General features: G+C 31.9%; 2 protein-coding genes across 2 annotated transcripts; both read left to right on the forward strand.

Moving 5' to 3' along the window:
• Positions 1-3756: 3756 nt before the first annotated feature.
• LOC124358409 (ubinuclein-2) lies at positions 3757-81772 on the forward strand. Its single transcript, XM_046810709.1, has 22 exons — positions 3757-4041; positions 10344-10475; positions 13856-13963; positions 15835-15969; positions 16474-16611; positions 18798-18929; positions 18961-19009; positions 23973-24086; positions 25742-25931; positions 27283-27441; positions 31758-31838; positions 37367-37480; positions 38960-39139; positions 43278-43929; positions 49318-49455; positions 55126-55287; positions 57478-57609; positions 59520-59683; positions 64323-64398; positions 66229-66325; positions 68852-68950; positions 72840-81772. Exons 1-22 carry the CDS (start codon positions 3880-3882, stop codon positions 72863-72865), a joined length of 3240 nt encoding a protein of 1079 aa, XP_046666665.1. The 5' UTR covers positions 3757-3879; the 3' UTR covers positions 72866-81772.
• Positions 81773-90707: 8935 nt separating this feature from the next.
• LOC124357667 (E3 ubiquitin-protein ligase UBR2) lies at positions 90708-132797 on the forward strand. The gene is made up of 4 exons (XM_046809650.1): positions 90708-90994; positions 112455-117650; positions 121982-122129; positions 130140-132797. Exons 2-4 carry the CDS (start codon positions 112464-112466, stop codon positions 130292-130294), a joined length of 5490 nt encoding a protein of 1829 aa, XP_046665606.1. The 5' UTR covers positions 90708-90994; positions 112455-112463; the 3' UTR covers positions 130295-132797.
• The last annotated feature ends 11382 nt before the right edge of the window (positions 132798-144179 follow it).

Here is a 144179-nt window from a genome sequence, read left to right on the forward strand (position 1 = left end):
AAATATATCATATTTTGGACTTGTATTTTAATAATACTGTATTATTAAAATATATCCAACAGTAGGCTACCATTGATCTTTGGTTCTGAATTCCCTTCCGTAAGCCATTTAAACGTGATTAATCAATGTAGATGATTTATTACCGGAACTCATTAAAAAGTAGAATAATATTTTGTGTGTGTAAGTACTCCTCATTATTTATCAAATTGTTGTAAGTAGTCTATAAATCTGTGTTTCCAAAAGTGTGCCCCACGGCATCCTATGGCGTCTTGAAATTCTACCAGGAGCACTGCGTTTAATTTACAAGGATTAAGAAAATATCATATCGTGTGAAAAAAATTAATATATATATATATATATATATATATATATATATATATATATATATATATATATACCTTCCTGCTGAAGACCCATCTCAAATCGCGCAAGCGCAGTTGCTTAATGTACTTTATATATTTGTTACTGAATACCTCTTTCGTATATTACGGTTTACATATTTTCTATTACGAGCTGCTTCTGTGATCACTATTTAGTTGCTAGAAGTGATGCGATACTGCGATACAGTGAAACGAACAATACTGCCAATCAGCGCAGATCACATACTAGTCGGGTAAAGCAGGTATGCGCCCCTTGGCTTGATGTGACAACAATAGAAATTGACCGTTCTCTTTCTGTCTGGGTTCCGGGGTGTCATAAAACACCCTTCATTTTATTCATGTGAAATTATGTGTATGAACCTTACTAATTCCTTACGATCTTTATTTGCCCAACATATCACGAGTTAAGTGCTTACTTCCAAATTGTGGCACTTATAGTATATTATAAACGTATATTTCAAACATTATATGTGCTTAAATGTTGATAATGTTTGTTAAGTGTAATTAAAATCCTTTTAGGTGCTGTATACACTCCTGGTCATTTGGGTTATGGATATAAAATAGTTCACGGATTAATATATTCCTATGTATATTTTTCTAGATCATTTCGTGTTTTTCTCGAGTCACTGAAGTAAAGTACTTGGTATCAACGTTTTTCTAGTATATGATTAAAGTAGACGCTTTATTTTAGTGTCTTATGAAAAATATCTGACAGGGTTATGAGATACAGCAGTTCACATATTAATATATTGCTATATGTAGATTTCAGTAGATAATCTTGTATTTTTTTATAATTACTGAAGTAAAGTATTTTATACCAAATTTTGTCAAGTATATTATCAAAGTAAACATAAAATACTTTATTTCACTCGGTTTTATAGTTCACAGTGAGTAAGATTATGAAGATACGTGGATCACGTATTGATAAGCAGATTTTCAAGTAAAAATGAAATACTTTATTCTAGTGTCTCTATAAATATACTTATCATTTGGACTTAAATCCTTCCAAATGTAGGAATTCTGTATGAAGGTTTTGATTCGGTTGTTTATAATGTTATAAAACAATTAAAGTTGTATCATTTTTCAAAAATATGGAGTTTTAATTATTTTTGTTACAATTAAAGTGCAAAAGAATTTGTGATGATAGTGGATTTATTGTGTTAAATGTTATTTAACTATAAACTGCTATATTTTAACGATATCTATCTGAAAAGTCCTGAGATAATAATTGAGGGACTTACGAAATGGCAGGACAGTTTTGTTTCGACCAGAATGTTTTTATGAGGGCAGTAAGATCAATAATGCTGATGCAGCAAAAAAGGGTGAATAAACAGCTTCAAACTGCTAACTTTAGACCGGACAAATTAATATTATAAATTACAATAACTGGATGGATTGGTTTTACATTATTAAATTTCACCTTCTTGATGAACCCTTTATCTAGTGAAGGCTTCGGTTAGAAGTCGAAATATAATTATTTATAAAAGACTGTCCAGCTTAAAAGTAAAGAAAACATGTAGACCAGTAATATTACAATCATAAACTGGGCACCTTCACTCACGTGTCACAACCCAGGTTAATAACACAACATAAAACTGTAGTATTAGTTTTATTCAAGTATTAACTAGTATGTGATGACTAATGCCTAGCTTCCCCCATCAGATGTGCAGCGCATTATAGTTGCAGAGTGACAACTAGTGCGAAACATCAGATGTCGTTGTTTTCGGCCATCCCTACTTCGCAGGAGACCCAACACATTTGAAGAATTCTCAATAGAACGAATTATCTTCCTCGTCCAGTATTATCTGGCGGATTCTTTAGTCATACCTACGCTACCAATACCAACATATTCTGATTTGTGTGAGATATAACTCAGAAAAATGATTGATGATAGCTATAAAAGATAGGAAATGTCAATAATTTTATAATAACTTGTAAGATCATGAACGTGGAGGTTAATGTACGTGGAAATAAAGTCTGCAAAACCTGATAGTCTACGGTCAAAGACATTTGATCCCTATCAGAAGTACTTGATAAGAATTAAGATTACTAATATGAAATTCTTCACCAGATGTGTAGCCTACACACACCGTCACAGTGCTCATTGATGTGCCTTTTACACAATTTATATCATTCGTCTCTATATTTATATTTTCTCCTAGAAATAGTTTAGTAGAGAAGGACTTTCTTTCGTATTCATATGATCAGTAATGTTTTCCTACAAGACCTTAATTATTTTTTAATTCGCTAATTTTATTCATAAAATACATTTTTAGTCGATTGTATAGTTTTATGTAACACATTCCTGTAGTGTATAAAACAAACTTTCATCATTGTATTAAAAGGCTGATGTTTGTAACTTGCGGTTACATTTTACCGCTTTTATTGAGCGGTAATTCTCGGGTATAGTTAAACCTCCTCAAACGAAATTCTTCTCCAATACATCGAGAATCGTGATATAGAATTATTCAAATTTACAATAAAATTAGATGCTCACAGATTTACATACATTACAAACTCGATCTCTAAAATCGGCATGTATTTCCAGTAAAATACAGTACGCCAGGGCGGTCGGCAACATTAAAATATATGTATGGTATTAAGCAAATCATGATTGTTTTCTTTTATTGTTTTTCTTCCTGTGTTGCCATTGCAAGACAGTAAAATGTTTATAAGCAATTTCATCTTTAATTACCGTCAACTTAATAAATATGTAGATTATATCCGTGAGTGAATGATACGATCAGTGCAACATTTAGAAATTCCCTTAATCTCCGTTGGATACAATAATGCAACTATTGAAACCAGCTTCATAGAATATATCAATATATTTTTGAGGCAGTGGAAATTACTTTATTTATTACATCGTATTTAATTAATTGAAACTGTCTTCAAGTCTACAACAAATCTTAGTCATTATATTGAACTGATATCATTTGTATTCTGGTGTGATTAATTGAATTTTAACTGAGCACAACTGCAAAATTAAAGAGAAATGTCTAAAAAAGAAACTTAATAGATAATATTTTGCTTCTGGTAAACCCATATTGATGTTTTTTTTTTTTTTTTTTTTAAATATTATCCCTTCACGATACGTGCCAGATATTAGGCCGTACTATTTCCGGTGAGCTGGGGAAGAAATCACTCACGGCGCAATAGTGCATGGTAGTCTAAATTTGCCTTGTAATGTTTACTTATTTTTAACTCTCTCTGAGATATGTATATTTCCTTAGACTGTTGTTAACATAACCATATCATAATTTATTACATAAATACTAGTAGTATAACTGCATCAATGTAAAATTAATTTTGTTTACTCTATGAAGTATTCGTTCAAGTAAATGAATCTTACTCCCTTATGTTTACTACCAATGCGCTGTCTGTGAGAGATTTTATCAACTAGTTGTGCCGAAGATGGCGACATGTGAGTGTTGTGGGGAAAGATGGTGAGGTGGAAAGTAAGCTATTTAGTGACTTATTTCAATGTGTGTTGTGTATAATGTCAGAACAAAACCGTGCAACATTAACACCTTTTGGAAAAAGTGATAAAAAATCCAAGAAGTCACCCCGTCAAACGTTTAGATTAAGTTTTATTCTGTCAGACCCAAATGAAGATTCGTGTCCTGTGTTTGACTACGGGTCTGTTGTGAAGTCAAAAGAGGTAAGTTTTATAACTGAAAATGCTAACATATCCTCGAAACAGTGCTTATATTAGTAGTATATTGAATATTACTTTACGTTAAAAAATAGTTCTCATTTAATTAATGCTAACTTATTGAGTTATGGACTATTGTATTTCACAGTGTCATTCCAATACTTGTTTCAGTTACAGTTCGGATTTGCAGTTAGTTAAAGCTCATGTAACACTTTCATTTAATGTTAACTTAACAGCGGATGTAAGTCGCCATATGCATGAGAATAATACTGATTTCAGCATGTCAAGGAGTGGGAGAGACTTGGGAAGTAACCTTGTTTTAGGTTAGGCTGGCCTGGGAAGCCAACAGCTATTTTGCTAAAATTTCTCAGTAGTTTCGTCTATTCTGTAAATCGGGTTGATTCATCGTGCTTCAGTATAGGAAGATGTCTTCTACTGATCAATATTATTTTACACTGGAAGGGGAACGTTAAGTGACGCCCTGCTAGAAACCTATCATTGCTAACTTAAGTAACGGAAATTTTTCTTTAAATTGCCAGAAACATATAAAAGTAATGCTTCAATTGTGGTATAAACAAAACCTTATGTTATATTTATCTTATTAGTGCCTACATTGACCAAGGCATTTTTAGCTCAATCAAGAACTGACTCTTGGTTGATTGTTCTTGCAGACGACGATCAGCTACAAGGTGTTAGATTTTGTCAAGTTTATGGCTTAAATATTTAAATTTTAAGCATTCATATTACCATATCATTATAAAAAATTCTATTTCAGATTCATTACCACTGAATTGAAGTAACAAGCTAGTTTCATGTTTAATGCTGATTTGTTGTTACATCCTTCTCTGTCCTTATCAGTATGAAATAAACCCAATTTGATTTAGTTTTAAACAATCTGAAAACATTCCAATTAATAATTTATCCGATTTTAAATACTATATTTTTTAACTTGGAAATAATTTTAAATAGAAAAATAAGTAATATCTGACAATAACTGGATGTATTTTCTCTCAACACTGCTATTTTAAGACCGTTCAAAATATTTGTTTTCAGAAGTTTATTAATGTTATGCTATTAAATCTTAATTAAATTAATTGTTACAATAACAATACTGGATCAATAATCGAACTTTGTGGTGGTAATAATTAGTAGATAGGCAGCCGCCTAATTATCTTCACTCATTACGAATTTTGTTTTATAAGTTTGATCATGTAAAATAATATAACAGTTAAAGTTAGATTGTGTTTTTACATAATTTAACATTAAAAAGGTGAATAATAAATACAATTTCCAATTAAAAATATTAGTACATTGGTAGTTAGGTAAATCTATTATGGCGTCTTGCAATGATTCTTAATTCGTGAACCTTTTTATTTTTGTAACAACTGTGATTGCGCTGATATGACGGAAAGAACTGAAAAATAAATAATTAAAACAATATAAAAAACAATCACTGGTGCCTCAATAGTTCATAGCGTCTTGTTCGCCCATGCGCGATGGTCTACGTGTTCTCATGCGTGCAGGTTATGTCACTATTTTAGACGCCTTTTGTATTCTATGACGAATTAATTGTAGTCGACAAAGAAAATATAATTAGGCCTACTTATCGGTTTTGGTGAAAAAATGGAGGGGAGTCTATTACAAGTGGGGAGGTTAGGCAGTGGGTGGTTGCGCTACCTCGCTCGCAGCCGCCTCATTTAGCGACACATTGATGATGAAATAGCTCTCTCAGCAGGACCTCGGAGCGTCCGACATTACTGAATGTTTGGTACCCTGAGCCGTTTCTCGCAGCGGCGGACATATTGGAATTGCACCGTTTCTCCATTGCGCTGGTGCCTTTCCAGAGCTCGACCATCTTGATGCACATCGCAATTACCTTGCTTGCCAGAATGCCGGCGAAAAGCAAACAAATCACGTGTCATACTGATAAACCTAATAATTTTTCGTAATTAAAACTGAAGTATTATGTTGCACAAAAACGTCAAATACTACGTACTAATTACTAGTAAAATGAAGTAGTTGAAAATAAGTAAATGTTTGTCATTTATTTTCAAAGATTATTATTGAAATTGACCCATATTTATTTTTGCGGCTAGATGATTTGTAAATAATACTAAATGTTAATAAAACAATACTTTTCCAAATGGTGTCCAGAAATAAAACATTTCGAAAAACATTGTTTTATTAACATTTAGTACTATTTAAAAATGTTTTCCAATTGCTTTACAAGAGTCTCCATAGACGATTTGTGTTTATCTATAGGGATATTTTGCACAATAGGCTTAACTAAGATTAAATTTCTGTATCTAAGAAAACTGTTTATTGTATGTGTCTAGCTTCATAAACTCGATCATTACATTAATTAAGTATTATATACTATTTATATAATTCTTTTTATCATTAGTTAATATTTTTAATTGAAACCGAATATTGATGAACACTTCCGGAAATCTCCTGATAAAGCTATCTAATATTTTTATTTATAAATACTTTTAAGCTAATAGGTGAAATATAGGTCCATAAAATGTATTTTTAGATCTTGTAAAACATTATGTTTAAAAGATTGTTCCATTCGACAAAGTCAATTAAAAGTTTTGTTGCCAATGCAACTTAACTTTTTTAAGTTTCAACTAGGTTTGATGTGAATATAAATATTGTAGTAGCTACCTTCCAGTTGTAGCCTATAGTTTTCTTGGCAGCTAAATGCAGTTCATACTACCTAACTTTGAAGTCCACAAAGAGTTGTTGCTATTCAGTTTAATTCTATCTTATAATTTTTAAGCCTCTGGTAGGGACACTTACTTTCTTGGCACAAACTTGTTAGTTTGTTCCAGATTGTGTGTGTGCGACCAATGTGAACAGTTTTTGAGAGTGTCAATAAGAGTTACTATTATTATTCATAAATATACAGTTATGATTTAATAATTAAAATGTTAATAATTATCCTACGATGTTTTGCAATTTTAATTAAGAACAGAAACCACTAAAAGTAAGGTAGGTCTTTCAATGTTCTGTGAGGGAGACTCAAGCTTAAAATTTCTTTATATTAATGTATTTTTTGACACACACACACTCACATATATATAAAACACAAAATTATTGTTTAATATAGCTCAGACCCAAATATTTTTGAGACACTTTTGTAAATATACTTTTTGGTAATATAACATATTGTGTAGACTTGTAATAAGTGTGCGAGTTTGAGTGATAGAGAGCGCTTGATAGTCTTAACTTCACCTCTTTTATAAAGTATTTTCCATTCATTCATTTATAAGTGGTTTACATGTTATTCAGTTGTTTTATCCTAATGAATTACAATTTATTTAAGCAAACTTAACGTATGATTTCACCTTACTAGTTACAGTAATTTTTAATGTAAACAATAAAGTTAAAAGTGAGAAGTAGGCCTAACTAATTTTTGGAGAATTTGAAAATAGCAATATAAATGAGTAAATTATGTGAGATATCTCAAAGTGATGAGATTTGTTTAAGTGGCTTCAATATGTGGGTTTGGCTCCTGGCAACCTATGGGAATCCTTTCCTCGCGTTTCACAAAAGCAGTTGCTCACTGCTATCCTGCAGGCTATAAACATTGTAAAGTTTTTCTGATATGTAGGTCTAGGCCATAGTTGGTTTTATCATTTTGTAATACTATTTTCAATTTATATTTTAATAAATCTTTTGTACAATTATAATATAATATCAAAGTTGGTTAATATGTTGAATATTTCGATAGTAACAATCGAATAAGGTGTGTAGGCTGCTTATTAAAGTTTCCCTAAAGTATTTACTTTTTATAAATGTTATTACACTGAAAGCTATTTTCAATTTGAAACCAGAATTAGATATAATGTAGAACATGTTAAATGTTGAATGTTTTAACTGTAAGTGCATGATTTATATTATACTATTCTTCGTCGTTAATATAGATAGGTAATTGTTCTTTGTTTAAAGTTTGTTATTGACAATGGAAGGGATTTTGGACAATAAATATTATAAGTACCATTTGTAACATATAACGATACAGTACAAATGTCCGAAATCCTCTTGTTTTAAGGTAGCCTAATTGTTGTTTCTAATTTTGCAACTATAATTAAAAAATTTCAATAAACTGTTCAGAATTATAATGCTGATAATAAAATATTATCCAGAAATGAAAAACTTACAAAAATACAATAATGTATAGCCAATACCAAAAAATTACATAGCTGTCAATGACTTTATTATTAACGTTCTTTGAAAATGATGACCTTGTATACTTCTTTACAAACCGGAAAAGTTACTTTATTCCGAGGGCGTATTACAATTTCAAGGAAATAATGCAAAACTCATGAGAAAATTTCTGAGAGAGAAATGTATGTAGTAGTTTTTGTTATAGTATAATTTTTAAATGTAAAAAGTGAATTTGAAGAAAATTTTCTAATGACACATTTAACATTTTTTTGATTGAAAGGACTAGTATTTAGGTACTTCAGTTAAATAAAACTATTGAAAAACAACAAATACAATTCAAATTTGTAGTATTTGAGGTTCACTGTTCGTGTAATACATAAACTTGTATATCGTTAACATTTTTTAATCTACTAAGAAATAATTCTGATTAGGGTAGAAACATTTTTTATTTCTAGCTTCTAAAAAACCTGTATTGTACTCTAAAACGAGATATAAAAAACTATTGAATACAGATTGGTATAACGAAAAGGAAATTTCAAAAGAGAGTAAATAATAATTTTAAGTGATGAACCAACAATATATTTTAATTCTGTTTTATGCTATCGATAAATCTGATATTTGATTAAAGCAAAGGTTAGTTGTATCTCGACCTTAAGATGTATCTTTCATGTAGATTCTATTTACTCTAGTAGTACATTTTAACTTGTTGATTCTACTTTTGTTCCGGATGGGATAAGTTACTACTACTTAGTTCATTGTTTATTCACTTCACAAATAGTTATTGCTAAGTCTTGGCAGTAGACTTGACTTTCTATTCACTTCGCCTATTAATTAAGTGCTGAGAGTTTATGGGATCTATCAGTTGGTAAATGTCTAGGACTTAATTTTGCACAAATTTTATTGTTTCTTATTTAGTACTAGGGTACTGAAAGTTGACTAATATTGCTCAGTTATGATAAATTTGTTAGTAAACTTAAAGCTTCCAAATGTATTTTTCACATTAACCTTATCAATGTCATTACTTAAAGTTTCTTCGGATACTTTAATCCTCTCAATTCTAATTATTTTTAGCTGCTCCAAATTTTTACAAAACAAAATGAAAACTACTTTTAATGGAAATATATTTAACAGAGTAGGCCTATTTGTATTGATAAGTTTGACAAAGTTTAACCCTGGAAGGGTCTATTAGAATTTCTCAAGTGTGCTGTATTTTTATGCAATTTTTAAGATCACTATAAAAATGTTATTAATTAAAGTATAAAGTGTTTCATATCTATTTTCTTGCTGAAAATCAAAGAATAAATCTACACAACTTTAAAGTAAAAGAAAAACTGTTATTTCTTTTTACAACATATCTTTCTATATTTTTATGTGTGACAAAATGATGTTAAGTAAAAGTATCCACATCTTAATAAAATATCAGATGTAGGCCAATAGAACATTGTATAAAATTTAGTTATGGACACAAATCCGGTAGCACAGGCGCGACTTGTGCCTGCCAATTTTGTTAAAGGATGTTCTATGTGATGATGACCCAGTTATAGAGAGGCTTCTTTCTTTCCTAAGAAAACTTCTCCAATAAATTTGATCAAATTTTAAATCAATTGTTAAGTTTTTAATTGTTGAGTTTTAATTAATCTATAAAATTCTTATTTAGTTTGTATTGGTTATCATTATTGATGGTTATTTTTATCAAGTTAGCCCCTACAGAACTTTTTGTAATTTGGTATTATCTGGAGGCCATTATTTTTGGAAGGGATTTTCTTACTGGTGACCTAAAATACTACATTATTAGAAAGAAAAGACTTTATTTGACGTGCTGTGAAAATTACATGTTATTATGACGATTGGTTCTTGTTTTCTGACTCCCAATAGAAATTTTAGAGGATTTTATTAAAAATCTGACACCAAAATTATTTAAATCGAATTATAAATAACTGAGTTAGAGCAGATTTATTGTGAAAAGACAAGGTCCACATTAAGGTTCTCAGCGAATAGTCAACAATACAAAAACTGAACAAACGGCTATCTTGTGCATTTTTTACTTCAGTAGCTATTTCAATAATCTATTTGGGTTCTGTAAAAATAATTAACTTATATTATTTATGTTATTGATCATTATTATTTATTTTAAGGAAAAGATTATCAAGAAAAAAGAAGAAGTTTATGAAGAGAAAAAAAGAAAACCTAATGGTGTATTAGATTCGTTTGATGATGATGAAGAGAAAGAAATTAAGAGACTCGCAGCAGCATTTGAAGAGAAATATGTAAGTATAAAGTTTTGTATAGAAGGATGCTTTAATCTAGCTATAATTTTCATAAGTTATTACATAATATAAGATAAAAGCTACCCAATTCAAGTACAGCAAGCGAACGGTTTTTAAAAACACATAGGGTCCTATCTGCAATACTAGTTTGAATGACTATCTTAATGTCATAGAGCATCAGAGTGTGAAAGCAACTACTTATTATAAACGATCAATCATTTGATTGTAATAATTTTGATCAATGCAACTTGGAAGTAAGCGGCGTTTGGTATAATTATATGGCTTGTGTACGTAATGAACTTTAGCATCCAAACTATGGATATCAGCAGAAGTTATTTGAATACTGTCCATACAGCACATATCTCAGCATTTAAAAGGTTAATTGATTTTGCTTGCAATAGTATAAAAATGTGAAATCTAAAATCTACCACATATTTAGAAATAGTGTGAAAGTACAAGTTTTAAATTATAGAATTAAATTTAAAAGTTTAATTTAGACTATGCTTTTCCTCTTTGGCTCACACAATCCCTGGTTTGATCTTTGGTTGGTAGGTTAAACATAAAGCTTAAGCACAATAGGGGTAGAGTACGATAAGTGGATCCGATATTTAATTGTTCTACACATTGATATAATCAACCATTAGTAATTAATTTAAACAATAATCAATCATATGCACCATCTTTTTACACATTTTCATACTCTAAACACAATTTGCTCTATAAGTAATTTCTTTTAAATAAAAAAAAGATATTTAACTTTAAAAACAAAACAAAATAACACTCAAAAATGATTTACTGTGCCTTTCTCGGTTTCAAGGTGTTTGTTTTGCTGTTAAATTTTCTTTATTATTTAATTTACATTTTTCCTGTCACCTATCTTAATTTTATAATTTGACTAATGTTTATGGTTCCTTTAACATTTATGACATTACATGATTGTTTAAACAATTTCTATTAGTTTGAAACAAGTGACTTTTAATTTATTATTTTGGATACATTGATATCGATTGATGGTTCTGTTATTCAATATATAAAGTTTTGTGATTGTAATAAGCGATATAAAAACCGGGTCTGCTTATCATACTCTGCCTTGTACTACCTCACTGACTTGGGTGAGTCTTGCTTCCCTGGAGACTATGTTTTGAGTGGCTTTATCTGAAGCAGCTGGACTATGGCATAAGAGAAATGATTCCACACTGATAAGGGAAGTCGAGCATCCGAGACAATCTGTTAAAAATTTAATAATTTGTATGTGCCTTATACTCTGGTAATGAGAATAATTCCTGCTTCGAGTAGTACATCATAGAAGTAGCCAAAATAACCAGCCATTGAGTCTGATTCTGACCTGGATGTATTGTGATGATAATAAGATTGATTTTTTTATCTTGTGTGATCGCTCTGAATCTGGTTTTCTCAGAGTGAAAAGTTTTAAAAATTTGTGTTCTACACCTTGGTGCTTATAAGAATATAACATATAGATAAAAAATTTAATGTTTAAGTGAAAACGCCTTATTTCAAGACAGTCTTGAATCTCCGTGTGTAATAATACTTTTTAAGATTTGCTCAACTTATTATTTTTACTCTTTTATATATTTGTTAGTATACCTTTCATATCCTATAAAATAAAATTCACTATCATCATTGCGCTAGCATTGCATAGCTTTGTTTTGCTAAGTGTTGTGTGTATGTTGTGTAACATGTGTAAATTTATTTTGCTATACTGGTCATGTTATTTTATCACCACTAATATGAAGAGGAACATAAGAAGAGGTAAAGTATTATATTGTGTAAATTTTACTATACTGGCCATGTTATTATATCACCACTAATATGAAAAGCAATAGAAGAAGAGGTAAAGTATTATATTGTGTTAAGTTTTACTATACTGGTCATGTTATTTTATCACCATTAATATGAAAAGCAGAAGAAGAGGTAAAGTATTACATTTTCCGTACTAATGGTATTGTTAGTCCAGTTCGAGAGAGGAAAAGACCACCAGTTCTTATCACTTTGTATAACAAAATATGTAAACCTAACAATTTAATTATTAAGAAACTGTTAAGTGTACAAGGATTTGAAATAGTTATTTTTGTGTCTAATGTAAAATAGCTAGTGACCAAATAATTTTTAATGAGTATATTATTTTTATTATCTGAGGGTTTGTCCCAGTGAGGAGTAATAAAAATGTTTCAATTAAAACATATTATACCATGTACCTAAATGAATAATATACACTAGAATTACCTAAGCTACGTTTTATTAGGCTACTGGCTTTTTTTGATAACCTCTAAAGGCACTTTACAGAATCAGGTGGCCAATGTAAGGTTTTGGACTAAAGCGAGACCTTTGTATTGTGATATTATATTGCAAAGGCAAATCAATAAATACGCAAGAACAAACACTGTTTTTGGAAATGAGGAAGTACGTAGTTTATTTTTCTGAATGTCATTTCATCCTTGCTTTGCAATTTGTATTTAAAGAAATAGCTTCTCAATTTAGTATCTTTTTTTTCAATTTGTTAACATCAGATATTTATTGTATAGAGTGTCATCTGTTCATTTTTAGCAAACTTTCCTTTTAATGGATGTTGTGCATACAGACAGACAACAGACAACCCTACAGAATAAAAATTTTCACGTTCCTGACAGACAAAAAAGAGATTGTACCTACCTACTGATTGATAGGCTTTAATAAGTTCAACCAAATCCCATGGATGAAAATGCACCATCGTATAACTCGTTTTCTACATAGAAAGAAATTTAATGCAATATGTAAAGTCTACACATGAAATTTTTCTCAAGATCTTTTGCCACGTGATATATTCACATTTTTGTTCATTAATTTGGGTTTTATATTGAATGTTCAGTTATCTCCATTTCATCTTCTGCTTGGTGCAGTGTCTGAAATCTGACACAGTCACAAACTATACTCCTGGTGCTCTCATTGTCTTATCAGGAGCACAATTGAGTGCAATACGATGTTTTATATACAATCCCAAGGCAAGGCGGATCAACTGAGTTTTCTACTAAATTGTGCAATTGATGAAACAATAAGAAAACCTCTTCATCTAGATTACACTGGGTGGTTGCTGGATAATTCAGACGAACTTCTTTTGTAATCTGGTGTTTTTTTATTTCGAAGCATTTTTTTTTACTGATTTTTTTATTTCTTCAGACGGAACATGGACTTAGATTCCACGAGACTCATAACATTCTAAGAAACATATCCTTTTTATACTCACATAGGAAGCTTTTATGACCTCAAAAATAAATGTTTACCATTCCAAGGCCGGACTAATGATAATGTTTGAATTTGTGATACACATATAAAATTTACCCTTCTTCAACATAAACTTATGCTAAACTACATACTTTTTCCAGGGTGATAAGAAAGGTAAGCCTAAGAAAGGTAGGCCTAAAAGTAAATCCTACGCAGAACTTGGTGCTGGCTATGATGAGACTGATCCCTTCATCGATAACACAGAAGCTGTAAGTATTAAAATACTTTACCTTTCTCCTACACAAGGTGTCCAAATATCCTGTAATAATACGATAGTTTTAATGGTGCAACTTTTAAAACAAGGGTCTGACTAAACATCAACATTAAAGAGTACTTTTTATTCCATTTTTAACTGTACCCTCTAATTAGATAGTCTGAGAACAATGGTAAATATATAAATCATATTATTATTACTTTTTAGGTCTTGATACAATAGAGGAGTGATATATAAAAAAATCTATTTGGACAACCCCAACAAAAATGAACCCGTTGAAAGTTTTGGAATGTGCTTTTTAATCAAATGTCACATGTGTGGTTTACTGAAAATCAAGTAAAACATAATGAGTTAATTTCAATGAAAGTGAAAAATTAATGTCACTTGTACTGTATTTTTATCTGCAAAGCTGCTTAAAATGCAGAAGCTTAAATTTAATATCATGTATTATGGCTTAATCAGAGTTTTTTTTCAAATTTACAGTTTTAAAATTAATAAGGATTATTTGGATATGAATTGTATACATTTTATTTCTTGTAACTGTTATTATTTTTTCAGCTTTGCTGTAAAAGGTAAATTTTGCAATTTAACCTAACATTAAAATGTTTCATTTACTTTTTACAGGCTGTATTCCTGAGGGTTGAAGAGTTACAAATGATACATATTAGGGGATGAGGGAGCGAAAGTTAAGATTCCTTGGGACTTTTGGACAAGCTTTTTTTGTTTGTGTGCTATAATCAATATACTGTTTTTAATTCCACTTAATTAATATTTGATATTTGACTCATCTGTGACTGTCGCTTTTGCATTTGCTTACACCAAGATTATGTAAATAAAGCAACATGGAAGTATTCCTTATATCCTTCCTAAAGCTAAAATCAAATAACAGATCTATCATTAAGATAATTTAATTTAAAATCCTGAAGTCAAATATTAATTAATTCTTTAATTGCAAGGTTTTCCCCATGTCATAATCAATAGCATTTGCAAGCAACAATATTAGTGATTAGAAAATGAGTACAAAATAGAATTCTGTCTTGCTTATCTTGAAATAAATTTAAAGATAACTTGAATGTCTCTAAATTTTATTATTTTGAAAACCCAACCAGTCTGTTAATCTGTTTTTATCAGTGCGCACAATATATGCTGTGTGTAATGATATATGCGGTCAAGTGCTTATTTATTGCAACGGTCAAAATCCACTGAGGGGAAAAAGTGTATTAAATTGTTAACATGTAAAATAGATCACAATACATTGCTTCTAAATGCCACACCTTACTGAAATAGGGTTTGTATAGCAACACAACAAATTGAATAAATTAGTCCCTAAAAACCCTCACTAGACGTCATAATACATCACTAAAAGCATTAGTTTGTAGTAGTAGTCAACAATAATTGCTGTGATCTTCCATTGGAACAATTCAATTCAAATTCTTTTTACTCGGTAATAGCAATGGTGTCATAACAATATCTTGTAAGTCAAACAGGAAATGCCATGTGCAATCTTTAGGACATTGTATGATGCTCTGATGAAAGATTTAATTAATCTTGAGTCTCTTATATGGCATAGTATTTAATATATGTATTTAATATCATTCAATTCTCATTCCACTTTACTTTTACACTTACCTACAAATAAGCAATGCACCCTTTCTTTACAAATAAGCAATGTTGAGCAATATAAATACACAGTGAACGAACGCTCACAAATTATGCAGGAAGTTGATGAGTATTAGTGTGTGTGCTTCTTACAGGAATAGCATCTGGCATTTGTAATGTAACCTTAGGAGCCTTGCACTTATCAATCACCTCCCTTAAACTGTTTGAGTAAACAAGTCTAGTTGACTGTGACGTTGTATTGTTCAGTATGATGAAGCTCTGGAGGAGAACCAGGAGACTCTTTACGGAGGCTATTATATCAACAGTGGGCCCTTGGAACTCAAGAGGGTCCAGACATCTGACCAGTCTGATGCGGAGGAGTTTGGAAAACGCAGACACAAGGTACTGCTTTGTGGTGACGCTTAAGGTTTCTTAAGTCAATTGGAATAATTTTAAATGATGACTTGCAAAATCAAATTGTGCCATTAACTTCAGACCTCAATCTCAAGTTGTTAATGGTTTGTCATCTTGTGCATGCCCTATTAGTTTTCTGACATTTGAAAGTTGTGAACTTCATCATTAGTGATTGACTGTGGCTCAAGTCTGTTCAACATTATGTTCAGTATTAGCTGGACATATGGAATTTTTTACAAAAAAATGTGGGTGGATATGATGTTGAGTAGAATTGTAAATACCTCATAACTTAAGTTCCGCAAGTTTTATACAAACTTTAGAGAACTTGTAACATATTGAAACTTTATAGAACATAAGTCCAAAAAGATACTAAAATAAGTTACTCCTATAAAGTAGACTAGGAATTTATGGTATAGAAGACCATTTTTACATTAATATTTTTCAAGAGTGTTTAAGGTTGCGAGTTTTAAAAGTGCCTATTTTTGTTTGTAGAGAGGACTTCCGATGGTAGAAGAAGAAGAGGAGGAGGAAGATGAGGAAGAAGAGGAGGATGAGAGTCCTGAGAAGGAAGAGACAATTGAAGAAACAGAAAAGAAGCCCATCATCGATGAAGGTCCAACTGAAGCTAAGGTCAGTGTTTCGTTTTTTTTTTTTTTTTTTTTTACTATTCATGTCTAATTTTGATTCATACAAATATAAATATAGAATTTAAGTCAACAGTCATGTTTTAAAACTGTAGCATTTACATTTGTAAGAAGCAAAATTTCCAAAGTTTTGTTCAATTGCTGAGTCAGCACATTTTATGTGTTTTTTTTATGTCGGCTGAATAAATCATTTGAATCATGTATAGTAACATGTTAGCTGATGCAAAATACATTTTCTTATTCAAAATTGAGTGTGTGAAAAGTTTTAATTTGTCAACAAAGCAAGGATACTTGTAAACAACTGGATGCTTATAAACCATATTCCAAATTTAGCAGTCTAAAATGAAGGAAGGAATGACAAGCCAACATTTTGGAAGTTTTATCTATAAAATCTATTAAGTGATTCAATACATTTAGTGATATTTAGATGATCAATAGCTTATTGTTGTGTTATCATTGAATTCTGGTTCAACCACTACAGTAGTTCCAATGTCAAATATAAATCTTGTGTGTTCAATTTTTCTAGAGTGCTTTAGTTACTTATATATGTAAGTTAAATCACAAACAGCTGAGTGTAAAGGAATCTATTTCAGACCAATCCTCTTTTTTAAGACTGATTTATTTTTTATTTGTTGAACACCCAGATTTGTACAGGGAAACCTTACAACCCATTCAGTATTTGATTTATTTTGATTTTATGAATATTAAGAAGAAATAAAATGAAATATCTTATTTGAGGCAACATTAGGGCCTCATTGCTCTTTCTTAATGTCAGTGTGATGAAATCAGTAAAAACTAGAGATGGGCGGTATATAACGTATTAGTGTCAGTAACATCATTATTCAGTGCTAACCTATTACAGGATAGCGTGTTACCAGAAACACTGTGTTATTTCTGTAACAGTTGGGCTGCATGATTTGGCGTTCTTGTAATGTCTTTCTGGTATTAGGCCTTACAGGTTGAGAAAGATTGCAGTGCAATTGAAAATTTCTAGTTTTGTAAAAAGTGTGTACCACTTTTACGTGTTCTTTTAATCGATGGACCCTAGAAAATAGTTTTCAAGGTAAGCCTCTTAATCTAAATAACTAATTATTTTGTTGGTTAAAGAGGGGAAAACCAGCAGTTAGAGAGACTGGATAAGGTGGGAAGACCAGACTTATGTTTACAGGCTTGTTAGACAGAAACACTATGTTGGAGTAAAAGTAAAATGTTTGATACTCACAGAGCTTGAGTGCTAGAGAGGGCTTCATAGTTAAAACTCCGCCATTTTAATAAAGGCATTTTTATTTCATTTCATTTTTTTAACTACAGAAAACTATTACACAAGAAAGCTTTTTGTGTCAATTTTTTATTCTTGGTTCGATTGTTTTATAACTAGTAATTGAACTATTTAAAATGTTCTGTTTTTTAAACTTTTGTTTAGACTTCAGATTATAAAGTCTCTAGAAACAAGGAAAGGTTCTCCATTTAAAGTTTGCTGTCAGATTTATATTTTAATAAACAACCCTGTATATTAAATTCCATTTATTTGAGCCTATTCATAACATAGTCATCTGCGTCATGTCACATATGTTGCCTTTCCATTGGCTGTTGTTTCCTTTTGTTTTATAACAAGCTGCGTTCAGGCTCAGTTCAATTACTGACTAATTATATTACAAAATAATGTTCTTAAAATTATAAAAAATTCAATGATAAGCTGAATTTGATATGCTGCAATGACACTGGGATCTCTGATACAGACATAACATGATATGTCAAACTGTATCAGATGTGCACTAAAGTGGTCCTAAAGAACTGACCATTCTAATTGTTTCATTTTTATGATTAAAATATCTCTAGTGTTTGGTATATGTACTGTTCAAAAGAGATAGAGTTAAAAACCAAACCACTTTTAGAAGGAGGCTTTAATCAATTTAAAGTGTCAGAATAAAAATTAGAATTGATTTATTCTTGATTATCCCTATAAAAACAGAGTATTAGAGTCTGGCTCTCCCTAATATAAAATGATAAAGCAACATCTGTCTAGGAAAGAATATGATGCCCTAAGAGATATGAGATTTAATCTGAAATTTAAGGATTGAGTTTATGTCTATACAACTCATATTTGTTATACTAGATCTTGTAGTCATTGTCTAATAATTTTCAATAATAATATCCACACTATTTTTGCAGAAAGCAAGATTGACCGATGAACTGGACCAAATAGAAGAAAAACCCAGTTCGGTATTAAATGAGTCAGAAGAACCAGTGAAAAAGAAGAAAAAGAGGTTAATAACAGATGATACCGAGAGTTGTGGTGTTTTAAACAAAGTTTAAAAAAGCAAAAACTGTTAAAACTCTCCTGGAAGAGAAAAGGGTCAAAGAGATACCTCCTCCAGTCCCTGGTAAGTTATTCTCACTTAATATTAATCTACTCAAGATTTCCTCCATTGACATACTATGTTTGAAATTTTCCTTGGGTCGTTTATTACTCAATAAATCAGTGAATGATACAGAATATGGTAGTAGGTTCAGCGTAAGCTATACGTTCAGTGACCAGAACCTTGACTAATGCTGTGTGCAGTGTATACATGTAGCAACTACATCAGTTGATATTGTGACATCTCCATATCAGGGTAAATAAAAAGCTGTTTAGATTTTGCCAATTTTTGTTACACAGCTGGCAACATATATGTTAACAGACCTAGGCAAAGAGTAGGAATAGGAAAAGAAAGGAGTAAATGAAAGGACCCACTGTCAGTACTACTCGCAGCACTAACAGTGAATTAGCATTTCCCCCACTATAAATACTGATTCATTGTAATTGGACCATTTACTAGAGTTAATATGGTATTTCTGAGAACCCTTGTCCAGGATATGTTTCTAAAATTCACTCTGTTCCAAGTATTTGTACACAACGGGAAGATGTCATAAACACTGTATATCAGAGTTAGAACCAACTAATGGTTGGTTATCCTTGTACCTGGGCACTTTTTTTGGTGTTTAACGAGAACTCCATTTTCTAGCAGAATGTAAATATTTCACAGGCCCATCACCCCTTATGCAGATCATACCAGTTTTACAGTATCACTCACCTGTACCAATTGAGCACAAATGTTTAGGTTTCTTGTAAAGGTTTAACTAGCTAGTAAAGAGGAAGAGAGTATGCCGCACAGCATTGTTATATTTAATCCTCCAACTGATAATAAGAAACTCCCAGAATGATACACTGGTTTTTATCTTTGCACAGCATATTTTTCAGATATTACAAAAATATATATGCTAAATGTCAAGTAATAAGTTTTACATATAAATTTTTGGTACAAACTAGAGAACATTTTAAAGTAATAAGAATATGCACTTTATAGAGCATGGTTTTTTTCTACATAAACTGAAAAAAGTGTATTTTAAATTTTTGCTTTCTAAGTTTCACTCCATGCAGCTTTCACATGACTTGAGATAGTAAGATACTGTAAATGTACAAAATATGCACAGTTTTGTAGTGAATAAAAAGATTGTAACATATACAGGGTGATTCATGAAGTTCTCCCCCCACTTCTACAGCACATTGTACTAGTAAAAATAATGAAAAAAATGTTATATAAACATAGGTCCGAAAACGCTTCGTTAGCGAGTTACAGCTAGCGAAAGATTTCGCCTGAATTCCTGGGTAAAGAGTAAAATAAAGCCATACTGAACTTTTGGAAAGGTTAATTAAGTAAGAAATATCGTGGATTCTTATGTATTTTTTACCTGATAAAGCTAATAAAATAGGTTTCAGAACTGTACCTGTAGTAGTTTTTGAGGGATTCAGGGTTAAAAATGCAAAAAAAATTGGGGCACGAAATAATGTTTTTTTTAAGTTTTGATGTACAATAACTTTGTTAAATTGGTAATAAATACATAAAAATCAACAAACATTAATTGTAGAGAATTTAATTCTGAGAAAATTGATATAATCAAAGTCTAAAATAAAACAGAAATAAGTACCGAAAAATCGATTTTATTTCAGTATAAATACATTACTAGCTGTAAAAAAAGAAATACCGTAACGGTATTTAGTTAAAATAAAACAAAAACTAAATGTTTGTTCCTTAATGATGAGATAAATTGAGAAAACAAGATTAACGGTTAAATAAATTTGTTTGTAAATAAAAATATCATGTTTTATTACGTTGTATTTTTTTTTATAAAAATTTACATCAAATGTTCGAAAATAAATGAAGCAAACATTTTTCCCATTATTGTTTACTAATCATCGAAATGCAGTTTTTTGTTTTTATTAATTTCTAAGTTGGTAACACACGAATAACAGCTGATCAACAATGGTATTCTGTACTGTTACGTTAGAACAGAACTGTGTATTAGTGGTGTTTTGCAAGCTACAGCAGGAGATCGGGTTCTGTGAATCGTGTTATTAAATGCAATTTTTCTGTGAGTTATAATTCGATTGTTTATTCAGCGAAAAAAATGCCTTACTTATTTACATCAGAGGAATAACGCTGATATGGCTTTTATTTTGGGTTACTGTAATGGTAATGCTAGAGCTGCTGTAGAAGAATATGAACTACGTTACCCTAATAGGAGGATTCCAGATACCAAAACAATTTCAGGAACTTTTCGTACTCTTCGGGAAACAGGATCACTACCAAGTACTAGAACTAATTAATGAACGAGCTGTCCAACTTGATGATGATATTGTTATTAATGCTGTTCATCGCAGTCCAGGTGTAAGTACACGACGTATTTCTACGCCTAGGAGTTTCGCAGTCAACGGTGTGGAGGTCACTTAATCGAAACAAATTTTATCCGTTTTCATAAACAAAGGTTCAACATCTACAGCTAGGGGATGGTCCGCTTCGCTTTGGAGTTTTGCAACTTTTTGAATATTAATAATCAACTCTACAAGCGTATTTTGTTTACGGATGAGGCACAATTCACTCGGATGGTGTCAATAACTTGCACAATGAACACTCATGGGCAGAAGAAAATCCACATGAGGTAGTGGAACAGAAATTTCAACAACACCGATTTAGCGTCAATGTCTGGTGTGGGCCTTTTGCACAATCGGCTGATTGGACCTTTTCATATTACCTGGACGACGCCTAAATGCTGAGTTCTATTTGCATTTCCTTCAAGAAGAGTTGCCGCAGCTGTTAGAGAATGTTCCTTTACATCTCAGACAAAATTTGTACTTCCAGCATGACGGAGCAACCTCCCCACTTTTCACATGCCGTTTCTGCTTACTTAAATCATCAATTTCCTGGACACTGGATTGGTCGTGGAGGGCCTCACCCTTGGCCACCAAGATCACCAGATCTATCTCCATTGGATTATTGCATCTGGGGATGGATGAAAGACAATTGTATACAAGACAAAAGTGAAATTCTCGTGAATGAATTAATTGCCCGTATTATGGATTCGGCTGTGCAGATACAGGGAAGTCCTGAAAAATTAAGAAACGCAACAAAAGCAATACACAAACGTGCTGCAAAATGTATTGATAATGATGGCCTCATTTTCGAACATCTATTTATAAAAATGTGCGTACGGTTGGCCCAACCTGATTAATTTTGCTTAAAAACTAGTAATGTATTATACTGAATAAAATCGATATTTTCGGTACTTATTTCTGTTTTATTTTAGACTTTGATTATATCAATGTTCTCAGAAATTAAATTCTCTACAATTAATGTTTGTTATGATTTTTATGTATTTTATTACCAATTTAACAAAGTTATTGTACATCAAACTTAAAAAAAAAACATTGTTTCGTGCCCCAATTTTTTTGCATTTAACCCTGAATCCCTCAAAAAACTACTACAGGTACAGTTTCTGAAAACCTATTTTATTAGCTTTATCAGGTAAAAAATACATAAGAATCCACGATATTTCTTACTTAATTAACCTTTCCAAAAGTTCAGTATGGCTTTAATTTTACTCTTTACCCAGGAATTCAGGCGAAATCTTTCGCTAGCTGTAACTCGCTAACGAAGCGTTTTCGGTACCTATGTTTTATATAACATTTTTTTCATTATTTTTACTAGTACAATGTGCTGTAGAAGTGGGGGGGAGAACTTCATGAATCACCCTGTATATTATATATATATTTATTTATTTACGTCACAAAAATGTTTTGATAAAAGTATGTACGACTTCTTTTTTTTAGCAGTACGCATCCATATTGGTGCTGATGAATTATTTGGGCAAGAGGGATATCAGATAATGATGAATTGTTGTCACTGTCACTATCCATTTGTTCACAACCAAACTCACATTCATAATCATCCAGACTACAAACCTGAAAAGAAATATCATCATTCACTTAATTTGCCTATATGTCACTTTCATCATCAGAACTAATACTTCATCATCCAATATTTCATGTATATTACTTCAACAACAATGATCGCCCATTTGAAAACATAACAATCAATCATAAACAACTATATTACTAGCTTACATAACAACCTGGCAACAAAGAAAGTCAAGATTGTGCAGCGCTTCACCAACTGCGTAGTCCATCAGCTGTATGCTGTGTGGTCTTTGGATCAATATCAGCTGACAACGAGTAACATGACAAATATAAACTATATTCAATAAATTGCTGTTTATGAGTAGAGGATGGTGCAAGTTATGTCTTTATAACTTGAAAGGTTTTCGTGTAATAATAGCGGATAGTTGACCAACGGCTATGCCGTCTATCAGTTTACAAGTGGTATTAATAAACGTCTGTGTCATTGGTCATCAGTCTGTGTCATTGGTCATCAGTCGGAGGGTTAATGCAACTATTTTGGGATCAGACCTGTACTTTGAGCTCCCTCTAACGTGGGTTCTAACCCACCAAATACCAAATGTTATCTTCTTGCTAGGTTAGATGTGTTTTAATTTTCTTTATATGAGTTTTAACCCTTGAAGCAATGAAGATAATTTGGCCTGGGTACAGTACTGTATATGTTTGTGTACCATGTAATTATATATCTACATGTTGTGACATGCATTTTCAGACGAAACTACAATAACTAGTTATGATTTAATTTTGACATGACATGCATTCCAATTTTCTTCCCGATGGTCATAAATCAATATATTTATACATTCCTATATATTTATAACACTTTCTTGAATTGTCTTGAACAAGAGATTTTTCCACCTGCCGCGATTTGCATGATTCCGATGTTATGGACATATCCTTTTGTCACGCTTTAAATTTAATATGTAATATGCCTAGTTAGGTTTTAATTTAATTAAAATTATCCTTAAATCAATTCAGCTTTATCAAAATATATTCCATAGGAATATAGTATTAATTAAGAATAGTTGGGTACTACCTATATTAAAATGAAAATAAATTTGTTCTGTCACTAGAAGAGCCCAAGAAACAAATTGCCAGCAGTACAAGTATTTGTGAAGCTATAGAATCAGTTGTCAATGCAGGGAACAATGATGATAACTCAAACAGCTCTCATAGTACACATTCAGGTGAGTTATATTAAAATATTTTTTTCTGTCTGTTTATTCAGTCTTCAACAATAATAGCTATCTTGAAGGTTATAGGTATGCAAGTTTATTTTAAAACAATGCATTTTTGCAATAGTTTTTGTAAATATAATGCATGCATGGAAAGACAATATAAATTCTGTTATCTTTTATGTTCTGAAGATATCAATATCAGATAATAAGATAACAATTCATAAGTGTGTAAAGTATTTTCAAACAATTGGTTTCTTTATTTTCTTGTGTCAATCAATTAAGTAAGAATGAGTTGCTATTTAAAATAATAAAATCATTTCACAAAATAAGTGTTCATTTTGTTAAGACATATTTTTTAAAGATACAAAATAAGATAAGAGATTTTTAACTCAGACAAAAGTAACAACTAGACAGACTCTAATTATTAGCTAGTATTTTTTAACCAGTAATTTACATTGAAGTAACCTATTTTTAATACAAATCTTGTCACTATTCTTTTTATCAATTGTACCATGCTTGATCTGTCCTTTAATAATACATTTATTTATTTTATATTTAGAACAAAGTTGTAACATAAGAGGCTCTTGAGGCATAGCACTTATCACGTTATCACATTGTTTTCACAAACAATTCACTAGATAGTAAAAGTTAATCAGTGTTGTATTAATTAGCAAGTTGTTATTATTATATTTAAATACCAGTTCATATAATAATAACAACAACTTATTCTTACCCCTGTGGCCACTTGAAATCCAGTTGTGTTGGCTCACCGACTAAGTACTTCCATGGTCTTCTATCTTGGCTTATTCCAAGATCATTTAAAAATTGTTCATGTCTGTGCTTGTTTGATATCCCCCCATCTCACTTTTGGTTTCCTTCCCCAACTCTTGGAGTGACCGTTTCCTACTTATTTCTACTAAAATGGCTGAACCACCTTAATATTACGATGCTTATAAAAGTAACCACATTTGGTTTCTAGAGTCCCAATTTCTCTATTTTCCTAATGATCCATTCTCTTTCCTCTTGGACAGGCCTTACATTCTTCTTATACAGTGTATCCATAAAGTCAAAAATTGGCACTGAACATGAGAGAAGGTGGAGGCTGTGTCCAGGTCTGAGAATGAGCAGAATGGTTCTACAGTCACCTTCCCCTAGGGTGGCGTCTGACCCTCTCTCACTAAGTAGATCAGTGTCTTCTCGAGTTATGGGTCTGATTACGAGGCATGGTCACCTGAAGCATCTTCATAGAGTCAGTATCCTTCAGGAGGATCCGCTCTGTAGAATGTGTGACAAGCAAGAAGAAACTACTGAACACCTGCTCTTTGACTGTCCTGCAATAGCAAGGGAGCAGTACGCCATCTTTGGTAGACTGGACAAGGGTGGTGAATTTCCTAGGCGGACCTGATCGGTTGTTTTTGGTGTTTGTAAAACTGCTGAAACAGTAGATTGGTCGGCTTCAAGGTGTGCTTCCGGGGTGAACAAAAGGCCCGTGAGGCTTAAGTGCACGGCAATAGGCCACCCCATAGAAGAAGAGGAAGAACGTTCTAATGGTTTTGTAATCAAAATCGTTACATCTTTAGATTTGATATACAAGTTTATTATTACATAATAGATCTATTGACAAACAGTTGATTTCTCCAGATTTGATTGTTTATCTTTTTCAGGTTCTGGTTCGACATCCACTACAGAGAATAGCGAAGAAGGCAAGTCAGGCTCCCAGAATATACCACCGCCACTGCCAGAAAACCTTCCCCCAGAGTTGATGACCCTGGTCGAACAGATCAGGCGCACAGCTGCAATCACCGACAACACACGCAATACTTTCTGTACAGACATCAACATTGCTCTGGTCAGGTAAGTTTCTACAGATCCAAGGCAGGTGGACATTTCAAATATATTAAATCCAGGAAATTAATGAAACTGACCATAATGATTATTTGCTGCTTATAATATAATAATTCTGTAAATTCAACTCTGAATTACAAAGAATATAATTTTAATTTTATTACAACTGTGATTCATAATTAAATAGATCACAGTTGATAATAGTAGTCGAGTTGTTAATTAATTTCTGATTGTTTTAAGTTAGCAATAGACATATTCGCATTTGTGATGTCATGTTAAATTAAACTTTTATGTAATGTCAGAAACAAAATCTACCAGTGCATGAAAAGATTAGTTAAGATCTACTGTCATGAAAAAAGTGTGTAACATTGTGTATTATATCGGTTACTCAGCACACGACACAAATATTCACATTATTTGTATCCTGAACTGAGTATTTACTTTGTCAGAAATATTTATATAATTCTAGGAGTATTAGAAATTTAGGAAGTTAAGTGGACAATCTGGTAATTCCGCGATAAGTCCAGCACATAGCAGCAGGTAAAATATTTTGTATGCCAAACTAGTAAACAATGAATCATTTCAACCAGAAAAATAGTTTAGCATATTAAATTGTCTGTCCATTCTAGTAGTTCACCGATAGTGGCAAAGTCACAAAAAGAAACAGTGCATGTGTCGAGACGAGTTCTTTAATATATGAGTTCTGTCGTAACTGGCTAATAGTAGCTGTAGACAAAGAAATTGGAATAAGTTAACCAAAGTAAAGAAAAACAATATTTTACATGAACTTTTATATACTATGTTTATATTTGCGCATCGCAGCAGATCTATACATGGATGACATCTAATCAACAGTATGCAATTTACCAGTTACTAAAATGTGTTTTTGTTAAACACTGCATGTAGAAAACAGTATAGATAACCTAAATTGTTGTTATTTTGTAAATAATATTTGCTTCCAGTTGATGTTCTTTATATTTATATTCATGCACCGCCGTGAGTCTGCTGCGTCTATTCGCCGACAACAGCTATTCAGTGGTAAACGAAAAGACAATCTCTTATTTTTGTTTACCTCATAAGCTGTGTAATTTATAAATTGTCTATGTCCGTAATAAATTACATGTTTGTTATAATCTTGTATTTTTGGTCTTGCTTAAAATTATATTGAAATCAAACTTAGGCAAAGAATATCTATTAGGATTTTAAATTTTAGAATTAATCTTTTAAGATTCAGAATTGGATTTGAGATTAATAAATTCTGGATTCAACCAATATTGCTTGCCTTGTTGTCAAGTTACTGTGCTAATTGTTAAATAAGTAAAACTTTAATACACGTGACTTACAAAAGTATTTGTTTTAGATTGGAATGGAAGACAAGAGAATTCTCAGCAACGAACCGTAATTTGTTGTTTGCACATCTTGCCTTTTTTCTACCTTGTACCAAAGACACACTGATGCGGAGAGCCAAGAAACTGTTCATACATGAAGAAGAGAGCAGGATAGATACTGTCATTTGCAAGTAAGTGATATTTAGCTATTAAAATGGAAATTCTGGTGTTGTATTATCGATAACATTTATAGTAAATTAGTTACTAGTTGAATTAATATCATCCATATAAAGGTAAAACAGATACACTATTTAGGATAAATCCTGATAGGATATTAGTGCAGGTAAATGAACGTAAGAAACAATAGTTTAAGGATTAAGGAGTTTAAGGATTAGATTAAGGAACGATAGTCATTGACAATATATCACGTGAATAAAAAATGTGCTTTTAAAGTATGTAATGACTCGTTTCATACACCCATCTCACATTCATTTCAATATTTAATTTAATTTAGAAATTGATTAGTAATAATAATTAAATAATTAAGGAATAAGTAATTATAAATTGTCTCAAATTTTAATACAAACAATAATAAATACAAAATTAAATATATCAAAATTAATCAAAATTCACCTCATTACATACAAACTCAAAAGTTATAAAGTAAACTAAAGTCAGTGATGCAGTGTGCAGGGATGATTGTTGAGTGAAGAGAGCAGAGGTTTAAAAGTTTAGAGGAGAGAGGGATATAGAAGAAGTGAAGCAAGATTATTATTTTAAATAAAGAAACTGGTTACATTTTATTCAGCAGTATTTGGTTCAAAAGAAAGGTTAATTTATTAAATTCATATTATCACTGAAGTACAGAGAAGCAGAAGACAGACATTGGGTGAGAAAATTCCTTTTAAATTTAACAGTGATCCATTGGAAGAACATAAAACCCAGGAACATTCGATTTGGCTAACAATTCAAAATTAATATAATCCATGCTAATTGCCATAACATCAAAATTAATGTGCATTAACATTATATACCATTTCTATGCCATTTGTTGAATTTTGCAATAACAATACGTAAAACAAGCCACAATTTCACAGTCATGCAGTGATATTTCTATCTTGTGCTGTTGTAAAATCTAACTGCTCAAATATATTCATCTGTGTTTAATTTCAAATACAGTTTCACAGTTGTCATTCAAACCTCATTGTACCTCTTTGCTCTAGTGACACTGGTGCTTAAAAATTCATGAGACCTAATGTCGGACAGCCCTCATACTTACTGTTTTAATGCACTGTGATGTATTTATACAGGCATAGTTCATGTTAGTCACTGGTGTTGATCTATGACATATGTTAACTCTAGTTTGTTTCTGAACCCTTTGAACATAATTGCTTGCTGAATAAATGTGAAACACTGATATTTTTACTGTCTGGCTGTTTAATAAACAGATGTTGGGATTTAATTAACACATTCACTGCGGATGACAAAATTACCGGCAACAGAAAATGCAGGAATTTTTTTTGTTTTTTACTTACCCAAAACGGAGTCAGGATAGCCGAAAGGGTTGTCCAAGGTATCCTGGAAGCTTCGTTAGCCGGAACGGGTGACGTCATGTCCGTGCCGAGTCTGCTCGTCATCCGCACCAGGTGCCGGTCCCCGTGTTGCATGTGCTCACAGCGCACTAGGTTTCAGCACAAACACTCGCGAATTACACGTATATAGTACATGAATGACACGTAGATAATACTTCAATTACACGTATTGGGGTTGGGTGGCCCACTGGGGGTGGGGGACGCCGCCTTCACCGTCCCTAGAACCGTTCGAACTAGGCTCATTGTCTTCATGAGATGAAAAATTATCGTCAATAACATTATCATCTTCCTCCATGATGAGTACATACACTTACACAGTCAACAGACACTATAATCCACTCACACAATATCGCAAAGCATACACAACAAACGAAAACGGCGAACCGGTGACGAATCGCACCAACTGACTTACCGAAACAGGCACACCTCGCTATGAGTGTTACATACAGCCTTCCCGGGCAACTGCTCAGCTCACACTGAGGCAATATGAAAGCAGCTGCCGTATGCCGAGCTCGCTCGTCCACTGCCCGGCGCACCATTTTCGCATGACGAGCATGCTCGTCACCCACAGTGAATGTGTTAACCCTCTCCGTACCAAACATGGCATTTGCTATAATTTCATGAATGAACGAAATTAAAACACTGCTCCGCTGGTGTACTACATTGTATTTTGTCAATGTATGAGATAGGTTTATTGAGGCTGCACTGGCTCTGCATTGTGCTGCTACCTCTCGATAATAGTTTGTGAACTATTTCAGAAAATATTGCAACCGTTTTTACTCTGTGTGTTTATTGATGAGCAACTAATGTTCCAGCTGAGTGAAATGAAATGAAATGAAATATGCCTTTATTCAAGAGGTGGAGTTAGGGCTATTTAGCCCTCTCTACCACTCAACCTCAAATAACTTGAGTGAATTGTCTGTCAATGTAAACAAGCTAACCATGTCTCTGTCATTCGGTTCCTTTTAATGAGTCCCGAAAGAGTTATTAAAACACACAATTTAAATTAAGATTCATACAAAGGATGTTAATCTTCCCTTTTTTAAATTAAAAATTCTAAATGTATAAGAATTCCCTTTTTTGGTGTTTAACGTATAACAGTGCTGTTATAATTATATTTAGTACAATAACAGCAATTTGGAAACATATTTAAAGAGAGTTTTAATGAGTTGGTGGGCCTTTTAATTGTATCAATTTATACTGTCACTTTTTAAAATTACATTTTAATTTAAAAATTAAATGCAATAACTAACTATTTATTAAAGTGATAAAAAATATATGATTAGGAAAATGTGATGTCAGTCTCTAGTGTCTTCAGTGCCCATTGAAATTTTAAGTTAGGTCTCACCCATGAAAGATTTTTGAAATTATAATATATTGTCTTTCAGTAAATACTTACTTTCAGTACATGGTTTAAAATGTTTAATCAGGGTAGGTTTTAAATCTGTTATTCACCAACTGTTCTCAAGGTTAAAAAAAATCATTAACTATGTGAATCTTTAAATTATTTTTTATTTTCATTATTATATGTAAATAAAGGAGTTTAAACGCACATTGTTCCCTTATAGGATGTGATACAAATTGTACATAATTAAAAACCAATCTTATTTGATTAAATAAGCTACACCATCTTAATTATTTAGATTTGTATAAAAAAAAGTTGTTTTTTATTGTTTTTCTCCAATAACCAAGAATGAAAGGGTAATAGGATCTCACACATCGTCAGTAACAATCCTTAAACAAAGAACCATAAATATTTCTATTTATTAACAAATAAAAATGAAATTGGGGGACAACTGGTAGTATTCAGTAAAGTTGTCAGACTTTGACTCTTAAGTTAAAATATCTGGTAGATTTTGAGATAGACTGTGTACAAATCCTGCTTGACTGGCTGTACACTACTCATCAGTACTGTATCAACCATCCTCATTATTCTGCTTGTTATGTTCCCAACAATGATTTATAGTCTTTGAGAAATGGAAAGCAACGTCTTAAAAACTATTTTATTTATTTAAGAAAAACATTTTGGTGTAAAGATGGAAAATTCATTATGTAATTTTATTTTATAGTCGATGTCAAGAAATAATTATTACTACTACAGTTACTATCAGAATCAGAAATTGCTTTATTCATAAGTTTGTACAGCGTACAATGAATAGTACCATGAATACAAATACTGTATATTACGCTGAGATTTAAATAATTGTTGATTAATGAATTTCCTGAAATTTGTAGAAAATAATAAACTTAAAACTCCACATGTAAAGCACAATTATTTTTCTAATGTGAATATCAGCTACTCTATTACAGTCGTTTGATAGCTAATACTCTATCTAATATTTGAAAAATGAGAACTTCTATTTGCTCTCAGTGTTAGTTCTTTAACACTATTACTTACTTACTTACTGCCGTGGCTCTTGGTACCCAAGGTGGTACTTTGCCTCGCCAACACACTGCCTCCAGATCTCTCTATCCATTGCCTCTTCTTCCCTTCTTCCCAGTTTTCTTATGTCTCTTCTGATCTGGTCTCGCCATCTCAACTTGGGCCTTCCTGGTGGTCTTCTGCCCTCCGGATTGTTTACAAGGACGTTCTTGACTAAGGAGTTGTCCTCCTTCCTTAGTAAATGGCCAGCCCATCTCATTCTCCTACTTCTCACCTCGGCCACTATGTCTGGGTCCATATATAGTTGCCTCAACTCTACATTATGTTTTATCCTCCACTCTCCATCTTCAAGGGTTGGCCCATAGATTTTTCTCAATAATTTGTTCTCAAATACTATCAATCTTATAATGGTTTTATATATACGGAGTTTGGTTTTGTGTGATAGTAGTCTTTAACACTATTAATGATAAAAAATTGTGATTCTTGTTTAATTTAGTTTTTTATCCAATTTAATAAAATTTTGTTTTTGCAGATTAAAAGCTACTATTGATGCCACTATGCCGTCACTGTTGGAAAAATACGAAAAAGAATGCCAAAGGATAGCTGAAGAAAAGTACGCATATTATTTAACTGTTGTGAATAGTTAATTGGTTTATTGTTATTTTTTAACTTTTAGTGGTGTATCTTTCAAATGAATGTGTGGTATCTGAGTTGACTAAAATTATGTATTAGTTCAGCTTGCATGCATGGTTTGCATATTTTATTTTCGTCAAATTATTTATTTGAACGTATAAGTTTTTAATATTTGTATTTATTGTTACAATTTTTAAATTAAGTTAATGTACCTGAATAATACATTTTCTTAATTTATGAAAGTATTCGTACAAAATATGAACTGAAGAATATAAGTGGAGCGTGTAAGGTTAACTAACTGAATTATCACAAGGGCCAAGATCAAGCGTCTTTTTAAAATTAATTTTCGTATAAATAGACTTTGCTTTGTTAATTAAATGGAAATATGATGATTTCTCTGTAACTATTTATATGTTGATAATGTTAAAATAAAAATTGATTGCTCCTTAAAAATACTACAGACTATTGTCTGATTTATTTAGATTGGAACAAATGTCAATTCTTGTTAATTATCTTAACTTTGAGATGTTTTGAACATTCCTTTTGTTTATCAGATCATTTAATGTAAAATTAATTCTAATACAGACTAATACAATTTTAAATATCCTATTTAATTCTAAACTTTATGTTTTGTTTATTGGCAAGCTTTAAAAAATACAAGTAAAATAAGTTTTAGTGAAATAATAATTTAAACTGATTGTAATCTTAAGTGGCCTTGCACATATTGTATTTGATGCTGTATTTCAGTGTTATGTTTTTAGAGTGTTATTGATATTTTTCATTTTGGTGTGTTTGCTAGCCCTCGTTTTTATTGGGAGTTACATAAGTACTACTGGTAAGGCCAGTTTTATTTGAATCTGTTCATCCAATGTCATTAATTTTGTTTATAATCTGGGGTTTGTATGACTTTGTAAGATGTGTAGAAATGATAAACTTCTGACATTTTTTGGTAAGCAGTTAATTTTTTCATTTTGCCTTTTGACATTTTTCTGATGAACAGATGTCAGCAATTGACTGCAAATTTGATTCAATTGTGGGCCACCCCTGCACACTTTGGTGCTAACATTGACTCACTTCATTCCTTTGTTTCAAGAAAGTGGCAAACTTGCTTTGCTTACCCAAAACCTAGGAATTTTGGAGTCAATCGAATGTTTTGTAAACCTCCTTCTACAATCCTCTTAAAATTTTGATATTGATCCTGACTATCATTAACAGAGCTATGCAAACGTTTTTATAATGGATACAAATCTGAATTCTCAAATGTGATCTGTCCTGACAAATTCTATAGATGGATGAAATATCTAAATATAAGGTTTTCTTTTATAAGAGCTTTGCTCATTTTAACTCAACAGTTAGAAGGGTATTAATACCTTGAAAACTATCTTCTAGGATCCACTGGATGATTTAGATTTAACTCATGAATAAAGGAAGTAAAATTGATTGAACAGTAGAGCAATACTTCTGGTAATTTATTATAATAATTGAGAAAATCAAGGACTTAATCTTGTTTTATTGAATAATCACACTGTTCTGAGAAATTGTTATTTATAGTAGTGATGTGTCAATGCCAAATCTCAAATCCCCAGAATTTTCAACAGAGATTGATTCCGAATATTAAAAAAATGAATCTTGAATGGGCAGAGATTTGCCTCATCACTAATTATTAGACAGAAGTATTGTTTATATTCCACCACTTCTAGTCTGGCAAGATAGTGGCAGGTATTCCTTATACCTTACAAACTAGTCAACAGTTAATCGTTTCGACCAGAAAATAGTATTCCGCATAGCATCATCTGTTGGTTGTGATGGTTAATCGACATCGGCGAAGAGCCACGAAGGGAAACAGAAGTGCTTGAACTGAGGCGAGTTCTTTGTTTTTTGAGATCTAATGTCATCTGCATAGTAGCATTAGATGAACAAAATTATAAATAGTTAACCAGAGTAAGGTCTGGTTTTACTGTCCATAATTCTGAATATTTGCAAGGTAAGAGTACAGATCTTTAGCCTTCACAAGCCCACTTTCATTGGTCTATATTAAGTAGGTATTAAGTATTATTTCAAATGTCAAATTGTTGACCAAATTAAATAATTGTTTTGTAAAAAATATTTTAATTGTTGTATGTATTTTCTGTATTTATATTCGTGTATTGTCTTAAGCTTGCTGTGCAGCTTTATTCACGAACAACAGCTGCTTGGTGGTAAACATACAGAGGGTTGCTAATCTTTTTTTATTTCATAATTTATGTAGTTGTATAAATATGTTGTCCTCTATAAAACATCTGTATGGTTACATTTTAAATTTTATGATTGAGGTTAGGGTTGATTTGATATTTTTACAAACATTTTAAGTTTTAAGTATATTTTATTAAGTAATACTAATATATGCACGTTTCCCAAGACAACAGCAGTCAGGCAAAGTTAGAATTAAAAACTCTTCATTTTAATCATACTACTATGACCAGCAAGATAGAGATGAACTTCTTACCTGGTGATATGTGGTCTCTGCAAAAATCAAGGGATATGCTTATTTTCAACTATAGTCAGTAATATCAACAGTACCTGGTAAAACTGCTAAGTATAAGATTACCTACTATAAGATCAATGAGCTTGGACTTGTGAAGACTACAGATCTATGCTCTTACCCTGCAATTATTCAGAACTATGGACAGTAAAAACAGACAATTTTAACAATAAAATTTTGATCAATCCCCAATTGACACAGAAAACATCATTATACTAAAAAAATGGTGGAAAAGTAAATACAAGTTTATTAGTGTTGTAGCCTATTTTGTTGGAAGGTTTTTGGGGTTACATGAGGTCTAAACACTGAGACGTGTCTTATGGCTCATATGTTATGTTTCTACTATAAAGATTTGAACCTTAGCTATTTGTAATAGACCTGTTTCTCAGGATTTCGTGTTTATGCTGGAAATTATTTCAATGAAGAGCTTTTTTCTGTATCATAATTTAACACTGGTATCATATCAAAGTTCGCTGCAAGTTTCTTTTGAACTTACATGGGGAGAGGAGGAGTGTGCGTTCTGGTTAAAACTTTTACCTTCCATAGGGTTGAGATCGACTAGTATTGCATGGAGGGACTCTTTGCTAATAGAGTGACCATAGAAGTGAAATGGTTGATTCTTGCCATTTACAGAGCTTCCAGAATGAGAGTTGATGAAGTGAGAGACTGACATGTCTAATTATAAACAGTCATTGAAATCCTCACTGCTGCATGGGAAATATTACTATCCGACTTTTAAACACTCGCATATATTAGATAATAATGAAATGTTTGCTGGTTTAGTTTATTTTACTGTTACTAACATATTAATTTATTCTGATGAATTATTCCATGATCAAACTTTTGTGGCAAATAAAGAATCTGAATCGTAGTAAACAAACAGACAATCTAGATATTCTAGAAGCCTATTTCATAACATATTATACAAAAGTAAGATTGTGTTTACATTGCTATTTTTGTGCACAATTTTTTATTTTAACCCTTTAATCAAGACAAAAATTCTTTAAAATGAAACGTTAGTTGATAAAGTTTTAAATCTGTAAAACATTTAAAATATTTTACTTTTTCTTCATCAAATAACCAATATTTAATTGTGTTGTCCAGTTTTATTGTAGTAGACAAAGAGGTTTATTTCTTCATGACATTTTGAAAGTGCCCAATAAAATATTTGATCTATAAAAATTATTTGTGATTTAATTATAATTACTATTACTTATTTTTTATTCAATACAGCACTCACTAAAAATGTCAGAAGCTTGATTAGTTAATAAGTTGTAAATTTTGTAGAATGAACAGACTCCTAAAACAATATGTTACTTTGACTGAACAGCACATAGTTTAGTATTTTTAGTCTCTTGATGGACTGTAGCTGTATCCTCTGTTAGTGAACTGTTCTTTAAACAGTTTATCATATATATGATACATGATTATTAGCAACATTAAAGAAAAGAAATATCTTCCTGTAGATATCAGTCTGTTCCAGTTTCCAAAAACAAATCCATTTACTTGATCATATTAGTAATAGTTAACTAACCCTCTTGAGTTCTAGAATTATAAATTCTCCCACAAAAATTAAATTTGGTGTAGATGTTGAAATATTTGTTTGTATTTTGTTCACTTACTGTAGTTCATGAATTGAAAAAAAAACACACCCATTTTCAATCCTTGGATTCTTTTTATTAATGACAGAATTTTAACACTTTGAGTTCCAGTATAGAATGACACGCCTCTCCATAGAATGCTGGGCGTTTTAGCGATTAAAAAAAGGTTAAGTCAAAAGGTCTCACACAGTTACTAAAAATGCCTACATACATATATTTCCCTTTTTTTTCTTTCTTTCTATTTAAAAATTGTAGAATTCTTGTGAAAATTAAACTATAAAAAATAATGTATATCACATATTATAGAAAAAAGATAGTAAAACATATTCAATCGGAACCAACTATATTAACACGGGTTTGATTATAATCTACTAAACATATATTTTACGTTGATTTTATAATATCTCATTTGAGCTTGGTAATTGTCCATTGGTGATTATGTACAAATGTGCTACGCTTTGTAGTTTGGTAGTATGGTACTCTTTAAAAAGTGGTTTTCCGTAGTGAGATTTTTCAAACAAGCCAATACCTTCTGCTTTATTAATAAACTGATTTAATACATTGTGCGCATTCTAGCAGTGAATTATTTTACTAACATCCTGCTAGACGTCACAGAGTAACCCATAGAAGTACAGATTATGTAATACAGGTATATCGAAAACATCAATGTAGTAAAAATGCTGGATTTGCATTCAAAGTGTTAAGTTAAGCATTATAACAGTTTCCCCTACATTAAAAATATTCTCCCTTTTAGTTGTTTAAAACTAACTTTCTCCCCTAAAAATTGATTCAATGAAATTAACTTTGTGTTGCTCACCTGTTTTCTACCTAAGCTAGTCTTTGTATTATAGTACCACAAATATTTATTTAGTTTGTATAGATTAATTTATATTATCCTAAAATGGTAGCTGATTTTTAATGTTAAAAATACTACTTATACAGTAGATCACACCAATAGTTTACTATTCAATATTACTTGCAATAAAGAATTTGAATCTAATTTAGCTTCCAATGAGTTGTATTTATGACTCTAGATGAGATAACATTGTTTATCTGACACAAACATGTAGTATTAAAAAAAAACTATGCAACAAAATTAGTTTTTTTATGTATTTAACTCCTAAAAGTTTTGAAATCTGAATTCTAATAAAATTCATTTTAATTGGCCAATAAAACTTTATAATTTTTGTATTTCTATAATGTTATTGCAAATTTATAGACTTTTGTTCTGTCCTAATACTTTCCCCATTTTATACCTTATCCACAATCCTTCTAATATAAAATGTTGGCCCCTAAAAGGCAAATTTATTTTTGATTCCATAATATATAACAAGACAGATTTTGCTCCATTAAGATTATGAATTGACCTACTTGATATTTTCCTAGGGGAATTGCTGCGCCACAAAACAATGGAGTCCAACTATCAGAATTCCAACAGACACCAGATTCAGCTTCTGCAAAACTACCTAAAAGAAAATTCCCATGGACAGAGGAAACTAGGTAATTCCAATAAGTAAATTACATATATAAAGTTATTTTCATCATACTCTTAAGAAGTAATAATTTATTGTATCAGAATTAATATTTATGACTAAAACCGTATTAGTTCCCTTAGTTGGATTTATAAAGTTTAGAATTTTTAGAATAAAAAAAAATGATTGGTGATATACTTACTGTTATAACTTTGTAGTGTTATGTTTATATGTGAAAAAGGTATACAGTAAACCTATAATATAACCTTCATATCCAGGATCAAAACCATGAAAGTGTCAATAGAAACATAATCGTGCCACAGTGATCCATAGTCAGCCCAATTCTTTTTGTGTACGTCAATCACATTGGTTTATCTCTACAGATTGCAAAACTTGTGAAGTTCACAGATGACACAACTCTCTGTGTCAGAAAGAAATAATTTTACTGTGTACAAAAAGTTTTGTTGCAACCATTGTGTGGATTTGAATAATTGTGTTCAACTAGATACATTTTAAAACCAACATTGCAAAAACAATCTTTATAAATTGTTCTCTGCACTTTGTGGATTTTCACTGTGATGCAGCCTGTCATGTTGGATGACACCATGGTTAAGGAGTCCATTCAACTAAATTCATAGGAATATATCTCGATCAAGGTTTGACCTTGGATGTTCATATCAATTAAGTGTGTTCAAAATTATCCTCAGGTATTGTCTTGAGAAAACTGGTTTAATCTACTCAGGTACTGATGACAGTGTGTTATGGGCGAATTTACCTACATTTGTCCTGTGGAGTGACATTGTGGGTGATGGTGCGGAAACCGGTTTTAAAGCATTCCGGCTTTAAAAAAAAAAGCAGTTAGAGTAATTTTTAATTTGAGACATAGTATCATGCAAACCGATGTTTAGCTTGCACCATAAGCTGCAGCTGTTAATAGCTATTAAACAGCTAAATTTTAACTTAACTTGATATTGGCCATGCATTACATTATGTTTACTGGTCAATCAAGTTTATTCAAGCAAAAAAAATTGTTGGATAATATTTGTTGTGGTGCTGAAACAAATTGTAAACTAAGCAACAGGCTACTAGAAAGCAGCAGACTCTCAGCTACAACTAGAATCTGATCCAGCAGCAATTCCCTGATAAGACAGCATATGTAAGGAGAAGGAGTGAAAAGGTAATGTAGACAAAAGTTCAAAGTTATTAGCTGCATTTATTTTCAGAAATAATTATTGTTCAGGAACATGTGTGTTTTTTCTCTCTCTCTCTCTCTCTCTCTCCCCCCCCCCTCTCTCTCCCTCCCTCCCTCCCTCCCCACCCTTCCTCTTAGGATAAGAAGCATACAAATTACAAATTTCACCTAGTCCTAGTCCTAAGGACCTTTGCGTTGCTTCCAGAGTGACAGGATATTCTGGATGGGTAAGGTTGGGGGTAGGGGCCGTGTTCTGTCTCAGGAACATGTTAATTTATTATATCTTTCAGGATTTAATTTTATTATATTTTTCAGGGGTTACTTGAAGGAGATTGTAAGACTGAAGAGCATGTGTTTTAAAGTATTAAAACCACGCAAGAACACCCATGAAGAGTATATAAATACATTTTTGCACACTAAAGTGCGAATGTTGTGGCCTCAAGGTTGGATGAGGACATCGACTTTACATCGGGAAATCACTCGTTCTCCAACAAGGTAATTTCATTACTATTTGACACCTTTTACATTACGTGATGTATCACTTCCATCTCGAGCCTCTTTTAATGTTGTAGCCTCAAAGTTAGTGGAGTACTTTCCCACATGCAAATGGATATATCGGTTGTGGTAGAATTACGCCAAAACAATGCTTGTGGATATTTATTTTTGTTTTGGAACGAATATTAAAAGTGCAGTTTGCAAAACTTCTGGCAAGAGTGCAGAAGAATGCGGACACTCCTCCAGGTTGGAATAATTTATCGACTTGTGGTGTGTCTACCATTAGCTGCAGGCCTCTGTACAGCTAGAGGAAATATCCTCAGTGTCTTAGCGCTTGCTTGGAAATGTTTTCATAGATACACTGTTCATTTTAATAATTAAAAAATGATTGCTCATTTATGTTAACCATTATTTTGTTGCTTGGTAAATAAATGTAGTTATTACATAACGAGAAACCATCTACTTCAGTTAGACCTGTACAGAGAGTCTAAAGCTCCATTTTAATGATTATTTTGAGACATACCACGGCCAGTCCAACTGGTACGAACGGACACCAAATCTGATGTTACAGTATTGAGAATGCTTTTCATAATTTTAACTTATTTGTGTGTAGAATGTAATGTTTTTCATCAAATAGCTATTTGTTACTGTTGTCCAACCAAATGTAAGAAGTCATTTTTCATGGATTTTGTAATTTCATATTTTTTTACAAAATACACATCATTCACCATTTTGTTTCTTTTATTGAAAATACATTTTAAAAATACGTCTGTAAATCCTTTCCTTCTCTATATTTAATTCTAAAAAATGTATATATTATAATGTTCAGTAATAATTTCTAGAATATATAACACAACTGTGATCGTGTGTGTGTTTTTATTTGTTTGTTTGTTGATAAAAATCTTCTGTGTTTCTGTTTGTGTATTTGTAAACCTATTTCTAAATATGTCCTTGATAAAATGGAGTCAGGTATCTTTATTTATACCAAATTAAACAATTTAACACAACAAATTTAGCATGTTAAAATTCAAATTAACAACATAAAATAAATAATAGGGCTTAACTGTAATGATACTTTTTATTTCTTCAAGTAATTCAAAGCTAGCTATCTAAAGGTTTTAGAATTTGTATTTAACATAAAAAGCATTAACTATTCAGATACAATTCTATTATCAGCTAATTTCTTTAGTATCTGACATTCCTACATTTAGTGAGTGCCAGATGAGTTGTGAGATAAGATGTTGCCAGTGTGAGTAGACTTTAAAGTGGCAGGCAAGAGATCCCGTCATCTTATTGTGTGTGCTGTTGACTCGATCCATTCACGTTGATTCTTTTCTACCGTTTAGTGAATGTTGTTTTGAGGGCTGTGGCCTCTGAGATATGATTCCAACATTGAGAATCAGTGGGTTAGTACTTTGGCTTGTGCTGACGATCCTCTCTTGTATGCAGAATGAAAGTGAAGTCTTCAGACCACTCTGAATGTAGTGGAGTAGTTGCGGCTCAGGAGACCTTCCTTGCCTTAATCACAATTTTGTACTTGGTAACGACTTAATAACATTGTGATCACTCAGTTCATTCTCAGGATCAGCAATGTCTACGATTAATCAAAGATGTGCCTCTTGGTTTTTCATGCTACAGTGTGCAACAATAGACTAGCTTTTCCCTCTCTAACTTTTATCATCCCTTGTGTTATGATTAACAGGTATTAATATAAATATACAAAAATAGGCATTTATAAAATTGTTGACATTGGTTGAATATATTCAGAAAAACTATTCTTGTTACTTTGAACAAAGAATTATTTACTATAACTCAAACATTGGTCCTGCATCGATGTTTGTAATTGATACACTGCAGTTTGTGTAATTTTATACAATCAAATTATCAATTCTGACACTTTTTTCCACATATATTTAAGGTATTAAATTGTAGTACTGTGGATTTCATTTGTGTGTATTTGCAACATATCTTTTATTTATTACACAAATTAAAGCTCTTCCTATATAATTCCCATACATCTTTTTTATGAGCTTTGCACAATTTGCCAGCCTTTAGTTGGTTTTCCTTACAAGGTATAGATGGAATTCTTATTAGAAAACAAGCCCAATATTTAGCTTGGAGCTGAAGAGGCGTGTCTGTCATTGGGTGTGTCTTGGCACCAGATGGTTTGGTGTTGTAACCGTGCAGTAGTCCTTCCACCAAATTTAGCCTAAAATCGGTGAAGTGCATTTCACCTTTGTTAGTTACCTTTTTGAAAATACAGTATGCATTAAACATGGTCACATCACAAAAAAACATCTTTTTATAATCTTTGACACTCCTACATATAATGGTAAAGCTAGCCAATAATTTATCTTGTCAATCAACACGAGCATACTCTTTTATAACCAATGATGTTTTTCGGCCTTCTCATGTCATCTTACTTGTTATTCTCCTTATAAATTCGATCCCTGCATGAAAAGACAAAAGTATTTATACATCTTTCGTTCCTTTTAATTGCTAAAAAACATTCTTTCTGATCTGCAAATTGCATCTCCTCTTTTTAACTTGGTTGCTTGGAAGACTTTGCGGCATGCATTTTCTTGTTGTAAGTGCAGTGTAAACATTTTTATTTAAAATTTAGTGTGCAGAAATGGTGATGTATGAGTTTTCTAGGAATACACATGTCCATTTCCAAAGATAGGTTCTTTTAGGTCAAAAACTACAGTCTCACTTGCAACCAAATAGTCAGTTTTGTCGTTATCAACATACACTTTGAAGGTAGAACATATCCCTACAACTCATTTTTAGGAGGGTGTTATCGAGGGCATTGTTTCTTCCAGTCCATAAATCTTTAAAATTTAGTCTCAAGGTATCTCAATACAGGCCATACCATTTTTTAGTTCGCCTTCATTGATTCTTTCCACTTCAGTGTCATAAAAATGCAAAAACCTAGATATGGGTGTAAACCGCTCAATACTCATTACTTGGTTAAAAAAAGAGTTCTTAAGATTTTTTAGTGTGTATCCAGTATTGTTGCAAGTTATTAGGTTCTCTGATTCGACTTACTAGGTCATAAAGTACTTCACAGTCAGCAATGATGTGTTCCCATTTTTTATCACTTTTCAAAAACCCTCTTTCAATGATCATGCATTTTTCCTAACTTGTTTCAATGCTTATCATATACTAAAGTTCCTTTCCAAAAACTTGATCAAGAGCATATGATTCTATATTGCGTTATTTTCCAATCTTTGTAGATATAAACCATTTACACCTGGATTAGTTCCAAAATTTATAAATTATAGGCTTGTTATCCTTAGCAAAGTCGGAACCAATCACTATCACAACATTTTATTTTCTGCTTCTTAGACCTATTAAGTTAGCCTTTGTATATTAGAGTTATTTTACCTCTTACGATTTGAAATACCTACTACCTAGAGCTAGTAGCCAGAGCTGGTATGAGTAATACCAGTAGTTTCAGTAGGGCTCTCCTCCTCGACCAGTTCAAATTCCACAGAATTATTTCCCTCATTGATATATTTATAAACAGTTATTAGCTCATTATCTCTAAAATTGCTGTTTACGACAAATCATAAATTTGTGCATGGATTTTTTTTATAAATTCTTTTCTTTATTATTATTAATCACTGTCACTATCATCTAACCATCGATCAACTTCAGAACTGTATTCTCAAGGTTGAAACATTGTGGTAATTCATAAAACACCAGCTTGTTTCACAACACAAGCGTAATAATCATATCTTTAAAATGAGACTCCTCCCATAACTAAGAGCAAAAATAAGGGCATATATGTATATGTGAAATTCAACATCGTTCTTATGGGGTAAAACTCAAGGTCTTTTCAGTACAGCTGGCTCTTAAAAAAAACCTAGTGATACACAGTCACTATGTACCCCCGCTGTTGTATACAAGATTTTGGCGATTTTTGTCAACTGAAATCCTATTAGGGTTTCTGATGTACTATCAAAATTCATTTACGGATGAAACTGATATTCAATTTTCTCAGGGTTGAAAACAACATCTACAGTAATTAGAATGTTAAAAGTTGTTTCAGATTTACCTCAGCAATCGTCATCTCTAATAATTATTTGGATTGCAACATACACCAACTGTTCTAAGCTAAGTTTGTATTTTCCAGTGGAAAGTCTAAGCACACATCGAGTCACAGCCCGACTAAAAGTGACTCTGCCAGACTGAATATTTCTGTGAGTTGTCCATCAGCCAACCCCAAAACCAGTCCCAGCAATGGTACCCCGCACCCTTTGTACGTGTCTACGAGTGCGAGCAGCGATGTATCCCCTCACACTCCTCATGCGGCCAAGAGTGCCAATCCGCTCAATCTCTTGACTAAAATAACCTCATCATTGGATACATCTCCCAGTCATCAGAAGAAACCTTACTCCTCACCATCACACCAACAGACCATCAAGACGGAAAAACCGGAGTCATTTTCAATGGACTGCCTCTTAAAAAGGACCAATGAGAACAGTAGCTGTAACGATTATAATACTACCTTGTCCGATCTTCTGAAACAAGACAGTGTTATAATGAATGGTGCATCACTGCCTTTAACAAATGTAAATAGTAGTCAAACGAACAATTGTAAGAGTGAAAAGATTTTAGACCTGTCTAGTTGCAATAGTAGTATAAGTGGGACACCAAGTGTTATTCATAGTGTATCGAATAATGAGAGAACAACATTGCGTGCCAGTGATAGTGTCAGTTTGAGTGCCAACATGTCTGATACCAACAAGCATCATCCAAACACACCCTCACCCTGCAGAAAAGAGGTCAGTTTGACAATTTTGTTTATATTAAAATATGTTTAATTTTTTTGTTTTTATTAATTTTTTGCTTACAATGTTAGATATGGTGTTGAGAATTAATTAACAATTTTTTAACAAAAATATTTAGTTCAATAAACAAAGTCTTGAAAACAGGTTTGATCGAAATCAAAAATGATAATGTAGATTAATGTAATGGCTCAGTATTCTTTAAACACACATTTTACAAAATATTTGTAAGTTTTAAACATAAATTGTCAGCAAAAATGAATGAGCGTTATGGAGACTGTGCAAGTGATGGCATGCGTAGGAAGTCCCGTCAACAACATAGTCAGGAGGCACTGTGGCCTCCTTTGTTTATGATACGCAGCACTATATTTTTCTTTAAAAAAAAAAGATAATTCCTTTTTATCACTCATAATCATGAAGGATGATACTTAGAGACAGTGGATTTCAATGTTTGTGTAATAGTTACGTAATTAAAGTCTACTGTTGTATTTAACTAATTTCATATATATTTTACGAGAAGCCGTGTATATGATATGGAGATCAAGTATAGAGTTTGCGGGGACTAATGTCAATGTTATTCTAAAGGTTAAGGTTTTATATTTTTATAGTTATTAAAATAAAGTAGGTATGCTACTATTTTACAGAACTTGCTGCTTAATATACATATTTATATTCAACTAAAACTAATTATGTGTGTTCCAAAGTAAATAGAATTCAAGTAGGTTGACTTTTACAGTATCCTAACTGAACACATACTGGGGAATGAATTAACTATTAACTCCAGTTAATCCTTTGGAGACCGCTCAATATACTCAAAAAAATAAACCAAAAGTGATTCTACAAGACTTAAGTGTTACTTAGTGTAAATTTACGTATTGTTTTAGTACTTACTGTATAACAGCCTTTCTGAATTTAGCTATAAAAAAACCAAATCTTTCTCCAAAGTTTTTCAAATTAACCTGTAATTGGGCAATCGCCTGAACTTTGGGTGATTTTGCCGTTCTGGCGGTTACACTTGCTCGTGTTGTCATTTGTTACAGCACACGTTTTAATGTAACTAACACAATCCAAATACCATTGGTTTGACAAAGATTTGGTGATTCCAGTGACTTATCTCTTTTTTTCCTACAGCTGATTATGATATTGTGAATACTTGAAAGTCACCTGTTATTGGAAGTGAAAAAAATTCTGCCATCATGTGGTTTACTTTAGTGTTGTACTTAATCCGTTTCTGTGAGTTGTTTTACTGTAAAGTTAGTTATTTTGTGTTTATAAAATAAGTGCACAATGTTATTAAAGTATTATAGGAAAGAATTATTACATCCTGAAATATTTGTAAAATATTGTAACCATTGAAAACTAATTTTAGCCTATTTTATTCTTTCCAAATTTTTAGTTAGATAGTTTATGAATGCTTTGTAAATATGTAATATAATTATTGCAATTTTCATTTTGTTCAATATTTTAATGTATATATTGTTCAGTATTTTAATACTGTATATATATTTGTATTTGTATATATTTTAAACTTCTTTTTCAAAATTTGTTTTATCAGTCTACCTGAACTGTAAATATTGAAAATATTTTATTATTACAGTACTTCAGAACTGACAACTTTCATAAGAACATAGTGAATTTCTAATAAAAATAGTTTGTGGAAGTAAGAATTAAGTTAGTGGGAAAACATTTAGGCTACAATGATAAATGTGCATTTTGGAAGGCTATCGTCCAATTAAAATCAATGTTTCTCTGCTGCCCATCATCTGATACCATCATCATCATCAAGTAGGAATGACATATATATGATTTCTTATAGTCCATATCTTTTTCTAAACTGTTATATTATATTTTATATATTAGAACAGTTTTAATGCTTATCTTACATTTTAGTACATTTTTGAACTCATATTCTAGCAACAAAAGTAGCAGTTTGTGTTTTTTTTACATATTTTAACCACACAATTTTTATTTTCTATAAAACATACATAAACATGTATATATATATATATATATATATATATATATATATATATATATATATGTATACATATATATTCTGAAACAAACTAAAATTTGGAATATTTTAGCAATTTAAGATATTTATTTTTATTACAAAATTATACTTGGTGAGTTGAAACCCTTCTCTCTTATAGGAAAACTCACAATGTTTGAAAAAACAAAGAGTATTCCAGTGTCAATTTTTATTTTGAGTATTGCTTACATTACATTCTATATATGTCTGTTTAAAAATAATATACAACACATATTAGTACTCCTTATTGGCCGTTTGATCTTGTGGCAAGAATTCATGATGCATTATCCCATTAAAATCGATGATACAGTGTGCATAACCTTCACGTTTGACTGCACTTGTCAAGCATTTTTTTGGTTTTGGTGAATGTCTCCACCTGTGTTTCGTCACTTGTTATAAGTGTCAGTAATTCTGCATCACCCTTGACTTCATTTAGTGACTCCTGAGCAACATTCATTCGCTGCTGTTTTTGTTCACACCCGAAACATTTGAAAAATTTCATGAGTCAGTTGATGCCAACATCATCAGTAACTTTTCTGATTGTAATATGGCAATCGCTCATAACCATTTCTTCGACTGTTTACCAAACCCTTGTTTTACTCATAGCAGACTCTCCATAGGTTTTTGTTAACATTTTTCACACCATGCTACACTTTATTTCATTTTTTACACAAAATTAGATACAAATTCTTTGATTCATTTTTGTAAGAAACAAAAATCACTGAGTTCATAAAACACATGTAAGAACTGAAAAAATAAACTATGAATACAGCTGGAAGTTTTAAATTATACGTCATGAACTTGAGTACCAAAATAAAAAAAATCTTTATAATCGGACTCTCCAAACCCACTATACTTTAAATTCCCGTTAATATTTTAACACACCTTATATGTAATAAAACCAACAAAATTACAAGGCGAATAATGAACTGTGCTTAACAATTTTCTGTTGGTTATTCCTCTTTTATAACTTAATTGTTAAACTATTTGGGCTCCGGCCATGTATTTTTATTTACTGATAATGTACTACTATTTATGATGAACATATAACATAACAATTGTTACAATGGCTTTTAAAGTTTTGCTATAAGAAGTAAATAAATCAAAATGAAAACATTCAGGGAGAAGCCATCTGTACCTTGTTCTGTGATCTACAGAAGACTCTTGATAGTGTAGACCATGGAATTGTGTTAAATAAGACGTTGTAGTTTTATGGCATCAGAGGAGCTGCTCACAGCCAACCCAATTTTGTAGTTTTCTGAGGAGTTGCTCATAGCTGGTTTTGTGGTTTTCTGAGGAGTTGCTCACAGCTGGTTTTATAGTTTTCTGAGGAGTTGCTCACAGTTGGTTTTGTAGTTTTCTGAGGAGTTGCTCACAGTTGGTTTTGTAGTTTTCTGAGGAGTTGCTCACAGTTGGTTTTGTAATTTTCTGAGGAGTTGCTCACAGTTGGTTTTGTAATTTTCTGAGGAGTTGCTCACAGTTGGTTTTGTAGTTTTCTGAGGAGTTGCTCACAGTTGGTTTTGTAGTTTTCTGAGGAGTTGGTCACAGTTGGTTTTGTAGTTTTCTGAGGAGTTGCTCACAGCTGGTTTTGTAATTTTCTGAGGAGTTGCTCACAGCTGGTTTTGTAATTTTCTGAGGAGTTGCTCACAGCTGGTTTTGTAATTTTCTGAGCAGCCAAGTTGTAGAGATAGTTTAAAACAGTGTTGGCTCTATCCATAAATATTTATCTCCTTCTCATTATTTAGAGGCAGTTGTACCACAGGATTCCTAACTAAATTCAGCATGTTACTCTATTGTAAAATTAGAATTTGACTGATTAATAACAGCAAAATCTGTTTTGGCTATTTTGAATCTGTAATGAGATATGGAATTGTTTGGTGAGATAGTTCACCATTTATTTAACAGGTTATCAAAACTCAAAATGAGCAATCTGAACTGTAGGAAATTCAGGATTTGATTAATCATGTAGAGGCCATTTATTTATTCTTCAAATTTTGACAATGAAAAGTAGTTACATAATGGAAGTTTAACTCAAACATATAAAAGAAGCCAATCCCATTATATCCCATCATAAGTATATAACACGTAATCTTCATTCTCTGCTTGAGCCTACACACAACCTATATTAAAATATCTTTTGTTTACAATAGTCAGCTTTTTTGAGTTAACTACCTTTAACGTGGAGGGAGTCATCTGAGTTAAAGGCTTTAAAAAAACTATGAAAGAATATATATATATATATATATGTTTCAAACTGAAATTTATGCTTTTGATGATTTATTTCCATATTCACCAGAAAATAGTTAAGATGTGAACTTATGATTTCCCTAGTTTTAGATAAGTGTCACTTGTGTTTTAATTAATAATTGTTATTTAGTGTTTTTATATCTCGAAGAGCCTTATAGCAGTGTAATGTTCTGTTGGGGTAGTAAATAATCTCATTTCATAACAGAAAGGTATAATTCTAATGCTGTAGACATAAAATATCGTGAAGAATGGACATAAATAATTTTAAAATCATCGGTCATATTCTGGAGGAAAGTGTATCTTACTATTAAAAATTAAACTTACGAAAACGTTAAGAAACTGTGGTGTGCAGAAAGTCAATGAAAATACTCTCAAAACATGCCAGCACCATAATCTGGGTTTTGATCTCGATCTTTTTTCTTTTTAAGCACCTTCTAAGATTTCTGGTCTGTCTTACTTCTTTTGGTGGTAGCTTCTGTTTCTTTCCAGATTTTTTCAATCAAACACAACCATGATGTTCTCAGTACATTTATTAACTCTTGGCTGATTTTTGCTTCAATGGATTTTTCCATTACATCCATCATTAAATAAAATAACAGCGTCAAATATGAGTATAAATTTTGTTGGGTATGCATATCCTCATGAACATATGTTTTTAGCTGCTGCGTTTTTTAAATCTCTTAATTTTAAATCTTTTTCATTGCTAAGAGAATGCGTTCAGGAGGATTATTATGCACTGTAAGAGATTTCATACAATCATTATATAATAAAGCGTTGCTTGACACTGCTAACCTAGGCAGTTAATTATTTCAGATGTTTAAATTAAAAATGTATTCCAAAATATGTAGTTGCAAAATTTTTTATAAATATTTACTGTAATAAGTAAAGGTTATAATTAGCAGAAGTATAGCACACCTAATAAATCACACTGATATCACCAATATAACGGCTTCCTATACATGTTTATCGTAAGATTATAAAAGATGTGGTTTTCTTCTACTCATGTAAAATTTGATAATTTTTAGTTCATATAGTGTTGTATTGTTATTTAAGTTGGTATACAACAATTCTCTTGTGTTTGTTTTGATTTGGTTTTTCTTATTTAGGTCAGCTCAGACTTACCAATTAGCCGTAAACAAAGACTTCTGCAACTCAATACTCAGTCTAACTGGCACTTGCAAAATAATTGTGATAGCAATGTTATTAAAAAGACTGATAACAGGTGGCCACATACTGCTCAGAAGGTAGGCTGTGTGCTATTTGTTGTGCACTCTGCTTTCTTTGTTGCACCAAACAGATTTTTCGTCCTTGGCTGTGTTATGTAAAGCGCTTCTCACAATAGACATATTTTTATTATTGAAGCCCACGATTAAATATAATTTGAAAGCCAAAGACGCTCAAAGTGTGTGTGTGTAAAACTAATTTTTTACTGCTACTAATAATTGTATTTAGGTGTTCATATAGGAAGAAAAACACAGAATTCTTTTTGTAAAATGTCTCTGTTTTATTTCAATAAATATTATATTAGATGATAATAATTCCATCTCTAAATTTAGATTAGTCATCAACGTCTAGAATGGCTCAGCAAAGGTTTTGAACAGTTTTCTTGTTCAGTATTATACAGGAAATGTTTAAGTTAAACTACACAGACGTGTATCAGTTAATAATTTAATCTTAAGTATTTTTTAATATAAACTAATGTCAGTGTGTAACTTGATTTATCTGTTCAATGTTTTTACAAGGGGGCAGTGTTGTGTTTACTTTGTTATTTAGAAACACATCTCAGTGTTTGAAAACTTCCATCACATGTGCTCAATTGGTATTACTGATAAAAGTACCAGATTATTTTTGGTTTAGTAATACACTAATAGAAGTGTGAAGATTCACAGACAGACTGCCCACCTTACTAGTAGCAGTGGAACAGTGGACAATAGAAGTACCAGAATATTTGAATGGTCTAGTAATAAACTGACAGAGGTGGGAACATTCACAGACAGACTGCCCACCTTACTAGTAGCAGTGGAACAGTGGACAATAGAAGTACCAGAATATTTGAATGGTCTAGTAATAAACTGACAGAGGTGGGAACATTCACAGACAGACTGCCCACCTTACTAGTAGCAGTGGAACAGTGGACAATAGAAGTACCAGAATAGTTGAATGGTCTAGTAATAAACTGACAGAGGTGGGAACATTCACAGACAGACTGCCCACCTTACTAGTAGCAGTGGATCAGTGGACAATAGAAGTACCAGAATAGTTGAATGGTCTAGTAATAAACTGACAGAGGTGGAAACATTCACAGACAGACTGCCCACCTTACTAGTAGCAGTGGAACAATGGAAAATAGATAGAATATTTTTTATCCAAAATTATAAATAAGTCATAGCAACACATATATATGTCTTCATTATTTTAACTTTGAGTGAAATATAATTGTCTCTAGTCACAATGTTATAATATATAACAGTTTTCACACCTGTAGATAACATTGGTAACAAATTTCTGCAAGTTCTGATATACATATAAAAATATTTTTTTAATTTAAATTAAAATAATTGGAGGCATCAAGAGCATGTCAAAAAATATCACCATCATTGTTAGGCAATCATTATAACTTCAATTCACAGTTGAACATAGAATTTATAACCCGACTTGTTGGTTAGTTTTGAAAATTGTATATTTAAATGTTACTGTTTTAAATGCTAATAATTTAGTAACCTGGTATCTATTCCCAGAGACTTGCCATCACCAACTGTTATACAATAAACAACTGTAGTTTTTCATGAAAGTTTTTGAAAGAGCATGACTACAGTAATTAACCCCACATTTGAATGGAATTTAAACATATAATTACAGAGGAATTTGATTCAATTAATTAGAGCCTATTAATGACATGCGTCTTCAGGCAGAGACTTAATTAATGTTGTGTTTAGGAAGAATACCTGTCGCTCGAGTGACATAATTCTTCATAAACGATTTTTGAAATTTAATTGCTGGTTTTTAATCTTTAATAATTTGATATAAATAAGTTTTTTTTTTACTTCAAAAATTAACTGAATATTTAGTGTTTATTAAAAAAATTGTTGATTCCCCTATATAATTCTTTTTCCAAATTGGAATTGCATATGTTCCACTTTCTTCACTCCAATATTACATAACCATTGTCTTTGATTCAAGTAGTGACTGAGGTTTTAATGATGCAGATTACAACTGGATTCTGTTTTTACGTTAAACTTGATGTAATATGGCACATGACTGGCCTGGGTACCTTGTCCATCCCTGAATTTGATAGTCTTAGCCACTGTGTTAAAAATAACATCAATATTAGACCACGTTTTTACTTAGTAAGGTGTCTGATTGTTGTTTCCAATTGTGTAAGATAAAAAATAGGACCTATGTAAAACTTGTGATTTGGTTATTTTGATTCTTTTAATACTAACACTTCAATCCCCATCAAAACTATCCAACTGACAATCAATTTCTTCATTGAGGAATATTTCCCTATTGATATCACAATAAACTAGTTTGTGTTCTGATACAACACAAATTGTCTCTCGTTTCTTGGAAATACAACCTATTTAACAATTTCACACATGGAATGGGTGTAAATTCTTTGATGGAGAATAACACGCTTTCTTGTCAAGTTTTAAAAATAATTTTCTAAGATATGTTCTGTGGGTTGAATATTAAAAATCCTAATTTCAACTGTGGTGATTAATATTTTGTTTTGTAATAGCTATTAATAATACCTTTATGCGCATGTACACAGAATTTGTTATGTATAATAAAGGCCACACCCAAGTATGTATAACGGTAACAAACTGGTGAGTAACGTGCCAAAGTGTTACACGTAAAATACACAGAAACACTATCAGAATAATTGAATGAGTTCCAGAAAACTAAAATTCTTAGTTGTAGCCTATATTCTTTCATAAGAGACCAATGGCAAATACTGTGCACAATGGTTCGCTGTCTTTTAAAATGGCTGTTTCAAGAAAGGTTTAACAGATAGTAAAGTACTTTAAATTAAAAAATATATATAATAGAGATAAAATTTTAGAATTTTATTAACTCTTTGCAATGTGTCTTAATCTAATGTTCTAGGAATTAAACGTTTAATATTTTATTGGAATTACACAATTACTTTTATGACTTTATGAGCTTCCCCAAAGAAAACCGTAGTGTGTATATATCACATACTCATTTATAAAACAGTGTGCCAATTTTGTGTGCTAATGCACTCAGTCTAAGCATGACAAGCTTCAATAAAGACGCATGCTTCTATCTGGACTTATGCCATAACATAGACTACATATTATATAATGCCTTTATTTATTAAACGTATTATTATATCTATTATACATATTTTATATACATGTACAATGTAAGGTATATGTAAGCAATATTGTTAATACAAATTTTTTTTATTATTAACTGAATTTATTGTGTGATAAACTTAAATCTGAAATTTTAATTTTAGAATATTAACTCAATATTCAATCCATATATGCTTTTAAATTCAAAACATTCATCTTAAGAGCCTCCACCAAAGAACTTAATTTGAGGGAGAAAGAGATGTCATTGTTATTGAAACTTCAATCAAGTCCAAGACTTACTAAATACTGTTTGTATTGTCAACAAATATGTCTGGCATAAGATTCACAAAAATAATCTGTTCATCTGTTCTATTAGATCTCTTTTAGAGAAGCTAGGCATAATTTTTACATCAATTGATGAGTGAAAATGATAAAAGATGCTAAATGAATAAATTCAAAATGTATTTTTATTATTAGTTGGTGACTATAATAAAAATGTAGTAGAAGTATATAAATCGAAGGATAAAAATTTAGTTTGATCTGGTTATATATAAATTCACCCATGTGCTATTGCCATTGATAATGTCATATTAAATTTTTACAAAAATGTTATTTCTATTATTATTAAAGCAGCATTTTGTGTCCAGTTAACCGAGCTGAATGGGGATTAAGGTCTACCTCGGATACAGAAAAACTCAGATTATATAGAGATTGCAATAAAATATCTGAAGTTATAGAAAAACAAATATTAATTAATAAAAATGCTTTATATATTAATAAAACTGCAACCATGAGGCACATTTTAATCCCCTATTTGAATTGCTCGAACCATCAACACCACGTTGCGCCAAGCAAATGGCATGGCACGGTAAAAAAAAGTCAAAAACAGACCTTACGTATATTTGTACAGAAATTCTATACATGCTTCCTAAAAGGTAATTTACAAAATGTTTCAGTTAACTCAGTGGCTTGCATAATCAAAAATCAATTAGTTGGATTTTTACTGTACAACCAAAATTTTTTAATTTGCAAATAAATATAGCATATAATTACTGTAACACCAAATTCATACTAAGTAAACAGACAGTTTGGGATATAATAAATATTGTGAAAATCTTGAAAAAATCTTCATCTATATAACTTGCTGTTGACGAAACTGAAATCTCTTAAGCTGCAATGGTATAATCATTTTTTTAAATCACAGTACAAAAATTATCTTCCAATTGCAGTTTTAAAATTTCCAATAAAAGCCTTGTTTTAGTTATGATTGAAACACCAGTTTTACCAATAAATTTTGGTAATTATACAATGCTTAAATTTTAGACAATCAACAGATTCGTTGCATCCAATAAAAAATTTCAAAACATTACTCAACTGAATAACTGTTTTCCTTTAAATATAAATTTTCCCTGGGTAATAAAAATATTCATAAGTTGTTAAAATATTCTAAATGGAGATCGGATGGAAGCTTAAAACTCTTGTCCTTTATCTATTTTACTTGTAGTTTGTAAAATCTTGATTGTTAGGATATCTTTAAATATACAATAACTAATCAAAGTTCCATGTTCAGATTTGGAAAGGAAAGTAAACAACTGATGCTACATCATTCTTAATAGCTGGAGGTTTCAAACTAAATAATTTGTATATTCTTAGATCCATCCAAAACATTTTGTAGTGTCAACCATCAGAACATCAGAAACATTTTTCTGTTATCTGACACCTATTCTTTTCTTAATGAAAATTGAGATTTCTGGTATCTGCTGCTTCATAGCTGTGGCATTCATGAAATACCATAAAGTTGAATTCAGTCTTACTTAGTAAGCAGAATTAAACAAAATAGAAATAGCTAGTAAATTTTCGCTACCACTAAATTTAGAATATGATGTACCTCAGGGATCAATTCTTAGCTATGTTATTTCTATGTATGTAAATAACACCTGTCATCCTGAAATTAGGAATATGTCAATACAATATATAGAGGAGACCTATACAACTTATTTCTTGCAGATAAAAACCAATACATGTTTTTAAACTAAAAAGCTTTATGGACTTTGAACTTTTTATGAGCCAATTTAAACAATATTTCTTTTCAGATATATTGCAATATACAGGAGTTCTATAATCTGTCATGCAATATAAGTTTGGAAGAATTTTATAATTAAATTAGAATTAGGATGAATTGCGTAGTTTAGAAAGTTTGAATTTAAAAAATGTATATATAAAATTGTTAAATCTAAAACTTTGTAGATATCAACATGTTTATTTAGAAACCTTTGTCACAAGCAGAGGGCACATTATTTAGTTAACTCTCTGAAATATATATATATATATATATATATATATATATATAGAAAACAATAAGAACTCTTTCAGAATTATATAGTTTTATTCCTTTTAATCATTATTATGTAAAGTAATAAAATTTAAACTTTTATAAATAATGTTTATTGTGTGTCATATAACACAGCTCAATGCTGTATCTTTCTTAATTTGTATGATAAGTAACTCTGTATGGAACCAGATGATAATGATTGGGGTCCTAAACCTGAAATTATTTAACATTTATTGTTTGTAATACTGTGGTGGTGGGTGCAGAACACTGCCGTTGTAGAGAGCAGCAAGAAGAGTGCGAACACTGAACGACGAATGAGTGATGAGACGACCACTGCCACAGATATCCTCAGTCAGATCATCAGCGAAAGTCTCCTGGCCCCCTCCACTCCTGCACCGCCACCGCCACCTGTACATTACAACAAGGTGAACTTATTCTATCATATGACTTTGGTTTTAATAGTAATCTTGTTGACGTTTCATTAATAAAAGCCTTAAGTAATGTTATTTTTGGTCTGTCAGTTTCTTTATTCCATAACAGTTGCATTAATGAGTATAACCTATTTACCAAGATTTGAAAGTATGTTAAACCTAGTAATTTAGTTCAAATCTAGATTCACTCATTTCTACTAGCTAAATTTTCAAGAGTTTCTTAGCTTTTTCAACCAAATCTTTGGAAGACTCACACAAAATGAGAATTACTGAAAATTTAATTTAAAAAAATGTATAATTTTATCAATAAAAATTATTGTAAAACTTACATACATTTTAGGTATTTTACATTTGCTTACGTGAAGAAGACAAGTGAAATATTTGCATAGTAACTGCTATCTATATGAAATATTCAAATTGTCCCAGTAGAAAAGAAGAATGCAGTAATTCCAAAATCAAAGGGTAATTCATACATCTCTGTAAAAAATCTAAAACTTGTCTTAGAGGAAATTACTGCTTCTTTAGGTGATGCATTTTTGCAAGAACTGAATGAACCCATAACACAGTTATGGTGGAAAGAGCTGATTCAATGCGAATGTTGAGTTTAGCTCCAGTTCACCTTCCTCTCACGTCCAGCATCTGAAATCTTATGCTGTTGCAGACTTGACTCCTGAAATCTGAAGTCATGTTCGTCTGAAGGGATCTAAAGATAGTACCAAAGTAGGTGACGAAGAACGAAGAAGGTTAAAACAAACCCCCCACATCGTTGCAACATTAGATAGAGACACCCAGACTACAAAAAAATGTGCACCTAATGAGACAATGAGAATACCTCTTCACCGAGATTGCACTACTTAGATTGAGGTGGAATATATAATATTAAAGTTGAGATGTTGCCCTGAGCGTGTAAGTTTGATAACATCACTGAACTCTTATCAGCTTTACCAGTCGCTTTGTCATACTGGAATTACCCATATGATTTATTGGTTAAAATGCAAGAATCTTAGACATACTCACTGGATATTGTCTGTACTAACTTGAAAGCTCATGAGGAATTGTTATATATGTTATGGGCCCAAATTTAATGGAACTCTTGTAAAAGCATCTTGAAGTCACAACATTGACTTCAAAGGTCATTTTCCAATAAAATTGAGAAATATGTATCTACTGACTATTATTGATAAATTGTCACATTTTCTATTTGCATATCATTGCTGAGATGTGTCTTCAAGTACTGTTGTAGGATGGCCCAAAATCTTTTTCTTCACCTTTGGAACTTTCATGCACATACATTTAGATCACGGAATATCAAGACGTTAAATTTTTCCTGCGATTCCTTTTTCCTCAGGAAATGGTGAAGTTGAATGCATAATTGGTAGTCTACACTGTAGAAAATATCAATATTGTGCTCTTAAGACACAAGATCTTCCAGTACAAAACTTAGAGGACATAATACAGAAATCTCTGCATGCTATGCGATCACTGTAGTGCACGTCTATCCCACATGTAAGATTCTTTCTAAGAAACTGTGCATGATATTTGCTTAATAAATACAATATGAGAACCAGCAAATTTGAGGATCTTGTAGAAGTCAGGTTGATGGACCCTCAGTCTGCGTTGATTTGTAAAACATGATGTTGAATCCACGGTTTCTCTCAGGCAACTCAGTTGGTCCAAACGACTCCTTTTATTTACCAGAATGGACACCTTGATTCATCACCAAGCTAAAGAATCGAAACTGGTTTCAAGCCAATCTGAGATGAATTTGCCACTTCTACCAATCAGAATAAGCATGTAGACTCGTCACCTAATACATAAGGTAAAACTGGAGACAAGACCAACTGATGAAGAACCAATATATTTTTAATTTGAGCCTGTGCATTTAAAAAGAGCCTATTTCTATTAAAATTAACAAATCATAATTAGGAAATTTGGTAAAACAAGGTAAAATAGTTGTAGTCTGTTAAAAAGTTGTTACTGCTTAGTTATTCCTCTATGACTTTCATGTTACTTTTTTATTATTAATCTTATAATAATAAAATCTAATATAATATTATTAATTAAGATTATTTCCTGCATGCCAGTTTTTTTTTCCATAACACTTATTAAGCGATCAAGTAGCAACAGTAACTAAGTTTACTTATTGAAACTCATATTCTAAATCATTCTGTGCACTTTTTTAAGGTGGTAGAAGAAATAAAGGTGGAGACTCCACAGAGCAAAAGTCAGGCATTGCTGATTGATGTCATGAAAGACCTGAAGGAGCTAAATGACCTTAGTAGTGGGGGGACCTTGGACACCAAACATGACAGTAAGGTAAACACACTTTATCTTGCAATGCAGTGATTTACATTTTACTAGTAAATTAAGCAATAATGATATATGTGTGCAAAGTAAATACACTAAGCTTATTTCTGTTTCAAAGAAAATTAAACTCCTTTATGGCAATAAGTACTTCTAATTGAAAACCGAAAATAAATTCAGATTCAGGGTCCCCACTTGCCCATGAAAACCGTGACTAAGCCGTTAATTTAATTCACCATAAAATAACCTTTAATTAAGCTATGAATTTAATTTACAAACCATGAAAATCTCTACAACTTGCAATTACATGAAACAAGATACATTGTTGCTGCGACTATATTGTAAGGTCTGATTCTTACTTGAACGAGAATTGCACAAGCCTAATCACAGCAGCTGGTCCTGGCGCAATTTAGTGGTGTACCTGATCACATGGAAAGGTTCACATGAGCGAGCGCGAGCTGGCCAATCGCAGCCCCGATGAAGTAGTAGTGTTTGGGGAAGCATTAGACAATTCACACTTGCTACCAGTCGTCGCAGTCGATCTTTCTTGAAATATGGATGTCAGTGGATTCAGATGGAGAGGAGTCCATGGGTGTTTTGATACCTCAATAACATATAAACAGTACATTTTGTACACAATGACGTTAGTATTTTATCTTTTTTGAATTGCATTATTTTGTATGATATCTGTGCACTGCTAAATAAAAGCTTTGATTATTAAAATCTAGATTGTCTTGTAAATAAAAAGTGTGTCATTCTCCTGACCAGTACGCAGTTCTGTTCTTAGATAGCATTTAACAAAACACCACTCTGAATATTTTAAATAGTCCTCTTTATTAGCAAGCACTCTAAATACTATGATAAGTAATTTCCATGTGGTATTAAGACGAATCATGCTGATGCTCTGGTGATGTTTACATACTCAACATTGTTTCAGTGTAATGATCTTTCTTTTGTACCTCACTTCAAGTTTATATTTTATTAAATGTGTAATGCATATTTTCATAAGTTTTTAGATCTGTACTCATTATAAACAAAATGTAAACTTTTTTATATCTTAAAATTCAATTGATGATATTATTCTTATTATAATGAAAGATGAAATGAATTCATTTCCTACACAGTGGATTTATGGTATTTCTGATGTTCCACTCCTGTATACACACACGTTTCACTTTTCATGTAACGAATCAAATTATTATTGATGTAGGTTTTTGACCTAGAAATCCTGCTTTTTTACCTCATAGTCAAAATTAAACAGCATTATTCCAAGGGGTTGGTGCGAAAGTAGATAGGTGTCCTTAATGCTAACTTATGTTCCTTTTTGTTAGAGTCGTACCATGATACAAATCAGATGATTGCCTGGTCTTTGGCCACAGTGTAAAAGTATCTTGCAGATCACTACTCATCTACCATTAAAACTACTGCCAAACTTACTTCAAGTTTTTGTCTTCTTATTCCCACAGATATTTTCTTTGGAATGTGATCCCAAATAACACTTATTTTTTTACATGTCATGTAATCAAAACAAACAGCACACAAAAACCATTTACCAGGTTAGCCAACACAACAAACAGATAGTATATATTAATCTATAATAAGTAAAAATAGCATGTGTGGTGTTTGATGGAAGGAATGATTCTAATTCCAGCTAACAAATAATTGTCATACTCTCGTATAAGTACTTTTAGAATAGCTTTACAATCTAATAAAGGTTCAACTGTTACATACCATTGCAAACATGACATTGCAGGCTATAAAACAGCAACAAGAAACATTTTTGTAAAAAAAATAAATAAATAAAATGGTGCACTGACCTCCTTAAGTTGTGAATGTGATGTAATTTTTTAATCTGTGTTATGATAATAATTTGTGTCAAGGATCGAGTGATTATTAATATAAACTATTTTGTAATCACCCAGAAAAACAATTACTCAGGCGCTTCATGGTCAAAGCCTGTCAAAACACCCGACAGTGTCTCCAAGACGTCTCAGTACCAGAATGAGTTCTTGAAGCACCTGAGGAACTCCCAAAGCAACACTCTTTCCCCTGCATCTAACCCCGCATATTCGAGGCACAGTGACAGGTATGTCATCTACATATGTGTAAGAACATATAGAAAGCAACACTCTTTTCCCTGCACCTAACCCCGCATATTCGAGGCACAAATGAATGAATGAATGTTTATTGTCATATTACATCTTACAAAGATCCAGCTATGCTGGTAAGACAGATGACATAGTCAGAAATTTCCCTTTTTTTCGGTCTCCCATCGTTAGTACTAATAGATTTAACAAGATTCTAACTAAAATGATTTGCTAACAAATAAATAAGCTCTATTATAAATAACAGTATTAACATTTTCAGCTATGTATAAATTAACTATAAACTAATTAACAGTATTAAAACCTATGTCAAACATTTATTTTGAAAGCATTCCTGAGTCAGATAACATTAAAATTGTAGTACACCATAATGTAATAACAATCATTCATTAAACTAATTAACAAATAAAACAATAAAATTAGTTAAATAATTAACGAATAAAACAATAAATTACTAAAACAATTAACAAGTAAAACAATAAAATTAATAAAACCATTAACAAATCAAACAATAAAATTGGTAACAATATAACAATATTCAAAAAACAAAATGGAGATAAATTATTGAATTTTGTATTATATTAAATTAAGTTTTTTAGGAGAAAACACTTAATCTTCATAACTAGATTATTATGTTTTTGTCATTTAGAAATTCGGAAATCTTGTAATAAGCCTTTTTGACAAACATACTTTTTATTCTATCTAAGAATTCAACTTGTGGCATTTGTTTGAAATTGTTAGGCAATTTGTTGTAAAGTTTAATACCCATATAATACAAATTTTTTTTAAATATGGCTGTGGTGTGTACAGGATATATTAACAAATTGGTATTTCTAGTATTGTGTTGATGAATAGTTTTTTCTTTAGAAAACCAGTTCAAGTTTTGATGAACTTGACTCAGTACTTCATACATGTACACACAAGGGACAGTAAGAATCTTCAGTTTCTTAAATTTTTCTTTACAAGAACTTCTTCTGGATGAGAATGTCATTATTCTTATAATCTTTTTTTGGATTTTTAACACTTTTTCTGTTATCTCTACTGAGCCCCACAATGTAATTCCAAACTTCATAATTGAGTAAAAATAGCCATAGTATAGGGTCATCTTTGTTTTTAAACTTATGATGTGTGTAACACAGCTCATATTAAAACAAATAGAATTGAGTTTTTTACATAAGTTTTGTATTTGTCCTGTCCATGTCATATGCTCATCAAAACAAACTCCCAATAGTTTTACATTTTTGCAGCTATTTATTTGTTCTTTATCTATTGTGACTGTAAACATTTCTTCTCTTTGCTGTCTGTTTTTGAAGTGAATAATATTTGTTTTTGTAGTATTCAGAATCATTCCTTTAACTTTAAACCACTCTTCTAATTTAACTATAGTTTGTTCTACTAATAATTTCATTACATGTAAGTTTTTCTCCTTGATTATAGCTGTGGTGTCATCAGCATATAAGACTAATTTCGTGTCTATGTCTTGTGGTAGATCATTTGTATACAATGTAAATAGTAATGGTCCTAAGATCGATCCTTGCGGAACTCCTGACACTACATTTTCATACTCTGAATGATACTTTTTATATTCTGATACTTAAGTTGTTTTTTGTTTTCTCCCTGTAATATATGACTTAAACCAATTTAAAGATGTGCCCTCCACTCCATATAATTCTAATTTCTTCATTAAGATATCATGATCTACACAATCAAATGCCTTTGATAAATCACAGCACACTGCCACTGTACACTGTGATCCATCCAAAGCACTGTAAACTTCCTCTGCAAGGTTGGTAAGTGCCGTGTCAGTTGAGTAATTTTTTCTAAAGCCATGTTGACATCCAGTAATCAGACTATTTTTTTCTAGGTATTTGTATAATTGATGGTTTACTACTTTCTCATATAGCTTGGAAAACACTGGTAACAATGAAACCGGACGATAGTTTTTGACTTGAGTTTTCTCACCTTTTTTGTAAATGGGTTTCACTACTGAATATTTAAGCTTGTCTGGAAAAACACCTGTTCCTAATGATTGATTAACCAAATTTGTTATTGGCTTCACAAGATATTCCTTACAGTCTTTAACAATTATTGAGGGAATTTCGTCCCAGCCAGTAGACCACTTGTTAGGCAACGTTGATATTAATTTATAAATTTCTTTCGCTTGAACAGGTTTAAAACGAAAAGACGTACTGTTAACTTTTTGTAATTTTCCCATTGCTTTTACCGGAGAGCTTTTTATATTCAATTGTTCTACAGTCTTTAAATAAGATTCATTAAAATGATTAACCATCTCACTATGTTCTCTAATTACTTTCCCATTAACCACTATTTCTCTTACTCCATCGTGATTTTTTGTGTTTATACTAATTTCCTGTTTTATAACTTGCCAGGCTGCTTTACCCTTGCAGTTAGATTGTTCTATATATAAATCATTAGCTCTACGCTTAGCTTCTCTAACAACCTTTTTAAAAATTGTATTATATATTTTATAATGGGTTTTAATTTCTTCATCATTTGAAACTTGTGCTTGTTTGTGGAGTTTTCTCTTATTTCTACTTGAAATTTGTAACCCTTTTGTTATCCACTTTGCTCTAATCTTCCCTCTAATTTTGACGGATTTAAGTGGAAAAGAATAATTAAACATGAATAGGAATTCTCTTAAGAAACTATCAAAGTTTTCATTCACTTTTTTGGCATTGCTGAATTCCCATTCAGTATTTTTAACATTGATCATAAAGTCATGTCTAGCTTCTTTAGTGTATCTTCTCTGAATAACATATTTATCCCTACTTATATTTTCAAATATTGGCAAAGTTGTTATAATAGCATTGTGGTCAGAGAGGCCAACATTCGTAACTAAAAAATTATCAATCTTAAACCTATTGTTTGTTATTATGTTATCTAGACATGTTCCACTTGCTGGTCTTGTTACCTCAACAATATTTATTTTAAAGCCATTATAATTAAGTATTTCATATAATGTTTGTGGTTCCTTTTTATTTAATACATTGATGTTGCAGTCTGTAGCTATTAAAATATTGACATTTTTTTTATTTCTGAATTTATTCAATAAACCACCAAGTTTTTCAAGAAAAATATTAAGGGTGCAATTATCCGGAGTTCTGTATAAAGATATTATAATTATTGGAGTTTTTAAATCCAAAAGTTCTATTATGGAGCATTCAAAGTAATAGTTGTCATTGTACATTTTTAAATCATTTCGGACCTTAAAGTTTATTCCAGAGTTTTCTCTGACCAAGATTGCCGAACCTCCTCTAGTACAGTTTTCTCTAACATAAAAATCAGCTAATTTGAAAAATTCAATATTATTCAATAAATTTACATTTTCTTTTGAAAGCCAGTGTTCATTCAAGCATATTATACAGATTTTTTCTCCCAAATCTGCAAGCAATAAGTTAAGTTCATCCAGTTTGCTTTTAATTCCCTGAATATTTAAGTGTATTAACAAACAACTAGAGTTACCAATTAAATTGCTACACAGTGACATAATATTACACAAAATATTACACAGTGACAGGTATGTCATCTACATATGTGTAAGAACATATAGAAAGCAACACTCTTTTCCCTGCACCTAACCCCGCATATTCGAGGCACAGTGACAGGTATGTCATCTACATATGTGTAAGAACATATAGAAAGCAACACTCTTTCCCCTGCACCTAACCCTGCATATTCGAGGCACAGCGACAGGTATGTCATCTACATATGTGTAAGAACATATAGAAAGCAACACTCTTTCCCCTGCACGTAACCCCGCATATTCGAGGCACAGCGACAGGTATGTCATCTACATGTGTGTAAGAACATATAGAAAGCAACACTCTTTCCCCTGCACGTAACCCCGCATATTCGAGGCACAGCGACAGGTATGTCATCGACATATGCGTAAGAACATAAGTAAAAGCAACACTCTTTACCCTGCACGTAACCCCGCATATTCGAGGCACAGCGACAGGTATGTCATCTACATGTGTGTAAGAACATAAGTGAAAGCAACACTCTTTCCCCTGCACATAACCCCGCATATTCGAGGCACAGCGACAGGTATGTCATCTACATGTGTGTAAGAACATAAGTGAAAGCAACACTCTTTCCCCTGCATCTAACCCCGCATATTCGAGGCACAGCGACAGGTATGTCATCTACATATGCGTAAGAACATATAGAAAGCAACACTCTTTCCCCTGCACCTAACCCCGCATATTCGAGGCACAGCGACATGTATGTCATCTACCTGGATTTAAGAACTTAGTACTGGATATAAAGAAAGCTATAGATAGAAATAATAAATAAATATCTCTATATGGATCATTAAAATGTTTGTGAAATGTGTATTAAAGTGACCTAGTTGTAATTTTGTATAGTTTTTTACTTAATATTTTAGTTGTTTATAAAATTGATTTTATTTAGTTTTATTTTTAGATTTTTATTAAGAATGCTCATGTTATTTCCATTTATGTGTAAATATTTACAGCTAATTGTAGTTACAGATACAATATTCTTCTCATTTAAGCATTTATTTAAATATTGAAGAGTTTTAATGAAATTTACTGTATGGTATAATCAAACTATTTAAAACAAATTGACTTGTTTCAGCCCATACGAAAACTCGCCATATTTAAATGAAATTAACAAATCTGTTCTTAACTCTTCGCCGCACTTATCTGCTCAGGTAAGAAATAAACATAATAGTCATTATAAGTTGCGTAAAGTCAAGTTACAATTGTTATTTAAATTTTAACTTTTACTAAAATTCTAGAATTTATAATCTTGTAAAATTCATATTTTACCACCATCTATATTGCAATATTTAGTATTGAATTTTAAATTTTACAAACATTTCTAGCATTATAATACATTCAAAATTCATATTTTACCCTCCATATTGCAATATTTAGTATTTAATTAGTATTTTAATGTTTTCATTCTAAAATATGTTTGTCATTGTTTCTGTAAGGGATCTCAGTCCTCTCACAGCCTATATACAACGGCTATTCCAAAATTAACTGTATTCACTTACAGCACTGGTAGTAGTTAGAGCAGCACTCTCTCACACACACAAGTGCTTGTGTTTGGTCAGTCGGCATGTAGCCGTGGCAGTTAGAAGGTCGTATGATGAACTCTAAGACGTTGTCACTGGATGGCTAAAATGATGCACAGGTGGCAACATTTTTTGAAGAAGGTATTTCTAAGTTTGTCAAAAGATACAATACATTTTGTTTTCAAATGAATATAATAAAATATATTTATCTGATTGGTTAGCGCTTACTTTTGGAATAGCCCTTGTACAAATAAAATCTGTGGTGTGTAATACTATGTATTCAGATTTAATAAAAACAAGCAGATTCACCTTAAGTTATTGTAATGTTTGGTCAGTTCCTGTGTTATTTGTTACTATGAAATAAGATTGTAGCCCCATTCTGAAAAAGTACCACCATTTTTACTATGGATAATAAAAAAAACTTGATTCCAATTCAGAAACCAGTACCAAAATTTGGCCTCAATTCTGAAATTGATGCAGATTTCTGTATAGATACTCTCGTAGCGATCAGTAATTGTGTACTACTGGTCACCTGTCATTCACAAATAGACTTACTTGGATTGTGACGCATCACTAGTTGTTATATTGTGGAATCTTGGCTTTTTAAACATATTTCAAGCACTTCTGTGGATTTTATTAATTATTCTGTAATAAAATACCTTGAAAATAATGGTCCAATTGAGTGAAAAGAGATTTTTGAAAATGAGATTTTTTAAATAAATTTAAAAAATGTGCTCCATTCAAGATGTTATTTTAGTTCATTTCTATTTATGTTCTTAGTCATTTATATTTATTTAAATACATCAGTAAGGGAAACACCTAATAATAATATAATAAACTTATTAACTTGATCATCTTATGTATCAATGTAAAAATACCAGTCAATCTCTATATACATTCTATTTACAATTTGCGGTAGAATACATCAAATCATAATGTTTTAAATAAACAAAACTTAATAAAATTAAAAACCGTTTTCAGCTGATTAAATTAAAATTTTTGCTTTAACAGAACAGAAACACAATACCTTCATAACAAAATGCAGTTAACAGTGCATATTTTAAAAAGGAATTAAATTAATTTAGTTAATAATTTAGCGGTCAATACTTTGTTAATTGTGCCTCTAACCCCACTGCTGCAATAGGCCAAAACATCTTTTTCTTTCCCAACATCCTTCATAAAATGCACTGCACATTTATTTGAAGACTATTTATACTATATTTGATTTGCAATTGTTAATGACAAGGCTACAGTAGTAAAAAAAGTTAATGTAAGTTGCCTGCCTGTGAGTGCAAACCGTTGACTGTGTACAATTGGGATTATTTTGATATTAGCTATAGTTAAAATTTAATTATTGGAGTGTTTGATATATGAATAAATGAATTGTTAAAATCCTAGAAGCACGAAGCATCTACAGTGAATTAACTTGTAAGTTCATGGAAATCCTCTGTTTGGTTACAGAGCATGTCTTCACTGGCAGGATCTCCTGGAAGTAAAATTACTCAGATGAACCAAGGTTGTATCATGAAAGCTCTTCCAAACACAGGGATATCATCAGGTTATATTGTGTTTGTTTTTTAGTAGCTTTGTAAAAATAACATTTATTTATCTTGAATTGCTTATGAAAGGTTTAAACTCTTGTATGTTCTTTTATGTGGTGGATTGATCACTATTTAAACGCATTTTAAGATGTCACACGACTTTTTATTGCTATATTAATATAACAAAGTATTCAAAATCCATATTTTTCTAATTCAACTAATTTCACATAGGTTTTATATGTACTTATAGTTTAACCGTGGAACTGGCCAAGATCTAATATAAGGCATTTATTATCGGGTATCTGAAAGTCTCTTATGTTTTGTTTTATTACATCTTTAAATGTGGTTTAATACTATCCTATACTGATACCAATAATTGAAAGAGTAATTTTAAACAATTAACCCAATGAACACCTGAATTGTTCGTTTTATAATCAGCTGATTATTTGTTTACTTTCATACTGATACTTGTATCATCTGTGTTCATTGTGTCAGTGTATCATTTTCAGGTTTATGTTATAGGAATATTTGTGTATATTAGTTTGTGTGCATTATATCAGCATTTTATTCTTTCCACTCCACTTTATTTTGCCTTCATTCCACAACATTACTACATTGCGTTATGAGTTATGTGACCGAACAAATCAAGTGGATCTTGAAGTTTAACTTTTGTGCTAAGTTACAGTTTAGACCATCTGTAAAAATGTTTCTTCATTTACTATATGAAATTAAAATTAAAAACAACCTAGTTTTTTTACTCAGAATTGATATTTTACTACAAAAAAAAAATGAATCAACTTAAACTTTTTTATATTTTTACACGCTTTTATTAAGGTTTAAGTACAGAAATGATAACATTTCCTATTATCTGAAGTGTTCCTTAAATCCTACTAGGAATAAAACTATGTATTTGTTTCATACCATATGTATGAAAATTAAATTAAATAAATCTCCAAAATGATCCTAAAAGATTGCACCACTAAGATAATTTAAACGCCAGTTTCAGGGTTATATTGGTCCCATCTGTTTTATGAAATGGCTCAAAGGTTAAGTTAAGTAATATTTAAGTGGAAATTTTTCAATATGGAAGTTTTTCAGTTATTTTAGTAGAATAAAGAGAATGTTCACTGTCTTTGCATGAAATGTAGATTTACTACTGCATACATGAAACAATAAGAACAGTCTAGAGAATAGTTTTGTAGGGAAAAAAGTGTTCGATAAGAACAGTGTTTTGTAGAGATTAGTAGGCACAAGAAAAGGCAGACTGTTTCTTAGGTTTGGAGACTGTTTTAAAGTGTAAAATAAGAAATATTTTGCAATTTTGAATGAGACTTGTCTAGAAACCACCTTTAGGTTGCTCATGAAAGAAGTCTTTGTCACCACAAACACATACTCTGGTATTATGGTCATATAAATTGAAAGAGGCAGGATCTCAGTCCCCAACTTCTAGATTAGTTTTACTGTGATCATCACTTCCCTTCTCCTCCTTTCCTATTCCTCTGTTTTTGCCTAGACTTTTATGTCACTCCTTTATTTGTAAATAGCTACCCTGTGAAAGTTTTTAATGTTATTATTAATACTTGATTATACTAATTAGGCTTAATATTTATTCATACTACATGTATAGTATTTGTTTTCCTTGTCCATCTTTCTTCTATTTTATTGCTCAGTTCCCATTATCCCTACTTAACTTTAATTTCTATTTCAATCGATCCTCTAGTAGGTGCATGTGTTGTAACAATATTTTACAAGAAGAATTTTCAGTAAATATTTATGAATACACAAATTGGCCTTTTAATATGTTCAGTCAGTTCTTGATAATGTTGTCTAGTTTTCACTAACTGTGTGTAATATACCAAAGAGTTTCTGTCTGGTACAGGAAATTATTCAGTGCAGTTCAAGTTTTATTGCTGAAATAACAAATGTTTATGGTGCAGAAAATAATAAGTTTTGTTGAGAGCTTTTTTTAAGAAAAGTTTGCTTCTGGGTTGGCTAAATGACACAGATCACTGTAAGGATGGTAAAAAATGTCAGTTCCGTCCTACTATGGAGCCAATGCTCAGATGCTTTCCTTCACTTAATAGACCTTTTAGTGGTTAACCCTGTCAGTTAAAAAGTTATATTCATGCAAGCTTAAAGTTAAAATATAACAAATTAGTTTCATTTAAAAACAAGATTCTTTAGATTCTATATAAGATGATTGGTGGACATTAGGAGAGTTAATAAAACAAGACTAAAATAGCCTACAAATGTTTGAGTTGTGTAGTTAATGGTTATTTAAACCAGTGTACTGAACTATTGTTGTTCTGCTGCACCAAAAATATTTACTGGCAAGTTACAAATTATTTCATTGTTGGAACCAATTAAAAATCTATTTGGGAAATATTAAAATAATTTTTATATGGAGCAAAATTGTTTACTAATAGTTACAAAAGAGCAGTAAATATCCAGTAGGACTCCCCCCCCCCCCCCCCCCGTTACATTACCAAGAACTGACAGCCTACAAGTGGGTGGTACTAACCTGTGGTTCTGTGGGTCTCCAGGAAACCCTCACAGGTTTATAACACAGATGGACTACGGGACAGACAATCAGCACTTGTTGGGGCTCGGCCACTACGGACTGGCCGGCTGGCCATATTCTGGTAACTGTTTTCATTAACCTATTGTGTGTTGGTGAGACTGTCATCTTCCTCTTGCTGTTTTGTCTAAGTTTATGTGTTGTTTGTGACCATCAAAGCATTAAATTTTGGATTGTTTATGAAAATTTGTGGCTTGTAAATTGTACAATTTCATATCAGTGGCGAGCCAGCCACGGAAGATGTTTTGGTGGAACCAGAGTTCCGGGATTATGGGAACAACACAAGGGAAGGAAAACTGGAGGCACTTTAAATGCCAAAAAGTGTTAAATAGTCCTGAAATAGATCAATTTTATAAATGTTTTGCTCTAAATCTTAAAAATAAGTTTTAAAAAATAAAAATAAAATAACCAAAAAAAAAACCAATTAACCCTTTGCGGTCGGTCGTCGACTATAAGTCGACCGCGGCAGTTTCGCTGAATGCTCGCATGTCGACAATAGGTCGACCGGATAATGTCACTGCTTGTTTGTCCATTTCTAACCTATTGCTGTTCGGTATTTGAGTTATTCGGTACTTTGGACTTCTATTTTGGTTACGTGAATGCTACGTCGATCTTTATTCACGATATAGGAGGCATTGGAAGTGAAAATAGAAGACCAATACAAATACAACTGACGTCTGCACTTGCGCCGTGTTTACAAATATGGCTGGTCCAAGTACAAGTTTTACTGACGATGACGAAATATTAGATGATTGTGATAGTATTTTCAGTGAAATTAGTATCCAAAATGAAGAACAGATTATTGAAGAAGACCGTAATAGTGATTGTGAGTTGAATCATAGTGAAAATTCTTCTGAAAACATTGTGGTAAATGACGGTAACCTAGTCGCCAGTAACCTAGACGACGAAAGTGATGCGTTTAGATTGGAAACTTTAGGTAATGATGGGGAAGACTTTGATCAATTCGTGGATAATATGATAGAAGTAGGACAAGGAGATGCAAATAATAGAGTTAGGCCTAGGCTACAAACTAGTAGACTAAGAGGAAGAGCTAGACATGTTACCCAAAGTAGGCCTAGGGCTGGACCAGGGCAAAATTATAATATATATAATGTATTATATATAATATTATATAATATAATGAATAACATGTATCTGATGAGATCCTAGTGCCTTTTCACCTGTATTTATGTAATTTTGGTTTATTACATATTATGTATAAAAAAATAAAAATTATGTTTTTATATTTTTATACTTCTTTTTTAAATGTTACTTAAAGTTATAAAAAAATTCTATAAAATAATGTAAATATTCTTTTTAGGTTATTTACATTGATATATAAAGAGAAAAAAAATAAAAAAGTTGCAGAAAAAGGGATTTAAAACTTGCATTTGTGTATTGTAAAAGAACTGTAAACTAACAGAAATTAAATACGACCTGAGGACAGTCGAAGCAATTTTATTGAGACCTCAAAGGGTTAAAAACCCATTAACAATGATCAAGTCTGTGTCTCTTTTGGTAATAAATCAATTGAAAATATAAATTCCGCTAAATTTAGCCCAACCCTATGTGTGATAAGTGAACAATCTCACTCCCTAATCCACATCTCCAGTTCTAGTGGTTGTCTTGTAACACCTATGCTAGGAGAATTCCATAGCCACCTCAAACAAACGTTATGAAATTTTTTTTTTTTCTTAAAAGAGATGAAACTCTTAATACATTAAAGTCCATTTCATTACATAAATCTACTTTAAAGAATATTAACAGCACATAACCGATAATACATAATTAATTTGTTAATTATTTTGAAAAAAAAGTATCAGAATACATAAGAAGTTCCAATAAAAATACAACCTAAAATTCTAAAGTACTTTCTAGTACAGATTTCAAACAAATTATTTAAAATATTTAGTTGTCACAATGAATAAAAAAATAACATATAAAATACCATCAGTTCTCTTCCCTTTATAATTTTATTATTCTCCTTAAGATGAGAGAAAGTTGAATATGAGAGTGAAATTGATTGACAATAAGACATACATGAAATGAGCAATAATATTCCATTGAAATTTAAAATATTTTGATGGATTTAAAATTGTGTTTCATGACCATTGCCTTTAAATTACCAAAAAATTATATATTTTAGAATTGTTTACAGATAATATGAATATTTTGTTGTTGCTAAAACATTAAAGTATTGTGCGGAATTCTTATAATTTATTATTTGTATTCCAACTAGATAATATGTAGTAAAATGTTAATTTTACTCCAATTCATAAATTTCTTTTTCTTGTGTCCTGTACTCACAAATTTTGATTATTGATGTAGTTTTTCTTTGATAACAAATGGAACTCATCATGTACAGAAGATAAGTGGATAAATTGTTACATATTATAACTAAATGGTAGTAGAGTTCACAGAAGTGTATTGCAAAATGACACAATATTGTGTACATTACAGTTATTTATGTGTGCAGTTTCCATAGTTGTTCCTAGTAAAAGTGTCAAAATAAAAATAAATGTGCAGGGTTTCAGAAGCACACATTATACAATTATTAATAATGATAAAATATACTCACTCTTTTTGTTTTTATTGGTGAAAACATTTTCACAACATTTGAGGAGGGAATGTCACTCTCAGTCTCGCTCTCTATTCTTCGTCCTGTGTATCTAAATATAATTACCAGATTTGCTTTTTGGTACTTTCAATATAATGACCACCATAATATATTAATGCACATGTTCTTCATGGAAATTTTGTAATAAATCATAGTCAATCAGTACCAGTAGGTCTAATAAAAAAAATAGTATTTTTTACTCTGATAATCTCAATTTGTTTAATTTCTTTTTCTCCTAAATATTGTTTTCCAATAAACTGTACATGCTTGTTGTGCAGTTACTTGTTTTAAACTCCATAATCTTAGTTTTAACCTTTATTGATTCACGATTTTAGGTTCAGTGTTTTAAGGGTAAAAATCTAACCAATAATCCAGTAATAGCAGTGCTTGTGTTAATACCTTGATGTTTTTGTATCATAAAAAGGCAGCATCCACTCAGTCTGCTGTATGATTGTATAACAATTCACATTCTTTGGCATATTTTCCAGTATTATTCTATTGTGACTCAGATCCATTCCAATCTTGGTGTTTTATTTATAATACATTTCTAATGACAGCTGGGATGTTACAATGTTGCTAAGCACTCAGTTTCGGGGAAAAAACTCCCTAATCACTTTAATTTTTATGTTCTCTTAATCACTTTTGATTTACTTTTGTATTGTTGAATTATTTGAAATAAGAGAGATTCATGTAATGCCGACGGTAAAAGTTACAGATTTAATAAAAAAAAAAAATAGAGAGTTTAAATTGTAAGTAATTCTGGTGACCAAATCTTTTCTCTGGGTATTAAATTATTTATACACGTACATACTTTTTGTAAATTGTTTATTTTTTCATCATCCTGAATCCCTATAATAATTATTGTATGTGAAACTGAGAAGTTGAGATATTTGAGAATTAATTAATAGATAGACATTGATATACAATGGCTTAGAAATATTAATTGAAAGATTACTAAACAAACTATTGTACACTCTACATTTTCCAAATATGTTAAAATAAAAAAATTGTTTCTAATATGTGATTCACAGAAATTAATGGTGTGTAGAAGACAAATCCTAGCTTTCAGTACAGAACTGCTATATGGATTTTTCAATGTGGTCATTGGACATTTTTGTTGCTAATGTCAGATTTGAATCTACTGTAAATTTGTTTTCCGATATGGGTCTATATTGCTAGACTAACATTACAACTTGTACACGTGTGCAATCTGTGGCAGTGATGTACATCAAATTTACCTCAAGAACCAAGAAAGTTTAATCTAAATGTAACAATATTGTAGATAATAGATTTATTTTCTAACAAAATGGTAAGAATTAATATTTTTATTTTACAGGAAATGAACCTCAGCATCAGCAGTGAGAAGACCAACACCCGTCTAGTCTGTCTAGCACCTGAGTTATACTTGTAACTATAGTACTAAAAGTATTCAAACTCATAATTCACATGTATAATACTAATGCATATAGATAAACACCCTCAAATTGAGTACAAAAATAAGTCATTTAAGCAGTAATTTTTATAAAATTTATTTTTTAAAGTTTATTGTATTTTAGAAAGAATATTATTAATTTATCATAACTAAAAAATAGAATCTTTGAGTAATTAAATTTCTATTTTCTCTCTCTGTAACAGAGTATTTTAGGCTGAATATTTTGATTGTGAAGTTTGTGTTTTGTCCAAAATTATCAGCTGTAGTTATATTATTTTGTGTATGTTAATTTGTTATGTGTTCAGATACAGGTAAAATTTGTGTGTTCCTGATGTGGTGATAGTTATGTGATTTGCTTGTTCTGTATTATTCCTTCAGCTGGTCAATAATTTAATTTTAATGCTTACATTATTTTGAAAGATTATAGGGAATGAATTAAATTGAATGTATATTATAAAAAGTACATAAAATATAGATTTCTAAGTTTATTTTGCATGGTTTTAATGAGAAAATCATACATATCTAAACCGAAAACAAGACTCTACAGTCAAATTTAGCTTTAATGGATTGTATGCTTGGCCTTAGTCGACAATGATATCGGTTTTCTACAAATTCTATTTAAAAAGCTTTAGTTTTTATTCATTGTATATTTCTATATTTATTTGTAATAGACAAGTTATCTTATTATGCCCTGGTACGAATTAAGACTTCTAAACTAAAGGTATTTAAAAGTAATAATATTTGTAAATTATTTTTGTTTATAATTATTTAGCTCTAAGCATTTTGATAAGGTATACTATGTTTTGCTATACATATAGTTAGTTGAAGTTAGAAGAGTAAAGATTGTATATTTATTATATATGTTGTGTACTTTTGTGTTTATGAGTAAATGTTTTCTTCCGTTTTAGATTTTGTATTGTGAATATGAAGTTAAGAAAATATTACCAAGAGAAATTTTATTTATTTATTTTTAACTTGTTTGTTTTTCCTTACACTTTCCATTACAAGCTCTAGTTATGTAGCAGGTTATATTGAATTCTCTCATTGATTGTTTTGGCACGTTTATAGAAAAATAAATTACAGAATTTATTTAGAACATTAAACCTTGACTGATGTGTACAGTTTCAACATAAATGCACTGCATCTGCATATTTCCCTAACTTATAACAAATAAAAAAAATTGTGCACAGAATTTTAAAATTGGTATTTTAGGCATAGAAATAGTTGAAATACTTGTAAATAAAATAAGACATAGGCAACTAACTGAAAAATTATTAGTGTGGACTTAAGAAAGATGATTTTGGTTTGGTTTATTTGTTTACTCTGTCTGTTTATTTCAGATTTTAAACAATTTCTTGTTAGTCTAAGAAAGTATTGTGATAAATCAATATAAAAAATCGTACATTAATCAGATAAAAATTGTATTTATGTGTCAAATCTCTGGACAGAGACAAGTTCAGCAATCAGCTTCCCTTCGGTCAACCGTCACTGTACTGTGAAACCTACAGAACAATAAAATGTATTGCTATGAAGTGTGCCTCTATCCAGAGGCTCATCACTAATGATATAGAAGATATGGTGGGGCTGTGGATGAAACTGTAAATATAGACAATTGTGTTCAATTCATAAAAAAAATGAATTATGATCTAATTTAGTCCATCATCTGGAGAGACCAGCAGAAGAATGTATCTTGTGTTAACACATTGAGGTAGTTGTTACTGCAGCCTCTGCAGTCCTGGTGACAGCAGTTAATTTTGGTGACGATATAAGTTTCCTTATAATGTGATAAATGTTTGTTTATGGTAGAGCAAAGAAATAATTTGAAGCATTGTTTAAAAGAAATGCTCTATATTGTTATAAAAAATTTAAATGAACAAAACATTTTATTTAAATCTGTTTTATTTATATAGAATTTTTACAAAAAAAGATTTAAGTGTGTATTTAGAATTTTTCTATTATTCCATAATGTTTTTACCTAGCAGAAAATAATTCATTATACGTTAAAATGTTAACTTTGAAAAGCACATACTTACCACTGTGCTTTTTCAATTATTTCACTAAATTCAGTCACTATATTGTTCTACGGCAAATACATAGTTTACAATACTAAATTTAAAAAGCCGTCAAACTTTTTTTCTAATATATATTTATATAAAGTATATAATTATTCATATATATATGTACGTAAAGTAAATGCTTTGCAATGATACAATTCCAACTTTTATTATTATTGTTCACAATAGTAAAGGCGATAATTGATTACAATAGATCTTGAATATTTTCAGAAGTGAACTGCGTAATGTTACAACTAATTTTATAACTGTAATTCAACAATTAATTACTCAAAAATGTAAAATTGTATTATATGAACATTTTATTAAAATATAAAATATTTTTATATGCATATTTAAAGACAAATATTGTGTTACAATAAATAATAGTAGTGTTAAGATTTTGCTGAGCACTTCTGGAGCTTAAGGTTAGATTTTGTCAAACAGAAACATATTGACAATGTGTCTCTTTTGATAATAAATCAATTGAAAATATAAATTCCGCTAAATTTAGCCCAACCCTACATGTGATAAGTGAACAATCTCACTCCCTAATCCACATCTCCGGTTCTAGTGGTTGTCTTGTAACACCTTTGCTAGGAGAATTCCATAGCCACCTCAAACAACCGTTATTTAGTATTTTATTCATTAGAGATGATGGGCGGAATTTGGTAAGAAGTATTTGTATTGAAATAACCAAATCACAGGCTCAGTTTCATACATTTCATGTGCTACCTTTGTATAAAACTATAGCCATTGTACCAAACACAGCATAAGATTCTTAAAAAGTCACCATTGGGAACTTTGGCGAGTAGCAATCTTCAATGTATATAAATAAATAGTGAGCTACAAGCAAATATTTTTATTTTAATATTCATAAAGAAGAAACAAAGGTTAAATTAAAAATATAATCTGTAGGATTTTGGTGTAACAAGAATAGGAAGAGGGATGAGTTCACTCAATAGGAAGCTTTTAAATCTGCATACTTTGTATTCTATTTTGCAAAATGTACATTATTACAGGTCATTGCATCAACATTGTATATGTTGAAATGTATAACATTAATATTAAGTGATGGAATATATCTACTTCCAGGAACTAAATTGTCTATATAATTGTTTAAATCATGGACCAAATATATTAATAGGCATTTGACAACATTTTAGAAAACAAACTGTTGAACTCCTTGTTTCAAAAAATAATTTTAAACATCTAAAGTTTTTGACATAACCAGTTTAGTGCCATAGTAATAATGCTGGGCAATAAACTTTTATTTTAAAGTATAGCTGACTTAGTGCGAGGTATTGATTGGTATACAATTAAAGTTTTATAAGTAAAAGTCTTTTATACAAGAAAAACCAAATTATGTTTTCAAACCACATTTATTTTTAGATTATACAGTCATACTTTTCTTTATTTTCTACATAATTTCCTTGTTTCTTTAAATATTTGTCATATTTTAAAACTGAGTTTTGAAATTCTTCTTTAAAGACATTGGTTTCTTGCTTTGGCAGCCAGGAATTTATGGCTGTTGAAATATTGAATTTTCAAAAAAATGTTTCTCAGTAAGATATGTTTCAGATGCAAAAAAAGGTGGAATTTACTCTGATCAATGTTGGGTTATAAGTGGGTGATCCAAAACATCCCAGCCAAGACAGTGAATCATTTTCTGAGTCAGGAAAGTAGTGTTAGGCCTTACATTATTAGGAGGAACAAGATTCCTTTGTCATCTGCTGTGTTTTTGTTCTGAATTGCTTGCGGGGCTAGATCAGTGTTACACAGTAGATTTCTGTGTTATGGTCATCCCTTGTGGCATACAGTCTGTCAGAAAAATAGCAAGCCTACCTCAGAACATAGTTGCCACGATCTTGCGCAGTGACATCATTTGGTTGGCTTTAATCTTGAAAGAGAGATTTTGTCCATCCATTTCATTTACTGTTGGTTAGAATCAGGAGTATTATAATGTGGTATACCCACATCTGTGTTGATTTGAATCAACGTGTCATCCTCTTTTTATATAACGAGTCATAAAGGTCAAGGGATTGCTAAATCTCTTTCATTTGTGGTTTTCTGTAAGGAATTTGGTTTCCCATCAAGAACTACAGCACTACAAATAGTGCTTGCTTGAACCACAAGGCAAGTGTCTTTACTTTAAAATGCTCCTCGTTATATGTTATTAAAAATAAAGTGAACAAGTAAATGAAATTGACTAGGATTGGATATATATATCCAACTATCCAGAGTGGTTGGTAAGTATCCATGAATTGAGTGCTGTAAGCCAAATCTGATTATATCCTGGTCAAGGGGTGCTTTCATAAGTACCCAGCGTCCGCTGCTGCAATCAATATTTCTCTCACCATATAAAATAATTAAGTCTGCTGAGAAAAAAACAGTTCCTTATATAGTGTGAAGTATTGAAGATTATTAAATATTATTGATTATTATATATTGATACTTTATTATTTAGTCAAACTAGGAAAGGCCCTTTCCATTTCACAAGTCACCCTGGTTTGTTTCGTTATTTTGTTTTTTTGGTCTTAAAAACTGGATTAGTACACAAAAAGAGTTGTGTATTGGCATCAAGTTTTTTATATTCTGGTTGACAATTTTTCAAAGATAACAGACTTGAGAAGTCCATTGAGAAGAATAATCCTTTTAGGATTACCTCACTAAAATGTGTTATAAAAACTTTGTTATACTGGATTTTGTTGAAAGTCTCTAGCATCAAGAATGGCATTTATGGAATCGTTCCATTATGTCCTACCTTAAACCATTGAAGGAATATTTATTGAGGCCTCTGCAGTACCTGTAGCAGCAAATAATTGGGCAAAAATGCATGGATTTGGTTAAAGCGTTCTAAAACAAAATCCGTAAAAGATAGAGCATTAAATCTTTCACCACTGTTTTTACAGTACAATCTTCATTAAATATACTTAATGCCATATTTTTAATGAAATTATTAATTAAAAAATTAATTTTGTAAACAAAACATACATATTTTTTAAACAATTTTATTATTTTTAGTTACTCTCTAATTAACTCTCTGATATACCTTACCTAAGGTATGAAAATGTATAAACATTTTCTTGCATATATCTCAAACCATATGCTCAAAAATAAAATACAGGTGAATATTGTGAGTAATGATTTTGCTGGACATTTGTTCAAACTTCTTGTTTCCTTAGAAATTCAGATTTTTTAAAATTCTCTACACAAAAGTACTTTAAATAAATTGAAACATATTGTACATTGGAAAAACCCAAATAACCTTCATGTTGACATTCAAGTTCTTCATTCTCGCACAAACCACGAATCGGCAAATGGTTTTTGAGTAAGTGAAATAATTACGACTTCCACACTTGCATCACAACCACTGACATCAGTGTTACCCTTTTAATCACTGTCTAAAAACAAAGAAGAACACTCAGTATTTTTACATCCATTACGATCAATCTCGCAACTAAACAAAAGTAAATACACCTAACCCCGCATATAACAGCTGACAAACGAAACGTTCTCACTAACATGTGGTGAAATTCAGTTCTGCCAGTAACAAAATGAAATTAAATGTATTATCTTCTTAGTAAAGCAACCTGTAAAGATCATGACAATGATGTCTGCCGGATATTTTCAGAACTAGAATCGCCCATAACAATAAAGAGTGGCTAAACATAGAACACGTAACCAGCACGAGACTTGGCATTCAGTCACTCACTAATGGGTTAATTGTTTTAGAGAGGTTTCATCCAGCTTAAATTGACGAGTTTGAAGGAGTGATGAAATCTCCTGAGATGAGACTGGATTATTAAAGAGAACCCTTTTTCTGGACGTAACCTGTTCCACTGCTCCATTATCTTTATTAGCTGTAATTATATAGAGAAATCTAAATCTTTATTCCTAAACCTATCCTTTCTTTTCTCTTCAGGATAGATTTTATTTAGCTAATAAAATGTCACCAGAATAGTGTAATGCCCTAAAGTTTGTAGTCATTGGAAATAATCACCATCTCCTTTTATGCACCTCTTATCATTTACTATGTAGTAGCTATTGGATCTGTCAGACAATACTAAACATGGAGAAAATAACAGTTAATCTACTGAGTTTTTGTTGTGGTATAATCTGTTTTGCTTCTTGACATGCACATATGTTCAGTCTTGAAATTTCAAATTTGTGGGAATAATAATTAGATTTTGTACCTCTTGTTCATGTGATATTATGAGATAAAATGTTCTTGTTTTCAGATTATTTTCCTTAATGACAAGCTATTAAATTTGGAATATTGTTTGTTTTTAGCACAACTTGTCAACCAATTTAAAAAATGCAAAATGGTAGAAATTTAATTCTTAAAGGCAGTTTTAATTTCTAAAACATTATTACATGTACGTTGCTTGTATAAAACGGAAGAAATAAATTTTTATTTTCAATAAACCGACAATTAGTTAACTAGTTTTGTAAATTCTGTACTGTATGGTTGGAAGCCAAAAATACTGAGAACAAATTTCTTTTGTAATGAGATGATTATGTGTTCAGATCTCATAAATACTGCTGTCATTATGGGATAGTTTTGAATGGAAATTCATGAATTGATCCATCATTTTATGTGCAAATGACTTATTTTTATATGTATTATTATAGGAAGAATCTGCTTGAAATTCTTGTAGAAGACTGTATCTACAAAGTATCTGCCTCTATATTTATTATATATCATTATGATATGTGATAAAAACCTAAAATTAGGTTTAAAAAGAACAAAATTATGAAATTTATAATTGAACCAAATGATACTTTATTTCTAGCTTTATATTTCTCTATATTTTTTGGAAGCTGGTTAGGAAACAAAAATACAAGAACTTTTTTTATCATGTGTTGAATTTAGTAATTTCTCAGAACGTTTGCCAAAATTAATCAACTGAAGTGTTTGTTCTGAAGTATAAAAAGAAGGGTTAGGTTTACTGTGTGTTTTAATGCTGAATCAAAAGTCAGCAACAAGTTTGAGATATTGTTACTAGATTTGGTTAAAATTTGAACAATCCTTGGATTAAGTATATATTAGTGCTTGATAACATATATAGAGGAAATGTATTATTAACATGTTCTTTCTTTCCAAAAACTGACTACCCACCCCAAGACTAGACACTGTGCTGCTTGGGAGCCAAAGCAAAGGCCACTGGCCCATAAGGACAGGTAGAATAATGCTAAAAATGGGGTAACCCTCCTTTAAAAAAAAAAGAAAAGAGGGGTGTATAGTATACTATAATTAGACTAATATTTGTATCTAACATGTTCAATCTGAAAGCTTAAAATACTTATATTGATACTCAATTATCAGGTCAAAAAGATAATTGACTGGATAAAACAGACAGAATAACTTATATTACGTTTCAGAAAGTTTTGGAATATATGTAGCAGAGAAATTTGATTTCGGTTTCAAATTTGTTCTAGTTTATGAAAACCATTATAATTATGTGTGTTTTAAAAAGTCACAGCATTTTTGTGAATACGTATTGTATTTTTATTTTATTACATATTTTCTACAATGTTAAGTTATGAAATTTTCACCATAAAAACCAATGTGGCGTATGAAAGAGGCAACTTTGAGTTAGTTTGTAATCTCACAAATATTTTCTAGCTAGATACAAGTACTTTGATGAAATCTTTCCAGTGCTTTTAAACTAGTTTCTTGTCCTGGCATTTGTGTAGATAATTTAATTTCTCTCTGTAGTAGCTAGTTATCTATACTAGCTTAACTTTATTAAGAGCCGGCTCTACTGGCGGCCATCTTTACTAGTTCCATAAGCACAATTTTAGACCTCATGCATCATTACAACCTTATTTTTAGTCGTTTAGTTTTTAAATGTTATTGAGAAAAAGTCTCCAGTTTATTGTAATTCACCATTAAATTATTCAAAAAGCATACATTGTAGAAAATATGTATGAAACGGTTCAATACTTGTTAATTATATTTTTATATGAGACTCCTCCCATAACACTATGATCAAAAATAAAACATGAAAATGAGGTTTAACATTGTTCTTACAGGTGAAAACTCAAGGTCATTTCACTATAGCCAGCTCTTAATTTAATTTATTTCCATCTTGTCTTTCTAATTTGGTTGTTTGTTAATTACTTTCACATTTTTTGTTAAATAGCTCTTTTTTCTTCTGAATTGTTTCTGTACAGTCACTATCAAATGGCGTTGTTGGTAATAAATAAATATCCTGTGACTCCCAGGCTTGATAGAATCTGTTAAATTTTTATACTCAAGATTGTACTAATTCCAAACAACTCTACCACTGTCTTCACATAATATATTGATATTGTAAGTATGTTTTTTGGTAGAAATCCTTTTTATGAGTAGAATTATTGGTCCCGTAGACATTTTTATTTGTGAAATCTATTTAAATAATTTAAAATATTTATAGTAGTACTATTTTTAAATGTTATTTAGAGATTCTTATATAGTTTAAATATGGTAAACTTGGAAGTTGTACAAACATTTGTTTTTTTAATTGAGTTTGGTAGTTGATAAACAAATCCGGATCTCCGAAAATGTAAATAAAATACATGCAATTTATTACTGCCATTGTTTTAAACACTTGATTCAAGATGTAGATATATATAATATGATTTTAACAACACTTGGTTTGTACAGTTGTGTACATACGTTAGACTCATAACCAAGATTACATAGCATTGTTACTGGAAAGTGATATTTTGACAGTTTATATTCATGTAGAAAAAGTCATGTAATGAAAAAGCACAATAAATCATATTGTTTGCTTTTTGCTCATGTGAGTTCTATTCTGGTTTAATCCACGAATTCCTCACCTTTGAATCCATTTGGTCCACTGAATTTTTCCTACAGACAAAGCACATTGATTTTAAAACTTTTTTCATAACAAAATATCTCTCCTAATCCTGTAGATGTAGATGACTTATACTACCAACATGACCACATAAAATATTTTTAGAAAGGTCATAGGACATATACGTTGGCATAGAGATTCATGATTTTACATTGTTTTGTGACTCATAAACATTAAACCAAAAAGCGGACTAAGAATAGTCCACTTGTCTTTTTCAACAAGACTAGTGCGGACAACATATAGCCTGCATCGTCTTCTTGGACAACTTACTTTGCAGCTATAAAATATCTGCTCACCATAAAACAGTTAAATGATGATATGTAATCATGTGTCATTTCCTAGGAAGAAACCATTGCTGTTCCAGTAAAGACTGCAATAAGCCACAAATAGTTTTGTCATCTGGAAGTTAAATACCGAGTCAACCATTTTTAAACCAAGCCAATTTTCTACTAATCTTGGAAAAGTTTATGACTTTAAATTGTTATTCTTACACACAAAGTTCTCTTCTGACAGACCTACTTATTTAAAAAGAAAACTTGAATTGCTGTGACCTAGGGGAACGACAGATTTGGCAGGATGCCACACTGCAAATGCAGCGCATATACATTGATCTGGGTCAAAGACGGTTTGATGTAATTTAATCCTAATGGTACAATGAATTGTCCACTTCTCTGTAGTCTTTCGGGTTACCTTAATTCTAAAAGAAAGCTAGGTCTTTGTTTAAATCTTCTGTGCTAGAACTTACAATTTTCCTGTCTGATTTGGTTGTTGATATATTTTTTTAATATTAAACTCTTGTTTAGTATTAAATTTAGTGACATGAATTGTTTTGTTAAGCAACATAATTGTTGGAAACCACTCAAGAATAAAAGCATTATATATTTATTCAAAGTTCACATTTCACATATTTCTATGACAGCATTAGCTAATGAACAAAGTCTTCCTTAAATTTTAGGAGCTCTTTAAAATGACTGAAGGTAACTAAGGCATTCAGGAATGCATTTTAACTCAGTAATAAATTTATACCTAAATCTGTTTATTTGTTGAAGTGATTTCCCCCAAATATATTAATTCAGTATGAAGTTTATATACCCTGGTATCTCGGTTGTTTTCTAATCACAGTATTGTTACTTTTGCTCTGGAGTTGACTGGAAGATTTTTTGTATTGACTCCAGAATTATTTAAAATTGGTAATATATTTTGTATTGTTTTGTTAATTATGAAAATAATATAATTTTCACAGACTTAAAGAACAATATCACAATAACTTTTAAAAACTTTAAATCAAACTTGTTTATTATCCATTCATTATTATGTTAAACTAGGCAATGTAAACAACCATCATTCTCTGATATACATTATTTTGAAATATTTTAAAGCTTTCCTATACTTTGATGAAGAAATAGTGACTTACTACCTAATATTTAAAATGTCTGCCAAATAACTACGGTAGTATAATACAAGCATTAGCCTGGCGATTGCACTGGTTCTAAAAATCTTTCTTCAAAGTCAAATACAAATTAATTTTAATTATTTATCATAAAGCAGTATAATCATTCTTAAATTAATGCATGATCAAAATTTGGTTACAAAAAGTTACAAAAGTATTGCATGAGTTGTACAAATTTTTTATAGATTATCTGCTAGCTCACAAACTCTTGTTCCACTACAGTATTCCTGAAAAGATTAGTAGATTGAGTTTTACTCAAACTGTAGTGCAAGATGTTTCCTGTGTGTGTTTTTGTGTACAAAACTTCTGATTGGTAGTGTATTCATTGGTTCTTCATGTTTTTATTTTTACTACTAAAGTAAATATATACAAGCATATAATGAAGAGATTATCAGGGTGCCAAAATCTTGTAGGCACCACAAGAATCCATGTGACCCAAGCCGCTGTCTTCTACATCTTGAAAATAATTTCTATATCAGGAGAAGTTCTACATCTAAAATGAACCAATTAAAAAAGGCCTTTTCCATTTTTTGTTGTCATTTTGTTTCTGCTATAACAATTACTATTTATTATTGACCTCTGGTCATTCAGAGCAGACCTCTATTGAAATGAAATGAAAACGTTTGTTCTCTCTTCACAATCAATGAATTGTAACAAAACAGCAATAATATTATATTTCCACACCCAGATTTTGATCAAATAAAGCATCTACTAATTGGAATATTTTTTCTATTCTTGAAAAGCTAATGTTATAATAGAATTAACAAAATGAAACTCAAATATAAGCTGTTGCAGAACTGCAACATTTCAGTATTTTTTTTATTTTTATATAGCATTTGAAATTGTTGGATTAACATGAAGATTACTGTATGGGATAGGTAGATCTCTTGTCTCTTGTGTAAAAAGTTCCATGATATGATGTAACACCTTTAAAAGTTATGTATACTATAAATATCTTAACTTTACATTAATTTACTGAGTTGTTTATTAACTTTAATGTGGTTAGCTATTTTAAATAACACTAATATGTTGAATAGATACCATCCTTCTAATCATAAAACCATTAATAGAAAAAAGTGTTAAAAATATTCAATCTTTTCTCAAAATCAAGGTAGAACTGCATGGTAAAATTATTAGGGACATTATTTAGGTGAGATAAATGTTCACTTCCATGATCTAAGACAACAGAAAAGGAAGTTAAAGTGGCTGACATTGAGTAGTGGTGAACAACAGTGGCTGCTTCCTTAACCATGACCACATCAGAGGCCAGTCTGCAGCCTTCTGTTACCATACAAAGATAGGTGCCCTCTAAGCTGTTCTACTTTCTCCTTGTCCACTCACCCAGTACTTTGTAGACATCACTGCAACAGTTCCTGTTGATGCTTATTTGATTTTTTTATAAGTATAAACTAATTCTAACTTCTCTTTTTTAATGTATATAACATATATATGAATACATGAATGAGTTTAATTTGAGCACAAATTTATTGATGAGTCTTACCAAATATGGTCACTTTTACAAACTAAGTGAATATAACCAAGCAAACATTAGTAAAAACGTGTAACAGTTTTATTTTTGACTATTAAATGTAATACAATCCGTTTTAGCAAAGTTTTCATGGTAAATACCAAAAATACTGATTAGCAGTTAATTAAAAAACTAAGCAAATGATAATTTTTTGTCTTTATCAGTTTATTACTTTATACATTCCTTTGCGTGAATAATAAATATATTTAATAAACAACAATATATTAATAATAACATTTAAAAATACAACATTTACATACAACCAGAACATAAAATATACTAAAAAACGAGATGAACAAATACATGATTCAATCATATTAATCCTTTAACTGCCGCTTTCCTGGCTTTGCAGTAACAACCGAGCACCGAGTTTAGTTACATACTAAGACCCTCTGGCGCCAAGTATATTTTACCATTTTAGGAATTTTTGACGTAACACGTTATTTAAAGTTCAATGAATACAGTAAACAATTAACGGTGTTTACAAACTTCTCAAATAAAGTCGATTTCTGAAATAATTACAACATATTACCACTATCACACAACTATCTACGAATAAACATTGGAAAACACCTTGTAAAATATCAATGTAACCATTCCCAAACTAGTGTAGGATACAAAGCACATGGCATCCAATTAGTTGATAGACATTCTAACATAATAGAACAAGTAACACAAAATAATCGCTGATACAACAAAAAGAAAACAGCTGATAATATGAAAACTAGTATACTCGGGTGTGGCGATTTTTCACAAAACTACATATGCACGCCATATCTCGTTTGTGGTGGTTATTCACAAAACTAGAGTTGCATGATATATCTCAAGTGCAGCGGTTAAAATATTCATTTATATTAAAAAAGAAATTGTTACAAGCCAATTTTATTTTGTAAGCTGTTTAAAGGAAATTCTTTTATTGATACTGAAAGCCTCTTGTACAGTCTTAAGCCCATGATAACATGACTGGATTATATTGAATGGGTGGATCTTGGCTCATTGTATTCAGGTTTACTATAAATTAATAACAATAAATTAAATACATGTATGAAATAACAGTTAAAATCTCATACTTACAAACAAATGTTTACAATGTGAGTTTATACTAAGCTTCAGTTATAATTCTCACACCCTTTTTCTGCATGAACAATGTATCTTTTATTTTTGCAGGACTTCCCCAAAACATTATTCCATAGCTTAGAATAGCCTGTAAAAGAGCAAATGTAGTTCTTATATAAAACAATGCAACACAAATCAACCAGTTTTCGTAATAAAAATACAATTCCTAACAATCAATTCTTTGTTTAAAGGTTATTTTTGACGATGGAAGGATTGTGAAGGAAACAGGATTTTTCCGGACATTTGCCATCGTTCAGTGAAACAAGAAAACAGTAACACTACGTTTCGAGATCTGCAATCTGATCTAGTTTGTAATTATGTGTTAGGTTAGTTCTTTACCTGAAGAAGAGATCAGATTGCAGATCTCGAAACGTAGTGTTACTGTTTTCTTGTTTCACTGAACGATGGCAAATGTCCGGAAAAAATCCTGTTTCCTTCACAATTCCTAACAGTTTTTTTAACAATTGACTAATGGGGGGGGGGGAGGCAGGATAGTAGCTGATTTAGAATTTTATTGGTCCTCAAAATTTTAACATAGAAATCAGAAATAATTTCATTTGGTATTGATCTTATCGCCGAAGAAATTTTTTAATTTTTCCAAGAAAGTTGTTAATAGATAACCAATCTGAAATATTTTAATAACATCATCTACGTTAGTTTTTATCAGATTTATGTCAAGTCCATTTGATAAGAAATAGGTGTCATCTGCATATAAATAGGTTTTAGTTTGGGCATTGCTTGGTAAATCATTAATAGCAACTAAGAAAAAAGGGACTAACACCACATCTACATCAACAACATGGTCAAAAGCTCAGCTTAGGTCACTGAGAGTGTTTAGTCCAAGCATATTTCTTCCTCTCAAAAACTTGTCTTGGATCATGACATCTATGGTGCTACAACCAGTACGAAATCCATATTAACATTCAGAAAAAACCTGCAGATTAGAAAAAGGTGCTTACCTGTTCAAATATAATATTTTCAAAGACTGGCTAATACTGAGTGAGACTGATTGGGTGATGATAATCTGCTGGATTTTTTCTCCATTTTTGAAAATTTAATAGACCTTTAACATTTTTAAGCAATCTGGATTACTTCTTGGTTAATGTGCATGGCAAGTGATTCTAAAATACAGTCCTAAGATCATTTGAATGTTCATAAAATTTGTCAGGTTTTTTTAATTCTTTAACATAGCAAAAGCTTCTATCTTATAAATATTCTCTACACTTTCCATCATCTCATAGTATATTGGCTAAACTGTTGTGAAGTCATAAACAATTAATGCTGATATTTTATTAAAAATATTGATTTTGGAAAGCTAAGAATTGATAACAGACATCTCATGAAAACTGTATGTGGCACTTTGTGCTTGTTCATCCGTATGCAAAAACTCAGAGATAAACGTTTACATATTTGTCTGACTTGCAACTATTTCCAGATAACTTTACTTAACATAGAAATCAGAAATAATTTCATTTGGTATTGATCTTATCGCCGAACAAATTTTTTAATTTTTCCAATATTTAAAAGAAATTTGTTAATAGATAACCAATTTTTATCATTTATAACCCTTTGTGACTCAAAAATGGCATCCTTGTATATACTTAAAACATTCTGGTTCAAAATGTACAAACAAGTACATTTTAATTATGGGTGAACATTCAATATAGACCATGATACATACCAAGACATGACTTTGGCAAAATTTAACATCTGTTTTATTTGTTTGAATCGATTTATATTAATTTATAAATTTGTAATCATATTAGTTAATTAATGGTATAAAATCAATAAACAATGAATTAGATCTATAGATACCACTTCAGAGCCATAGGTGTATCCAGAGGGGGGAGGTTAATCCTCCCCCATTGATACAAAATATTCAAGGTATATTTTAACTTTCATTAAACTGAAAGTATACGCTTAGTCGAACAATGTATCATAGTTCAGATTTGTTTTCATAATTTAGCTATAACAGCCGACAAAGTAAAACACAAGAATCATGCTTCGCATTTTTTCGGAATGACTAGTATGTGTGCAACTGGTATGGGTTGATAAATATAATAAAGACCTCACTTCCGGCGAGAGAGACGGTGAACAATGGTCATGGACCAGTCTTCTCTTTGAACAGCTAATTAGTTTCTAAACGTATTTCTCATCACTTTCGTTGTTGGTGCTAGTCGTTTATTAGTGACTTCTAATTAATAAATACCAATACTGGTAGTAATAACGTTTTAACAAATTAAAAGTGCAAAACCTTAGATTGCTGATTTTACCATTTAGAAATATTATAATTCTTAAAAGTGAATAAATTTTGCTCCCTGTTGCTGTTACACTTCTCCTGTATTGTTTCAACCAAATTTGTGTAAGACGTATACAAAATTGGATGCGTATCAAAACGTGTTTTGTTGTTGACCTACCTAAAATTATAGAATGATGAACTTCCAACCATTTGGTGATGGACTTCTGATATAAATGAGGTTATGGACAGTGCCGCATTTCCCTATAGGCCCACTAGGCCCAGGCCTAGGGCGCAAAATTTTAGGGGGCGCATAAATTTTAAAGTACACAAAAGAAAAAAGTTGCGGCGGCGGGTGGTGTTGGCGCTCGGCGGGGCGGGTGGCCAAGGTCAACTAGGTCCGGGGTGCGACGTTGACTCATTCATTGGTTCATTGCTTTTATTTATTCAAAACACTCCTATATATGTATATATACTATTATATATATATATATATATATATATATATATATATATATATATATATATATATATATATATATATATATATACTATTGTAATTATCTTTCATCAAAATTACGTAATTAAGAAATTTACTGGATTTCTACGTCAGTGTAATCAGAGTCCTCTGGGGGGGGGGCGCTCTTTGGTCTGTAGGCCTAGGGGCGCCGAATTTGTAAATGCGGCCCTGGTTATGGAATGACCCATTTACTTTATTTTAATCAAACGTTCACAAAAACTCTAAGTTCACAATCAAAGAAATATCGTGGTCATCTAAATCATGTCTGACTTGAAGTTCGTATTTTTGTAATGTTTCATTTTACATACTAAAACAAATTTTGTTTACATAAATTTCAGGAATAAAATATAAATAAGTAATAATACTAGGTATAGGATTGGTGATAATATTCTAGATTACCCTCAAAGGATTGCCAACAGCAACAATCACGTCCCCTGGCTTGTCAAATTTTACTCTAGCACTAAGTTCTATGCTCAAGCTTCTATAATTTATAATAACTATTAGTTTTGCTGGGCCATTGATATGTAAAATATAAGCATCTTGAAGCTTTTGTCTGATAAATTCTAATTTTGTTATTAAACAACTTTGCCTCTAAAAGAATTAACGATTTGTCTTTCAACATCTCTTTCATTGTACACTTTTTCAAATGTTCATGTTGCAATGTGTTCGATACTTTTCTTACTAAAAATTAACAGTTATTTTTTCAGATTCAACATACTTTCTTCTAAGAAACTGCTAAATAAAAGGCTATTTCGCTATGTGAAAGATTAACAAAAAAACCATTGGATTTAATTTTATGGTAAAATTTATGTCTGGTTTATAATCGTTGAATCAGCCATCGGATTTCATGTAATTTATCTTGGAATAATGTTTCATGTAATTTATAAACTGCCGCAATTATTTAATAATATTTTATACAGTTGTGCTTTTGGACCTAGGCTTTAGGAATATTCTTCTCTTTTATGTGGGAATCACTTCTTGAAGTCAAGGAACGAGATTTCCAAACATCCTTTATACTCATGATCTCATTTATAATTATTGCCGTGCAAATGCCTTAACCAATCGTTATTTAAGCTGAGCCTTTCTTATGAAGTTAATTTCTAGAAAAATGCCTGATATCCTGTTATGGTACATTTCCGACCTTCCTCTCCCAGTGTTCATTTATTATTATTGCATAGGAATTCGTTGAATCCAACACGTCACTGGAAAAAGCTGTCAGCCGTCTTGAGGTCGCCAACAGCTGCTACTTAGTATTATTTCCTTTTATTTAAGAAGACGTATTGTTTATTTGCACTGTTATAGAAATCACTAAGACATTTAGCAACAAAATTATCAATCTTCAAACTATTGTAATGGTGGAGCGAGGCAACTGAAATCACTTGCTTTAGTGACATCAAACGTCTACTGCCTTGTATTCTACTAACCGTGATAACTATGTTGCTGTAAAAGATCAAAATTTTGGAGCGTCTGATGTCACAAATGCCTCCGGTAATCAGTGTACCACATTTGGTGTTGCCTTGTCACAAATATCTTTAGTTAAACGTAAAAATAATACAAGTGATTTTCAATATTAAAACATGTGATTTAAAAAATCTTACTTTTTTTAGAAAATAATTAAGTATTTTAGACACAATTAGCCGATGATTAAGGATTTTAGAATTGTAATTTAAAGGGTATAAACATTGAAAGACCTATTCTTCCCGTAAAAGATGATAATTATTCTTATATTCAAACGACGAAAACAGTGAAGGCTACATTATCACTGAAAAAATAAACCAGTATCTTTTAAACTTGTCCATAGAACTGACCAGAAAAGGTTTTTTAACGGAGCGTTGTCGCCAGTCGATAAACTCAATATTAACAATAATATTGATCTTGATTCTTTTCTTGGAATTCGTACTTCTGTACATGTAAAAAAAGCTATTGTATATAGATGGCATTGAACGTAAAATCAGCTGGTTCTGGCACGGCAATCAGCTTGGCAGCTGTTCTATCCAATCATCTGCATCTCCATACAGGAGCATTGGTTGGTTGGAAAGGAACTAAGGGAAAGGACTAGATTTCAAGAAATTATTGGTGAAGCTGGTTCTTTTGACTTTTTGTTGGTTCTTTGTTTAAATTTGGTGTTCATTTATTAAACATGGTGTAGTTATTTAACTAATTTGTATTTGCATTAACATGCAAACGTGATTTTTGCTGTATAGTGATATTCTCAGCTACAGTTTCCTAAAAGGAGGTGAAAGGCCAACATAGATTCAGGAAGCAATTTAGATTTCACCAAGGACAATCTTTGTAAGTAAATGAAGAACGTATTAAAATCATTCTGTGGGCCTTATGACATTGTAGACTATGTATTGCAAGAAAACTGTAATCTAACAAAATCACGATCAGTAACAGTAGGTTATTGGTCTTGCAACCATTCAACTACGTCTTAGATCACAAAGTTATGAGATTGGAAGATTGACAGATGTCTTTGTTTGACTTGACATGAGGGCTAGTATAATTGTTTTATTTATCTAAACATCGTGACTACTAAAAATTTTGTGACATTTGTCAGTTCAAAAGGTTTTTATTTAATTTGTTTAATCTTTAGACCTTACTTTTGTCAGTTTCACAATCATTGCACCTATTGGCCACTGAAGATATTTTTGGAGAATGTAGCTAACTGTAAATATATGTAGCCTATCTTTTCATCTGATTGCTGTGTAATACTACCATTTTTGCCATAGAGCAATCCAGTACTTAAACCTCTTTATAAATAATCATTTCACTTTGAAATTATACAAATGTAAAGACAAGCATTAGGATTAAAAGGCAAAAAGTTGCTATTTCATAAAGCTCATAATACCCCTTACCCCATATAAAATCATGTATTGAGGAGACTAGCCTAACTCAGGAGCTTTGGATTGGTACATTTTGTACTTTATGGAATTTCATTGGTAGCCTACTGTATGGTACCAAGTTAGGTTGCTGTGTGATAAGTGTCCAACACTCGAATGATCGATAATATCAAACCATAATTAGAACAGTTTAAATGCTGTCAGAGATGTTTACCCTATTATAAGTAATTGTAAGTAGGCTATTACACTGCTCAAACTTAGTATAAATACAGATGTATTATTTTATATAATGTAAAATGTGTTTATTTCTTTGACATATAAAAGTGTAGATTCTCTATAGCCTAATATAATCTTCAAAGTCAATAATGTAATTTAATTCAACATTATTTTTCCGAATTAATTCAGTCATATGTATGGTATTTGAGTAATGGCCGCTTGAGACAGGGGAAATACAGTTGTTTATTGCTTACTTTTGCTGAATAATGATGTTATTTGCATAACTATTAACATAATAATGTGAATATTCATGACCATCCAAAGAACTGAAAGTAAAGTGTTAAACCAAATGATGTAGTAGATATTTCAAGGAACAATAGCCTACATGGTTTTGATAGCCTAGAAATTAATTTCTAAATACTAATATAATCTACAATTTGAAATATAATATACAATTTACAAATTAAAATATATATATATATATATATATATATATATTATATATAAACGTGACCGCTTATAAAATAAAGAAGACACTTACGTCACATGATGCTTAGTCAATTACGAAGCACTTGATTTTAATTTTGAATTTATTTACTAACACGTTTTTACTTTGAATAAAGTTTTGAACAATGAGGTCGAATTAAATTAAGTTTTAGGCCCTATAAATGTTAATTTAAAGAAGCTATATTTTTATATGTAAAAGAAATGACTGATTTTTTAATTTGGATGAAATAACTCAACTATATTAAAAGTACTCTTGAACTGCGTAGTACTAACTAACTTAACAGGGTACACGTTTTATAGCATTTAAAAAATGCATGAAATGATCACCTCCAATAATAATTTCCCCTTGATACATAAATTGTGCAAGATGATTGGCAATACACTTACTTCTGAGACCGGGTTTTAAAGATTTCTTTGTGGGTTTCCAATTTGATTCTATTGTTTGCGTGTTTGTAGAAGTTAATAGATCTACGAAGTTCTTATTGTGGTTAACAGTAAAATGGTCATAACCTTGTGTTGTAATCCCAAGTAAGCTTTCTATAAATCAGTAATGATTGTTGTTCCAGGTTTAACATGTTTCACAATTAATAGGATTAGTGATTCGGCATCACGTTTATTTTCTGGGCAAATATCTTAAACGGAATCTACCACCTCTTTTCTCCCTTTTAGAATTGTTTACGTTAGTGTTTATTTCCATCATGCCTATTACTCATGTACCTTCTACCAGTCTCCCACGAATATATTTTCTTATTCCAATCTTTGCTTCGTCAATTTCAACTACCACTCCTTCACCAACCAATAATTCTTCTTTTTCAAATTTGTTGTCCAACCAAACAAAACAAACCTCTCTACAATAAGAGAGCTAATCTGAAATCATATTTCTGCATGTACTTATACCGTTTACTATTATCATTTACTAAAAAGTTATAAGTAATTTGTTTCAAATTAAAATAGTACACGGTTTTAATTATGTTAATAATACGAAACTTTGAATGTTTAAAAAGAGTCTTCTCCAGTACGTTTTCAAACACCTCATGTTTGTTCTGGCTTTTGTTACTACCTTGCTTTTCTGGCTTTGTTCTTGCCCCGAAACGCTATCTGATTCTCACCTTTAATCCTGATTTTCATCTCCTAATCACAAACTGGATACTTAATATTTAAAGAAGCTAGCTCCTTGCAGCCATTTAAAACACTGCTTAGTGTTTATAAAAACATTTTGAGCCAATACTTGCATATTCATCGCCATCTTGTCCTTTTCTCTACTCTAGCCCTTTTTTACTTAAAAAAACGAAATAACAACTGCTGGTAATGACGTCACTAGCAACAGCTGATAATGATGTCACTAGTCTAAATAAAGAAAGCTGGCAATGATTAGTTATGAATATCTATAGGTCAAATGTTGTATTCAATAGTATCTATAGGTCAAGTGTTGTATTCAATAGTATCAATATTTAAAATTGATAATCATCATTCGATTGTGTTGGTGGCCACTTATTATTCTGTAGCTTTACGTTCCAGTAATCTGTTACCATGGTAATATGTGAGTGAAGAAAAATGTAATTAACTCAGCTACAATAAAACATAAACTGATAAACTAATAAAATTATAAACGGGTTAATTAAAATTAATATAAGAAGTTAAGCGGTTTATAGAACTTTTGAAACTATTAACTGGTTAGCCTCATTGTACACTTCTGGGGTGTGCAAAAGGCCCTTGAGACTTAAATACGTGGTAATAAGCCGCCCCGTAGAAGAAGAAGAAGAAGAAGAGGCTCAGATCACGTGAGCACTTGTATAGGTTATGTTTGACTTTGGTACCACTAATAACATATTAATGATACCCCAATATAAACCTACTTATATCGCATAATAACATTCCATAGTGTAATATTTCCATTCCTAGCCCCATTGCTTGCATGAAATGGCCTTGGATAGTTACCATGTAACCTAAAACAATAAAATCGTTACGAGGACACCAAATCATTCAGCCCAGCTGTTTTCAAACAGTATCATGGTAATAGATTGCCACTGAATTACATGTTACTGACACTAATACTGCCCATCTGTAATGGTAGCAAGTACAATAGTTGTGCATATGTTTATTTCTGTCAGACACATTTATTCTCCAAAATAGTAAAAAGTAAGTAAATGTTATACTGTTTCGTTTGTTATATTTTATAAATATACATAGCCTAGATTGTTTTTTTTTATTCCCTACAACATTATTACTTTTTATACTGTAATTTGAAATACCTGTGAGGTAATGTGGTTTAAGTAGTTACATCAAGGAGTCTTTACTCATGAATATCAATGATTCGATATTGTCAATGATCCGAGTGTTGGACACTTATTTTACTGCAGCTCGGCTTAAATTTTTATTATTTATTCAAACCTGTCAGAAATTCCACATGAAATTTTGTTTAGTAACTCTCGTATACATTCTTCACAGTCCAATTCTATTCAAGTCTTGGTACCTTCTGATTAAACAGAGGCCACCTATTCAAAGCACACTGCGGCTGATGTGGTTAGGCGATTTAGGTTTACTAACCTAACCTTTAGTATTTATTATGTAACTGCCCACCCAAAGTTGCTAAATCCTGTTTATTGTTGGTGGCCTCCGTTAATCAGAAAGTACCCAAGTCTTTATTCCACTGTGTATGACGTGAGTTTTGTGTTTACGAGTTCCATAGTTTTAATAGCTGTGATGCGGTCAGTTATTAATGCCTCACTTTGAGGTTTTAACCTAAGATTACTTAGGATTTGTCACAGGAATACTTAATTGTTGTCAATTTGATTAACCAAATATATTTTTTATTCTGTATGTGTCAAAATAGTAGGCTATTTTCATAAATGTGATTCTTATATTAGTATCTGAGCAACCTTTAATCAACAAAAAATTGTTTTATTGCTTATAAACTTTTTTTATGGAATAATAAAATATAGACGGCTTTCTATTGGAAACTAAAAAATAAGGATTTAGGGAAAAAATTCACAATCAAGAAAAACACATTTTTATTTGGAAAAACAAAGATTTATGATAAATAAATTAGTTATATGACAGCTGATGTGTGAAATAAAAAAGTTGTTGTGTTGCTTTGGTGGGTAAATAAAAACTGGAGATTTTGTTCTGAATCAAGCATTTTTAGTTCTTGTCACATTCTATATAGCACATTGCTCGGAGTTGTCCACACATTGCGTGGTTATGTGAACACAGTAACTTGTAGTCATTCTTCTGATAGCAGATGGACAGTAAAAACACATCTTCTTGGCTCCTGCTTGTCTTGTAGCATCGGGGGCAGTTGGGATTCCAAGTGCCTCACAACATATTACCAGCTGATTCTAACTAGATATTAGTCTCATGCTATTACTGAAATGATGTTACTAAGTTGTAAGTGAACAGACTAAATCTACATGTAGGGGTCTATTTACACAAAAAAAAAAAAAACACACACACACATATTATGTGTATAGATAAAAAAAAATTATAAACTGGTTTTTTCAAACTTTCACTATGCAATACAATTATTGGGTACTACCCAGTTCCCATCTACCATTTGTTTTAGGCTATACATATTTATTATAAATATAAAAAGTTAAAGTCCACATTTATAAGCACTCACGTGATTTGAGCTTGAAATTAGGTACTATCTCGAGGGTTGTTTTTCTTTTTTCACTGGAAGTGCGGGACCACTGAAGTCCGTACTAATGGCCAGAGGCATTTCCGATCGGTACTTTTCCAACCTCAGATGATGTCCCAGATCGTTCAAATCTGATGTTGGCGAAGTCACATCATGTACTAGTAACATATTTATGATAACCTAATTTAACCTACTTATTTACGTAATGACAAATAATAGTACATAGGGACAGAATGATCTACTTCTCACCATTATATCGCTTCTTTTTGGGAGGCACAAAACTAGAACCGTAATAATGATATATCATTTCCGCAGTAAGGTAAATAAAGTGTGCTCTTTCTAGTAATTTAGTTTTTTAGGTCCCCGGTAAGAATACTGGGTACTTTAGTATATCCGGATGCCACTATTTTTAAACAGTTTTTCTCACCAGATTGCTGTTATGTTTCAGAGTCATAAGCATAGATCCATTATTCACCACCTGTGCAGATTTTATACACAGCCTTTGACATACCTTTACAAAATTTTTCTCAACATTTCAGTGCACCAGTTTGCTCGCAAGCCTTCTTTTGAGCATTTATGCGGGATCCAACGGGAACAAATATTTTTAAAGCCAAATGATATTGTAGTATCTTATAGATGCTAGTCATACTAATGTCCAAAAGATACCTCAATCTCATAGTATATTAAATGACGGTTTTGTTTTATCAGTTCAAGCACAACATTGTTGTTTTCAGACACAACAATAGATTTTGGACAGCTTTCATGGATTTAATCCTGGAGTGAACATTGGGCGTGTTTGAACTCATTATACCATTTTTTGCAGTGCTTTAGGATGAAACTTCATTGCTATATTATGTATTAAGTTCATTAATGCACTCATTCATGCTGTGGTAATTCACGTTGAATGTTTAGTAAAATAATTGCATGAGAGTGTTCCCGGGTGCCAAGAACAAAAATATAAATATCAAATCGGTATTTTCTTACTTACTAATGTAGTATTTGTTTCAACAAAAGCACATTTTTATTTGGTCAAAAGAAATTTTTTAAGTAGTAATGCATGTTAAGGATGGGACATAAGACTAATGCATATGATTAATGCATCATTATTTTACATGAAATAAAAGTTACAACTTAAGAAAATTTTGTTACTTGGTTAAAGATTGAACTAACATTGTTTTTTTTTTTTAACTAAAATTTCTCAATTTAGTTATACTCCTTTGCGTAAACCGTAGCAGATTCTGTTACCCTTCAGGTACTCCTAAATACACTACATACGGTAGTAAAACTGATAAAATCGTTTCTTTGATAAATTTATTTTTTTAAATATTGTTCACTTTCTTCTCACTTCTGTCACAAAAATTACACAATGGTGTACATCAATCTTCTTCAACAGGGCCTTGTGGAATACAAACACATTTTTTACTACCTTGCTTTTTGTTCTGGCTTATAAGTTCTATGTTAAGCCGTGCTTTATCATTACTCAGTAAAACCTTTATCATTCTTTTATTATTTGTCATAGTGAAATAAACCTGGTGTCAAAAAGTTCATGTGAAAGTAACCAAAATTTCATTGCTGTTGTACATTTTTTATAAAATATCCTATTTTAGAGTTATTACAGTTTTAAAATTGTGTTTGGCCGCCATTTTGAAATATGATGTGATATTTATTTTTTTAATTAGACTTTTTAAACGTTTTGCAAAGTTTGAACTTCATACCTTTATCAAGTTTAAAGATATAAATTTCTTTCTAAAAAACACTAACACACAGATTGTAAACTAAGCAAGGTAGTTTACACTTTATATGAAATTTCTTATTTTTTTTTTTCATCTGACAAATGAAATGGTGAAGGTTAGTAGAGTAATTTATGAACACCCTTTATGAATGTACTTGAAGGTGTGTGTGTATGTACGCGCGCATGTACGCGCGCGCACGTGTGTGTGTGTGTGGTAACGTCACGTATACACTATATCTTATCCACATTGTTGATTATACCTGTTACCGAACTTCATTGAAGTATACCTGATAAAGTATATAATGTCTTATATAAGTTAAAATGTTATAATCAGTGGCTCATACTTATTTAATTATAAGTAATAATTATTTGTAGATTATAAATTATTTATTAATTTTAACTTTATTTACATACTTCAAAATTAAACTTTATTACTTACCATGATCTAATTAAAGAACTTTATGTTGTTTGAACGCATCCCTTAGTTGACATCTGAAAAATCAACTATTACCTCATATTGATAGTCATATGACCCTGATTGATATTATAGAGACATTCTTAACCCTCAAAGTGCTAACATCGGGCTACACAATTTACGGTATTTAGCAATATATTTTTATATACTAATAAACTAGAAAAATGGCACTATTAATTTATATATATATATATATATATATATATATATATATATATATATATATATATATATATACTTGCAAAACTCCTAAAAATCATGCAGCACTACTGATGAATATTATAGTCAACACTTGGAGGGTTAAAGGAATTATAACAAATGTAATCGATCTTTGTCTCAGAGTTACTTGTTAATTGCCCTGTTTTAACAGTTTGTAAAAGTATATAGTATTAAAGAGCAAGTGTTTTTGTTGTATCAAAAATTCATCTGTATCTGTGTTTTTTTATATTGTTATTGTTTAAATTCTCAGTAGGAGCAGTGTGGATGCCAGGAGGTTAATTCACACATTATCCACTGGTTTGTTAAGTGGGTACACAGCTGGCAGACAGCCAAACTTCTGACGTTATAAATATTTTGCACTACGCTACCATGCCACTTAGGTTTTGGCAATCATCTACTAGATCAATATTCATTCGTGTTCAACAGCTTTCTCAAAGCACCATTGAACCATCTTTATGTATGTAAAATTGTAATGTTTTGTCGTACAGTTGATGACACTATTTAAAAATGCAAGAATATTTAGTACTGTGGTATTTTAGAAATGAACTGAATACAAAATTAATTTATATAGAAGTATAATTAAAAACACTAAATCAAGTACAATACATTATTTTTGTAGTATACAAGAGCCCCATTTTGAATAGGTGATGCCATAGACTCAGAGTACTAGTCATAGTACATAATAGGCAGTACATTTTTATTTTAAAGAACACAATTAGTAACACAATTATTTTCAGACACAACAATAGATTTTGGACAGCTTTCATGGATTTAATCCTGGAGTGAACATTGGGCGTGTTTGAACTCATTATACCATTTTTTGCAGTGCTTTAGGATGAAACTTCATTGCTATAATATGTATTAAGTTCATTAATGCACTCATTCATGCTGTGGTAATTCACGTTGAATGTTTAGTAAAATAATTGCATGAGAGTGTTCCCGGGTGCCAAGAACAAAAATATAAATATCAAATCGGTATTTTCTTACTTACTAATGTAGTATTTTGTTTCAACAAAAGCACATTTTTATTTGGTCAAAAGAAATTTTTTAAGTAGTAATGCATGTTAAGGATGGGACATAAAACTAATGCATATGATTAATGCATCATTATTTTACATGAAATAAAAGTTACAACTTAAGAAAATTTTGTTACTTGGTTAAAGATTGAACTAACATTGTTTTTTTTTTTTAACTAAAATTTTCTCAATTTAGTTATACTCCTTTGCGTAAACCGTAGCAGATTCTGTTACCCTTCAGGTACTCCTAAATACACTACATACGGTAGTAAAACTGATAAAATCGTTTCTTTAATAAAATTTTATTTTTTTAAATATTGTTCACTTTCTTCTCACTTCTGTCACAAAAATTACACAATGGTGTACATCAATCTTCTTCAACAGGGCCTTGTGGAATACAAACACATTTTTTTACTACCTTGCTTTTTGTTCTGGCTTATAAGTTCTATGTTAAGCCGTGCTTTATCATTACTCAGTAAAACCTTTATCATTCTTTTATTATTTGTCATAGTGAAATAAAACCTGGTGTCAAAAAGTTCATGTGAAAGTAACCAAAATTTCATTGCTGTTGTACATTTTTTATATAAAATATCCTATTTTAGAGTTATTACAGTTTTAAAATTGTGTTTGTGTTTGGCCGCCATTTTTGAAATATGATGTGATATTTATTTTTTTAATTAGACTTTTTTAAACGTTTTGCAAAGTTTGAACTTCATACCTTTATCAAGTTTAAAGATATAAATTTCTTTCTAAAAAACACTAACACACAGATTGTAAACTAAGCAAGGTAGTTTTTACACTTTATTATGAAATTTCTTATTTTTTTTTTTTCATCTGACAAATGAAATGGTGAAGGTTAGTAGAGTAATTTATGAACACACCCTTTATGAATGTACTTGAAGGTGTGTGTGTGTATGTACGCGCGCATGTAACGCGCGCGCACAAGTGTGTGTGTGTGTGTGTGGTAACGTCACGTATACACTATATCTTATCCACATTGTTGATTATACCTGTTACCGAACTTCATTGAAGTATACCTGATAAAGTATATAATGTCTTATATAAGTTAAAATGTTATAATCAGTGGCTCATACTTATTTAATTATAAGTAATAATTATTTGTAGATTATAAATTATTTTATTAATTTTAACTTTATTTACATACTTCAAAATTAAACTTTATTACTTACCATGATCTAATTAAAGAACTTTATGTTGTTTGAACGCATCCCTTAGTTGACATCTGAAAAATCAACTATTTACCTCATATTGATAGTCATATGACCCTGATTGATATTATAGAGACATTCTTAACCCTCAAAGTGCTAACATCGGGCTACACAATTTACGGTATTTAGCAATATATTTTTATATACTAATAAACTAGAAAAATGGCACTATTAATTTATATATATATATATATATATATAATATATATATATAATATATACTTGCAAAACTCCTAAAAATCATGCAGCACTACTGATGAAATATTATAGTCAACACTTGGAGGGTTAAAGGAATTATAACAAATGTAATCGATCTTTGTCTCAGAGTTACTTGTTAATTGCCCTGTTTTAACAGTTTGTAAAAGTATATAGTATTAAAGAGCAAGTGTTTTTGTTGTATCAAAAATTCATCTGTATCTGTGTTTTTTTATATTGTTATTGTTTTAAATTCTCAGTAGGAGCAGTTGTGGATGCCAGGAGGTTAATTCACACATTATCCACTGGTTTGTTAAGTGGGTACACAGCTGGCAGACAGCCAAACTTCTGACGTTATAAATATTTTGCACTACGCTACCATGCCAACTTAGGTTTTGGCAATCATCTACTAGATCAATATTCATTCGTGTTCAACAGCTTTCTCAAAGCACCATTGAACCATCTTTATGTATGTAAAAATTGTAATGTTTTGTCGTACAGTTGATGACACTATTTAAAAATGCAAGAATATTTAGTAACTGTGGTATTTTAGAAATGAACTGAATACAAAATTAATTTATATAGAAGTATAATTAAAAACACTAAATCAAGTACAATACATTATTTTTGTAGTATACAAGAGCCCCATTTTGAATAGGTGATGCCATAGACTCAGAGTACTAGTCATAGTACATAATAGGCAGTACATTTTTATTTTAAAGAACACAATTAGTGTTTTGAGACCTTTAAAGTTATTTTTCCAGTTAAGACACTATATATTAACCCTTTAAGCGTCATGAAAAATTGGACCTGATCTTTGATAAAGTTACAATTTTTTTAAATTTCCAATGTGTAAATTTAAATTTATTTTCGTTTCTGTATGTCAAAATAGAGTTATTTAACGGTAAATAAAATTTGTTTAGCCCTTTTTGGATTTCCTAGGCTAATTTTTAACTTTTGAGAATATCGTAGAGTAGCAGTGTAGTTGTCACTAATATTTTTATCATTTATTCAGTAAGTAGGGGAATGAAACACAGTTTTATAGATAAACATATACTATATTACAAACCAATAAAATTAGAAAAATACAAAAGTAGACAAAGAGTGTTTATTTGGTGGCGGGCTGTCACAACTGACATTCCGCGCGTCTCCCGCAAGCCACTGTTATCGCGTGGACTTTGAACCTTCTTACCGCTCGGCAACCTGTAGGACAGCCTTGCGGGGCTTGAATTATGTTTCTTGCTTTCTGATAACATCCTTATGACCGTAGTAAAATATTAAAAAGTTTGGGGTTGACCAAGTAATTGCTCAGAGTTACCAAATCTTCAAATTCCGAATCGTCTGGATTCGCCATTCACACGAATAATGGTAAAAAAACACTAAATAAATACTGGAAACTGCTGTATATAATATGAATAATTTACTTTAAAAAGAAATATAACACAACAGAAAATTAGCGATAACCGAAATACATATGCGTGTACCTGACGCTTCTCACTAACTAACTGACTAGATGCCTTGACGGGAGCTCCCGTCAATGACTTTGTGAAAAGGCGCGGGGCCACGCCCGCTAGACAGTGTTTGGCCAATTAGAAGCAACTGCCACTCCCATTGTAACATAATTCGAGGCAGGGCAACCCGTCTGTATGTCGCATGACTACTAGAACCATCTAGCAGCAAAATATTCAACTAACATAGCAGTAAGAAAATAAAGAATGCAAAAACGTGAATCCACGGCAATAACGTTTTGAGCTTGTAGTGGCCCTCTGCGGATCCACGTCAATAACGCTGGAAAGGTTAATATAAAACGTAATGTTTATTACTTTTTTGATGTCCTAGGATTTGATATGCAAAAATATCAAGTAATATAAGATAATTACACGAGAATGAATACAAGCAAAAATAATAAGTATAGATTATTGTGAGCAAATCATTATTAAGTATAAGATAATATTGATTTGGTCAATGGATGTTATAACCAATCAGATGTTAGTAACTGTGTTAATGAATTAAGAATAATTGCTCAGGTAACACGCGTTTCATTAATCAGCTACTTTAAACTGAACAAGAATACCCTCATAAGAAATGGACTTACCTAAAAAAAAATCCAGAATTTATTGAAATTTTATTTTTCAACCAAATTATCGTTACCAATAATTCATATCCTTTTCTTTGTCCATATCACTGGAAAGGGTATGCAATTTTTTGTAAATCTTGAAAAATGTATATCATTATCTTCAAAAATTAGTCAGTTATACAACTCTTAAGAAACTAATGTCACATTTTTTTCCGGTAACCATGTCAACCAAAAATGTTTATGTGTGAGTTCTAGATTCATTTTCGTTTAAAGTCAATTGATCGGAAGTGTACTATAACAATTTATTTTGAATAGAACAGTTCTTCACGAACAATTTAATATGATTTTTTATTTTTTTTCCCGAATGTCTGGTAAAATTGAGTGTTGGCACTTTTAGACCTACTTATTGACGTCTGGTAGAATCGGACGTTGGTACTTTTAAGTCAACTTTTGACGTCCGGTAGAATCCGATGTTGGCACTTTTCGGCCAACTTTTGACGTCCGGTGGAATTGGACGGCATTTTTCAGACAACTTTGAACATCCGTTAAAATCAGTTTTTAACCCTTTAAGGAGTAATCAGACGTGATTATATTTTAGACATAGAGGAGTAGCTATTTTTAGACTAATAACCGTCTAGAGAGTAGAGATTTTTTTAACGTTATTTTTATAAAATCACTTTTATACAATTGTTGGAGTATCAAAATATGTATTTTACCTTTCGAAAATGAAAAAAAATCATTAACAGTAAATTTTGAGTTGTCATTGCGTAATATGACTTATGGAATAAATTAATGTGCAAGGCAGGTTTAGCAAAATAAATGCCCTTGAGTTTTATTAATGCATTGTTCTAATAGAACATCTGTTTATTACTTGATGTTTATTACAAGAAAACATGAATACTGAAAAAATTAATTATATACTGGTTTTAGTTACTTTTCAGAAAATTTTTTTCGAGTGAAAGTCTCCAAAACATGGATTAACACATAGAGACACTTCACACTGTGCATATTGATAAACAGTGTCTTTTTTTCTCTTTCTTTGAGCTTTGTGTTGCTACACACATAACATTGATGCTGCCGTAGTCTCTTCTTCGCCTCATTGTAGGGCAGAGGACTTGGGAAGTGACGACCTGTCAGGTGCATCGGATGTTTTTCACCTACCAACCTATTATATTTTATGTCTAATTGGTAAAATTTACTATTAATAAAGTAAATTAGTAATAATAATAGACCGATAAATGAAACAGTAATATTCTAATTAAAGAATTTTAATTAGTATTTTTATTGCATTCAAAATAAAAATAAATTCAATCATAAACAAAATTTCCAAAGTAATGTTTCATAAAATTGTATAACATTTGTTAAGATATACAAAATGTGCATGAAATGTTTTCCATACAAAACAGTTTGATTTGTTATAAAATTTTGCAGGCAAGCAGAAGTTTGAATTTTTTGGCAAATCGAAGTTTGTATTGCAACTTTATATATTTTTATTGTGTGTAGTATGCATTATAATTCAATAAACAAAACATAAATTTAAATGGTGAAACATTCTGAATAATCTTATTCATAATAATATAATAATGAAATAACATTTTATTAATTTGAATTCAATGTCTGTTATCAAGAGTTTGATCAAGAAGGTGACAGAAAAAAAGACTAAAAAGATTAATACTATTTTTTGTGTGCCACTTCCAGGGTTAAATAATACACATTCTGTTATTTTATAATTGAAATTCAGCCATGTATACATAATTGGTTTGATGAAAACAAATAATGGTTATAGTTTTTGTAATTTTGTTATAAAAGGTTGAACTAGTTCATTATTTGTCATTTTGATGCTGTAATTGTACAAATTATAGACAATTAAGACAATGACATCAATTTGAAGTTCTCACTAATGTAATTCTTCTGGCTTTCCCACTGTCCTTTATTTTTATCACAACAGTTATAATCTTGAATGAAGTTAAAACAAATAATAAGAACTAATATTTTATGGCAGTAGTCCAAAAAGAGAATGGTGTCACCCCAAATAAATACAAACAACAACATTTTGGATTAATCCTAAACTTTATTGATATATCTATAAAAGGCCGTAGTAGATAATAAATAATTTTCAATTCACACTTCATTGATAGGTTATCATCATTTTCCTCCATGTAGTATTTGCCTTAAAGCAAATCTAAGAATAAATTAAACTGTAATGAATCGGTTATTTGTCATAAAATAAAATTATTATTTAAAGATTTAAAATTGCTCACATAAAACTCTTTCATAATATTATGGAAGTAATTAAAATACACAATAATTGTTCCTAAATTTTCTCTCTTCTAATCTCTTTTTTCCTTGTTACCTCTGGTGTTGTAAATCTTAGTTAAACTTAATAAGTTGACTGGTGGAAAAACTAGCCACTACTGGTACATTTAGCACTTTTAGTGAAAGTGTTAAACTTCTTGCTATGTGTTAAACCTTATGAAGAGTGCAAGCATGCCGGCACAGTTACTGTTGTCTGACCCCAAAGAACAAAAAAAATTATCAAATTCTCATTATTTCTTTAATTGCCTTTTCTATATGGTAAAAATTACACTTTTTATGAGCAATGAAATAAAAACAAAGTAAAATTGTAATAATCCTTGACATTCATAATTGTGTTAAGAACAAAAACATACAAAATTGAAAAAAAAAAAAAAAAATAGTTATTAAGGTCAAAAATCTAAAAGTTTCTCATGGTATGATACTGATCAAAGCATGAATATACATAACGGGAAATACCCATGAAAATCAGTTGTGATACGGTCCATTGAATCACTAGATGATAACACTGTTCAGTAACAGATGCTTACACACTGTTCTAGAATAGTTGCAACTTTTGTGGATAGAATGAGCCACGTATCTAGAATCGAATTTAACAAGACAGACTATGATGTGCTGCCACACCTGCACTCTTTTTGGATCAACAGGTTAAACTAAATTACCCGAGAGCACAAAATTTACCAAAGGTATTTCAAATTAATTATAGTAAATAACAATCCTATCAAATCAGTACATATACTGATGACTTGATAATGTATTTTATAGCTATGCTGTTTGTAGACATTGCATATATGGTCATAAAAGTGATATTTAAACATAGTTACTATCAGTCTCAATAATAAGCAGAGTTTCAATAATATACAAAGAACATAACAATAAATACATAAGATCTACAGTCCTTTAACATAATGTTTTGCCTATGTTTCATTTAATTAAAAGAAATAATTGTAAGATACATAAACTTAATTTTACAATTTCATGTGGCTTTAAAGTAAGAGCTTTTTTATCTGTACATTTTTAGGCTTTATGTCACTTGACAGTACAGAAGTATAAGTACCATTAATTCTATGATCAACAAATGACAAAACTCTTTTATATTGTTTTAGTAAATATAAATCTTAGATAAGCAATCTTTAATGTAAATTAAACAAGATAAGTTTAGAAGTAATAAATTTGCTTAATGTTATACTAATAACTCACAAATATACAAATGATTTGCCTACCATTTCGAAACTTGTAAAGGATTTTTGTTTTATTTGTTTATTATTTGTAGCATTAAATTTGAGTCATCTACATATTCTGTTTGTGAAATGGCATCTTTTCACTGGTAAAAAGGTAGTTAGGTAATATATTTATATATAAAATAAAAATACTGCATCTTATTCAATGTTTGAAATATTAGTGTTAGACGTAATATATCAGAGATTAATGATTTGCCTATCATGGCTGGCTTGGGTTAATGTTGACTGAAAATGTCACAACTTTCTCCAAGATAATATCATACAATATCCAACCGGACTACAAAAATACTGCATCTTATTCAATGTTTGAAATATTAGTGTTAGACGTAATATATATCAGAGATTAATGATTTGCCTATCATGGCTGGCTTGGGGTAATGTTGACTGAAAATGTCACAACTTTCTCCAAGATAGTATCATACAATATCCAACCGGACTACAAAAATACTGCATCTTATTCAATGTTTGAAATATTAGTGTTAGATGTAATATATCAGAGATTAATGATTTGCCTATCATGGCTGGCTTGGGGTAATGTTGACTGAAAATGTCACAACTTTCTCCAAGATAGTATCATACAATATCCAACCGGACTACAAACATTTCAACCTTATTAATTAAAATAATTATGCTTATTGCTTTCCAAATGGAAGTTTCTGCTGTTATAGTTAAAAACTAATTTTAGGCCTTATTTGTTTGTTAAACGTCTTTGTATAGGTTGAAGTTCAAACAAGTTTACCTTACAATTATTGTAATAAGAGACTTTACAACATTTGTATTAAATCACATATTTCTTTATTAATTGACCTTTAAATTATAATATTTGGAAATCATTGGGCAAATGTATTTATTTTTCTAACTTGAACCTGTTTGTAATGATTGTGTCAAATGAAAACCACATTTCAAAAATAACTCCAGACTAATATGGCTTAAATTTTACATAATACTGTGCATACAAATATTTTGTACTGTATACATACACATGCATAAGGCTTAAATATTAAACATAGTTTTTGCCTTCTTCATCAACCAAAATTCTTGTAAAAAACTGTTGTTATTAAACCAAGGATTGTTTTAACAAATTCATCTTTATAATTATTTTAAATAAATTTTAAAACAAGCTTTTTTAGTTACAGGGTTTTAAAGAAGACAGGGTTTAACAAACGGTTTGTCTCAATCCAATATGATATTGCATGTTTGTATTTTTATGAAATTTGACTTTTCCTTGAAAATTACCTCACTATTACATTGTGAGTAATGTTTTGAATAACTATGTTTCATTACCAATCAGAGTGTCCAATAAGCGTGTGATTTTTAATGGCAAGGAAAGTGTGTAACAGTTATTCTTGTGTTTTATGTAATGGTTTCTCGAAGAGACTGTCATCTATTTCTGGACAAGCCTTGATCTGCGGGTTAAAACACTTGAACAGATTTGGCAACAGTTGACGTTATTTAGCTATTTATTCCCTTATCCACCTGCGACTTGGGTTAGTTGCGCTTTGTGCATTGCACTACTTTAATTTCCTTATAAGCTAGAAAAAGTGGCATTAAATGCAAATTAAAAATCAAATCAATTCAATGTCAAAAAACTTCTGTTAATTAGTATTTAATCCCGCTAATTGTTATAAATATTGTTATGATGTCTAGTTGCACATTCCTATCCCAAGATTAATAAATGTTAGTTTAAAATTGTTACAAAATTATTTTGTTGCTTATATTTTACATCATACATATTTGAACAAGTTAAATATACTGACTACATCACTTACACCATTAATGCACATACCTTTAGGACTGTTATCTTATTGTTGCCATACTATCTTTGCACAATAATATCAGATGCAAGATCTTAATTAGCTGTTACATAATTTTTTAATTTTTAATAGGTTTTGTGAAATACTAATACACTTGAAATTACTTAAATACTTATTTGGTATTGTGTAGACAATGTTACAACAAAACTATTCTTCCATTGAATAAAAGGCTTTGTTTGTAAGCCATTCAGCAATTCAATTAATTTTTATTAAACAATTACATTCTTATAGATAAAGATAACATGTTAAACACAATGTATTGCTGGTAGTAAACACAATGTTTGAGTTGTGCTTTGGAATTTCCACCGTAATCATTAGAAAACTAATTATTTTCAATCATGGAAATAAAAAAATATTTAAATTTTTGTTGGTAACGAAAATATTAACCCTTTGAGTGGGGTGGCGTTTTGCTATATGATATGCATGAAACGCCGAGCCAAAATGCCTGATTTTGCAAGAGTCTGGTTAAAAATTCATAAAAAAATTATTTATTGGTGTAATGTCCTGGGTTTTTGTTTGTTTTGTAGATAAATATATTTTCTTTATAAATATAATACATTCATTAGTAAATTAATGTTTTTATACCAATAAAAAAATATTAACAAAGATTTTATTAGAAAAAACATTTTGTTTTTTATTTTTACACAACATAGTGTTACTGAAATATTTTATTTTTTCGTGTTCAGTTATGCTATCTTATACTCTATTTCATTTTTTACAAAAAGACATATAAAAACTTTTTTATACTTATAATTAAAGTTTGAAAAATAAATATGAAAATATGAACTGCTACAAAACTAGAAAGTTTCTAACCTAACCTGACACTCTATGTCTTGTCTACTCTGCTAATGCTTGAATCTAATGCCCGCAATACTAGGTCTTCATTGTCAGCAATGTTTTTACGACTCATTGTTTATAAATATCACTGAACAAATAAAAAACATAAAAACTATACAAATGTATTTAGTAAAGTACTAGCTGCTTATGATCACCGTAACTCACGGTAAAGTCATTGTTCTACTTACACACAGACTAGAACAACATAAAAAAACAAAATAATATGAAGATACAAACACTACAAACCCATTTACACTTAAAAACTTTCAATATTTACAATAATTTGTGAAACAAACACCAGCGCAATCAAAACATGTGACGGCTTGTCCGTGTCGCTGTCGATTCTAAACTCGACTAGGACGCGCTCTCTTTACAACCGCCATAAAAATCAGAATCTACCCAAAATTCAACAAAACCTTCATCAAAAGTTACGTTGAAGCTTTTGGAATGCATATGTATAGTCATTGAGCCAATTTAGATAAATACTATATAAAATATAAGCGTTACTGCAGAAGTCGCAAATAGCGATTCTGGCATTTCTTGCATATAACGCAGGATCGCATATAGCGATGCTCCGGCACTCAAAGGGTTAAAACTGGTTTTTAAATTAAATTAGCATTTACAAGCAGATAAACTATTGGGTGAGAAATACTGGGCATGACTAAAAAAAGGGGGGCCATTAAAGTTATACATTTTTTTGACATGGTTACTACTCTTGTACATAAAAAGAATAATTTCAAAAAGATATTATTATTATTACATGGTTTTAGTAATTTTTCTGACTACATACACTAACACAATAACTATATTTCATCCTTTTTGTAGTTTGTTTTAATTTATATTTTGATGTCAGCATTAGAATTCAGTATTTTATACCTTACAAATTCAATAGGTGTATCTTAATACTTTAATTCTCATTGAAGTAATCTAATGAGTAATACAGTACAGAAAATGCTAAAATACTACATAAACAGAAGAAGTGGGTTGTTGTTACATTTATGAGTAATACAGTACAGAAAATGCTAAAATACTACATAAACAGAAGAAGTGGGTTGTTGTTACATTTATAGAACAACCCTAAAGAAACAGCCTTGGACTGTTACCAAGATCAGTCTGGCCTTGTAATGTCTCCCATGAAAAGCAGTAAATATTTTGTCTCAGCACTGATGACACAATACTGGACAAGGCAAGTAAACTGTTTCAGCTTACACCCATCCAAGTTTTAAGTATGTTATTTTGGGGGGGAAGCTTCGCATTGGGAGAATAAGAATGTTTATAATAAAAATCTAATTTACCGTCGACATTTTCAAACTAATTCTTTCTTCTCTAAATTAAGTTATAATTTTGTTAATAACTAGGAAAAAATCTTAACTTTTTCATAGTATTTTATGAATCTGTGTTTAAAATGATCACTATGGTAATTAATGTACAGGAAAACTTTTAATTCATCGTTGTTGATCATCAAATTTTTTCTTGCAGCATTCTTCTATTCCTTGTTTATAAGTACAGATATGCTTGCGTCAATTTAAAGATATATATTATTTGTTATTTACCAGTTTATGCAGTACAACGTATGTGTTGTCTCTAATTAACACTATGATACTGGTCTTAATAGAGTGGTTTTTTCCTTCATGTTTCTCATTTTTAAATGATGACTTATTTATCCTTATAAAGTTTTATTAATTAATAACCCAGTAAAAAAAGGCTGTTAGTATTGGTTGATATTCTCACCTAGGTCAAGAACTGACTGACATGCTACCAGTCAACATGGATTTGTACACTCTGGATGGCTGCATTAGCCGGCAGTGACTGGAATTGGCTCATAAACATTTAGACAGCATGAGAACGCTGTAACCAAACCTCATTGCCTCAATCTCCCAGAATACCTGATCTCTAAATAACTGGATTATAGCATATGCCACAAGTTAACATCTTCACTGCAGCACTCAGTATAGTGAATGATACTTAGTATTCTCTCTCTTGAGAGATTATTGTAATCTTCCTCCATCTTCTTGCTTTCGTTACATTTAGAACAAAAACAGTCTAGTTTCTATATCTCTCTTGTATTGTTCTTACATCTTTCTAATTTTTTCATATCAATGTGTTTACCCACTTTCTTAAACAAAAATATTCTACAGCATGCTATATCGCAGGTTGTTATCCGTTTTTAATTTTGAATGTACTGAGAATTAAAACACTGAAAAGTAGTAATAAAAGATATTGGAAAATGTGAAAAACTAATGATTGAAACAAAATTTCAGTAATACTACTGTTTTAACGTAAAACTGCTCAAATATTTTTGAATGCAAGCAAGTAAAAGTTAAAAAGGTCTGTTGATAAAATATATTATTTTATTGGATTAATACCAAAGTTTAAAAATTGTGTTGGTTATTAAATCAGAAAAATAGAAAAAATAGTAAAATGGTTTAACTTGTTTAGGCCTCTCATAATCAATCTTAATCAGCTTGAGAAACACACTCTTCTGATGCAAGCTGAATAGTAGTATGAAATTGTATAAATTTTATCTTAAAACATAGTCCATTGGTATTGTTTTTTTCAATACAACACTTAGTTATATGTTTATAAAAAATTTATTTTTCAAGTTATTTGGTTATATTTTATATCTTTTTGGATTAACATGAAATGGGATTTAATAATAAATAGATAGTGATATATTTGGGCATAATTTAAAAATAATAATGCTGTACAAACTAAAAAGTTTTGGAATTTTTAAAATTTTTAAATTTGTTTACTCAATATATATATATACTATATATATATAATATATATATATATATATATATTGACTTCCTTGAAGAGTGTGTTTCAAGGAATTAAAGTGTATAATAACTTAATTGACAACCAGAAGGAAGAAACTAACATTACTAGTTTTAAGAATAGTCTTTTTAAAAGATTAGTCAACTTATGTACATATAATTTTGATGAATTTTTGTAAAATCTAGTGCTATAATAAGGTTGGATCTATTTCATTAATGTAGTGATTTGACTCTGCATACTATTTAAGTATCTTATATTGTCTTAGTTAAGTTTAGTATGGGTTAGACTTGAACATGACATGACATACATTTATTATTGTGAATCAATATTGTACATAACAAAGCTGTGGTGGGAAAGGTTGATTCAATGTGAATTTTGAGTTTAGAAATTTGTTTTACTCCTGAATCCAACTCTTTGTTTTCAAATTGAAGAAACTATTATTTTGAGGATATGAACATTCTTTCTGTGTTGTATAAATTGATTTTAAAATGTGGCAAATATTTTATACGTCAATCTGATTTTACTCTGTCACAAATTTACATCTATTGTATTCAAAACAATCACATTTTAATTTTTCTAACAAATTATGTACTAGTAATAATAACAGTTTCTCTCTTCTGTTGCAGAATGGTAGCATGAGCGAGATAGACTGCAATATGGAGGTGGAACCCCAGCTTCCAGTTTTCCCAGACTCATCAAAACCTTGTGTCCAAGTATGGATGGACAAGTTCAACAAAGGCATGTTATCCTGCAACCATTTCAAAGAGCACTGGCGTGTTTGGGTGCCAAGCATCTTTAGTCCAGAACCCAACAACAGCTGTTTGGATTGGAGCTTTGACGAAGAGCAAGCCCAGAAAGTTCTCTTTGATACCTTAGAAGAATTTATATGCAATGGTGATCCACAGACTGTTTTAAAAAATCTTAGCCAGTTGGACAATCCACCGTCAATCTGTGGTCGGGTGTTCAAAATGGGGGAACCTACGTATTATTGTAGAGAGTGTGGAATGGATGCTACTTGTGTTCTTTGTGTGGACTGTTTCAAAAAGTCTGTTCATAGGAATCACAAGTATAAGATGGGAACTTCAAGTGGAGGTGGATGCTGTGATTGTGGTGATGTGGAAGCTTGGAAACAAGACCCATACTGTGATATTCATGCTGAGGGTCTTCAGAAGAGGCAATCTTCCGGAGGTTCGTTGCCTGATGATGTTGCGGAACGAGCTCGTATCACCTTTAGCACGGTACTACGTTATGCTTATCAGCTCCTCACATTGGAATATTCTCCTGGATTACCAGCAGATTTACGTTTGAAAGAGGCTGAAGAAGATCCTCTTAGTTTCCTGCACTCACCTGACAACTATTGTACGGTTTTGTATAACGATGAAACCCATACCTTTGAACAAGTCATTACTACCTTGGCCAGAGTTATTAAATGCTCTCAAAGGGATGCCATTGAATTTGTTACCAATATTGACAGAGAAGGCCGGGCAGTTGTCAAGTGCTCTACTTTTCAACATTGTACTGAGCTCAAACAAGACATTGAGCGGTTCACTTCAAGACATGGTAACAGACCACTGAAAGTGTTGGTAGTTCATGCTCATGTCGTAGCTCATCAGTTGTATGCAATGCGTCTTCTCACATGGCTCCAAAAGATTCTGAGCAACTGTGAAGGGTTCCGTGTCGTATTCAGTGAGGTTGCATTGCAAATAAAATCTCCAGATACATCTATAGTCGAAGGAATTTTGTTACGGGACTCAAATTTGTGGAAGTCTGCACGCCTTCATTGGCATCGACTATTTATTTCAGGAATGCTAATGGAGTATGAGAGTAAGAAAGCTTTTGCTAAAGTGTTTACCAAGAATTATGGAGCAGTGATGAAAGATTTCATCAGGGATGATCACGACCACTCATTTTCTGTAGCCTCTCTGGCAGTTCAAGTTTTTACTGTTCCAACTCTTGCCCATTATCTTATTGCTCATGAAGATGTGTTGTTAACATTAATGAATACGTTCATTTCTGAGTGCTCCAGGAAGACAAACAAGTCAGGGAAATTGGAATTTGAAAGAAATGCACCAAATGGTGCATTTAAAAGAGCTCAGTACATCTTGTATGACTTGAGATACCTGTTGGGAGTTATACCAGATGAATGGACCGATGAACTTCGTAAAGGAATCTTACAAGGAGTTACTTTGCTTCTGAACCTTTTAAATATTATGCAAGGAATGGACGCAGTAACAAGGCAAGTTGGTCAACACATGGAGTATGAACCTGAGTGGGAATCAGCATTCAATTTGCACATCAAACTTGCTCCTGTCATCACTTTGATCTTAAAATGGTGTGGATCTGATAAAGTCGTCCTTATCAAAGCTTATCGAGCAACTCTCAAGAAACTTTATGAGAACCCTAGCTTCAACCCCTCAGTTGTTGGGGAAGTACGTGAATTGGCTGATCACAGTGCCTCTTGCTTGCAATATGATGTGTCCTCTCAACCTGTCTCAATTCATTTGCCACTTTCTAGATTTCTTGCCGGTCTCCATCTTCATTTAGAGAAGTTTGGTTTAAATTTTGATTCTCCTGAAGTTCAGATCAGCTCTAAGCAATCTCCTGTCCAAATCATTGAACCAGTTCTGAGAACCCAAGTCATGATTTCCCAAGTTCATGCTGGTATGTGGCGCAGAAATGGTTATTCTTTACTCAATCAGCTCTACTTCTATCACAATGTGAAGTGCAGAAGCGAAATGTTGGACAAAGATGTTGTTCTTTTGCAGATTGGAGCTTCTTTGATTGAAAGCAATGAATTTTTAATTCACTTACTAAACAAGTACAATCTTATAAACTGGGCAAATCCACAGTTTGAATCCAACACACTGAAGAATCCTGAAGAAGATAGTATGCGACAAACTATAAGTCTGGTTGAAGAATTTTTGGGTTTATTAATTACCTTAGTAGGAGAGCGATACAATCCTGGAGTGGGGAAAGTTACCCAAGATGACTGTATCAAAAAAGAAATCATCCAACAGCTTTGCATCAAACCTTTGTCACATTCTGAACTAAACAAAACTTTACCAGATGATGTTAATCATGAAACTGGGATGGAAAAAGTAATCAATGACGTTGCAGTGTTCAAAAAACCTACTCAGGCATCAGGCAAAGGAGTTTATGAGTTGAAATCCGATTTATATGATCAGTACAATGTCTTTTTTTATCATTATACACGTGAAGAGTTGTCCAAATCTGAAGAAGAACAGCGTAAAAGAAGAAAGCAAGCAGGAGAACTTGAGTGCTGTCCCCCCCCTCCACTTCCACCCCTGTCAGAATCTTTCAGCATGATGGCAAATCTACTCCAGTGTGATGTAATGCTTCACATAATGCGAATAGTGCTGGAAAGAAGCATCAATTTGAGAGCAAGAAGTTTCTCTGAAGCACAGCTCAACAAAGTGCTTCATCTTATAGGGTATGCTCTTCATGAACAAGAAAGACAGAACTGTCAGTTTTTCTTGTTTCCTGAACGAGCAGAGAAATGGGAGTTAGAATCCCTTATGCAAATGCTTTCAAAAAGTCCTAGGATAGAAGTTCACAAAGATTTATTGACATGGGTTCTCGCAAAGTTCAGAAAAGTTTCTGCTTCACGTAATGCAGATTCTCAGACTTCTCAGAATGAGGCTGTTGTTGAACCCTCTGGCAGTCATCAAGATGAAACAGCTAAAGAGGAAAAGAATTGGAGAGCAGCTAAAGCTGCAGAGAAAAGAGCAAAAATAATGGCCCAAATGACAGCTATGCAAAAAAGCTTCATGAAAGAAAATGCAAAGCTCTTTCAGGCTTATTCTGACTCGGAGGAAATGACTGGGTCAAATATGGATTTGACAGAAATTGTTGATGAGTCTCCAGTCTGTCTAGGCCCAAATCAAACATCAAGAACATGTCCAAAGAAGACATACACTTGCATTTTATGTCAAGAGGATCAGGCAGTAACAGCAGATGGACCTGCTCTGGTGTTTGCCGCGTTTGTTCAAAAATCAACAGTTCTATGCCGAAACAGGAGTCAAAGTACTGAAGAAGATGATGAACAAGATCCACTGTTTTTAACACACAAATTAGGCCCTGCCCCTCACACCAGTACTTGTGGTCATGTAATGCATAGTGCTTGTTGGCAGAGATATTTTGATAATGTTTTGGCTAAAGAAAATCGCCGTCCTTACCGGCTGAGGCAACCTGCCAGCTTTGACGTTGAAAAAAATGAATTTCTCTGTCCGCTTTGTGAGTGCTTAAACAATACAGTCCTACCTCTTATTCCAGCTCTTGGTACCTTCCAACAAGGCAGTCAAAATATTGACAGTCTCAACCTTGATGAGTGGCTAAGTAGCATCATGATTGCTTTAAAACACAAGAAAAGGATTCAGAAATCAAAAGCAGCACAACAAAATGTAACCAAGCCAGAAAATTTAACTACTGCAAAGAAAACATCATTGAAAACTGAAGTTCCCTCTAGTTCAGACGATACTCCATCAACTTCTCTTATAGCATTAGCTACTCCTTCACCATCTGTCGATCCAGCATCTACAGAGGATGAAACTAACATATCCACTGATCTCTCTACTTCTGATGAAGATCTTGAGTATGAGGATGAACCTGTTCCTACTACCAGAGAGATAAGCATTGCCGAAAGTGATGTTGTGATGCAGTTGTTGCTGTATTCCCGTGCTGATCAAAATTGTGAGTCTACAGGAGAAGGAAATGGCTCTGAAAATAAAACTCCCACTCAGTTGTCTAATGATTTGTCGGAGATGATCATATTATTCTCACAAGCTACATTTACCAAAGGCTTGGGAACACATCCCAATCAGGATGATCAACGTGTTCCTCTAATGGCATGGAAGTCATGTGCTTATACAATCCATTCTCTTGAATGGTTAACCAGAGATATTGGTAAGCCCGTGCTGGGTGACTTATCGTGTAGACAGCAAGATTGTTTGGAAGGTTTAATTAGAATTGCAGGTGTATTGGGATCCACTTGGAAGCAGGAACAAGTTATCAATGGTCATGCCTTCCGTTTATTGTCATTGATATTAGAGAATCCATCAGATGGTCCTTCACTACTTGATTGGGACAGCTTCGGTGTCCTAGTACCACTTACCATTTCTATTCCCAGTCTGTTCTATACCGAACAACCGATCCCAATACCGATGGGCACAACACTGGAATTACACACTCTTCACCTTATGTTTATCTCAAATATGGCCCAAATAATATTGACCAGTGATTTGCAACGTGATGGGATACCAATGGAACAAGAAGAGACAGATGAACCTGAAACAGAGTGTCTTCGTGAGGTCATTAAAATCTTAAGAGGTAATATCGAGGTCAGTACGTCTGCAGTTTGGAGAATAGTACAAGAGAACTCTGTACCATTCTTGCGTTGTTGTGTCCTGTTCTACCATTATCTAACTGGAGTTCCTGCACCTACAGTTCTAACCGAAGTTGGGGGTGATACATTTGTCAATATGTGTTCGTACCTCGGACTCTCATCTTCATGTAAAGAACTGTTGTCACCTACCAATGTGTGTACTTTAATAAAAAAGTGGGCCAGCCATGAGAAAGTGAAAATGTGGTTGAAACAGTCTCCAATGGTGTACAGAGATCCCTTGGCCATCAACAAGCTAGTCAGTTTGCCTGACGACTATAGTGAGCTGATCAACACTGTGAGCCTCTTCACTTGTCCGAACAGTGATCGTGAGGACTCTCGTAACCCGACAATGTGCCTCATCTGCGGTGAAATGTTGTGTTCTCAGAGTTACTGTTGTCAAACAGAGCTGAACAAGATTTTGGTAAGCTACAAATATTATCCAAATCTAATTGCATAATATTTAAATAGAGTTCCTGTATTAAAATTTCCTGTTTTATTGATAACATACTTATTCTACTTGGAAAACGGAATCAGAAATTTTGTGCAGAGTGTATATAACAATACAAAATAAGTAATCTGTTAAGCAAGCGCAGAATTACTAACGACCAATTTAAAATGTGTATATGAAATTAAATATATTTTTATACATGTAAGAATGAAAGACTGTGAATTGGGTGAATGAGATGTAGTCTTGTTATTAACTAATATTTTCTTCCACATGAGTCTTTTGGTTCACATTGTGTAGAACATTGCTAATGCAATTAAAATTTTGCACATTAATGCAGTGAGGTTTCATTTTATAGATGTAATTGTTAATGTGACCCCATTCAAAGTAGTCAAGTGGAGATAGATCTGGCGATCTTGGTCGCCACTTGATACTTTCTCTTCTACCTATCCAGTGATTTGGAAAAAAATGTTGTTTAAATACTCGCTGACATGCAGGTCATCCAACAAGGAACCAAACACCCTGCTGGTAGGTGCTCCATCCTGCTGGAATCAAACTTCACTACAGTTGTTAGTTGCTACTTGGATAGCTGGATAAACCTGATTTTATAACATTTCCGGTATTCCTCAGTATTAAGGTTTCCATCGATAAAAAAGGGCCCTACAAACTGATCCCTCACAATACCAAGCCAAACATTTAATTTTTCAGGCTGCTGGATATGTTGCTTTCTCATCCAATGAAGGCTAACATCAGCCCAACAACGAGCATTGTATCTGTTACACATGAAAGTTGCTTTTAAATTTTGTATGCTCTATAACCACTGTAATTTAAAACTTTACAAACTGATGTTTGAGATATACTTAATATTTGAGAAACATTTCTTGTTGAGGCATGAGGATCTTCTACAACGGACTAAAATGTCTAGTGACAATGCTTTGCTTGTAGCTGATTTTGGTCATCCAGGTTTGGGGCGGTCTTTAATGCTGCCTGTTTCTGGAAACGTTGGTTTGATTATTGTACTCCTGATTTAAATTCAGGGTTTTGATTGGGATGTCATTAAAAAATTCCTTACTCCATCATCACCTGGTCTCTTTAGCCTCGCATCATCAGGATCATAATACAATCTTCTATTTTGCTTAAACACTCCCATTTCAATATAAAGCACCACAAAAACGTGTCATAACTTTGATTATTCCAACCAGAAACTGAACATGATACTGGACTGTCTTAAAACTGATAAGCCAAGGGAGGACTGTCTTACAGCAGTTAGTAACTGTAAAACAGTTTGAGTTTGTGAGGAAAGTGGTTGTCTATTTGGTTATTTACCTTCTGAATGTGAATGTTCTTGTTTTGCCTCAATTAATGTTTAATTCATTTCAATGAGCTGCCATTGAGTACTGGGTTGAGATAGAAAGCTCTAGTTTCAACTGCTCTTCTTCTTTTATCAAGAGCTTTCAAATGAGTTGTCAATGGGTCTTCACATTTAAAAATTTTGAGCCCCCCAATCCCATTTTAGGGAAATGGTTAAATTTTTAACAGTGACTAAAAAGTTCACTTCTATTTCCTAGAAAGGTGTCTTGAGTGTTCCATCCCTCCATCTTTATCCATCAAAAACTGAACAGAGTGTATCCATACTTTTAACTCACATTGGACAGACACACACAAACGCACACGTGAAATTATGAAAGAAAAAGGCTTCTATACAACACTTTACTATTTCAGCTAATATTGTTGTTTTGAAAACGAATATAAATAACTGTAGTTTATTAATGTAATTTTTAATCTAGACATAGTATGTTTATTTATTAAATTCATGTAATTGTTATTATTCATAGATTGAACAAACATAAATTTCATTTAAATCTGTAATAATTGGTAACAGGTTAGTGAGTCGCACCATTTGTTTCTGTGGAAATGAGTTAGGTTAATTTACTCTCCCTCTCACCGTTCTTTCTCCACACCAATACATGTCCTTTTTTACTTAGTCCTTTGACACCGGCGCTATCTGATGTGCACTGTGCCTGAGTGGCGGTGCGCGCGGGACCTGCCTGCCCTCGCTGGGCGGCAGGATTTCACTCAAATCTCACGTCCTGCGCATCGTTCTAGTTATTTCCCTCTAACTTTCTTATTTATTATTCAATTGGTTCAAAGTAAAGTTTTTATTTTGTAAAACTAAATTGTATTTTGTAAATTACCTTTATTTTGAGTGAAACTTACGAATTTTCTGACAATTAATATATGTGTTTTACATTACTTAAGTTTGAAAAACTTGCGTTTCATTACATTTTAAGTGTGTTTTGGGGTAAAAAAAACCTAGAATGAAGCTGTTTTCAAATACTTATCATTGAAATTAGTTTTAATATCAGTATACAGCTTATGTTAGATTTTAATTAGAAAAGAAACATTTTCTTTGGGATAAGAATACACCAATATGTTTTTATAGTTACAAATTGTATTGAGTAGAGTTCAGTAAATTAAAGTTATTTACACAGATTGAAATAGTTTCAAGTATGATTTTCAAGTCCTTTTAATAATGTAGGGCGGTGTGATAGCTTTGAAAGCAAGGATCCAAACACAATCTTATGTCACAACCACTGCAGTAGATAGTGGATCTCTTCTCTCTTCCGGCTTTGCGGTACACTCCCACAGCGTCATTGAGTGTTGGATTGTTTTGGCCAGTGATTACTATTTCTAGCAGAAAGCCTAGTGGTTTCTTGTATGGTAGGAATCTGAACAATTCGCTCAATGGGACCAAAACAAAGAATAAGTCCTTGGACAAGCTTTAGTCGAAAGTCACTAAGAGGCTTCTTGTTTCCATTTTCAGGTTTGTAGAGAATATAGCTGTTCAATACATGGTATCCAAAAAATGAAAGAATAGTTTCTTTACAAGTAAACGTTTCAAAACAAAGTCAACAATTTCGATTTGTTTTTTTGTGAAAAATACAACCTTTTAAGAAACAAACAAAAAACATCCGGCATGAAAAGGTTAGTTCGTTTACATTACACCTGTTCTGAATAGGTTTATATTATGCTAGAAGTATTTAACATTATTAAACTTGTACAACAATAATAAACATGGTATCACACTCTTTAAATCTATGTTTTAATCCCTCCCACTCATAATAACTCTAGGTGTCCGTGGTACTACTGAACCCTATTAATTCACTACTCCGACATGGAACGCTCGACTCATGGTGCCCGCGACTCACACGTTTTGCTATTGTTTTATTATTTTATTAGTGCTTAAATATTTACATTACAATGTAAATATTTAAGCAAATAAACTTACTTATTATTGAGAAATGTCCATTTTTTTGTTGTTGGTCATAGCCTGTTGAACTAAAGGACATTTTATTAGGTCACCAACAAAATACTCAGTGACTTCAGGAAGATCGTAAATTCCCAAATAAATTTAAATTCCTACGAATGCTTTAATTTCATCTACAGTTACTGTAGTCCAGTTTGAATCCTGTTTGTTGTTTTCATTTTGTTTATAGACAGCATAGGAATTAGTACATGACACGAGATTCTCAAAAAATTCATTTCTTCCAACAATAGATTTAAAAATCGATTTCAGATGAACCCACCGGCAAAGAATGACATGGCCCACAACTGCTATCAAATATATTAGGCTCAACATAGTTTATTACATGAGACCAGGGAGGGGGCAGACGAAGGGGTGCAGGCAGAGTACGGTGGCACTGAGCCCGACCTGTTGGTTGGGCAGGAGCAGTTTAAGGTCATCTACACAAAACTCACAACCACTAGCATCACTCCCAACATCACTGTGATCACTCAGAACACTGTTGTCAACGCAGATATCACTACTTTCACTTGAATCATCTTATCACCACAAATTCCAAAATCGATTTCACTGTCGCGAAGAGTACGACTAGGCCCGGCCATGTTTTCCACTAAACTAATCAAAATTAAAACAATAAAACGTTATTGCACAAGAGAATAGGAAAGAATAAAGGTCTCCTTATAGCAAAACAGTCGTAATAGTTTTGAATATTGCCGCTAGAGCGCAGAAGAAGATGGTAAAGCAGTGCAAGTCGATCTGAGACTTGTGCTCTACAGTGGCTAAAAGCTGTCCAAGTCAATTCAAGTCTTGCATGCGGGAGTGGGTTAAGTAAGTTTATTTATTTATTTGTATTTTTTTTATGAGGAGAGGGGACTCATTGGTGTTTATTTTTATTTTATTTTACTGCTGTCAATATTAAATTTTCTGGGTGGTGAATTGAATAAGAACCACAGTTTTGCGGTAAAAAACTAGTATGTGACAATTTAGACATTGTGCTGTACAGGTTGGGGCCTGCACGTTTCATGCCCATGAGTGCGGGGCTGGGGCTTGCATGTTCCTGCGAGTAAGAGAGTGTGAGATCTTGCTGCTGGCCAGTCCCAATAGAGGCTGCTTCATGATTCCTCCTTACCTCGATGACTATGGAGAAACAGGTACATATATTTTCAAAAAAATTATTTCCATTTTGAAAACTGAAACTAAACCGTAGCTCAAATAAATTAAATATCACTTTATGCCCATTGGTTTTGGTTTGTCAATGGTTCAATCTGCATGGAATTGCTTAGTTGATGTTAACGAAGAAAAATTTGTTGCTGGCATTATGGCGATGGCCTCTTGTTATTGTTGCAGATTGCTATTGCAATTTCTTACCTAGTTTTTGGCTATTATTGCATTTCAAGCCATGTATTTCAAAACCATTATACCATATGAACCTGCTAATGGTAGCAGTTCCTTTTGTACTGAGGAGATACAGTAATAGCAGGAGCAAAGCCCCAATTTGCATTACATTAACACACAACCTAGTTTTTTTTTAATCAATAAAGGAATTTTCCCTATGAAAGAAATCCATTTTAATTTTAGTGGGATTAAAATTTAACTATCAAAAGGTTTTTAAAAAGTAATCATTCTTTCTGAAATATTTTTTTTAGCTTGATGCACTTAAAACACTGTATGAAACACAAATTAATTAAATTAATGCCAGCCAATCATATGGAAAACTGACAATTTGTATGAAAATGGTGACTTTCATCTTCTGGTGAAAAGAGTGAAAGAACTAAAACATTCAATAGCACATGATTGGTTGGTTGAGGGACCCTTTCCATTTTCCATTTACATTTGAATGAGAAAGAGTGTCTATCATTATCGTTCAAACACACAATAGGTCGGATCAGTTTTTAATGCATATGTATGTCAGACTTGAATTTTGTGTTAGGGATGTACTAAAAGCAGTGCAAAAGTATTAATAATATAAGCTATTTATCTGTTCGTAAACCATAAGAAGATAAACGTTTTATAGTCTTCATGAAATATGCAATTAAAGATGAAATGATCTTGCTAAAAAAATCTTGAATAAAATTAAATTCAATTTTTTCCACGTACCACTTTCCAATTAATTGTGAAACATCACTTATTGAAAAAAATCATCTGATCTCTCTAATTGTTCTGTCACAAACAGTCAATAGACAAAAAGTTCTCTATAAAACACATAACAATGTCTTTGCTATAAGTTATTTGTAGTCCATTGGATTACCCTTGACCAATTCCTGAATGAAATGACATTAACCTAATCAAGAAAAGAAATATACGCTGAAAATGTGTAACGTGAATCAATTAGAATAATGAAATTATTCACAATCTACTTATATTATGCATTTGTTTAACATAATACTTAACCCTTTCAGGGCCAGGAGCAAATATGAGATGTTGCAAAATTTTTTCACATCTCATATCCCCTTGTGACTAGTCAAAAGTGCAAGGCTAAAATTGGCGATTTTGCAGTCTCAGATTAAAATTTATAAGTTTTCATAACAATTAGAGAATGACCTAAAAGTTGCACCAAATAACTCGTATAAATATATACTATGAACAAAAATATATAAATGTAGTTTTAAGTAATTTAAAATAAAAAAAAAATGTTTTAATAGATTACATAAAATATTTTATTTTTTTTTGCAAATAACTAAAAAAGGGAAAATAATTTTACAATAGGAAGCTATATTATTATATTATACATTTAGAAAGGAACAACCATGCAAATTTTTGTGTTATATCTCTCATAAATAAATTTTGTATGACACATTTTGTATAAATATGTATAATTGTACTTCGCAACATTTTATAAGTGTTAAAGCAGCTGACTTACATTGCAAGAAACTTAAAATAAATATTCAAATTATGGATGAACCGGTAAACAGATGATTGTAGGATCCATAAACAGTTTCAATACAGTTAAAAAATACTATTTACCAAGAAATATTTACACAATTTTATTTGAAATTTATATACACTTTTTCTATTTACAAATGTGTTATTTACAATTTCACTCCTGTGAGATCGCAAATTGTCAGTCATTGTAACAACTACACACAATAGCTGAGCATGTAACAACTGAAACTACTAATATTTACAACCACAAAATAAAATAATGAAGAAGAATCCAGCATACAATAATATGATTACACTAAAGCATAAAGAATTAACAACGAAAGATCGAGTCGAGCTGATGTCACTTGGCAATTACGAAATAAAAATGCATAGACCTCCAAAATAAAAATGATGTTCATATTAATTATATACAAATATACAAGGGAATAAAAAAACATAAAACTTTAACCCCGACGTCCGTACTATACGGACGTCGTAAAAATGGCGTCAACTCCCGACGTCCGTATAGTGCGGACGTGCACTTTTTATTACTTTACTGGCCACCTATTTCACCAAATGCATTGAAATTTCACAGACTTGTGCACGAAGATATTTTGCATCGAAATATATTAGTTTGTAATGGTTAGACTTCGTATTTTGTCAGTCTGTGACTGAGCAATTGCAGTTCGTCTCGACTGACTGCTCACGCTTGTTGCAGACAGCTGTATATCACGTGGTTGTGAATATTCCGTTTTCTTCACATTTTTAGGTTAAAGCAGTGTAAAGTACGGCAGTTAAAGTTTAGTTTATTATTTGTTTGATTTCAAAATGAGTAAAAGACATCGTTCATAGTCTCCCATAAGTGAAAATACACTAATTAGTAACCTAGTTGCAAATGGTGTGGATGTGATTAGTGACGACGATTTGAGTGATGGATATTGTTTTATGTTGTTATATTGTTTATAAATATTGTTTTAAAACTTTTATTTAGATTATGAACAGTTTTAGTTATGTTGTCAGAAATAACTTTGGGTTTATGTTTATTTTAAGTACTGTGAATTTCAAAGGTCTTGTTACATTGCCTTGCCCAGAAATGGCAAAAAGAAAAATTTACACGGCTTTACAAAAATTGATGTTACTCCACTTGTAAATAAGGTAGGCCTATAATTTTTGTTTCCTTTTATTAAGGATTAAATATATCATAAAGTAAATGGGTATTTTTGTGTCAAATATTTTTTTATCTATATGGTTTCCATGATCAAACTTGCAATTTTTTAATTTTAATTATTTTTTATATATGTATATGTATGTAAAAGAAATTACTTTCAAAATAATAATTTTATTTGTATATTTTTGTAAGCTACATGTATAAAGAAGTAAAACAAAAAAAAATTACCTAAATATCTTAAAAAATAACTGAGTTATGAATTTTTTACAAAACCCTTACATTTTGTCTGAAAATGGCTTGGGATTTCTGGCACATCACTTGATTTAATGGCCGGGGTTAAAAGGGTTAATCATTTGACGTATTTATTTAAGAAAACGACAAATATCAAGGAGACAACATATTGTCACCTGGCGCTTTTCGTATATGTCACCGACGGCAACATTTTAACGCCTGGCACTTTTCAGACACGATCTATGGCAGCAATATATTGCCTCCTGGCCCGGAAAGGGTTAAGGAAACGTTTTACTTCTCAAAATGAATAGCTCTAAAGGAATTTGTAAATTCTTAGTTATTATAGTTATGTTTAATTTATTATAAAATATGTAAAGTTAGCTATGTGTTGCATCAGTTGTGGCACCGCTGTCTCATAATTCTATAATGCACTGATTGAAATGTGGATTAAAAATTAAGTTCTAAGTATTGAAAACTCCAGGTACACTAAATTCCCAGATAAAATAATCACATTAAAACATTGTTAAAAAGATGTAGGGTCTTCGTACGCGGAGAAATGTCAAGGTAAAAAATTACATAGAACAACTGCATAGGCAAAGAGTTTTCAAAGATAATGGATTTTTACACAAGTTTAATCCTGCAGATGATAAAAATTACACTAAAAAATGACATCACGTGTAATGGAACCTCCAGCTTATGAAAATATTTAACTAACATTGAGAGTTGGCAATGCAGTTGTTGTTTCCCAAATTTTGGAAGTTTTTTTACTGTAGTAAAAAAAATAACCATATAAAATTATAGAAACACTTATTACATGACTGTACTTTTTTAACTACTTTCGTTATATAAAATAAAAACAAACTTCTAATTACGCTAAGACTACAGAGCCCTCCAAACTAAACCACTTGTGGCACAGTATTTTGCACATACTGTACATTAAAAAAATTAACACAGTGCACTGTGCATATATTTTCCTTATTATTTTTAAATCATACTGGTTGGGGTAATATCTTTTGTTTACTAATCATTCAGTATTAGTTTTACATCTAATAATTTAGTAATCCATTCATTTAAACTAATAACTACCAATCATAATTTTTACCTTGAAATAAAAAAAAATGTACTTTTTAGTATTTGATTTATATTTCCAAATATTTGTTCACCTTTACTACAAGGTATCAGGCCATTACTTGCATATCGAGGAAACTTCAACTACACATAATAAGAAAAAAGAGGGAACATTTTATTCAGAACTTTTTAGTTGTTAATATTATGTACTGGTAGTAGGGGAGACCGGGGCACTATTGGACGTAATTTCATGTTTCCACTTTATGCATTTTTCTAATTATGAAAACTGTTAGTTAAAAAATTTAGTTTTTTTTGCCTTGTGTTTAGTTCGGTCTTCTAGAACCCCCACAACAAATTTTCTAGATAATTTGAGCACCCTTTTATGTGGATTATTTTTTTTTTTATAAACCTCTACATTTTGTCCAAATTTGCCCCGTCGGGGCAGTTTTGGACAAAATGATTTTTTTATTGGGGCACAATTGGACAGTGCTAAAAATTGGTTTAATTGGACATAAAAATAAACTCATTTATAGGTTTCAAACATCATCTATATATTTAAGTAAACATATATACAAACTTTATAACTGAAAAAAACAGAAGACACACGTTAAAAAAAAAACTATTTGAAATTAAAAGTAGTCAAATTTTCCTTGAAAACAAAGCAGTTTGCTGCTCTGGATGTCCCACCAATTATATCTGGTTGTCGCAGCTTGAACTCGATGTCTTTGGTTTTCGACAAAGCTGACTTCAACATTTTCTGGGAAGTAAAACTTGTAAGAGTTTTTGGTTCTTTTTTGAGAAATTTCCACACTGAAAACCATCAGTCACATGCTCCTCTATATTTGGCCAATAAAGTGGTAGATATGGCCTTCTTAGAAGCAAACTTTGTCAGTATGAAGTAACATTTTGTGGCATAGTTTTTATCAGGAAGGTAATCAAACAGTTCTTCTTCATCCTCATGAAAAGTCTTCAGGAACAAGGCCTCCATCGTTCTAGTTTTATTTGTATCACATCTTTCGTAGCTAGTAAGATGAGTCATCTTGATACAGCTTTCTACAGGCCCCCTCAGTTTTTTTTCTTCTTACTTTCCTTTTTTACTGCCCTCTCTTGTTTTTTTTTTTTCCACCGAACATTTTCTTATGTCTTTTTCTTTTAAACTCTGCTACAAGAGCATCTTTCTCTGGAGTATCAGTCAGAATTCGCGAACGACCTTTTTTTCGGCCTCGCCTTTCCTTTCCCTTAGGAAAACGTATTTGGGGTAAGGCATGACATCCTCTGGAGTAAGCGTCAATGTAGTAGGTCTTTTTTAACATTTACTGGTTGTGGCGTTGATGGGCCAGGTACATTCGGGGTCAATAGTTGGCTTGTTTGATGATTGTGAGCCTTGTGGGTCGTCAGAGCTTTGGCTATTTTCCATCAACGGAAAAGTCACATGACGTACCAGGCAACTGGATTATGGTTGTTGGTTTTTCTTCTACTTGCGATGACATAACACGGTCAGTCACACTGGCACCCTTGAAATCAATTGTCAGTGAACACACTGCGGTCTGAGTGGATAGATTCCAGCTTTACGAAATCCACTTTTGATGTTAGATGCAGTGAAAGATTCAAACAAATGGTTTAGCAGTAAGCTGAGCAATTTCTCGAATTGTAATCGTTATGACCACAGGATGTTGAGATAGCGCCATTGAGATTGAATTCAGAACGTAAAGCGCCTTTTTAAACGGACTAAAAACTGCTACATCCAGCGGCTGACTTTTGTGCGTTGTGTGTGGATGGCTAGTGATCATATGTATGCTATGATCTCTGCTGTTACATCACCACATCCAAGCAAATGTGGGACTCATGATTATCCAGGGTTAAAAACCACGGGTTTTCTTTAGAACATTTTGTGGCCCTTTTTTGGCAATATGTTTTAAGCGTCTCTAAAAAGAGAGCTGATGTCATCCAACCAGAATCAGAATAAAGAGCTTTGCTTCCCTTCAGGTGCCCCAATCAAGTAGCACAAAGTTTGGGCGTTTTCTGGGGAAAATGTAAATTGGTGGCAAGTAAGTCCCATCGGCGCATATGACGGCACAGAAAGTTAATTTGCTCCCCCCTCTCTTCCTGATACGACTTGGCCCACCTGTTTTGTTCCCCTTGCTGCAATCACTTTTGGCGCCTCCAGCACAGTACTTATTTCCACTCTCGTCTAAATTTAAAAATTCTTGACGGAGGAACTTCTACTTTTGCGAACAAAGCTTCTAGGTTGTCAAATACGTTCCCACTTTGTGTTTAATTAAAAGCTAGTGTTCCTGGACAGACTAGTCTTTTCTGCTTGGCGAAGTGAAAGTCCTTGATGTCTCTTCATAAAATGGTTTAGAGCCATTCTTCTCCTGATAAGCCTGTAGTACGCCATTTAGCAGGTAATGCGTTGATCGAGATTCAAAGCCAAGGCATATTTGAAGGCTAATTCCCTGGCCATCATGTAAGTTAGGCCATAGTTCAGATTCTGGACCTTTCAATGCAATAGTCTGCAATTTTTTTGTTCTTGTTCAGGTGTAAATACTTGTCTTTGAGAGTATTTAGTGTTATAAACAGGGGCCATATCTTCTATAGTAACCTCTTTTACTGGCTGGTGCTCATCTTCAAACCTCTTGAAATAAAGTTACATTTTCATTGCCCACTAGGCTCATTGACATGATCCTCATTGTTAAGCTCATCAACGTCCATTACCATTGTTTTAGGCTCATTAGCTATAAGACTATTCTCATTGTTGACTTCCTTTTGCTTTACTTTGTTGAGTCTGAAATGTAAGGGTCGACTTTTTAAGCTCCATGGGCTTCGGCAGCTTCTCTTAATGGGATCGGTAGTTACCATTTCTATAGTCATTTAAATGCCGCTACTATAGGATTCTTCAGAAATATTAGCCCTCCGTTGTCTGTTTTCTTTATATACTTCCTAACCATCTTTAACCTGGAAAAAAAACAAAAAAACAGTATTGTAGCAATGACAAAACATAAAATAATGTTTTGTCCAATTGTGCCCCATACTTTTGTCCAAAAACTGCCCCGAGGTAGGTTAAGATATAAAAAATTGAAGATTACAGAAAGGAAAGTGACATAACCTCAAAATGAATGAAATTCATTGCATAGTCAGTTTTTAAAAAAAACTAACAATTTCAAAATAATAGACACAATTGTTTCAGGATAATACTTACTGTGAAAGAGATAAGTTTGTGAATATGCAAAATCACTTCATTTTGGGTAAAAAACATAAAATATGAAACTTCAATTTCTAAGAAGATGTGCCACAATAACCAAACTTTCCACAGTGAAATGTTGACCGTCTCAGGCATACCAAAATGGGAAATTGAAGGGGAGACAAAAATTTCCCTCTAGCTATAAAAGGCATTGTCCAATAGTGCCCCCAGTCCAATAGTGCCCCGGTCTCCCCTAAATTAAAATAAATTATACATTTATAAAATGTATAAGAATGAAATGAATAATAACAGCTTGGAGCACTCATCTCAGAATGGTTCCTTGATGCGGAATTTTGGGCTATCCTGACCATTATAACCGTTTTGTTATACAAGATCTGAATGGGAAGATAACCGAATCAACCAACGTCAAGCGTGCTGCTGCTTGTTTAGATGATTGCCGAGTGATCCTGTCCTTGCAAGTGGTCTGCTTGCCTGGCCATTGGTAGTCCTTTGGAAGTCACCTCTAAGCTGTTGTTCTGTAGGTTAAGAGTTGGGGAGGGCTTCTTAGCCCTAAATTCACCTAGTAAAATCATACATTCCTTGACTTTTCGGGTCAACTAGATTCAGAGCCTTGCCTTGTTGGTGTTGCAGATCAAGGTCTGCGGAGAGGCAATCCTCTGCGACTGTGTCGAGAACGTTACCGCAAACTGCAGCTGCTGTGGCTCGGCCACGGTATACACGAGGACATTGCTCGCGCCATTGAGTCCAGCAACAGTCTGGTAGCCACCTCGTGGCAGCACCTCTAGTTATATTATCTTTTATTTACAAGACTTTTAATGCTGTATTATTATGTATTTTTACAGATTTTTAATATTTCTGAAATTTTATTCTTTTTTTTAGGAAAACAATGGAAAATAAGCAATTGTGTTTCAATTTATGCGTTTATTTTTTTATATCTTATTCTATATAATAACTTTGATCTTAAGTGGATATGTTTATCGCATGGTATTGATTCAACAATTTTATAGCTTGGGAATTATGTACTGTTCAACATATTTAGGAATGTGTCAGTGTATCTAATTTACCCATTTATGAGCCATTTCTTGTTACTTTATATTACTTTTAATTAGTTCAACAAAACTCATAGTGGCTGGTTACTTACAAAGTGCAATTGAAAAATATTACTTTTGCTGCTATAACAATTCCAAGTAATGTTTTGCCAGAAATACTGTTGATGTAACCCTTCTATAAGTAGATATAAATCATCAACACTTTCTACTTTTCATTAAATATTTTATTTTTGGATTTATTAATTTTAATGAACAAAACTACATAAATAGTAAACATTGTAATTTTATTCATTGGCTGAACATAACTTCATTTTTTCAGTTGGTGTCAATATGTAGATGATAGGACATTAATTCCAGTGATTATACACAGCAACTACTCCTTTGTAAAAATATCACATTCCTTATGACTATTCAGACAAGAGTAGTATACATTTCAAGTTCAGTATGTAGGCTTTTCAACTTACGTGAATAAAAAGGATAAGAGGGATTACCAAAAAGTACCTTACAATGAGGCAAAGTGGGTTTATGTGTTTATTTCCGTTACTAGAAATAACTTTTGTAGGTTGACATTATATTTGATTACATTAAAGATACAAAATGTGAATATTACCATCTGCGTAGTAAATTAATTTAAAGTTAAAAAATTACTTTATGTTAAATTAAATTGAAATCGTCTTAATTTACAGAATTTGATGACAATATCAAATAAGCAAAACACAAAAAAATATTATTATTTTATAATAAGAATAACGTTATAATTACCTAATCTAAATATACAAACTGTACTTGGAAAAATGTATCATCTATAGTGTATCTCCATAAACTGCTAAATGAAAGAAATATTTGTTAAAACGTTTGTATATAATTTTAAATTGTTTGTTTTAACAAATAATTCTTACTCTAATTTGTTAAGTTCTCTGATATAAATGTGTTCAGGACAGACCTATTACTGTTCTTAAATCTACATGGGAGGTGTTGTAATCTATTTATGTAGAATTATACCTGATACTATCCACACACGGGTATCATGCATGTATAATCTACATTTTCCACTATCAACTTTGAATTTCTAGCCTATGATAGTCAGTATTCCATTCTTGTGGCATGCCAATGAAATGAAAAAAACTCAAGTTAGATAAAATAATTCAGTTTTATGTAAGCATTTTAGAACTTAACTGTTCACTAAGGTGTTCTCGGCCCGTCATCTATACTGTACTCTTATAAAACGTGTTCACCTATCTAGCAAGCTTGCACGGAGAGCCTGTCAGGGTTAGTGATCAATAATTAGTGATTGATCAACAATCAAACATGCTTCAAATTTGATCATGTCTTTTAACAATCAAACACGCTTAAAATTTGGCCAAAGTGATTACAAAGTTGTGAAAAGTCTCAATGAACTTGTAACTGTAAGTGGCTGAAATCTTCATACTGTTAATTTTCACTTATATTTATCAGTATATTTATTAAAAAAATTTTTTATGTCACAATTGCACCAGAAGTGCTGACCATTCCTTAGTGTTGTGGATCGTTGTTATCAAGATGGGTCTATGTATTTGTTTGTTAAAGCAAAACTATCACTTTAATAGTTTTTGTAAATGTGTGATAAAATCCTGGCTAATACAGCATTTTTCTATAATCTGTACTTATTAAATCTATGACCCAGTAATTGTAATTTGGAAAATTATTGAAGATTCAAAGCTAATTTAACCATGTGTTAAGTATTCAATTTTTTGATCTTGTTTAGATGTATGACTATTTATTCAAACTAACACAATAGTCGTGTCAACTTGCGTGTGGTAGATTTCATGAAAACCATTAAAATTGTTGGTTTTTTTTTAAAATTTCACTGTGAATTTTTTGTTAACTAATGTTTGTTACTATTGATAGATTGTCCATCTGTGAGAGGATATGTTCAGCATTAGCTTTTACTATTCGTAACATTGTTATGTAAATACATAGATTATGCATCAGTGAGGTTGTTATAAGTTAAGGCATAGTATGATTTATTTTGCACAATAAATAACATTATTTTGGTAACCTAGAAGAGCAAATAATTCCAGTTTAAATATTACATTATTTTTAGTTGGTTAAAAACAAAACAAATCTACTATGCTATGATATTGAAAATTTTATCTCTATGGATGTGTGATATTTTAGTTTTAAATCGTAAGAGTTAGGTATATTGTTTATTTTGTTTGTAATTAACTAAATACTGAACAATAAAGATTATTTGCACATATGTCTGAAGTTTATTCTATAATATTAATCTCTGGAGGGGGAACTATTGTTTTTTATTACTGTATTGATTTATGTGGTTCAAGGGTACTGTTAGTCTTCTCAGAAGTCTTCTTCTTCCATTGATTTCAGTTCAGTATTCAAGTGAAACCATATCAATCCATTTACCAGCACAAGCCAACATGGGTGTATAAAAAAACCCATGGAGCTGATTAAGTTGGCTTTGCATATTTTTTACTGTGCAGTTATTGAAATTCAAATCAAAACATAAATAAGAACCATTTTAAATACTTGCATTCTATAAAATTAATATACTTAAGAGTAATAGAATAATGCAAAAATATCAAGTAGACCAGTAATAGAACATGCAAAAATATTAAGTAGACTAGCTACATGCTTGTTGGTTTTATTTTAATCAGTAAGGTGATTAACAGTCTTTGTAAAAATGTGTAAACAAAATTCAAGACTTTGAAAAAAAATGTTTAGTGATTTGACTTTGTAATCTGAAACCATTTTGTCTGTGCACTGTGGATTCTTATTATAGCAACAATATAGACTTGTTCTCACTTCATCATTGTTGAAAGTGCTTCCCGCCAAGTGACGGGAAAGGTAATAATCGCTTAGCTAGGTCAGGGCTATACAGTTAAGTCCAAAACTTCCTATCCAAAAGAATCAATCGTTCCTGAGTCTGGACAACAGTGTGGAACCTGTCACAGTGAAAGATCATGGCAACAGTTTTGTGATAGGCATGGTGTTTTGCTGGTGGAATTGATGCCATGAGATATAACAATAAATGCAGAAGTTTACTGTGCAACCCTCATCAAGCTCCGTTTAGTGATACAAAACAAAGTGATGCAGCAAGCTGACAAAGGGAATTTTGCTCCTCATGATAACGCTAGGTCTCCACTGCTGTCCAGACTTGGGAAATAATTAGCTCTCTTGGATGGGGTTATTGATCATCCACAGTTTAACCCTGACCTTGCCCCAAGTGATTATCTCTTTTATCATTACTAGATTATTTTGAAGCGTCATCTAGTACCAGTGGCAGATGCAAGCTTTGTGGGTCCCTGGGCAATTGACTGGTGGGATCCTAGTTACCATGGGGTCTGGGGGTCTTCTCCCAGTATTCATGTTTAATGTGCTGAAAATGGTTCGATAAACCCAAAAGAAAAAAGTTGACATGGTTTATTATAAAATATGCCAGGTCAAAACTGTAAAGTATAGCCAGTAGTCAAAATCAGTACATTACGGTAGGCTTATTTTTTGGAATACCACCTTATAATTTTATTTAGTCTTGCATTTTAACTATGCATAACAAACCAAAGTGGAAACTTCTTCACTAAATAATTTGGTAGCGAAAAAAAAAACAGCAAAACATTTTCATTACAGAACTGTAAGGTTTTATTGTACAGAACTAATATAAAACACAACTAAAATTATAACTGAAAGAAAAATTACATAGTTTCAAAACAAAATTAAATAGAATTAAAAGTAAAAAGTTATATGTTCCAATTGAATATTCTTGTTCTACTTATATAGGTATATACGAGGGTCATTCAATAATTAAAGAGACAAATGTATCTAGAGAAGAAACAATTTATTTTTACAAGACAATACTTTTACTACTATTTCAACATATATATATTTTTACACCTTGAGCATTTATTCATTTGTTACAACGGACCATAAGCTCTTTTATACCAGCTGCAAAGAGCTCTTTATCTTGCTGTTTGAGCCAATTTCCAAACTTCTTGACTTCCTCATTATCCTGGATCCTCTTTCCACACAATGCCTCCTTCAGTGGACCAAACACATGGAAATCAATCAATCAGAATACTTTATTCGTATACATCAAGTACAGAATAGGCGTCAGGAGTAGGAATAACAAAATTGAAGTTACAAGTAACCTCAATTTTGTTTTACAGTGTAATATTAATGGTCAATGAAGTTTTGAGTGTGGTGGTGGCCAAGTGTGCAGAGACGGGTTGTCACTGGAACATGGCTGAAGATCTCCAATTGATGAATTCTTCAACTGAGTAGAATGGTCTTCTGCAAGCCAAGCCGATAGACGCTGTCTTGTACTGCTTACATTGGGGCCTTTAATTGTCTCTGGTAGTAGGTTCAGAAACTTCACTCCCCTGTAGGAAGGCTTTTCTTCATAGAGTGAAAGATAGTGTACCGGTAGGGTGAAATTTATAGCCTGTAGAGGGTTTCGATTGTGCCTTTCTATGCCTCGTTCAAGTTGCAGTCTGCAGGCATAGGTTGTTACAGCTAGGATGTACATGCTTGCCACTGTTAAGACTTTCAGTTCACAGAATTTAGGTCTGCAACTTTCTCTTTGGTCAATCTCTGTTAGTATATGTATTGCTTTTTTCTGGTGGATAAGTACACGCTGTAAAATGGTTGGTGATGAATTTCCCCATACTTCCAGGCTATAACGAAGATGTGATTCAAAGAGTGAGTGGTAAGCAATCTTGGCTGTGTTGGTGTCACTTATAGCTTTAATTCTTTTAATGACAGAGACTGCTACTCAATTTACTACAGAGACTGTCAATATGAGGGGTCCATGTCAGTTTCTGGTCTAATATTACACCTAGACACTTGGCTATTCTGGAGCTTTGATATCCGGGATCCAGTTTACTGCATTATTTCTTCTGCCAAACACCAGTTGTTGTGTCTTCTCTTCATTAACTACTAGGCTATTGTGGTAGCAATATTGTGTTGCCTGTTAATGGAGACAAAGGAATTAATTTCAAGGGCTCCAGGGATTTTTTTCTCTAAGGAGGAGTACGGTGTCATCAGTATACATAAGAGACTTGCTGTAATCTTCTGTGTAGTGCGGGAAATCATTTGTGAATAAGATAAAAAGGATGGGGCCCAGTACTGAGCCTTGTGGAATACCCCTTACTACTGGCAGTGGCCTTGTTCTCACTGTTTGTGTAACCCCTCTTTCAGTATATTTAAGTTCAACTATCTGGCTTCTTCCCGTTAAATAGCTATTGAACCATTCTTCAGATTTCTCACCCACTCCAATTCCTCTCAGCTTGTTACATAATTGGGTGTGATCCAAACAGTCAAATGCTTTACTAAAATCAAAAAGAATTGCAGTTGGTGTGTTTCCTTTCTCTAAGTTGTCTATTACATACTCGGTTAATGCTATTATGGCAGATGTGGTTGCTTTCCCATGTACAAAACCATGCTGATGTGGTGTAAGCAACTGATTGGTTGATAGGTGTTGTAGTAGTCTATTAAGTACTATTTTTTCAAAAACTTTTGAAAATGTGGGAATTAGTGAGATAGGTCGGTAATTCTTTGTGTCCAGATGGTTTCTTTTTTTTAAATTTTGGATAGACCTTAGCAATTTTCACCTCACTTGGAAAAACCCCCTCTTGGAATGAGCGGTTGATGATGTATGTTAGTGGTCTAACAAGTTATTCTTTACATTTTTTCTAGAGATAAGCAGATACATCATCTATTCCAGCTGATGTTTTGTTTTTAGGCTGTTAATTACTTGACTTAACTCCTGCTCGTTTTGTTGGATGAAGAGACATTTGTGATATCTGATCTTGCGCTTCTGTATTTTCAGTTGGCTGATAGTGGCATTGAGGATTTTATTGAAGGGTTTTTAAGGTTGGTATAGATTAAGGTTGTGAAATATTATAATATATTATGAGCAAGGGTTGCTGTGAGAGGATTTAAATAATAGGTTCGATTGGCAATACAATACCCTCAAATGAACCAACACATATTTTATGTGTAATAGCATCTTATATTGATTAACATTTTATATTAACAATGGATAGCATCAACCGACATATTGAGCACAAACTTTAATACCTTAATACTTTGAACTCATGTTTAATATTACATTATTCATTACAATTTTTTAATTTAATTAACTATAACATTTACTAGTAATTTTTGTAGTATTGCAATAAATATGTGTTCATGGACTAACGTGAGAAAACTTTCTTTTAAAATATCTAAACATTTATATAAATTTACATGATTAAAATAAATGAGTGACTTTTCGACATTTAAATTAAATATATGAAATAAGAAAATATGAATTCCAATATTAAACTATTCATTTGATTTCTACACATTATAATCCTTTCTTTTCATTATTTAGGTACAGGTACCTTGGAATTGTAAATGATTAATGAACCCTGATATATAATACTACGTTCCTAAAATTACTTACATTTTATTGCACTTGACACTTATTACGCCTAAAAAATATTTTCCCGCACACAAACACAAGCACTGGTATTCCCGAACGTCCCTTTTCGAATCCCGTCCTCGACTTCCTCCTCTCCCTCGTTGTGTTGGTTTTTGATGTTGATGCCCCCGCCAGCTCTCCAATGACCACGCCTATGCCAAATCTCTCCATCATAATTGGTGAGTACCAATTTTTCATATCAGCATGGCTGTCCCTTACATCGTCACATGATTTTTAGAAATAAGCATTTCCGCTGCTTAAACAAGCATTTCCTGTTTGTTCATCATCGGTGTCTGGGCGGATGTGCGTATCCACTTACATCCGGAGGATGTTTGTCTCGAATTGTAATACAAGACTTCCTTTCCAGCAACTATCTGTACAATGATTCTAAGAATTTTGTTATACTAATAATTACGTATGTCTTACACATATTAGTGAAGAACTTGTTAAGATGATGAGCAACATTTTGAGGATCATTGGTTTTATGACCATTTATTTCTAGTTAAATTGTTTTCTCTGTGTCTTTTGCAGTTTTCCTTTCTCTATTGATACCTTCTAGATAGTTTTGCTTTTATTATCTGCTTCCTATTTAGACTGTGCTGTAGCCTGGCTTCTAAGTTCCCTCAGCTTTAAGTCATAAGTTTTTTTGTTATTTGACATCATTATTTTATCTTCCACTGCTTCGCTCAGCAGATATCTGTTATATGCCTGCAGAAATTCTTGTTTTAGAACCTCAGCTTCATGATTTTGTTAAAGAAAATTGTTTTCTCTTTTTCTTCCTTGTTTTTGCTTTGGGACATCTCTGGTTAATAGCTTCAGCAATAATCTTACTGAAGTTACTGTAAGCGTTACCTGCTTGATATTCATTGAACACACTTTCCCAGGTTTCTTGATTTAGAATTGATTTTAAGTTCATAACATTTCTTTGGCTGAAATTAATTTTTTCTTAGGTATTTATTTTGCAGAGCTGTGCTGTGTGGTCGCTTAGTCCAGCGTTGAGAATTTCACTAGGTACTAAATTGGGACTATAAGGGGAATAAGGCAGTACTTCCCAGCCCAGTTAATGGTTTCTCAGGTTAGTTGAGCAGTATTGTCTTATTGGAGAATCACACCTCTCCTATGAGATCCACCACATTTCTCTCTCATGGCTGGCTTCACTTTGTTCAAAAGCATATCTAAGTAGTTTTGGCTGTTAATTTTACACTGCTCTTCAAGATTATATTCTCAAAAAAACGGACCTTCAGCATCCCAAAACCATGAACCTCCACCGTCACCATGACTTGAACTGATGCTTGGGTTTTAAGTTTTTTCCTGACAGGTGAGCTGGTGTGCTTCCACTTTATGCTTTGCCTTTTTGATTCTGGCTCATAATAGTGAACCCAATTTTCATCATTTCATTACATTTTAAAATTTTGTTGAGGAAGTGCTCACCTTCGCATTCATAACGTTCCTGTAGCTCTGTGGACACTTTCAACCTTGTTTCCTTGTGTAGTCGTGTCAACTCCTTTGGGACCCATTTTGCACATGTTTTGCAGTACTTAAATTGTTTTTAATAATGTTATGATCTGTACCCATACTCACATGAACATTTTCAACTATCATTTCCACAGTGACTCGCTGGTCAGCACGAATTGCGTCATCAATTCGATTTTCCAGTGAGGGAGTTGAAACTTCAACTGGTTGGCCAGGATGGTGTTTGTTAGTCACTGAGTCTCGGCCATATTTTAACTGTTCTACACACGTGTAAAAGTTTGCACAATTCACACAATTTTCACCGTACACTTCAATCTTTCTAGAGTATATAATCACTGGTTTTTCACCTTTAGCAAGTAAACAACGAATAACAGAACATTGTTCAACTACAGTGGACTATTCAAGTGGACTTGCTATAATTAAATGTATTTTTGAGGTTATAAAAACAATGTTAATCAATCAGATGATCAGAGCTTATCCCAGTGATGCCAACTTGCTATAAAAGTACCAAAATTACCCTACCAACAGTTTTCTTTCCAGACCTGTTTGTTTCTTTAATTATTGAATGACTCGTATCTCTTGCAAATCAGTCTAGAATTATTATTTAGTACCTAACTAAAAGGAAAAACATTATGTTCACGCACAATCAAAATTACACACAGTCCAAGTCAATTTAAGGTAATATTTGATTTGAGATTAATAAATGCAGGCAATATGCACAAAAAGTTTGCAAGTTTCAAATTAGCAACATAATTCCACTTCTAGAGTAAATTTAATTTAATCTATTGACAAAAGCAGAACATTTTACTCTTTATTGTAGATCTTTTGAAATGTGTTAAAACTTTACGACTTTTCCTTCGGCTCAACTCTTCAATGACATCTTTATTTTATACCAAATCATTTTCTATGATAAGCAGAGTCAGAAATGATAAGTGGTCCTGGGTCATTGTGTTTCTAAGATAGGTCTTGAGTTTTAATTTCGAAAAACTTTTCTGCTGACGCTACTGAGACTGGAATTGTGGCAGTTATTCTTAGAGCGACATAAATATTTGGATATTTATGTCCTTTAGATTGTTGAGTACAGCATACTTTATAACGGAAGGTACATTGTCTGTTTCTTCATCATAGACAAGTGTTAGCATTTTTATTCCTTCATAAATTTCTACTGCGTCAATATCATGGATGTTTCCATAACTTACTGTGTTTACAGTTGTTCATCAGTTCTTCATCACTCATAATACAAAGTTCCTTAAGGTGGTACAGGAAACCAAAACTGTTTTCAAAGCTACTGTTAAAGAGTAGTTTATTCTGTAGTTATCTTCAGGGGTTTGTTCAGGAACTTCCATCCTCTTGTTTGTAATTGAATATCCTTTTCTTGCGTATCCTTCTTTGGAGCTTGAATGTTCTTGTAATGCCTGCTACTTCCCTTGCTGACACTAATGCAAACTGAAAACTTTGATCCCTTTACTCATCCAGCCACCTGACAAATGCTTGTAAGTGTTTCATAGCTATGTCCAGTTCCATATTTGCACTGCCAAAATTTACTCATAGTATGGATTATTATAAGAAATACAACAAATTCGTACTTTGAAATTTGGTTTTTCAACGACTGGTGCTCACTTATCAAACCTCAATCTGTGTTTCTTTCACGTAGGGTTGGAAGTGCATCACAAAAATTACTCAGCTTGTATCTTACTGCTTTCACAGATTTAATTCTATATTCTCATCTAATCTCTAAAAGTGGTTTAAATGATATGATCGCACGAGATTTCAAAATGCTCCATCTTTCACTAGAGCAAGAAAAGGTTGAAAAGACTGTATCTTTGCAAAATACCAAAAATGTTTGTTTGTGGAAAAAAAGAAGCAGCGTCTCCTTAAATGAGGTTCCAGCTGTGGCATCCAACACAAAGATTGCCAAAGGGTTAAGTTCAGAAGTCTTCGCGCTACACAACTTTGTCTCCACGTATGTTGGCTTCATTGTCATAACCTTGACTCCTGCAGTCAGCAATGGACAGCTCCAACTCTTTCAATTTGTTAATAATATATTATGTCAACGTCTCTGCTGTAGTTTTTTCTGCTGTCACAAATGTTTTAAAAATTGCTCCACGATATCTGCAGTCTCTTGATTTGTTATCCTCAAAATGATGGACATTTGCTCAAATCTTGAGTGCAATCCAGAGTTATGGAAAGTATTTGTTTTTCTTTATTTTTTTCAGCAATTTGAAGTAGTTTGCTCAGTTAATGGTTTCTGGATATGGATTTATCCATAACTTAATGCAAGTGTTCTTGAAGGATGGGGTCAAATCGTGCAATATGCTTAACCATGTCCAAGAAGTTTCCACTAGAGTTTTATGAAACCAAATTCTCTTCATAGCCTCAAAACGTTAAATAAATTGTACCTGGCCAAAAATTGCACAATCATCAGCAACCTTTCCACGATATCTTTCTAACGTTTTTGTTCTAAATCGGCTTAAGTCTGAGTTTGAGGATCAATGGTTCTTCTTGAAGACAGCCCCTTTTGTTAACCATACTATCATGCCCTCTTTGTGGAATTTGCTGTTTTCGTGGGTTTTTTAGTGACTGGTAAATGTTTCCAGTTACAGCAGGATCTCGCTAATCCAACCCTATATCGGGATTTGAAGAGCCGGATTACCGAAATCGCCGGATTAGTTATGTAAAAAAATAACACCATACTCACACAGTACTGTACTGTATTTAATTAAAAACATGTCTACAGATCGTACAAACTTTATACTGTAACATTGAGTTACATACTGTTAACTGAGAAGAAAAACCACGAAATGGAAATGCTTACTTACTCGTGGTAAGAAAAGTTTTAAATAGATTTTTGCAGGAATGTTTCCTCACACTTTCCTGAAGTCTCTTTACCGTGAGGATGTTAGTCGCAGAACCGCAAATTTCCTCAGCCCAGGTGATTGCAGTTGTGAAGGCATCCAGAGCTCTGTCGTTGATCGTGTGTGTAGGCGCGGGCATTGCTGCCGAGTCCACCTCTATCTTGTCGAGAAATGCTACGATCTCGTCGTCAGTCATGATCTGGTATTGTTCTTATTCTTCTCCGGTCAACCAGGTGTCTACGTCAGCTACTGTCAGGTCATTAGGGTCGTCCACAAGATGTTCAGTAATTGCTTCCCTTAGGTCGTTTAATTTACCATCTTTGTTTGTGTTTTGTTGTTAATCACAATCACCTTTTTTCTTTTCGTAAACCTGCAATAAATGTAGTAAGGGCCATACCTTTTACCACGAACAAACAACTGTTTTTGTTGAAAGATTTTCTCACGCACTTGGTAGGTTAAAACAACATTTTCAGGGTGGTCACCCGACCGGGAATAAACCGGGAATTTTTCTGAGAACCGAGAAAATTAGAAAAGCAATTATTCCGTCTCTAGGAACTTATAAAATCAAGACATAATTTGACTACTCCTTAAATCAAGAATTTATTAATCTCGAAACGTATTATACGCGACGTACGTGGATCGTGAAATTGTGAATTAATCTCGGCATATGTTCGCGAGCTTCATCTTAGGTTGCCTTCACTTGTGTAGTGGAGTTTGTTTATCTTGATTAGTTCCACTCCTGTGCCGTGGTAAGCCCCCCCCAAAAAAAAACACACGTAACAATGCGTTGGACAATTTAAAATCGGCCGACCGTTCCTAACTTCGGCACTAATCGAGCATTAAGCGAAAAAGCGATAGTGACCGCGATACAAACGGGTTTTACGTATTTAAGTATTATTCGGTCGTCGAAGTGGGGCTATAAACAGGCTTAATAGTTCGGTTCGTTGAATAATATAATATGTTTGACGGTTTAACATACCCGGTTTTTTGAGTAAAACTTGGATGTTTACCTATAACAAGTAACGCCAAGAAAGACGCGTTTGAGTCCAACATGTTGCACAGCAATGCACAGGCTGAGCGGAAGGAGATACATTTATCGTCTACTGCCCTGCTGCTCACGTCTGTCATGGGTGTTCCCCATAATATGTACAACACAAACATCAAACTTTAAGTCGCCGCTCGACCCAGCGCTCACCGCCACCGCTTACCACTCGTGTCGCCGCTAAGACTTCGGGTGGTCTATGGATGATTGCTTCTCGCACACGTTCCGACTGGTCATCAGATTACATAGGTTAAAACAAAGAAAGTGATGTTATATTATGATATCACCGTCACATCCAAACCTCGACTGAACTGCGTTTACACTGGAAAACATTGCGCCAGTTTTGTGTCCGATTGTAAAACTCGTATCTCAACAGGTGCAAAAGCTCTCGCGGGGCTGCCGCAAACAGTGTCGGACAGTTGTTTGCAAGAACTGGAGATCAGTCTCGACTATTACAATTTCAATTATAAACATCGCCGAGACTTCACTGCCGTGTGTGAACAGATTTCGTATTAACTCCCAGAACAACCAGCGATAAAACTTTGAAGGTTTGTCAATTCGCCTCGCCCATTTTATGTGCTTTAAGTATTTCAAAATGACGCAATAATTTCAGAGTGAGAAATTTCATTAATCCTTTTATTCTTTGCTTGCTTATGAGCTGGTCGAGCTTATGGGCCTCGCGCATCTAACCTGTGTTCTTTTAGGTCTGGGCCGTGCCGCGAGACTCCGGGCGGTTAACCGGCTGTGGATCCGACCCTGTTTAGGGCTTACCTATACAACCGTACAGAATAGTTGGAACACTTATGCTGAAGTTAGTTATTCGAGGAGTGCAGAAGCTACATGTTGACTTTCAGCACTTGTTCAAAATCAATACAAAGTTCACATGTGATGTATGTATGTAGCTTTGTCAATAATACTATCCCAGCTTTCGTCATTGCAAAGAATTTTTAGGGATACTAAAATAAAAGAAGGGCATCAAAGGGTAATGAATAGAATATGAAATTGGTTTTTATATTAATAATATGGTAAGTGATGAATTAGTGTTTATAACTGTCAATAGAAAACTTCCTTACATTCAATTGACTTTGGAACTAAATAACTGTATATTACTCAAAACTTAAATCTATACCTATAAAATCCAAATACCACTGACTGATCCACTCACTCACTCATTCATTCACTCACTCATCGCTCTATCTCAACAACGACAAGACCCAGAATCCCGAAATTTGGCATGGTGGTCGTACTTATGATTTAGATGTGCAATAAGGCAGGGTTTTCAAAAATTCGTCTTTTAAGTGGTTATACGTGGATAGTTTGAAAACGAATTTTTGGACTCTATTTAGCCACTTTGAGCACTCCCAAAGTACTTTTATAGTTATTTCTCGAGTTTGGAACTGTAAAACCTACTAAAATAAACAATATACTGCAGTAAAAGTTAAAGAAATACTTGGGAAAAGCAAAATTAGTGTTGTAAAACATTGTTAAAAGTAGCCAAATAAACGTTAGTTGGATAATATTGGTGTGGCTATTTTTTACCATGCAACTTTAAAATCTACTAGAATATATAGGAATCCATGGGAAATTTTAGAAAATATGTTAATAAGAATGCTATTTATGTTGACGTAGATCACTGAATGCTGCCAAATAAAACGTTAGTTAAATACGCTCTATTTGAATGTTTTTATTTTATTTTCATTTTTTATTATTTCAACGGCATAACCATTTTAACAAGTAAGTTTAAATTTTATCTAGATACATAACAATTGACCATAGAAACTAATTAGTAGACAA

This window comes from Homalodisca vitripennis, chromosome 3, assembly GCF_021130785.1.
Source record: "Homalodisca vitripennis isolate AUS2020 chromosome 3, UT_GWSS_2.1, whole genome shotgun sequence".
Taxonomy (NCBI): domain Eukaryota; kingdom Metazoa; phylum Arthropoda; class Insecta; order Hemiptera; family Cicadellidae; genus Homalodisca; species Homalodisca vitripennis.

Coding starts and splice junctions, on each gene's coding strand:
- LOC124358409 (XM_046810709.1), top strand. CDS start 3,880: ATGTCAGAACAAAACCGTGCAACATTAACACCTTTTGGAAAAAGTGAT. Junction 57,610..59,519: donor ACACCAAACATGACAGTAAG/GTAAACACACTT, acceptor GTAATCACCCAG/AAAAACAATTACTCAGGCGC. Junction 68,951..72,839: donor GGCCGGCTGGCCATATTCTG/GTAACTGTTTTC, acceptor TTTATTTTACAG/GAAATGAACCTCAGCATCAG.
- LOC124357667 (XM_046809650.1), top strand. CDS start 112,464: ATGAGCGAGATAGACTGCAATATGGAGGTGGAACCCCAGCTTCCAGTT. Junction 117,651..121,981: donor CAGAGCTGAACAAGATTTTG/GTAAGCTACAAA, acceptor TGTGCTGTACAG/GTTGGGGCCTGCACGTTTCA. Junction 122,130..130,139: donor CGATGACTATGGAGAAACAG/GTACATATATTT, acceptor TTGGTGTTGCAG/ATCAAGGTCTGCGGAGAGGC.